Consider the following 139,821-nt stretch of genomic DNA (forward strand, 5'->3'; position numbering starts at 1 on the left):
CAGCTGGGCACCCCTGGGACAGGGACCCACCCTGCACTGTCCTGCTGTTCCCTCGGGAGGCAGTGGGAGCCAGGGAAGTGCTCAGAAGGTTTTCCTGCTCTCCTGCCCAGCTGGGAAAACTGGGAATGCTGTTCTTGGAAGGAAAGGCAGTAATGGACTGAGCTGCAGTGACACCAAGGGAGTAATGCTGCTTTTCCCTGTAACCCTCTGCAGTGGGAGAGCACAGCCTGCATGGAGCCATGGAGCCAGGAGTGGAACCAGGTGTGGAAACAGGTGTGGAGGTATGGAGCCAGGTGTGGAACCAGGAGCAGAACCAGGTGTGGAACTGGTATGGAACCAGGTGTGGAGCCAGGAATGGAACCAGGTGTGGAACCAGAATGGAACCAGGAGTGGAACCAGGTGTGGAAACAGGTGTGGAGGTATGGAACCAGATGTGGAACCAGGAGTGGAACCAGGAGCAGAACCAGGTGTGGAACTGGTATGTGGAGCCAGGAATGGAACCAGGTGTGGACCCAGGAATGGAACCAGGAGTGGACCCAGGAATGGAACCAAGAATGGAACAGGGTGTGGGACCAGGAGTGGAGCCAGGAATGAACACATGGAATCATGGAATCACTCATGGGAAGGCCATGCAGTCCCGCTGTTGTCCCAGCACTGCCAAGGCCCCTCTCTCCCATGTCCCCATCCTTGGGCACAGATCGGGCACAGCCTCACTGGAATTCCACTCACACCCTTCCCAACCTTTCCAAGGAGTAAACAGTACCAGCCCCAGCACTAATCCACGTGGAAGAGTTTTATTTTCACTGCTGACCAATTCCTTTTCCTGCCACTGAATTGCTTTGGACATTCCAGCCTAATCTTATCAGCAGTTCCTGACTCCACATGTCCCATGGAGCAGCTCTCTCCTCCCTTCCCATTCTACTCCAAGCATTCAGCAAATGTTTGTGGTTAGAATATCCATCAGTTGAATTTCTCTTTGCATTTAATTCATTTTTATGGATTCCTGAGTTAGGGAACACGCTTGCAGTGGTGGGAGCTGAGACACCAGTTCAAGGAATGAGAAATATCCGTGTCTTCTACTCTAAAAACTGAGAATTCATTTTTGTTTACTCATGTTTGGGCAGTGGAACATGAGGCTATGGGCTAAGAAAGGCCTTGCAGGATCTGAAATATAATTTTTAATAATATATTTTCCCATGAAACACTAATTTAAGCATTTGCTGAATTAAAACTTCATATCTTTTGTGATGTACCGTATTTAGGAAACAATGATGGATTTGTTTGAGAAATCTTTGCATTTCAATGGATTTTCTGGTCACAGACCTTTGAATGACTTTAGAAATCACACGTCTCCAAGTAAAAATAACCAGGCATTTCCTGGGTCCTGCTCCTACCTCCTCCTGAACTTGACTCAAAGTGTGAATCAGCTGTGTCTTCTCCTGGGTTAGTTTTTCCAGTTCATCTGACTTGTGCTTCATTTCTTTCCTCAGTTTGTCCAGGAATGATTCATTGTTGCTCTTCTCCATGGTCAGCTGGAACTCAAGCTCACTGATGAGCCTTTTAAGGCTCTGGATTTCTTTTTCCTTGTCTCCATCCTTCTCTGCCACTTTCATTTGTGCATCTTGGAGCTTCTTCTCCAGAATTTCCATCTCCATCCTCAAGCTCTTGGTGGCACTGGATATTAAACCTGGGATCTGGGTGAGATCAGACAGGAATGAATCTCAGTTCCTCTAAATATGAGAATGAATAGCAGACAAATGGGGACTTGAGGAAAAAAACAACAAATTCAAACTTGCAGGTCCTCAGAGAGAAAAAAAAGCTCTGAATTTACATAATTCCCTCGGAGGACACCAGAGAGCTGTAAATTAATCACCACTCACTGAGAACACAGAGATTAATTAGTGTGTTCAAGATCAAACAGAGACATTGAGGTAAAAAAGGGAAAACTAAACTTCAAGTTAAATTTACTGCAAGTCAGTGTTTCCTCAGGGTTTAAAAACCATGGTTAAATATTTGCCAAGTGAACAAAACCAAACTTATTTTCAGTTCTAAATCACAGTGTCCTAGATTTTAAATAATAATAAAGCCTCATCACATTCCTTCCATTTTTCCAGATTTCTCAGATTTTCTCACGAATTGTATCAAACCTTTTGGAAACTCAGGTTACAGGTACAATTTCTCAATTTCTGTATAAAACTTGAGGGGGATCTGGAGCACCAGTCCAGCCCAGGCCTTTACTGGCCTTGGAGCTGCTGGGTTCCCTTGGGAAGGAGAAAAAATATGGGTGGGATTGTGGCACCTCATCATAGCCTGAAGCAATCCCAAGCTTTTAAAAAGTGATGATGCCACATTAAATATAATTAGCAACTCTGGGGACATAGATGAAGTTTTGGAGGTGAAAACACAAGATGAGAAAGAACTTCACACCAATTAACTTGAACTGGAATTGTTATTTTCAGCTTGTTTCATTAAAAAAAAATTAAATATGCTAAAACTGTGAAAAAGTACTGTATCATCCAGAGAGAGGATGACACACAGAGCAGGTTTTATTCCTTCACATTCCCATTTTTTACAGTTTTCTGTGATCTTCTGCCACGAGTTTTCTCTCGAGCACTGCACACCTTCTGCTGGAGCTCCTCGTGGTCCCTCTGGTATTTTGTGATCAGTTCCTGCTGGTTTTTCCTCTCCAGCTCCAGCTCCACTCTGGCCTCTTCCCTGACTTTCAGGATTGCTTCTTTGTGCCGAGCCTCCCCTTTGGCCAGGTCCTTTTCCAGCTGGGGGACAAGAGGGGTCAGTGGCATTGTCACACTGGGATGGGATGGGATGGGATGGGATGGGATGGGATGGGATGGGATGGGATGGGATGGGATGGGATGGGATGGGATGGGATGGGATGGGATGGGATGGGATGGACCTCAAATCCCACCCAGTGCCACCCCAGCCATGGCAGGGACACCTCCCACTGTCCCAGGTGCTCCAACCCCAATGTCCAACCTGGCCTTGGGCACTGCCAGGGATCCAGGGGCAGCCACAGCTGCTCTGGGAATTCCAGCCCAGCCAGGAATTCCCAATTCCCAGTCTCCCACTCATCCCTGCCCCCTGGCACTGGGAGCCATTCCCTGTTCCTGTCCCTCCATCCTTGTCCCCAGCCTCTCCAGCTCTCCTGGAGCCCCTCCAGGCCCTGGCAGGTCACAAGGAGCTCATCCCAGACCCTTCTCCAAATGGAATATTGGGTGACATTTCCCAGTCCTTACAGCATCTCCAATAATTGGCATTAGAAATTCAGCTGTAATTTCCCCAGTAGGAAATTCTGGATTCTGGAGGAATCCCCAAAGGCTGCATTTAGGAGAACACTTCTCCTACCCAGGCTGGTCCTGTCCTTTGTGCAGCTGGTTCTGACGGATTTAATTGCAGCAGGCTGAGAGCACAACAGCCACATTAAATGCACAACACAAACCTCATTAGTTCAATGATTAAAAGCACAAAAGCCCACAATGAGCCTAATTACAATTACCTAATTCCACACATTATTATGAGCAGAAGTATAATAAATCTCCCTGATGTCTTTAGGGGGAAAAGAGAAACTGGAAACATTTTCATTCTTTTTTAAAGCAAAATTTGCCAGATTCAGGGTGTGGAAGAGGTGCAAATCCCCCACTAAGTTACAGCTGAAAAATTGCTGTATTTGTAAGATGCTCAAAGTAGACTCTTATAATAATAACAATACCAATAACAATGATTAAAATATTATTAACTATAATTCTATTATAATTCTATTATCTATATAATTATATTACATTAATATATGTTAATAATATTATTGTAATATTATAATAATTAACAATTTGATTATTAATATTTAATAGAATATAATTGTATTAATAATTATTACCATAGCATAATAATATAAATTATTGTATAATAATTACGACATATGGTGTAATATTATTTTTAAATTATTTGACATTGTATACGATTTATTTTAGTTTTTATTATATTATATGGAATTCTTTATTAATAATATTAATATTTCTATGCTCTTAGATGGGAGATGAAGATAAATCCCCAGATTTATTAACTCTACCTATTATTAGAGATCCTGACCCTCTGGTGCTCTGCAGTGGCACAAAGCAAAGGCAACGTTGTCACTTTGTCACTTTGCTGATTTTTTTGGCTGCTGAGCCGAGTTTTGGGGCCTGTCTGTGGCTGCACTGGAGTGGTGGGACACCACAGCTGAAAGTGCTCCCTCTCCCTCCCTCCAGTCTTTATCTTGTTCACATGGCAGGCTGGAAATACTCTGATTATAGAGCCAGCATGAGCCCCTTCCCAAATTATATCCTGTGACAGGGAAGGGAAGGGGTTTCCAAAGAAATGAACTGATCCTAATTGCTACCAGGCCCTCCTGGGACTAAATAAAGCTTTCAGACACTGGAACAAAAAATTCAGTAATTTCAGTCCCCAGTTATGTGAGGCTTAAATCAGACAAGTCACTGTTACAGTTCAGCTCTGCTTTTTCATTTTCCTTCACTGATGTACATATTTATTTAATTTTTAAAATTATTTTAAATATATTAAAATTGTTTTGAATACATAAATATTTTTTTATTTATTATTCTTTTTGATAAATGACTACATTTTTATTTCTTATTCTGTTCAGGGAAAAAAAAAAAGCTGCAGATGAGAACAAGGTTGACATGGTGACAGCTGTTCATGGGAAAAGCTTCCCAAATCCCACTGGAAGAGGCAGGAGAACTCCTTGTAAAGGACATTATGGACAAGCTGTGGCTGCCCCTGGATCCCTGGCAGTGCCAAGGTCAGGCTGGACACTGGGGCTGGAGCAGCTGGCACAGTGGAAGTGTCCCTGCCATGGCAGGGCTGGCACTGGGTGGGATTTGAGGTCCCTCCAACCCAAACCAGGCTGGGATCCTGTGATTCCATGAACTTCAGCAAACATGAACTGTACTTTTGGGAACAGGAGGCTCCCAGACAAACCTTGCCCTGTGAACTGAGGGCTTTGAGGCCCCAGCAGACCCAGAGGCCAAAGGCAAATGGGATTTTTGTGTTCCTGACCGAATTTCCAAGCCAGGCTGGGAGTGATTCCATGGCTCCAGCACTTGTGGCACTGGAGGAGATTGTTCCCAGCTCTCCTGTGCCCTGGGTGAAAATGAAACCCCCAAAGCAGAGCCCCAGGGTCACCTTGTCCCTCCAGGAGTCCTCGCTCTGCACCTTCTGCCTCAGCGCCTCCTGCAGCTGCTCCACCCTGCTCTTCAGCAGCTCCCTAAAAACACAAATTTCGGCTAAACCTGGGCTCTGCCCACACTGCTGCAATCCCCTTGCCTTGCAATGAAGTCCTTGCCCCAGGAATCACCACCTGGAATCTCCACCACACCCTCACTTGCCTCCTGAATTTCATGTTTTAAAGGAAATACAGTACTTGATCTTCCACTTCAAATGACATTTTAATACTTCTTTGATATTTTCAAGACAAATTTCAAAGAACGCAGAGAAACTTAAAATATTCCACCCAGAACTTGTATTTCATGAACTTGGAATATTAGGATCATTAGTTTAAAAATTGTAATGGGTTTGGAATGCAAAGCACTGAGAGCTTTTTGTCCTTCAAGGTACTGTTTGTTACGTGGGGCCTGTAGGGCAAGGCTCCTGGAGAGGTTAAATTCCTCTCAGTGATGTTGTTAACAACTTGTCCACCTCAAAAATGCCTCAGTATTCCCTCAGCCAGGGTCTTGGACAGGATCTGGTGCTTGGGAGGAGTGAGAGCAGCTCCCCACCAGCTCAGTCTGGCTCTGAAGGGTCTCAGCTGTGAACAAAGCTGCCATTGTGCCTGGGATTGCTTTTGAGATGTGCAGAATAAAGCACTGGGCTCCCGAGGGCTGTTTTCCCTGGAATGGGATCGAGCTGGAGTGCCTTTGCTTTGGACTCACCAACCTGAATCCATATTTTTTTTAATTGCCTGCAGTAGAACCTCCAGCTCCAGTTTTACTCCTGACAGCCCCAGGATTGTTTTCAGCATTTAAAGGTGCCAGGAGGTACCAACTTTCTGCATTTCAGGGGTTTGGATGCTCCCTGCACCTTCAGCACAAAGAGCAGCTGCAAAAATGGGGCTTTGGGGCTCAGAGGAAACTCCAGCTGAAGCCCTGCAGTCCAAGCAGAACTTCTCTACTCCTATTTTCAATAGTACTTTTTCTTCTTTTCTCTCCATCCATGTTTTGTCTGCCCCATAATAATTTAAAAACCCAATCCAATGACCTCCAGAATCTCCAGGATTTTCAGGAGCACCTGAGTTCAGCTCAGCTCCCTTTACCTTTCCTGTTTCAGCATCAGCACCTCCTGCTCTGTTTGGCTCAGGAGAGCTTTAAGGGTTTCCAGCTCACTCTCTGATCTCCCAGTTCTTCTTTTCAGATCTTCTTCTCTCCTCTCCTTCTCAGCCACTTCCTCCTGTAAATGTTTGCAGACTTGTTGGCAAACGAGAAGGGATTCCTCCTTTTCCTTCAGCTCTTTTGTAAGTCTACGGATGAAATAAAGAAACAGCAGAATTGTAGTTACTATATTCTTATTCATAGACAGAAATAATGGTGCCTGGAAAATAAAATATTGGTCAAAACTCCATGTGTTCTTTGTGAAGTTAAATCTACTGACTCAACAGAAAAAAATTTAAATGTATTGCATAAAAACTGCATTAAAATAATAAAATGTTTGCTGTAATTGCTCAAAAAGATGAAATATCTTTTCAGCATTTACCTGGACTCAGCAATTCCATTCTCATATTTGATCTTTTTCAGTTCTTTTTGACAGACATCAAGTTCTGTTGACTTCACCCTAAAAAAACATTGGGAAAAAAGGGTATTATCCACAGAAATGAGCCTTTACTCTGCAGCAGCCTGGACATCACTTCTGGGTGTATTTTCCTCCTTGCATTTTCCATTTCAGGTAAAAGGCCACGAACAGAAAGTTCTGTCAGCTCCAGCAAAGGTTGTTAATAATTGGAAGTTACATTTCCAGTGACATCTCAGCCAGACATGGATCACAAATGTTGCAAACAAGAAGTGGGATCTTGCAACATTGATGACAGTTTTGAGTAATAAATTAATAAAATGGAACAAATCCCAATTTTGTAGGTAAAAGGGATGGAAACTTTGCAGGTTTCATTTCATTATGTCACCATTGCACCAATTAATAACCATGGTTAAGGTTCATATTTACATTTAAACAGATATAGAATATGTTGTTTGATTAAACTGTGCCCATATTATGCTGAAATGTTAATTTACACTTGGAAAGCCCTCGGTGTTTATTTAACTGTGTTCATGACATCTTTGTTTCCCACACAATCCTTACATTATCACTGAAGCACTTTGTTGCTAAGCATCCCAAATATTTGCAAGTCAGTCATGTTCAGACCCCCTGAATGAAGGAACTGAAACCAGAAATTGCAGAGCAGAACAGCACAAATCCTTTGCTCAGATTCCAGGGAAAAATGGGAACAGAGAGCCTGGCAGTGCCAGCTCCTGACTCCTGAGCCTCACAAACACAATTTGTGCCTTTTCAGCATCCTCTGGCCCCCTCCCTCTGGATTCTCCTGGAGGTGATGTCCCCAAGCTGCTCCGGTGCCCACTGAGGTTTTCAGCACTGGGCTGTGGAATTTGTGATGTTCTATGGTGTTGGGGTGTCAGGTTCCTGCTGTGAGGGTGTTCTGAGTGGCTGGGTGTGCTCTGGAAATGGGAGAAAATCCTGGAATGGTTTGGGTTGGAAGGGACCCCAAAGCCCATCTTGTTCCACCCACACTTTCCATAGACCAGGTGGTTCCAAGCCCCATCCAACGTGGCCCTGGGCACTGCCAGGGATCCAGGGGCAGCCACAAATTCCCTGGAAAACCTGTGCCAGGCGTGCCCACCCTCCCAGGGAACAATTCCTTCCCAATATCCCCCTAACCCTGCTCTCTGGCAGTGCTATGTCACTATATATGCCTTCCTTCTCACTATATATTCCTTCCTTCCTACATAAAAAATGTGAATATACACATTTTCAGTCCTGAAGTTTCGTGGATTTCCCAAAATGCATCCTACACCTGTGTGTTAGGTGAGGCACTGCATCAGGCTCCTTATCCCTCCTCTGCAGTTCCAGTATTCCTTGCTGGAGGAAGGAAGCCCTGCTCCCACAGCCAGGCTGGCTCAGGCAGGTGCTCAGAAATAATCATATGAAGATAAAATAGTTCTCTGTGGGTCAAAACCTTCTCAGATCATTTTAACAAGCAGCACTTGCTGGAAAAAAAAAAAAAAAAGTGGTTTATGTGTTTTATGTGCAGTGGGAAGCAATGAAGGAATGGGAATCTTACAGCAACAGCTTCTTGTAGTGCTCCATCTCTGCTGTCACCTTCTGCAGCTGCAGGCCAGCTGTCTCCACCTGATTTGTTAAATCTGAAAGCAAAAACACGAGGTTGTGTCTCTGTTAATGTTCCATGAATCCACTTCAGTGCTTTGTTTCCAGGTGGGAGCTGCAGCCCCTCACTCCTGCCTCAGGCAGAGCAGTGCACAGGAGCAGAGGGTCTTTACAGCAAAAATCTGGGGTTTGTTTGTGTGTTTGGGGCTTTTTATCCCACCAGAAAACACCAAACTCAGCTACACTGAAACATGGAATCAGATGGTTTGCTTTAAATCAGATTGTGTGTACATAAAGCTGAGAGCAAACAGATGCAGGAAGGTGGCCCCAAAACTCACCTGGAATTTCCTTCATCTGAAACCCTGGCAATAATTTAATGCTGTTGTAGTTGTCTTATCCCCTACATGTTATCCTTCAGAACACATCACCTCAGCTCCAATCAGCCACTGCCTTTTTCCCAGTACAATCCCTGATTTTTTAGTTAAATTATCTCATCTGGTTTTGTCTGCCTTAGTATCATCCTTTTCTATGGTTTTAAATCCTCAGAACAGCCATAACTTGCAGATGTGAAGCCCTTTAAACTGAAGCAGCAGCACATGGCTTAATCTGATTTTCATCTCCATGAAGACATCACAGGATTATGGAATGCCTTGGGTTAGATGGGATTTTAAATCTCATCCAGTCCCAACTCCCTTCCACGGTTCCAGGCTGCTCCAAGCCCCATCCTGGAACACCTCAGGGATGGGGCAGCCACAGCAACTTGGGCATCTCTAAATATCCTCGTGAATAAGAGCAGCCTTCCCAGAAAGCCTAGGAATGATTTGAAATCAAAGTTTCTACCAAAAGGACTGCAGCAAAAAATACATGGAAAAAAAATCCAATGAAAAATCAATGCAAGAGATCTGGAAGTGAAAAAAAACCAGCCAAGATTATCCACAGAAAGCAACAGCAAACAAAAGGAGGTGACTTTGTCTCTGAAGGGAACAAACTGCCTTCAAAGTTCCCTGATGTATCTTCCAAGAAGCCAAATTTGTCATTCCTGTTCTTAAATTTATCGTTTCATCCCAATTCTCTGAATTTCTGTAACTTTTCCCACATGTCTTTGTCAGTCATTTCCAGCAATGATGATGGATGATCTCAGTGTGGGATTTCCTGCCAGCCACACCTTAGCTTGATAAATCCTACAATTGGAAGGGTCCACTCTTTTCAGTGAAGGGAAAAGGAAAATAGTTCATAACACTACAACAAAAAAAAAAAAAAAATCAGGGAGAGAATTATATAGGGTAAAACACACAGGACCTGTCAGATCCATTCCCAAACCAGCAGCATTTATAAAGAACTTTTTGAAGAGAAAGGGACATTTCTTGGATTGACTGAACACTTGGAAAAATCACAGAAGTGAATTGTAGAAGCAGCTTCTCCCACCTGCCGTGGGTGCCACAACCATCAAAGCCATTTTTGTGGAATTCACCTGTGGGACAACCCTCAGGTGCTGTCACTGCCAGTGACTGGGTGAGCAGAGCCCCAGGCTGTGACACTTGGTGGCACTTTTTGTGTCTCTGGGCCAGCAGGAGTGGCCAAGCAGCCTCTGGACACATCAGGCTGCTCCCTTCACTGGCCATTGTCCTGCACTTTCCCAAAGCTGAAGGATCCAACTTCCATCTCCTGGCAGTGCCTGGCAGAATTCCTGCAGCAAAGGGAGAAGCTCTGGCTTCAGCTGCCCAGCAGATGTGAGGCTCAGCCTGGGAACAGCCAGCCCTGGCAGCAGAACGTGACTGTGAGAACAGATGAAGCCCACATTGGTGGGGATGGACACCAGGCAGAGCAGGACCCTCTGCCCATCCTCACAGGCTGCTCTGGAGAAGATTTTCCCAAACAGCTCCTTCTGACCTTTATTAAATTGTTCTTTTAAAAGATTTTTGCCAAGAATTAATAACTGTGGTGTATTTTCTTCTCACTCAGTGTGGGAGTGTGGACACAAGTTCTGGAATAAAGGAAAAGGAGAGGGATGATGCTTGGTTTGGTTCTGTACTTTGGGTGGTCTCTCTCAAAGCTGTTTCCTCTTTCACTCCATTTGTTCTCAGAAGTTTTCGTGCTCACTGAGCATGGACGGGAGTTTTTAATGAGGGAATAGATGGATTTAATTACACAAATAGTTCCTGCAAGTCTTCTTTAGAGAGAATTCCCACCAAAGTCAATGGGAGCTGGGGAGCAGAAAGTCCCACGCCCATACAGGCAGATTTCAGTGAAAACCATGATAAAAATGAGGCAACTAATAAGGAGAATGGCAATACAAATGGAAACTTGTGCTGCAAACTTGCTGAATAGAGGAAAATGTATTCAAACACTTATGTAAAAATGTTCTCTGGTAATGAAAATAAAGCCTCTTGCAAAACATGCAAAGCCAAGAGAAAACTCACACTCTGTAATACTGATACTGGGCTCAGTGCTGCAAGAACCACCACATCTCAAAGACTCAGCAGGCCAAATCCATCTCAGTTTCATTCATGTTGAATTTTACTTATTTTTGTGACTCAGAATGGCTCTCAGCAGTCAGCAACTTTCCAGTAACCTGCGAGCTGTGCTGTGACAGGGCCTGAGGGGCACAGCCCCAACGTGCACGAGGGCCTGACGAGCCACAGAAACAGAAACAGAACCAACTGGGGACTGTTTCCTCTTCCGTGGGCAAATTGCATCACACACTGGTGTGTGCAAAGCAGCCAGCAGAGCCTGCCCACAGCTGGCTTTCAGGAATTTAACCACCCAGTTTGCATCCAAGGGCACGGTGCCCCAGCTCCTGCCTGGAAACAGCAACAGCTGGTAAAATTTTCAGTGAAAAATAAAAATAAATAGGCAGCACATTGGGTAAGCAACCACTCTGGAAGCCATCAGCTCTGCAGCTAATTCCTAACAGATTCCCAGTGAGGCTGGATCAGAGGCACACGTGGTAGAGCTGTGTAATTTTCTGCTTTTCCTGCAAAACCTACAAAATCCAACCCAATCCAATAGCCAACAATTTGGGGGTAAGCTAAATAAAAGCTCAATGTTGCATACATGTGCACAAAAAAAAAGATAATTTCCCTGTAGTAAGATTTCACTGGGAAGTTCATAAGCACTGCTCATATAGATCATGGAATCTCAGCATCCCAGGATTGGGATTGGGAGGGACCTTAAAGCCCTGAAAGCCACCCCAGCCATGGCAGGGACACCTCCCACTGTGCCAGGCTGCTCCAAGCTCCATCCAGCCTGGCCTTGGCACTGCCAGGGATGCAGGGGCAGCCCCACTTGAGGCCCAAAGCCATCAGCCACCCCCAGGAGGGTTGGGACCCTCCACCTTCCTCTCCCCTCCAGAGCTCTGGGTCCTTCTCAGCCACCAGGGACCAGCCTGAGCACATGGGGAGCTCAGAGCTGGAAGATGAGCAAGGAATTGGAGCAGAGAGCACACAGACCCCAGCCAAGGCAGACTGGAACCCAGCCCCTCTTGCTGGATTTTCTCTCTGGGAAATAGAAAGTTGTAGCAATTATTTAAAACCTTAATAACCATCCCTTGTATGGGCCCTGGGTTTGGCCAATCAGCTGTGTCAAAGGAGGCAGAAATATTTAATTTTTCTCAGAACACGAATTCCAGGCAAATTCAGATGTGCACTTTACACAGATAGTTTCCAGTACATTTATTTAAAGAGCATAGCAGACAATGTGTGAGAAATATGAAATACATGCATGAAAAATTACAGTGTCAGAGCAGGAAAACACTGCCTCACCACGTGTTTCTAAGGAGACCAAAGAAGTGAAGCAACACCCCAAGGCCCTGCACAGAACAGAACTAATTCTTTGTATTTGCAATAGCTCATGTACTGTGTTCTCGAAGATAATTTTTTTTTTTTTTTGTCTACACAACAAAGCCCTTCTTTTGTGACTCACAAAAGTCTGGAAGGAGCACAGGGATGGACTCAGGATTTAGATCCTTTGTGGAGACCCCACCAGTGCCATCAGGAAGTGTCCAAATCACTCAAAGCTGCCAGGAACTGGGAGGATGTGCCAGGAGAGGAGTGGCTGACTTTATCTCCCCCAGCACAGGCTGCTGAGCACTGCCAGCCTGGGCTCTCTGGCCTCTGCTTCACTCCTCCACCTCCATCCAGAAAACCAGCAGAGAAAAGCAGAAAAAGGAACCAGATTCCAAATAGCTGAGTGGCACAAATCGAGGGCAGCCTCAACAGAATAAACCAACAACTGCAACCGTGCAAACGTGACAATCTCCAAGACCTTAAAAATCCTTAAATAGGGAAAAAATGTTATTTTGGCAAAGCCTGCTCCCCTCCCACGCCCCCAGTGACACAGTACAAGCACTCAGAAGGATTGGATTTGCTCATCCATGGCCAGAATTCACACTCCAGCATCAAAGGCCTGGGTCTAAAGCCTGAATTTTCTGCCTGTATTCCTGCCTGTTTGAAGCCAAGCTAATTGGGATATGTCAAAATTCCTACAGACCTGCTTCTCCTACACATTAACATTGCTTTGAAATGCTGTCCTTCCTTATTGGCTGGGAAATCTGAACAGGAAAAAAATGGAGATTCTGACCTTAATTTTCCTTGGGGATAATTTTTTGCCCTCATTGTTTAGGCCAAGCAGACAAAACAAAGTACAATAAAGACACATCCTTTAATAGAGAATTATGGTTTGGGTTGGAAGGGACATTAAATCCCACCCAGTGCCACCCCTGACATGGCAAGGGACACCTCCCACTGTCCCAGGTGCTCCAACCTCAATGCCTAGCCTGGCCTTGGGCACTGCCAGGGATCCAGGGGCAGCCACAGCTGCTCTGGGAATCCCATTCCAGCCAGGAATTCCCAATCTCCCACCCATCCTCTTCCTCTGGCACTGGGAGCCATTCCCTGTGTCCTGTCCCAGCCAGGAATTCCCAAATCCCAATCTCCCACCCATCCCTGCCCCCTGGCACTGGGAGCCATTCCCTGTGTCCTGTCCCAGCCAGGAATTCCCAAATCCCAATCTCCCACCCATCCCTGCCCCCTGGCACTGGGAGCCATTCCCTGTTCCTGTCCCTCCATCCTTGTCCCCATCCCTCTCCAGCTCTCCTGGAGCCCCTCCAGGCCCTGGCAGGGCTCTGAGCTCTCCCTGGAGCTTCTCCTCTCCAGGCTCTATAGGAGACCCTGGCTCCTGCTTTTCCTCAAGAAGCAAAGCGTGGCCCTTCCCTCAGTCCCCTGGCAGGGAGCTGGCATTGTTTGCCATGGATTCCTGTGCCTCCTCTTGCACTCAGGCTGCTGAAAAGCTCTAATGAGCCATTGCCTCTGCTCCAACAGCAGCCCTGCATTCCCCAGCTCCCACCCTCCCCAGCCTTCCCACCGCAGCTGGAATTCAGAAAAAATACAATTCAACAGCACGTGGAGCATGAACAGGGGCTGTGTGAACTGCAGCCTGCCTAAAACTGCAGGAAACTATTCCCCCTTTTCATTTTCAAAGCTCTTCAGAGTGGTTTTTAAAGTGCCATTAAAAACACTCCAGATGAAAATACCCCCTTGCCATGAGTACTGCCAGCATTCCCTCTTATTTCCATGAGTGCCTGCATTCCCTCTCCATGAGCAGTGCCAGCATTCCCTCTCCTTTCCATGAGTAACAGCATTCCCTCTCCATCAGTGCCAGCATTCCCTCTCCATGAGCAGTGCCAGCATTCCCTCTCCTCTCCATGAGTGCCAGCATTCCCTCTCCATGAGTGCCAGCATTCCCTCTCCATGAGCAGTGCCAGCATTCCCTCTCCATGAGCAGTGCCAGCATTCCCTCTCCATCAGTGCCAGCATTCCCTCTCCATCAGTGCCAGCATTCCCTCTCCATGAGCAGTGCCACCATTCCCTCTCCATGAGTGCCACCATTCCCTCTCCATGAGCAGTGCCAGCTTTCCCTCCCCAGCTGCCTGCACTTTTCCATCACCTCTCATCAGCCTCATTAAGGCAGCACACCACCAGGTTCAGATTTGGAGCTGAAGTACCCTATGGAGCAGGAGCAGCCAAAGACTGAAAATTCGGATTTTGGGAGCATCACCCACAATTTCAACCCATCCAGAGCCAGGCCAGAGTTGTCATGAGCTAAAGAAAAACCACAAGGACTTTGGGGAAGAAATTTTTTTTTTTTTTAATTTGTGATTAAGTAAAGGATTTAGCTGGTAATAAAATGAAAGCAGAAATCTTTTAGGAGCCTGTGCTACTGCAGCCCTGCTGCTGCCAGCACTGAGAACACAGACACATTACCACCATTATTGATTTTTGATTTGGGGTGTTTAATTGATTAAACAATTACCCAGCAGACCTTACCCTGTGTTGAGCATTTGTCAAAGCCTGTCACCTCCCTTCAAGTGGGTGATGCTCTGTGAGGTGAAAAGTGGCTTGAAGCCAGCAAATCAACTCATCCCACAAATCCCCTACAAAGGGAATCTCCAGAAAGCTTCCACAAGCACGAGAGCAAAGAACAGCAGCAGAAACAACTGCTCAGCTCCTGCTCTTGCAAATGCCTGCTGTGATGTGAAATAATCATGACTTCACAATTCTGTGAGAAACGTGCAACCAAAATATTGGTTGCAAAAAGGAAAATCCTTTAAAAACACGTAAATCACAAATCCTGGTAGTTTTTATTATTTCTGAAGTGTCAAATTATTTCAAAGAGGGACTTTGGAGAAGTTTGTGGGAGGAAAAAACAGCAGAATAAGGCAAAACCCCAAACTCCCCCCAAAGCAGGGACACTCAGGATGTGGCTGATTTCCACACCCCACTTTGGACAGGACAAATCCACTCCCTGGAACTGATTTCCAGTAAGATGATATTTGTTCCCACTCATTTATTTTTAATACAATGGCAAACTCATTTCATATTTAATGATTGTTTCATGAAAAAAATCCTGTTTGGTATTTCAAAGAGAACCATTTTTATCAGCAGTGCAGTAACTGGGTTTATTACCTCAATCGAGCAATGTGTTCTCTAGAGCCAGACCCCTTGAAATCCTCCTGGATTTGTGTTTCACTGATCCATTCAGGAAGGGTGGAATCCAAATGCCTGAGCCAGCAGCTTTCCTGCCTTGAAACCTCCTTCTGGATACCCACATCAAACGTTTTACTGCTTCTTAATAACTCATTTATTAGCAAGTGACTGCTACATTTCATTAATAAGTTTTAAAATGTCTCACATAAAACATCAAGCAGCTTAGATGGTATTTTTACTCATCATTAAGATTTTGCAGGGTCCTGATATTCTGTATGAATTCCATATATGGAATTAGCTGTGTTTTTATCTATGTTTTCTCCATAAAATCTCAGTTGTTTTATATTTCACTGCAAATTTTCAGCCTGGGATAGTGGAAGGTGTCCCTGCCCATGGCAGGGGTGGAATGGGATGAGCTTTAAGGTCCCTCCCAACCCAAACCATTCCAGGATTCTGTGATAATTAATTGTGATGGGCTGATGCAACGTGCCAATTCAGGGAAGCAAATTCAGGTTTTCAGAAGATCCAAGAAGCCATGCAGGCCCCACAAAGAAAACACTGAACAACCTTTAAAAATATAATAAAATAGAGACGGCAAAAGCCTCTCTTTTAAGATAAGAACAGGCAATTGTACATGGAGTTAAAGGAGGGCAAAGCTGCAAATGGAAGTGTTTGTTTGCCATGCTCATGAACAAAACGTGAATTCATTGTTTGCAGCAACCTCTGGAGTAAGCAGAGGGGAAAAGGGAACTCAGCTAAGGGCACTTTTCCCATCACATAAATCCAGCAGCACAAGTGTTTGATGTCATGATGCTAACCCATGTATTTCAGAGTGTGAGAGATCACCTGATGAGATTTCATGTCCACTGCTCATTATTATTTCTGCACAGACAGAAGGTGTGTTTGCTGGAGCATTTTAACAGGATTATAAAAACAAACCAATCCAAAATGAACACGTAAGACACGATTCTGTTATTCTGTGCCATATAATAATAAATGAGTGCCACATAAATTCTGTTATTACACTAGAATAATGAGTGCCATGGCCATGCTCAGCACCAGGGGTTGCTGACTCAGGATGGGATCTCACACCTGATGTTTCCACAGGTGCTGAAGGAGCAGGGAGGCTGCCCCACCGTGCCCATCACGGTCACCTCCTGCTTTAGGTGTGTCCCCACGCTGAGCACAGGGCAGCTGGGGACTGCTGTGCCAGCCTGGGGACTCCAAACCCTGCCTGGAGCAGCACAGCCTCACACGGGCTCCCAAGGGGCTAAAATACCTCTGAGCCAGAGCTGTGAGAGCAAGAGAAAAGAGATCCAAGAGATACCCACGTAAATAATCCTCTTGCAGTGAGTTTCTGTCTGCACACAGCTCCCAGGGTATCATTTCAACTGCTGTCACTGCTCCCACCCTTTTCAAGAGCATTCTCTGCTTCCTGAGACACAATTAAGGGCAGATCATTAGAGTCTGCTGTTTAATGACTCAGAGAAAAAGGCCTGGCCTGGCCTGCTTTTCAGTCCTGCTCTGAGAGCCAAAAGTCCTTGCTGGTCCTGCACTCAAAATGAGACCAATTCTTTGAATTTTACCCTCAGAGCCTGATGTTCTAATTAAGCTGGACAATTAACAACAGGATTTTATTCCACTGCCTTCATGTTATTCCTCTTTTCCTTCACTTGCCCTCCCAGTCAGCTGCCTGGTCCTCCAGCAGGGTTCCAGACTCCTTGGAATGACATTCCCTCCTTCTGACTGCACGAAACTCACCTTTTATTCAGGCCTGTTGAATCTTTTCACAGTAACAACCACAACTTTGGTGCTTTTAAAAACAACTTTTTTTTCCCCCTGGGATTTTTGCTAGAAAAGATAAAAACTTCTCTTACCCAGAGTTTCCTTCTGCAGCTCACGGCACCGACTCTGGAGCTCGTTCCCCTGCTGAAGGGACGTTTGGAGCTGCTGAGTTTTCAGCTCTACTGTGTCAGCCACCTCAGTGAGGTGCTTGACCTTCTCCTGGAGACACTCGTTCTCCCGCTGGGATTTTGCCAATCTTTGGTTCAGTTTGGGTATTTCTGAGGAGGCAAAACAAACCCATGCAGACTGTTGCTATTTTACGTTAATCATGAACAAGAACATCAGAGCTTTTAAATGGCATCAACAAAAATATTGGGTTAAATTGTTTTGATGTAGAAAGCTGGATTTGAGGATGGGTGTGATATTCCTGGTGTGGCACTAGTCTGAAGTGGGAAATGTTGGATGAGGGATACAGAGCCTGTGTAAGAAAGGCTCCAGTCCTGCTTCCACACAGATCCTCTGCATATTGGGAGTACTACAACAAACAGAACAAGGAATACTCCAGAAAAGAAGCCTTGAAATGTGTGGGTCCCTCTGAGGCTGAAGATGTCTGCAGAGACACGTGCTGCCATTCCCTCCAGCCTGCAGCAGGCAGGGAGCGAGCCCAGGGAGAGAGGAATCCCCAGGACACAGAGGAATCCTCAGGACACAGAGGAATCCTCAGGACACAGAGGAATCCCTGGGACACAGAGGAATCCCCAGGACACAGGGGAATCCCCGGGACATAGAGGAATCCTCAGGACACAGAGGAATCCTCAGGACACAGAGGAATCCTCAGGACACAGAGGAATCCCCGGGACACAGAGGAATCCCCGGGACACAGAGGAATCCTCAGGACACAGAGGAATCCTCAGGACACAGAGGAATCCCCAGGACACAGAGGAATCCCCAGGACAGCTCTCACAGCCCTGACCAAAGTGATCCCCAGAGCTTATTCTGGTCAACAGTGGGATTTTTGGGTTGTCCTGTGCATGACCAGGATTGGACTTGATCCTTGTGGATCCTCCCCAACTCAGGATATTCTGTGATTCAGTGAAACAGCAGCTCATCCACACTGACAAACTCTAGGAAAGGAGTAAGTCTGATTATTATTTCTGCAGGCCTTTAAAGCTGTGAATTGGGCACAGCTGGGAAGCTGTGGCTGTTGCAGTCTGTGATTGCAGCACTGCACAGTGCTGGCAGTGAGACCAATCTCAGCAGAAATGGCATCCAGGGCTCAGTCTGAGTCAGCCTGAGGCTGGGCACGGCCCCTCCTGAGCAAGCCCTGGGCTGTCCTTGCTCCCAGCTCCCCTGGCCCTTGTGGGAGCAGGAAGCAGCCTGGGCCCAAGGGAATTCTGGCCAGCCCAGGGCTGCTCCGTGCCCCCTGCAGGACCCCTCAGATAAGGAGAGCTACACTTGGCAGAGCTTGTTCTCACTCAGGAACAGGAGCAGGGAGAGCTGGGCTGTTGGGTGTGGCTTTGCTCCAGAACTCCTTGCTGGTCCTGCCCTCAAAGTGAGACCAATTCTTTGAATTTTACTCTCAGAGCCTGATGTTCTACTTCAGCTGGACAATTAACAGCAGGGTTGTATTCCACCACCTTCATGATTTGCCTCTTTTCCTTCACTTGCCCTCCCAGTCAGCTGGGAGGGAAGGGGTGCAGCCTGCCCAGTTTGGGAGGCAGCACTGAAGGACACTCCAGCAGCTCCCACAGGGATGCTGGATCATCACCCTGGAGGATCCTTTTTCCTCTTGCCCAGAATAGTTGCAGGATGATTTATTTACCTGTCAGAGCTTCTTTGCTCATGGCTTTTATTTGCCGAAAAATTTCTTCCTTCATGGCAGCAAAGTTCTCCATGTTGGTGGAGATGACCTCTTTAATACTGTCTAATTCACTTCTAATGAAAGGGAACAGTGAGACAGCCTTGTTCAGGGTGGAGCAATGGTGTTCCAAGGTAGTTCTGCAAGAAAGGAAATACACCAGATGTATATTTATAAATTATTCTATAAATAAAACTTGGGAATTAAACTCAGCTTGACTACTACTTTCCCATTATCTGATAATTTATCCTGCATTGGGTTACAATAATTAAGTGTATGAAATGTGCTGTGTATTGAATATGTGGATAATAAGTTTCCCCATCTAAATGTTTAGAGATTTTATACATAAATGAAGAAAACTGGGTTTGTTTCAGCATTTCAAAATCCTGTACAGGAAATTGTACAATCATTCTTAATTGAGAAATCAGAGTAGTCATGTTTAAATGACTGTATGCCCAGGTTTATAGTAAATCTTTATTAACAATAGATATGTAAGAAATAGAAAATTTCCAACGTCAGCATTTCTTTTTGGGTTCTCACCTGAGCACCTGTGACTGCTTGTAGGCAGCTTCCTTCTCCTCCTGGAAATACTGCAAATCAGCTTTCACAGTTTTCATCTCCTCCTGCTTGGTTTTAAGTTCCACTGTCAGGGTTTTTATCCTACAGATGTAAATAAAATAATCAGAATTGTTTGCAGCAACAATCAACCTCCAACTTTGGTTTCAGCTTTCTCAGGGCAGGAGCCAGCTCTGTGCTGGCCTCAGGCACAGCAAACACCTCCAGAACCATCCCCCAAGGTGTTCTTCACCTCTACCATTTACCTTGGGAACTTTTCTTTGCAGCACCAGTTTGTTTTTCAGGCACAGCTACCCCAGTGTAAATAAACACAGTTTAAACATTGCTCTTTCAACAATTCAGCATTTGCTCCCATAATTGTTAGGAAATGAATGGAACTGCACAGGAATAAAAGAGCTGAATCCAATTCCCTTCCTGTGGTACACTGAGGAACAAGCCCACACAGCACATCAACCCAGCTGGTTTCTGTAGATATCCATCCTAGAGCAGCCTTCCAGCCCCAAAAATACCACTCCAGTGACAAGCAACTGTTAAAAACCAGCCCCTGTTTAAGCTTTCAACACCTACTGCTCACACAGAGAAAATGATCTATTAGTCTGGCGTGACTCACGGCCACAAGTAAATAAGTAATGTTTGAATAGACAAGAATTTTACAAAACCAGAGGCTGGCAGAAGCACTACATCAGCCTTAGCTTCCATTTTAAACAGCAGAAGAGAATGAGAATGATTTATGCTGAAAATACGTAAAAATTAAACCAAACTATAGCAGTGCATTAGTTACTGTTATCATACAGATCAGCACCAAAATGAACATTTCAAAAATATTAGTCCTGGTTAAGAAACCTGGATCCACAGACAAAATCTGAACTAACATCTGGGGGTTAAAAAGCAAGTTTTTGGGCCTCAATTGTGATCCCTGAAACAGAAAAAAAAAAAAATTGAAGACATTCCTAGCATTATATTTTTAGGAAATTTTACCCATTGCTACCTGCAAATTTCCAGCAGGTGGAGAGCAGGAGGGAGAGATAAAATCTGTTGGATTGTGGTTGGCAGCAGACCTGTTGTCACTCACAAGAAAATGTCCATTCCCTAAACAGCTACAGGAATTCAAACCTACATTTTCAGCTGAGGAAAAAAGCAGTGATTTATCACGGACCAATAACAAATCCAAACTCTGGGAGCCAGGGAGAGCCAGATGCTCATTTTCCATTCTTCTTCTAGAATGGGGAATATCTGAAGATCTTTTGGATTAAAAAGAAACTGGTAAATAAGGAAAGACACTTTTTCTTCCTCTTTCCGTTCCAGAGCTGACATTAAAGGGATGCTTCCAGCATGTCCTGGTCAGTCACACACCAAAGATGCTGTGGAAAAGGCAAGGCAGTGCAATCCACTGTTACCATCACAAGGAAGCAAAATAAATAGGTTATTTTGGGGCTTTTTAGCAGACAGGGAGAGTCCAGTGGATGGCTAAAAGCTGGAATTTAGGGAAAGGTGGTACACGGTGATCTCAGTGAGAATTCCCAGCCATCCCCCCCGTGTTCCAGGGCACAGGAGAGGAACAGCCCAAGGAAAGCAGCAGGAACACACCCAGCCTCACTGTCCCAAAGCAGAGAGGAGCAGCTGCTGTGCTCGGGGGATTGCAGGTGTTCCCCAGCACAGGAACCATCCCTGCATTGGAACCCTGCACAGAAACCATCCCTGCACAGCACATGAACCATCCCTGCATGGGAACCCTGCACAGAAACCATCCCTGCATTGGAAACCTGCACAGAAACCATCCCTGCCCTGCACAGGAACCATCCCTGCACAGCACAGGAACCATCCCTGCATGGGAACCCTGCACAGAAACCATCCCTGCACAGCACAGAAACCATCCCTGCATGGGAACCCTGCACAGGAACCATCCCTGCATGGGAACCCTGCACAGAAACCATCCCTGCATTGGAACCCTGCACAGGAACCATCCCTGCACAGCACAGGAACCATCCCTGCATTGGAACCCTGCACAGGAACCATCCCTGCCCTGCACAGGAACCATCCCTGCACAGGAACCATCCCTGCCCTGTACATCCCGCTGGGATGGAGCAGCACTGGCACTGCCAGCAAGGACAGCATGCACACGGGAGCCTGGAACACTCTGTCCAGGGAAAAAAACTCCACCCCAGCATTTTCACTGCCATGAAACTTTGGAGCTGCCCAGAGCCAGGAGTTGCTCACTTTCATTTCACAGCTGGGAGCTGCTCATTTTCAGTTCACAAAGCGGTGAAGTCACCACCCCTGGAAGTGTTCAAGGCACGTGTGCATGTGGCACTTGAGCATTTACAGCTATTTTACATTTCCTACACTGAATCTTGCTAATTCAATTAGTAATAATTCGATTAATTATCAAGACTGAAGTGATTCTAACACAGAATAAGCTGAGTGGGATCAGTGCAGTTGGTTCCCCTCCTCCTGCCAGGATCCCAAAGGAAAGGTAACTGAGGACAGGCAAACTCCCAGGTGCCTTTCAAGGATATACCTGAACCTGGAGGGAACAGAAACCTGAAACAGTCTGCAACTGATAAGAGATTCAACCCCTTGGTCTAGCAGAGATAAAAGTAAGAAAAAGGCATGTTTGGCTTCTGGGAGCAGTGATTTGTCAGCCTGGGCAGACCCAGGATGTTGAAGAGTTTATACCACAGCACAAGGCAGTCAGAGAGGCCCAGGACAGCAAGGAGATAAGGAATATCCAGGCAAGTTTCTCAACAAGGCACAATGGTTGATTTATGGCTGGAATGGAAACCTACTGCAAGTACTCCGCTTGATTTCAGCAGCTTTTAAATCAAGTGGAGCCTTAGGGGGGAAAAGTGCAGAGATAAAAATTTTATTAAGTGTTCCAGCTTTACTACAAAAAGTCAGCCTGATGAAAATTTAAAGTTTAGCTCTGGCGAATGATCCTCGACAAGAAGAATGTGCTGTCAGTGCATTTGCTCACACACTGCCACCAGAGCTGCCACCCAGGGTCGTTAAGGGGACAAGGAGCAAACAAGCTTTAAAAATAGATGTTAAACCACAGAAAATATTAAATATTGGGAAGGAGGGGTGGGAGATGTTAAAATTAAAGGAAAAAGATATTGCAAGAAACATGAGTAATTTACAAGATAAATGCATTTTGTTCACTTTCGTGGGAACTTGTGATCTAAAATTAATCTTTCATTAGTAATATTAGCACGCAAAATCCTAACTAAATCCATTAAGTTAATTTTTAAACAGTATTTGAGTGATTCTCCCAAAAAAAGCAGGTTTCCAAAGTATTTCAGTCCAATCTCAAGAGTACCTTCAGCTCTAAATCCCTTGGTGTGAGGCAGTCACACAAGGAACACCCCTCCTGGGAATCCCAAAAGTCAAACTGACTGATAATTAAAATTAGAACCTCATCCTTACAAAAAACTTCTGTTTGAGTCAGATGAGCACAAGGTTAGCCAGGAGCTTTTGTTAGCCTCAATCCATCATTAGAAAACTCAAGCAAACAGCATTTTTATAAAGTATATTTTATTAATTGACTAAAAACATCAATTATTTATAGTCCTACTGTAATCAATTAATGGACTATAACAATAGATTCCAAAATATGTGCATAGAAAAGGATACAAACCCTGTAAATATAAGCTGAAAGAACACACTTAAAGGTCCTAATTGTGCCCTGAAAATCCAAATGTGGCTCTGAGATCTATCATTAATTACTGGAGTTTTATGGTACAAAACTTCCCCTTTAACTGGGGCCTTCCCATCTCTGTAAGGATTTGAAACCTCCTGTTTGTGAAGCAAAATGTCCCTGGCAGTTCCCAAACTGATCCTCATTGCTTTGGGGTTCTGTACCAGCCCTGCAGAGAGGGAATCCTGAGACTGCCAGGGAAAAACACTGGGAATTCTTTATTGTGAGACAGTCAGCCCAAATTTCAGACCTGTGGAACTCCCAGTCCTGTGGAATTTCATTGGGAATATTTATGACAAGATGATAAGATGAGATATTCATCAATTCCCCTGGGGAGTGTGTGCAGGGGAAATGCCTCTGAGTGCCTTCTGGCCTTTGCTTCACCTTCCACATATTGACCACTTCTAAACTGCTCAGGAATTCTGAACCTGCATCCACACGACACTAGGAAAGATGATTTAAATCAAGTATTACAGTGCATATGGGCCATCTGAGAAAAGAAAGACAAATGTTATTTGTATTTTAAGCTGCTTTGTGCTGAAATTCCCTGCCACACACAGGAGAGGATCACCAGAGGAGATGATGAGCTCTGACCTTTCGGTTTTGGATTCGCTCTCAGCCCGGCAGCGCTCAAGGTCGTGGTGGAGAGCCTGCAATTCTGCCTGAAGCCTCTGCTCCCGTTCCAGGCTTCCCTTATAAACTTTCATCTCCTTCTCCATGGCTCTGACTTTGTCCTCCATCACCTTGAACTCGTGCAGTGTCAGGTAGCTGACTCCGCAGTACTTGCACACTGTCTGCTCCCGGGACATCTGCAAGGAGAGAAAATGCTTCAGATTGTCTCAGAGAAACAGGTTCCACTAAAAAAAAAAAAACCAGTCATGCTAAGAAATAATAATAAATCCAAACAATTCAAACCATTTGATGCTCTGGAACATTTAAGATCAGATGATGTTATTGCTTTAACAAATAAAGACAAAAATCTTCATTAGCAAACCCCAGCTAGAGCAGCACTTTTCCTTCCTGGCAACTTCCCAAGATACATCAATTTGATATGTGGGAACTCCCACTGAAATGCTAAAGTAATTCTAAGTTGGTTGGAGGTATTCATGGAAAATGAAATGAACTGTGTTTTGTAAAGCTATTTCATTAATGAATCTGGGATTACCAGATAAATGTTATTTCTGTGGGTTTCCAACAACTCACATCCAAGTGAAGGAGGCAAGATGAGGGACAGTGATTAAAGTGATGCAATCCACAATCTTAACAAAAATAATTCCTGAGTGATGCTGCTGTGGTGTCCATGGCACTGGGGTGCTGTGGAATCTGTAGCCCCTTTGCCAGGAATGAAGGACTCAGGACTGATTACAAAACACAGAGCATGTAACACCCATCCAATGGAAAGGCCACTTGTTAAACTGGGAAACAGACTTTTCCAACTGATCCACTTATTAACCTTGAAGCAGGGAACACACAAGCACCTGCTCAAACAGTTTAACTCCAATTAAGAAACTTTGTTTTTCCAGAAGAAGAAAAAAAAACTATATGTTTAGAGACATTGGGATAAACAGAAAGAAACCCTATCCAGAGGAAAGAGCTTTCAAAAATTATAAATTAAAGACTCATACAACAACCTTTAGGAATTTATAGATTGATATAAACAGTGTTTCAGAGTGCCCTGGACAAGCTTTATTTCCCAATTTCTTAATGTTGCCCCAGTTTAAAACCCCCCCCTGGTTAGAGCTGCTCTGAAGGAGCTGAAAATACAAGTTTATTTTTCCTGGCAGCTGCAGTCTGTGCTTGGAAACCTGAAACTGTTCTTCAGGATAAGTACCCCAAAGTTCCAAAGCACTGGAAAAGGACAAAACGAGCTGTGCAGGGAGCACAGGAGGGGGTTTTATCACAGAGAGGACACGGTGCTCTGTGCAGCACAGCCACTGCTGCTGCTCACACAAACAGCTGAGAACTTTCACTGCTTCTCCCATCAAAAACAAGATAGAATCTCCAGGGGTCTGAACTGAAAAGGGTTTGTGCAAGTACCAAAACGTCTTCATTTTCAAAGTCAGTTTTGTTACTGAATTTCAAAATAAATGAAGTCATAGAACAACAAATACTCCCTGTCTAGGCTCAGCTGGAAGTGCTCTCCTTCCCATCCATTCCTCAGGTGAAATGAAAATCTGGGAGGATTTCTGATCAGGTTGGATTTGTACAGTATTTGCTACAGAGTCAAAAAACCACAGTATAGGAGAGGCTGTGTAAATCAGGACCTTGCTCTGCACATTAATAATTACCCTGCAAGCACTGCAATAAGTGTACAGATTGAACAGCTTCCAAATATCCACCTTAATACATGGAACAGTTCCCTGACACCAGGAATGGATTTGGCACGCGTTGAGTGATGCCAGCCACAGTTCTTTTAAACCCAGCACATCTGTTCAGGACAGATTAAAATTAACAGGACCCAGATCAAAGTGAATAGAGCAAGGAAGGCACTGACCTGATCCCCCATCCTAAATTCAAGGCTCCTCTCTCATGGAATCACAGAAGGGTTTGGGTTGGAAGGACCTTAAAGCCCACCTGGTCCCACCCCAGCCATGGCAGGGACATTTCCCACTGTCCTAGGTGCTCCAAACCCAATGTCCAGCCTGGCCTTGGGCACTGCCAGGACCCAGTGGCAGCCACAGCTGCTCTGGGCACCTGTGCCAGGGCCTGCCCACCCTCACAGAGAACAATTCTTTCCCAATATCCCATCTGACCCAGGAATTCCAATATCCCATCTATCCCTGGCCCCTGGCAGCCTTATAAATAAATCGTTTTCCATTCCATTTATCTAGCTCCACTAGACCTTGTCTCTTAGACACCAAAGTTGACCAACCATTTCACTAAATCTGTAGGAAACAAACTCATCAGTTTTTATGCTTACAAATTACCTCTTCTGGAACAGTGAGATTGCTGAATAACCACTAAGGATGAGTACCAAATACAAATTCATGGTTTCAAATTTCATATTTCACTGTTTCCATTTGATAAAAACACTGTTGCCATTTTAACTTCAAAGCAGGAAAAAATCAGGGGAAAAACAGCTTGAAAGGAATAGAAAAGGAAACTGTCAGAGCTCTGAGTAGAAAGGGGACTTGCATGTACTGAGTGAGCACTGAGGACAAACAGTGAACAGAAAAAATCAATTAGGAATTAAAAAACCAGTTTTGCTGAGGACAAAGTGCTTGATCTGGGAAGATATTTATCCATAAGACTTTGAGCTACAGTTGTGAGTGATGCACAGATGCTGTAAAGCATCTGGGGGAACAGTTTCCACTCTGCAGTTGGTTTTGGAAGGAAATATTATCCCCTGGTTACAAAGATTTCTTTAGCTACCAAGGCAAGGGGAGGACTGAGCCAAGAGGGATAATCACTCAAATTACATCTGTCTGACTCAGTTTCATCTGTAGAGCATAAGCTGTAAGGAAAAAAAGAAAATAAATTGGTGGTCTGGACCATTTTTAGCCTTTTGAATGATGAGACAGGAATTTGTACCACTTGACCAAATAACTCCAGGGTGTGTCAGGTCGTGCACCACCACCCCTCTCCTCTGGAATTTCACATTCCAGCCACAAACACCCCAGCATGGAGAGCTGGATTCCTGTTTGGAAGAGTGAGCTCCTCTCTCATTTGGCAGGGCTTTGACATTACAGCACCCAGCACACGGATCACTCACCACAGAACCCTAAAAAAGCCCTGCAGGAGCATCGAGGGCACCACCCCACAGCACCCACACCCCCAACATCCACAGGGCTGATAAATCCCTGCAGGGATGGGAACCCCACATTGCCCCGGGCAGCTGGGCCAGGCTGGACAGCCCTTTCCATGGAGAAATTCCTCACAACACCCTGTGCTCCTTGGTCCACAGCTCTTGGTGCATCTGTCAGGACTGAGATTGCTTCAGCAAGGACTGCTCAAAACCAAAAAACTCTGTATTTGTCCAAATTAAACTTGTAGCTGAAAACATAAAAGTCAAGAAAAAAAATAAATCCTTGCACTGCAGCTGGGTGGTCTTAAAGTATTTCTGTATGTTGATTTATTCTACCTTATTACCCAATTTTACTTTCTTTTTTGTTTCACTCCTCTCACATTATTTTCATGTCTCTCATCCTGTGTGTCCCTCTTCTGACACATCAGTCAGTCAATCCCTATTGCACAAAAAGAAATGATGACTCAAACCACACCACTGATTTTTGAGGAAGAAAGGGGAGTCTTTTTGATGTATATGCAAAACAAGGAGGTACCAGATCAAAATTTATATTTGCCTTAGTCAAAGGAAGATTTTTAAAAGGTCTCAGTGGAAACTTCACTTCTTTTAAAAGAAAAAAAGTGTATTATGAGCCAAATTTTCAATCAGCATCTACCCCAAAGCAATACAGATGGTAATGCTGAGCCACACTGCTCACATCATTATTTGCTCTCTGCCCGTAAAATCACAGTTGCAAAATAAAAATCCCTGTGCTTGCTTTGAACACATGAACAGTGGAGAAGCAGGCTGGGAGTAAAACCAGGAGGTTGCTTCATTCAAAACATGCCCTGGGATAATCCCTGTGTCACGGCAGGGAGCTCAGGTAGCTGAAGGCACGGCAGCCTGGAGGAAGCAGAAGGATGAATCCCAAGGCATTCTCACACTCCCAGAGCCTGCAAACCCCAGCCCAGGGCCAGCAGCCCTTCCCGAGCTCCCCAGTTCCCTGGGATGTGTCAGGGCACGGTTCCAGCGGAGAACTCAGCTGAGGGCTGCCACACAGCACCTGATGACAGAACACAGCACACAAAGGATGATTTAGCCCATTGTTAACCAGAGCTTTGCTCGAGGAACTCTCTGCAGCCAGATGTGACTGTCAGGAAGCCCCTCCTGGATGCACCCCACGAGTGGGAGTGAGGAGATTCCAGTCCCTCCAGTTCCCAGCAGCACACTTGGATGCTGGCTGCAGAAAGGGTGGAAAGCCTTGGCTGGAGTGAATGCAGCCCTGGTTTTGTGAGGAAACCTTGGCTATAGAGAACACAGCCCTGGGCTGATGAGAAAAGCTTGGCTGTAGTGCCTAGAGAGGGTGTGGAGTGTCCCTCAGTGGAGAACCATCTGGATACAAACCCTGGCAGTGCCCACGGCCAGGCTGGACATGGGGGCTTGGAGCCACCTGGGATAGTGGAAGGTGTCCCTGCCCATGGCACTTTGGGGTCCCTTCCAACCCAAACCATTCCAGGATTTTCTCCCATTTCCAGAGCACACCCAGCCACTCAGAACACCCTCACAGCAGGAACCTGACACCCCAACACCATAAAACATCACAAATTCCACAGCCCAGTGCTGAAAACCTCAGTGGGCACCGGAGTAGCTTGGGGACGTCACCTCCAGGAGAATCCAAAAGGTGGGGGCCAGAGGATGCTGAAAAGGCTCTGCCATTCCACCACACTTATCTGGAGGGCACAAACTGGAAGTTTATCTGCTTTTAAATCCCTGCTGGTGCCAAAGCAGCACGTCCCAAACACAGAGCTGTGCTGTCCTGGAGGGCGGGACAGGCCCGTGGGCTCCCAACCACAGCTGGAACTGTGCGTTCCCAAAGCTTTCCCAGGAAAACCCCAACGCTGGGCTCACGGAGAGCAGGAGAAGGGAAAGCTGACGTGATGTGCTCATACAGGGCCCATACTGTGCCCCATCTATAGCACACGGGGGAGAGGCACCGAGGACCCGTTGGCTGCTTGTGGTGTACCCGATACTCTGGGGACACCACAGGACGTTCTGTCCTCATGGGGAACAGCCTCGGATTTCCTGCCTGGCCTGAGCTCCTCAGCTCCTGGGCTGAGAGAATTCTCAATCTAAGGGTATCTTGGCCCCGTTCGTTTTATGATTTACGGTAACAAAACTTATTATCTTTTTTTTCTGCCAAATGAAGAATGAAATTAAATATAAATGTGTTTGCTGCTGTGAGGATTTGGGCCATTTTGTTGTTGTTCTGTTTCCTGTTTCAGGGAGATCCTCAGTGCAAAGTTGTATCTTCCCTTCTACTTCCCTGCCGCAAAGTCCAAAGGCACAAAAAAAGATTCATCTATCACTGGCAACAAGCAATTTTTATATTTCACAAGGTGAAATATAAAAGCTCTGAGGAAAAGTTAAACCAAAATAAAATATTAACCAAGCAACAAAACCAGAAGTCCCCAAAAATACACATCCATGACATTGGAATCATGGAAATGCTAACTCCATTATGTACCCTGCTGGGCTCTGTGACACCTCCTCAGGCTGTTTGCTTGCAGAAATTCTATGTAAATACATTAAAATAGGCATTAAAAGCCACTGATTTCCATCTTTACTAACAATTAGTTTCCAAGAAGTATGGAACTATAAATACAAAAGAATACTATAAACTTTAATAATGGACATGTAGATGTTTTATTCCGCTGTTGATTTTGGTTTTTTCATTTAGCAACCCTCTTGCAATGAATGAGAAATGCAATGTTGTGAAAGTGGTGTGAGAGCAGAAGAAGGAACAAGAGACAGAAGAAAGCAGGGACACGTGAAAGTTTTTACACAGTTCTCTGAGGCAAAATTGATCAGAACATGAAGAACCAAAGTCCTTTAACAAAATGCTGAGAAATCTCCTTCCCTCTAGACTAAAACTTCCTTTAAAATAAAATCCTGATAAGCAGCTTGTGCAGCACCAAGGGGAAGAACGAGAGCTCTGCAGCCTGCCCTGTGAGGCAGCTCCTGAATCCTGTGTGAGTACCACAACTCAGCCTCCAGCATCCATCCATCCATCTGTCCCTCCATCCATCCATCCGTCCCAGCCCAGTGCCCGGCCAGGGAACACCCCTCACCCTGGGCAAAGGAGATCCCAAAGGAGAGGCTAGAAAATCTGGGCAGAGAATGTTCGTCATTCCTGGGAAGGGAATGAGGACGTGTGCAGGAAGGATGGGAGATACAAGGGCAGGAAATGGTGAGAATGACTTGTAGTGCCTTGTAAGGATGCTGCAGCTCCAACACGAGCTGAGGAGGAGATGAGCAACAGCACAGGATGTGCAAAACCCCGACACTTTCTCACCCCAAATTCCGGGCTGTCGCTGCCTTGGAGCTCACACGTGGCAGGAGGAGGATGGGACAGGAGCAGAAGTCTATCCATATCTGGAAATCCTGTGTCTTCTGCACCAGATTTTTTGTTAAATATGTACCCAGCACTGGTGGGATCTCTAGAGATTGCCTGCCCCATCCTCTACTTTGAGGGACAAGTTGAAGTGACAATCCCACATTGGGAGAATTCCACAACGGCCTGGGAGAGCTGCTCCAGAGTTTTAGTTAACCAAAGCACCTCCAGAAATGTGAGGAAAAGACTCATTTGCACCTGGAAATGAACCATCACCTCCTGTGAGCAGTTACTGTGCCCTCAGGTATTTTCCAGAATGAGCAAACCCAGCTCTATTATCCTTTCTTAGATGATTTTAAAGCTCTTTACTATTTTTGCTCTTTTCTAAATTCCCATCAGTCACGTCATTATTTTTAAAGCCTGCAGCTCAGAACTGAAACCTCAACAGCCCTGGACAGAGGGACAACAAAGACCCAAGTTTCACATGTGATTCCTATTACAATTATTGAGATGTTAAAACTATGAATACATTAACAGATTATTTCTGTGTAGCATCCCTTTGTTCATATTATTCTGTTTATGACCTGATCACAGCCCTCACTGTTAAGTCTGACAAGGAGGTTATTATGGATTTTGTAGTGATGCATTGGATTAATTTTAAATGACTTCTTTTTCCCTAAGAATATGGAGTTTAATGCTGTTCCCAGAGTGCTCACTCCCCTTCCCAACTGGCACCAGCATTTTCCTTACTGTAATCCAAGATCCTGGCTCAATAGTAACCAGCAGCCACTGACACTGCTGCTGACAGAACTCATGTCACTGCGTTTCTGTGCCTGCCCTGGCTGCTGCTCCCTCCTTGTGCCAGCATACGCCTAGCACATGGAGCAGGAACCGATCCCAACATAAAACAGGCTCAAGTGCCACCAAACTGCAGCTTGAAGTCATTAAAGGAAATATTAAGCAGTAACCAGCTCCAGGAGGATTCCCTCATCCAACAGTTTGGTACAACTGTTTCTGTGAGAAGTTTACACTGATTTTTGCTCACCACTATCCCCTGTTGGGGTTAAAAAACAACTGCTAAAAAAACAAACTTAGTGGGATCCTTCCTGCTACCAAAACAGCTGCTCACGAATCTGAAAGTGTTCCACAGTTGCTTCCCTTCTTTTTTTAAGGCTAAGTATTCCTTTCCCCTTTCTTTGTCTATCTTACCCATCCTTGATTTCTCAGAAATCATCTCAGAAATTGCCTGAATAACTTCCTGGACTAAGCCTGGGAGAATTTCTCCAGGCTGAGTACACAAAGCTTTTAAACAACTTGTCAATTATGAGCCGCAGAGTAAGGAATGAGGACAGCTGGGTGTTGTACTGCCAGAGTGAAAACCTGATAGTGTTACAGAAAGTGACTCGCGTTCCACTTGAGTGCAGCCTCCTCCTAAATTGAGCCATATAAACAACAGCGGGGTTACGCCGGCAATCATCTGTCTCGCAAACAAAAGAACACGCAGAGACACGAGGGGAGAGGAAGGGGAATGTTCCGTCCCCGTGTGTGTTGATACTCCTCTGGAACATGTCATGCTCTGCAGTCCTTCCCAACTCCCGGCAGCAAAACATGCCAGAAAGGAGAAATCTGAGCCTCACCTGCAGTGACAGCCCCACACAGGGCGAGGTGTTCCCCAAAACTCACCTGCAGTGACAACTGCAGCACAGGGCGAGGTGTTCCCCAAAACTCACCTGCAGTGACAAACCCAGCACAGGGCGAGGTGCTCCCCAAGACTCATCTGCAGTGAGAGCCCCACACAGGGCGAGGTGCTCCCCAAAACTCACCTGCAGTGACAACTGCAGCACAGGGCGAGGTGTTCCCCAAAACTCACCTGCAGTGACAGCCCCACACAGGGCGAGGTGCTCCCCAAAACTCACCTGCAGTGACAGCCCCACAGAGGACGAGGTGCTCCCCAAAACTCACCTGCAGTGACAAGCCCACACAGGGCGAGGTGTTCCCCAAAACTCACCTGCAGTGACAGCCCCACACAGGGCGAGGTGTTCCCCAAAACTCACCTGCAGTGACAGCCCCACACAGGGCGAGGTGCTCCCCAAAACTCATCTGCAGTGACAGCCCCACATAGACTCAGGTGTCCCTCTGCAGGGTTCCTATAGAATTACTGTAATTACACCGCACAAAGAGTGAGGAAACTCAACACCCAACCTTAACCCAGGACCAAAATGTACAGATAATGCAGCGGTGCTCACAGGCCTGTGCACCATCGCTGCAGGAGCTCCGAGTGTTGGGGTCTGGCATTTCCACAGCTCGTACCTTGCGGATCTCCTCGGGCAGCGCGTGGACGGGGCCGCGCCGCTCCATGGCCTCCCGCAGGCTCGGCGGCGGGCTCCGGGAGCGGCGGGGGCTGGGGGCTCCGGGGGCTCGGGGGTCAGGGCCCGCCGGGGTCCCGGTAAGGGGGACCCGTGAGGGGCGGGGGGGGCCCGGCGGCCGCCGCCATTTTGTGCCCGCGGCGTCCGCCGTAACCGCGGCAACGGCGCGTGCGCGTCAGGGCGGCTGAGGGGAGGCGGCCGCGGGAGCGCGGCCCCGGCGCGCCGCAGGGCCGGGGTTAAATGCGCCCCAAAAACCCCCTGGCACCCCAAAGCCAGCCCTGATGTGCCAAGGCCAGCCCTGACGTGCCATAATCCCCCCAGCTCGCCACAGGGCTGGGGTTAAATGCACCCCAAAAACCCCCCTGGCACCCCAAAGCCAGCGCTGATGTGCCAAAGCCAGCCCTGACGTGCCATAATCCCCCTCCTCACCACAGGGCCGGGGTTAAATGCGCCCCAAAAACCCCCTGGCACCCCAAAGCCAGCGCTGATGTGCCAAAGCCAGCCCTGACGTGCCATAATCCCCCCAGCTCGCCACAGGGCTGGGGTTAAATGCACCCCAAAAACCCCCCTGGCACCCCAAAGCCAGCGCTGATGTGCCAAAGCCAGCCCTGACGTGCCATAATCCCCCTCCTCACCACAGGGCCGGGGTTAAATGCGCCCCAAAAACCCCCTGGCACCCCAAAGCCAGCGCTGATGTGCCAAAGCCAGCCCTGACGTGCCATAATCCCCCCAGCTCGCCACAGGGCTGGGGTTAAATGCACCCCAAAAACCCCCCTGGCACCCCAAAGCCAGCGCTGATGTGCCAAAGCCAGCCCTGACGTGCCATAATCCCCCTGGCTCGCCGCAGGGCTGGGGTTAAATGCACCCCAAAAACCCCCCTGGCACCCCAAAGCCAGCGCTGATGTGCCAAAGCCAGCCCTGACGTGCCATAATCCCCCTGGCTCGCCGCAGGGCTGGGGTTTAATGTGCCCCAAAAACCCCCCTGGCACCCCAAAGCCAGCACTGACGTGCCAAAATTCCCCCCTGCCTCCCGAGAGCCACTCCCGACACCTCAAAGCCGGCCCTGACATCCCAAATTGGGCCTTGACACCCCAAAGACAAATGTTGATATCCCAAATATTCGGCCTTCGGCCCTGCCACTCTGAAGCCAGCCCCAAATTCCTGAATTTTATTTTGACACACCAAAGCCAGACCTTGACACCCCAAATTCAGCCCTGCCACTCTGAAGCCAGCCCCGATAACCCAAAGTCAAATGCTGACACCACAAAGCCAAAGTCTGACATCCCAGATTTGGCTCTGCCACCCCAAATTTGGCCCTGCACTCGCAAAGCCACACCCCAATGTCCTGAATTTGGCCCTGACATCCCAAACTCGTCCTTGACTCCCCAAACTCTATAGTGACACCCCAAAACCATCTCTGCCTCCCCCCAGCCAGCCGTGACAGCCCAGATTTAATCGTGACACCCCAAAGCCCCTCCTGACACATAAAACCTGTATCTCACACCCCTAATTCAGCCCTACCAGCCCCAGTTCGGCTCTGACACCCCAAAGCCACCTCTGACACCCCCAATTAGTCCCTGCCACCCCAAATCCAGGCCTGCCAGCCGGGTCATCTGCCTGTCACACCCGAGGCACGAGCTCAACCTCGGGATGAACCGGGAGCCGCCAGCTCCCGGTGAGACCCACTGGAGCGCACACACAGTCACGAAAATAAATAAATCAGGCAAGGATTGGCAGCGAGATTCGGCAGTTTCAGCGGGATTAATTCCACTTTCTGCCCTTCTTTCCAGCGCTGATGGGTTCCTGTTTCCTCTCCAAAACCCAGTCCCTGTTGTGACTTGCCTTTATCACACAGCAGGGACCATGTGCCCAAAGGAATTCCTACATTCCCTACAGCCTTTTAATATAAAACAATACACCCCCAAACACGTAATTTAGGGACACACACACACACAAAACTGAGGATTCGGCAGTTTTAGCGGGATTAATTCCACTTTCTGCCCTTCTTTCCATGATGGGTTCCCGTTTCCTCTCCAAAACCCTGTTGGGACTTGTTTTATCACACAGCAGGGACCATGTGCCCAAAGGAATTCCTACATCCCCAAAACATTCCCTACAGCCTTTAAATATAAAACAATACACCCCCAAACACGTAATTTAAGGACACACACACACAAAACTGAGGATTCGGCAGTTTCAACAGGATTCATTCCACTTTCTACCCTCCTTTCCATTATGGGTTCCTGTTTCCTCTCCAAAACCCTGTTGGGACTTGCCTTTATCACACATCATTTAGGCACACACACACACACAAAAACAAAACTGAGGACAAACCACGGCAAAAAAAAAAACCCAAAAACACCAAAACGAGGTGACCTTAAATTAATTTACGCACGACCCCTCTCTGAGGCGAAAACATCAGTAAGGCTGAGGGGAGGACGGGGGGGGGGGGGGGGGGGGGGGTTGAATAGTGGATTTTTGGGGACAGAAACAAATTTTTTATTGGAAAATTGTATCAGTAAGGTGGTGGGGGAATGGAAAGATGGGTGAGAAGGTGCTGTCGCAACAGAGGGGATGCAAAGCCGGGGGGGAGACGGAGGGCACCGGGCGCCCGTTCGGGCGCCCGGTGCCCTCCGTCTCCCCCCCGGCTTTGCATGGAGGTGCCACGCGTGTCACAGAGGGTCCCTCGCGTGTGGCCGCCGTGCCCCGTCCCGCGTTGCGTGCCGAGCTCCGAGCCGCGCTAATCCCGCCTTGGCAGCCGCCTCACGCCCCCGCCTCCATTTTAACCTCTTCGTGGGCCAAGATGGGAAGAAGCGTGGGGGGGGGGGGGGGGAGCGCGCGTCGCGTGTGAAGGGCGGCTCGCCCCCCGCGGGGGTCATTAATTAAGATTTGCATTAATAAAAGGCGGCGAGAGCGCGGCTCGGCTGGGAGCGGGGTCTGGGCGAGCCGCGCTGGCAGCTGTCGCCGCCCTGCGTGATGGCGGCGGGCGGGGGGGAGGCGGCGGGCGGCGGCTCTCACGCGATGGCGGGGCTGACGTGCCGAGCCTGGGTGTCGTGAGGCGCGGCCGTGAGCTCAGCGCGGATCACCGCGGGGGGAAGGCGGGCTGCAGCACGCAGGGAGGCAGGCAGGGACGGGGGAGCGGAGGATGCCGCGTCCCGGCCCCACCGGCTGTGCCCGCTGAGGAGGGGGCTCGGCCAGAGGGAGCTGGAGGGGTCCAGTCTTGGGGGAGCTGAGGGGAGCTTGTCCCAGAGGGTTCTGAGGAGATCCAGTTAAAGATGGGAGCTGAGGGGAGCCTGTGCTGTGGAGGCTGAGGGGAGCTTGTCCCAGAGAGTTCTGAGGGGATCCAGTCATAGGTGGGAGGTGAGGGGAGCTTGTCCCAGAGGGTTCTGAGGGGATCCAACCTTGGGGTCCCGTGTTTGGGGGAGCTGAGAGGAGCCTGTCCCAGAGGGTTCTGAGGGGGTCCAGTTAAAGATGGGAGCTGAGGGGAACCTGTGCTGGGGAGGCTGAGGGGAGCCTGTCCCAGAGAGTTCTGAGGGGATCCAGTCATAGGTGGGAGGTGAGGGGAGCCTGTGCTGAGGAGGCTGAGGGGAGCTTGTCCCAGAGGGTTCTGAGGGGATCCAGTTAAAGATGGGAGCTGAGGGGAGCCTGTCCTCAACGGTTCTGAGGAGATCCAGTCTTGGGGGTCCCGTGTTTGGGGGAGCTGAGGGGAGCCTGTGTTGGGGAGGCTGAGGGGAGCTTGTCCCAGAGAGAGCTGAAGGGATCCAGTTATAGGTGGGAGCTGAGGGGAGCTTGTCCCAGAGGGTCCTGAGGGAATCCAGTTATAGGTGAGAGCTGAGGGAATCCTGTCCTGGAGGGTTCTGAGGAGATCCAGTCTTGGGGGTCCAGTGTTTGGGGGAGCTGAGGGGAGCCTGTACTGGGGAGGCTGAGAGGAGCTTGTCCCAGAGGGAGCTGAAGGGATCCAGTTATAGGTGGGAGCCTGTCCCGGAGGAGCAGGTGGGGGGATCCAGTCCTGGGGGAAATGGAGGTGATCCTGTGCTTTTGGGTACCTGAAGGGAGATTGGACAAAGGGGAGCCTGTGGATGAGAAGATCCAGTCCTGGCAGGCTGAGGGGAGGGAAATAAAGGAGATCCTGTGCTTGGGGGTCTGAGGGAAGCTGGCACAGAGGGAGCCTGTCCGAGGGGATCGCGGGAGATCCTGTCCTGGAGGTGTGGAGAACCTGGCAGAGCCATGCTGAGCCAGCCGGGATGCTCCCAGGCCAGGAACCCTGTTGGAAGCAGAGCACAGGAGAAGCACTCAGCTCTGAGGCAGCTGCAGGAAGCCCCCACAAACGCCCCACTCCTCATGAACCCGCTGCCCACTCCACACACCCGCAGTGGCTCCGGGCTGAGGGGGTCGGTCAGCCCCTGCCCGAGGCCCGGAGCTCCGGCCAGGCCGGACCGCGGCCGTGTCTGTGCCCGTGCACGGTGCCGGTGTTCGTGCCAGCCCCAGTGCCCGGCACCGCTCGGGATCAGGTTCCAGGCAGCGCAAGCGGCTCCAAGGACAAACGAACGGGCAAGAACCGAGTGCGTGACACGCAGCAGTCATAAGGCAGCTATTTCCATTGTTTTCCGGCAGGCTTTGTACCTTCTCAAACACACGTGGAAAGCCTCCCGCTGCTTAGAAATCCCAGCCCAGAGGAGCAAAGTCCGTGCCAGTGTGCAGCTGGGGAAAAAGGCAATAAACACCAACACCCTCTTCGCACAAAGCAGGGCCAGCCGAGGGGCTGGGAGGGTGAATAGGTGTGTCCACAGCTACAGGCTTCCCTGGACAATGAGAAATCCAACTTTTATCCCAGCCCTCTGGCTTTAGGCTGCCCTTACTTTTGCTCAGTACAAAGAGCGGCGCGGGGAAGCGGTTTTGCAGCGCTGTCTGCAAACAGCTCCTCTGGGAAGCTCGGGTTGTTTTCCTAGGGAGGAGCAGAGCTCGCTTATCGCTCCGTAGGCACACAGGGGATGTGCGGAGGAGCGGGGGTCCCGTGCCGGGCCCGCAGCACGGAGCAGCCGTGCTGCAGGAGGGGTCAGGGGAAGGACAGCGCTCGGAAGGCAGCGAGGTTACCCCGGTGCTCCCTGCACATCGCGCTGGTTCCCCTTTTGCAGCGGTATTTGCTGGATTTGTTTGGTTTGCTGTGCTTGCCCCCTCTTTGCAAATGTCAGAAGGACGAGAGCGTGGGGGGAGAGGGGCCTCAGTGGGAGGATGTTTGGAGAAGGGATCTGAGCACCAGGGCTACCTGGGAGTCAAGGTCAGGCAGGTCGCTCTGTGCTAAGAGCAGAAACTCTGCAGAGCAGCAGGGAAATGATAAAATCAGGAGAAGCGGGGTGGAGCGGGGTGCTGGTGGTGTGTGCGGGAGGGCAGAGGGAGGGAATGGGCCCAGTCTGCAGAGGCACCCGTGCCAGCCCAGAGCAGAGCACCCAGGAGCGTGCCGGGGCAGCAGTGGGATCCCGAGGGATGTGCTCCTGCCGTGACATTGCCAAATCAAAGTCAAGCTCTTGGCTGCAAGAGCACATGAGGTGACTCAGAGAAAGAAACCATATGATTAAGCAGCAGCTGAGTGCCAGAAGTGAAGAGCTGTCAAGGATAATACCAGGAGTGTGTGTGTGGAGGACAGTGGGTTTATTTGCCACGATAGGAAAGGATTTGAAAGGGAATACAAGACGCTTGTACTGAGTCTGACTTGGCAGCCAGAGGAGCTGGGAAGGGTGCCAGGAAAAGCGTCAGGGATACAGGGCTGGGGTGAGGAGGGAATGCAGAGCACAGAGGCAGCTCTGGCAGTCAGGAACAGGCACGGAGGGGCAGAGGGCACAGACAAGTCAGCAGCAAGGGATCTGGGGAGGGAATCAAGAATCATTAGAGTTGGAAACGATCGGATCATCAACTCCACCCTTCGACTGACCAAATACCTCACTGTCACCAGCCCAGAGCCCTGAGTGCCACATCCGGTCGTTGGTCATTCCTTGGACACCTCCCTGGGCAGCCCCTTGGAATGCTGAAAAGCCCCTTCCATTAAGAAATTCCTCCTGATGTCTAACCTGAACCCCCTCTGGCACAGCTTGAGGCCATTTCCTCTTCTCCTGTCAAAAGGTCCGAGCAAAAGCCCAACCCCCTGGGACATGATGCAGAGGGGTAGAAGGTTTTATTCTCTGTTTTTAAAGCATTCAAGGGCGTATCTATAAGATCTCCTAATGCTCCTGGATGACAATGATGGTGGCACTCCTGATAGCTCCTCAGGCAAAACAGCGCTGTTACCAATGAGGGTGAGGTTCATCCCTGCAGGACTCAGCAGTTTCCCAGGAGCCTGCCAGGGAACTCCCATGGGATTGCAAAAACCCCATCAATCTTCCCTGTTCCCCCCAGCCACCAGCGATCTGCTCTTTCCTAATTTAAACACGGGAGCTGGAGGGAGGAAAAAGTTTCTACTGCTGGCTTTAAAAAAAAAAAAAAAAAAACCTGAAAATCCTGCCAAAACAGAAACTGCACACAAAGCCCTCCCCACTGGAAGGGGACAAGGATGGATGAAACAAGACAGATGTTACAGCCTTGGTGAGCTACTGGAAGAAACTTCAGGCAGTGATGAGGGAACTGTGGAGTCACTCTAAAACAGGAAAAGAGAGAGAAAACACAAGTGAAGGAAGGCAGGATGTTTAGAGGATGGAGCATCCCAAGGAGGATGGTGGGGCTCACTTGAATCCAGGGGGCAAGATCGGTGTGTGTGCATCATCCTGAGATCCAGCATGCAAAAACAATGCCTGGGTCTCCCAGCCTACAGCAAAGGGCATGGGAATACCCCTACAAGTAAGGACTAGTGAGGAGAGCCTTTGCAAGCCCTGAGGCTGTGTTAGGGTATTTACTGGTGCCACGCTTCTGGAGCTTTGCTTGGGCTCCTCTGCACCCCCTTTGAAACCCTTTTAAACAGCAGCATGCAGTGCCTGAGGTCAGGCTGCTCCTTCCTCTGCCTCACCTTAGTGCCCAGCTCCTGCTTTGGGATTGCCCTGCAGGGTCCTGCCACATCCTGACAGGAAAATGCAAATGTTGCATTTCCATGGCATGGCCCCACAATGTAAATTTATCTCCCACGAAGAGATAGCAGCACGTGTGTGTGTTGGTTGCAGGCTGTTGCTACAACAGACTTGTTAAAAAGCAGCCCTACCCTTGTATGTGCGGAACTGGGATGAAAATACGGTGGAATAAGGTTTTTCTTGCTTTGCTTTAGAGCCCCTTTCCTCATCTGCCAGACCCACCGACTTCAAAAGGAGCAAGGGCAAGACTGCAGCTAACATCCAAATAGAGCTACTGTTTACTGAAGTGCAAAAATGGTTATTTCTGCTCTCTAAAGGTAGATCCTGGGGGAGGTGATGGCCAGAGGATGACCCTCTGTACTGCCCTGACCGAGAGCTCAGCCGCCGTGCCCTGAGGCCACCTGTGGTGACCCGTGGCCACCTGAGGTGACCCATGGCTCGATGCCAGCTGAGCTGGCAGCTTGTGGAGCCCGGGGAGGGGCAGGAGCTGCAGCAGCCACCACCTCGCTGTGCTGGCTGGTTTCTGAGGGCTCTGCAACAGAACCCTACACAGGCAGCTGCAGACCCCTCAGCGTCGTTGGCTTGGAGCTCCTCTAGCACTGCTCAAACTTTGCCCCCATTCCTGTCAATCTGTCAGCACGTGATGGTTCCCATAAGATGTTTGCTACTTCAAAGTATCCGAAATGGCTTAAGAAATGAGATTTTAGATAAAATTGCTTTAGAATCTTTAGGTTTCTTTGTGATTTATCCCAAATAAAAGCTATTGAAGACCTTGGCACAGCTGCCAGCAGAAGGCCCAGAGCTGTTGATGTGTTTGGGAGCACGAGTGGGGACTCCCTGCCAAGGGTCCCTGAGCTTTAAGGTCCCTCCCAGCCCAAGCAGCTGTGACTCTTGTCAGAGGCACACAAAGACATGTCCATGGCTCTGGGGAAAGCAAACCCTGTGTGTGACCCGTGAGAGGCAGGGGAGGCTTGTGAAATGGGCCAGTGTTTCCTGGTCACCATGGAGTCACCGAGGGAACAGGCAGATTTTCTTCCTGTTTACACAACATGGCACCAGCAGCTTTGTCCCCATCTCTGGTGGCCTGCAGCCACCATTTGGAAGCCGTGGTGACACGCCATGGCAATGACCCTCTGGCAGGAGGGTTTTTGAAGAGGCCCCCAGCAGGACACTGTGGTGCAGGAGGGCTGGCAGGAGATGCAGCCCCAGCCTGCAGCCAGCAGGGTACCAGGGAGGGCACACCGAAGGTGGCCCAGATATGTCACAGAGAATTGCTCCCCAGGGAATGGCAACAAAGACCTGCATCCAAAGTCAGTCCTGTGAGGCTGAGGGAGCTGGGAAGGGGCTCAGCCTGGAGAAGAGGGGGATCAGGGGGGACCTTGTGGCTCTGCACAGCTCCTGCCAGGAGGGGACAGCCGGGGGGTCGGGCTGTGCTCCAGGGAACAGGGACAGGAGGAGAGGGAACAGCCCCAGGCTGGGCCAGGGCAGGCTCCGGGTGGACATAGGAAGAATTCCTCCATGAAAAGGGTTAAACTTTGGCAGGGGCTGCCCAGGGAGTTTGGAGTGCCCATCCCTGGAGATGTCTGGAGGCTGGAGGTGGCACTCAGTGCTCTGGGCTGGGGACAAGGTGGGGATCAATCACAGGTTGGACTTGATGGTGTGGGAGGGCTTTTCCAGCCTCAGAGATTCTGGGATCTCATCACTGTGTGCCAGACCAAGCCTTGCTGGGAGCTCAGGCTGGACCTGGGCTTCCTGCAGGGACTCAGGCTGCTGCATTCTGTGGGTCCATCCTAAAGTGCAGCAGCTGGTGGCTTAAAGTCAAAGGTGTCACTGAGGATCCCACGCCCCACAGGGCCGGTGCACTACAGAATTCACCATTTCCTTATGCACTGTGAATAAAATAAGAGCGAATTCATTCCCAGTGCTTGCGCCGAGCGCTTTCGTGAGCCTCCATTTCATGGCAGAAAATTTCATCCCCAAAGAGTTTTGCTGTCGTGTGGTGAGGGTGAGAAGCGACAGGGTGGGCAGCTGCACCAGCAGAGCAGCAGGAGCCACGCAGGGGCTGTCACGGGGCATCAGTCAGGGCTGTGCCAGGGGAACCGGCACACAGCCGCCAGGCTGGCACCGCACGCCGCAGCCGCCCCCCACGAGCCACGGCTGCCCAGCTGCAGACAGAGCTGCACTCACAGCCTGAGCTCCCTGACCTTTACCTGCTGGCCTTTCTCCCAGGGCTGAGAGGAAGGGCCGTGGGTTGTTCCGCCGGGCGTGGGGTGAGAGCCACGTCCCCCAGCAGGATTTGGGGTGCCCAGCGCTGGGATCAGCTCACAATGTGCCCCACTGTCCCTGCACTCTCCCTTCTCCCCGTTCCCCTGCAGGAGGGCACCACACCGAGCCCCCTTTTTGGGGAGGGAACCTCCCTTTCCAGATCAAGTCAGACCTGACTCCAAGGCTGCAATTTTGGGAGCTCTGCAGTGTGACCTGGGCTCGGTGCCTGTGGAACAAAAGCTCTCCTTGCTGCTGTTTGCTCTTTGCACAATATCCCTCTGAGTACACTTCCCATATCTGGGCTGATAGGGTGGGAGATACTCGCTGTAGTATCTTGCACTCGCAGAGGGAGGATCAGCACTTCCTGCTGGGGGTACAGCACTCCCTGCCCCGAGATTAAGGGCACATTCAATATTTATCGAGCTGTCACACCTTGAGGCCCTGTCAGCATTAAGCTCCAGGGTACCTGGTGCTCTAAACCCCTGATAAGAGCCAGTCCCACTCCCCCCGTGCCCTGTGAGTCCCTGCTCACCACCAATGTCACCGTGCCCGGAGCTGCCACCACGGTTATTTTAAGGATGGCAATGACTTCCACACAGGTGTCACCTTTCAGAACTCTCAAAAATAGAACTTCAGAAAGTGCTTCACGTAACCCTTACCCTGTAAAGCCTTCCCAGAGGAGGGGAAGGGACCAGCCAGAGCAGCAACAGGACACAGGAGTTTTGGGAATTAACTTGGATCTAAAAAGAAGCGTAATTATAGGTTATTTATACAGAGCATTTTTCCTTCACAGAGTGCACAGAAAGTGGATTGAATCTCAGAATCACAGAACCACTGAGGTTGGAAAAGCCCTCCAAGACCAAATCTGTGACCAATCTCCATATTGTCCACAGCCCAGAGCATGCTGTGCCATGCCAGGCCTTCCTTGGACACCTCCAGGGATGGTGAAATGATCAACTGGCAGAATAATCCTCATTTTGCACTGAAAGAGAGGTTTGCTCACACAGGCCAAGCTGAAAGAGCATCCAGATCTCTGGATTATAGAATCATGGAATGCTTTGGGTTGGCAGAGACATTAAAGTTCATCTCATTGCACCCTGCAGTGGGCAGGGGCACCTTCCACTACCCCAGGGTGCTCCAAACCCCATCCAACCTGGCCTTGGACACTTCCAGGGATTGTTCCATTGATTTCAGCCCACTTGGTCACAGCTTTCCTGCTGTGTAATAAATCTATCAATAACAGCCAATTCTGTCAGGGTGGTAAGGGCAATCAGACAGGACTGATCACTTGTGTTTGCAAACTGTGGAAGTGCCTTTTGCCAGTTCTTTCTGGGGATCAGAGCACAGTCCCATCCCCAATTCCCTGAAAAGCAGCACTTCCCAGCTGTGCATGGCCCCAGTGAATCAGAGGCAAATCCTGTCTCTGCTTTCCAGTCCAGCCTCCCCAGTTCCACGGCACTCCAGAACGTGTCAGGACACCAGCACAGCTGATCTGGCACGTCACTGCTGCACAAGGAAATGAAAATAAATACAGATTTATGAAGGAAGGCCCATTTCTGGCACCAGGCACGGATTTCCTGGCTGACTGCTAATACCAAAGTGCAGATCCTCTCTTTTATATCAGCCAGGGGAAATCCCAGCAGTTCATGCCACAGCATTAAAACACAGGGTTCTAAAAATAGCATTACAGAGCTGGACTGGAAACAGCAGTAAAAGGGAGAAAGGAAACCTCGTCCTTTTGTGTGCTTGGTTTTTTTGAAAGCAAGGATGCTAAATTCAACCCCGAGAGCTCATTTCCAAACAACAGGGCTTGGAAGGTGAGCTGGGAATATCAAAGTAGCTACTGCACAGGGACATTTCTATGTTTAAATCCTACATTTATGTAAGATTTCCAAAACTTGCCTCTCTAAAAATGAAGGCGTTTCCCAACCTCCGTGTTCTCCATCACAGTTCTGTCATTCCTGCTCCACCACGTTCATTTAGCTCGTGATCCTGATAATTAATCCACATGGATAGACTTGAAATTCAGATATTTCACCCTTTGACCTTCAAATTCACATTGTGACACAACCCAGGTCCCTCGTGCTGTTGCATTCCCTCAAACTCACAGAGAGAAGAAGAAACAGGGAAGAATCTTTCCTGCCCGAGGGCCCCTTGGGAGACCACACAGGAAAACACATCTCATTATCCCATCATAACGTGGGAAAAATCGAACATCCCCAGGCCAGGGAAGTGATGTCAGGGGCTGTAGGTTTCTCACAGCTGAATTAAACACACAACACCCACAAAACTCCCAGCTCAGTCGGATGGAGGCTGCTTGGGACCCGCAGTTATCCCAGGAAATCAGCAATCCTTACAGCACTGCTGAGCCAAGGAGATCCCCCGGACGTGACTCCCTCCCAAACGCCTCTCTGGCAGGTCGGGAAAGCAAAGTTTGTGAGAATTTCTCGTGGTTTTCCCCTGGCAACAGAGTTTCCCAGGGCTTAGGCTGTCCGAGAGGAAGAGGTCAGTGGGATATTTGTACAGCTGGCTGATCAGGTTGCCTCGGTATAGATTTTCCAGAGGTCTGGTTACTTATAGACCTGCCAATCCATTCCCAAACCTGACTCCTTAAATTCACCCAGAAAGCACTTCAGTATGGCAATAGCCAGCATTGCTTTGCCATATTTTTTAGCATTCTTGCTAATCCATAAAACTTAGCAACTCGGCATGAAAACCACAGGAAGAAAGAGCTAACGAGGTCCTCCTGTAAGGGTCTGTTTCTACAGCTCCCATTAATGCTAATTGGCCTTACAAGAGACACAGCAAAAGGAAAACAGACCCTGGAAGATGGAAAAAAATCAACTTATTTGTGCAGCCAGGCAATGATCCCCTTTCCACAGCTTCACTCAGTCCAACAGCTCCAGCTTTTCTGGCTTTACCCCCCACAAAAGCCTCGAGACACATTGCAGATGACCAGACTGCCAAAGACACTCAGTCACATTATTTATGCTGTCACAGCACATGACTTAATAGAAAAAGAAGAATAAAATCCAAACCCACAACGGTATCAGGGGAGCACTTGAAATTCAGCATGTATTTGGTTTCTGAGTAAGGTTTAAATTCTGAAAAACCTGGTCTGGGGAAGGTGGCCCTGCTCAGGCAGGGGGGAACAGGAGAGGCTTTGGGTCCCTCCCAACCCAAGGCAGTTTCTGACTTGGATCAGCCCTCCAGGATGAGGAGATCAGAAAAATCCCAGCTGTGGCCAGAGGAGCCTGCAGGGGTTTGGTGCTCTGAGGTGTCCTGGCTGCTGGGGGCAGGGTGTGGTGCCAGGAGCCATCAGGGCACTCCACAGCGATGTGGCACATCCTCCTGAGCCTGTCCCCATCCTCCTGAGCCTGTGCCCATCCTCCTGAGCCTGTCCCCATCCTCCTGAGCCTGTGCCCCATCCTCTGAACCTGTGCCCCATCCTCTGAGCCTGTGCACCATCCTCCTGAGCCTGTGCCCCATCCTCCTGAGCCTGTGCCCATCCTCCCAGCCTGTGCCCCATCCTCCTGAACCTGTGCCCATCCTCCTGAGCCTGTCCCCATCCTCTGAACCTGTGCCCCATCCTCTGAACCTGTGCCCCATCCTCTGAACCTGTGCCCATCCTCCTGAGCCTGTGCCCCATCCTCCTGAGCCTGTGCCCATCCTCCCAGCCTGTGCCCCATCCTCCCAGCCTGTGCCCCATCCTGAGCCTGTGCCCATCCTCCTGAGCCTGTGCCCCATCCTCCTGAGCCTGTGCCCATCCTCCCAGCCTGTGCCCCATCCTCCCAGCCTGTGCCCCATCCTGAGCCTGTGCCCATCCTCCTGAGCCTGTGCCCCATCCTCCTGAGCCTGTCCCCATCCTCTGAGCCTGTGCCCATCCTCCTGAGCCTGTGCCCCATCCTCTGAACCTGTGCCCATCCTCCTGAGCCTGTGCCCATCCTCTGAGCCTGTGCCCATCCTCCTGAGCCTGTGTCCATCCTCTGAACCTGTGCCCCATCCTCCTGAGCCTGTGCCCCATCATCCAGCCTGCCCAGGTTAGCCCTGCTGGGGGCACAATCTGCCGTGCTCCCCACTATCCTGCCCTGCTCACACCCAGGGCACTGCCCTCAGCTGCACCCTGAGCCTCGCAGGGCCACTGCCATCCACGCAGGGCTGCCAGAGCAGCTCCAGCACTGCTGGGTGTGGCTGCAGCCAGAGCAGCCCCCCAAACTAGTTAGGGTTATAGTTCTGTCATGGTTTGACAGAAGTTCCCATAACTATTCAAATAAAGCATTTCCATAACCAGCCAACAACTGCCAGCAGTCTGCAAAGCGACAAAGAAAGGCTTTCTCCAACACATGTCATGAGAAGGAAGGTGAAAATGCAGATGAGGGGTTTTGTCTGGGGCCACATCAAGGCAGCTTTTGTTAGCTGATGTCCTTGTCCTCATGGGCTGCAATCAGATGGAACACATTGGGATGTTGGGGTTGGGCTGTGCAGGGCCAGCAGCTGGACTCGATGATCCTTGTGAGTCCCTTCCAACTCAGGATGTTCTGTGACCCAGTAAAACCCGACACACGCCAAACCTGAGGCATCCAAACCCTTTTACATGAAGCCTACAACAAAATCTCAGTCATAAACGAGGCACATTTCAAATAAATCAGGTTTAGGGTGTTTTTTTTTGTTGTTATTATTGTAACGACACAGCAATCAGCAGCAATTCCCGTGCCCTCCCATCCCACCGGGATGCCAACAGTGGACATGGCACTGAGCTACCACTCATTAAAATCCACTGCCAATTAAAGCTCAGGCAGTGTGGAGGTGCCTGCCCAGCCCAGGGGCTCAGGGATCACCAGCAGTGGCCCGACCTCTCTCCCTCCCTCCTTCCCAAGCCATCCCTTGCATCACTCCATGCCCGAGGCCGCATCTGCATTTTCCCACAGATAGGCCATTAAAGCGAAGAAGGAGCTGATGTTTCCCGAGGAGAGGAGCTCCCCAGCAAAGCGCTGATTCCAGGAATTCTGGAAGGAGGAAGGGCTCTGGCAAGGGGAGGGGAAGAGCAAAGTCTCCTTCCCAGCCCAGCTAGGAGGGTGCCGGGCACACACAACGCACACATCTGTGCTCCTGGGCCCTCTCCAGCTGCGTTTTGGAGAATGCTAGGCAGGAAATTGATGCCACAGGGCAAATATTCATTCTTCCCGACTTCCCTCCCAAAGCAGGCCCAGATTTGCCCTGGCTAGACTGGCTTCCTGCAGCCTCCCCGGAGCACCCCCGGCAGAAATGACGAAAATGTGTGTGAGGTGGAAAAACAAACAAACAAGGGCCCGCCAGATGTTTGCAACACCGACCCAGGAGCACGGAGCTCCCAGGAGCAGCTGATGCTCACGTTGCTCTTCCAAACCAGCCCCGGAGAAGCTGCCAAGTCCAACCTTCGACCCAGTACCCCCATTTCCACTAAACCCTATCTCCAAGGGCCACTTCTGGAACCCTTGCCGGGACAATGGGTGCTCCAGGCGGGAGTGGGGTGGTTGGTGCCGCATCCCTGAGAGCCAGGGAGATGAGTCCTGCCTTTTCCCTGCTCGCAGCCTGGCCTGGGAGATGACGAGGCTTTGGAAGCAGCACGGTGCCCCACATCTCCTCGGTGTTTCACCACATTCCCTGCCCTGCCGGGGACACCCGGAGGAGCTCAGGCGGAGCTCAGCTCCCCGGGGCTGTGCGGTGACCGCCTGTGCCGAGGCTGGGTCGGGCCGGGCTGTCCCTGCGGCCAGCCCCGGGCAGAGGTCGGGAGAGAACAAACCCTGGCAACGCTGCTACATCCCGTGCTGCTCTCGGCGCAGTTATCGCAGCCTTATCAGTGACGATGAGCCCCTGGAGCCGCTCGGCCGTGCGGCGGCCCCTCGGGAGAGCCGCGGCAGCCGGGAGCGCTCGCCGCGGAGCCCCGGGGATGCTCCCGGAGCTCTCGGGCTCCTTCCTCCCCGAGGGGCTCCGGAGGCTCAGCAGCCGGGCCCTGCCGGGGTTCGGCAAGCCCTGCCTGGCTGCAGCAGCTCCCGCTGCCTTCAGCCGGGGATTGCAGCGCCAGCTCGCCAGGAAGGTCCCAGATGTGTTCCTCACCCCCAGGGAGGCAAACCGGAGCGCTCGGGAGCATTCTGGGCTTCTGTGCCCGGCTAAAGCTGCTGCTGCTGGCTCCTCGTTCCCCCAGCCTGCCCGGACAGAGACATGAGAGTCACCCCGTGGTGCCCCAAAGCCTGAGCAGGGACAGCCGCCACTGCCATGTCCCAAATCCTCACCAGCCTGGCAGGACACCGACTGAGCCACAGCTTCTCTGGGAATTCCATCCCAGCCCCGCCCTGACCTCCCAGGGAACAATTCCCAATTCCCAATCTCCCACCCAGCCCTGCCCCCTGACACTAGGAGCCATTCCCTGTTCCTGTCCCTCCATCCTTGTCCCCAGCCCCTCTGCAGCTCTCCTGGAGCCCCTCCAGGCCCTGGCAGGGCTCTGAGCTCTCCCTGGAGTTTTCCCTTCTCCAGGTGAACATTCCCAGGGCTCTGAGCTCTGCCTGGAGTTTTCCCTTCTCCAGGGGAACATTCCCAGGGCTCTGAGCTCTCCCTGGAGTTTTCCCTTCTCCAGGTGAACATTTCCAGGGCTCTGAGCTCTCCCTGGAGTTTTCCCTTCTCCAGAGGAACATTCCCAGGGCTCTGAGCTCTCCCTGGAGTTTTCCCTTCTCCAGGTGAGCCCCCCCAGCTCTGCCAGCCTGGCTCCAGCCCCCAGAGCATCTCTGAGCCTCCTCTGACTGACCCCTGCAGCCCCACAGCAGCCCCAGGCCAGGACACACGGGGTGCCCTGAATGCAAACCAATATTCCTCCTTTCCCTGCTTTGCTGCTTGCAATAATTATTGCTCTTTGTGCACTACAATGGCCTCCAGAGCGTGGTACAAATGTGGGCACTAGGAACACTTGTGTGGTTTTATCAGACAGTTCTGAAATGTGCTTCCCATGCCTAATGCTGTGGAAAATGGGCAGGAATGAGACAGAAAGCACCTGGAACATCGCTGTCAGCAGGAGATTTCTGAGCTCAGCAGATCCCAGCTGAGATTATCTGGAAGAGGCATCAGCTGGTGCCTTGGCCTCGGCGCTGCATCCGAGTGAAAGGCAGAGCCCTTTGGTCTGACTGTGCAAACACCGAGTTCATGGGAAACAAACAGCAATTTCATTCCATAGTGGTATTTACTGCAGCACTTCCCTGTCCTGTCCTTCCCCTGACCCAGCTGAGGGTGTTTGGGATGGCTCCCCATGAGCACCCGGCCCGGGGGCAGCAGCACCAACAGGCCAGGCTGGAGGTGGGAATGGCCAGGAGCTGCCCCAGCTTTGGGGATGGACTGACAGAGAGGATCACTCCAGGCTGGGCCAGGAGCTGGGCCAGGAGCTGGGCCAGGAGCTGGGCCAGGAGCTGGGCCAGGAGCTGGGCAGCAGATCTTCCCTCTGTCTGCATGGACACCACGGTCCCAGAACCACAGAACGGTTTGGGTTGGGAGGGACCTTAAATCCCATCCCTTCCACTGGGGACACCTTCCCCTATCCCAGGCTGCTCCAAGCTCCATCCAGCCCGGCCCTGGACACTTCCAGGGATCCAGGGGCAGGCACAGCTTCTCTGGATCACCCCCACCAAGCTGAACCCGTGTCCTGGCAGGGCCCGTGGCGTGGATCCTGTCCCCTGCAGCTGCGGGGCGAGGCTGGCCCTGCTGGGCTGCAGAGGTACAGGGAGTGCACAGACAAACAAACCCCAGCGTGGATCAGCACATGGGAATGTGCTCCTCGTGCACGGGGAGAAGGCAGGAGCTGATTTATCACGGGCTAATTACGCATGAGACAACTTGTACCCGGCTGGTTGGACGAGAGGGAGCCTGAAGAAAATTGAGGCAACAACAACCCTTAGGTCAACCTGACATTTGTTGTTGGGTCTGTGGGAAATTATTCTCATAAAAACAGACTTTGTAGCCATAAGAGAAAAATAAATATTAATGCAGAGGATGTGCTGCAATGGTTGGATGGGGATGACACGGTGGGGATGGAGAAACCCCAGGGGCAGCCAGAGATGCTCCCCGTGTCCATGCCCCAGTTCTCCCTCCTGTGACATTTCCACATTAAAAACTACAAATAAGGCCGGGCAGGGGTTTGGTGCTGGGATCACGAGGCTCTGGTGTGATGTGCTCTGTGCCACCCGTGACTCAGCCCCTCATGAGGGACCAAATTCCCCTCCAGCAGAAGGAACCCAGGCCCAGTCTGTGCCCACCCTGCTGTGACACCAAGGGCACCCTGGCCTCGTCTCACTCTGCTTCTCCCAGCAGAACTGAAAGCAAAGGGATTTCCTTCCCAGGCAAAACTCTGGTGAGCTATGGGAGATCCACAGAAATTCTATGGAAGTCCTGGGAGAGCCACCCAGCCCTGGCATCCTGCTCCCAAAAACCTCTCACTGCATCCGTTTACGGTCCCGCTCATCTCCAGCCCTCTCCTACAGCCCCTGCCCAAGGCTGGAGCTCACAAACCCAGGCTGCAGCCCAGGAGCTGGGGTGTCATGCTGGGCCACCACAATCCTGCATTTCGGGGGGTTTTGCCCTCACAGGGACGTTGCTGGGCTTGGAGGTGCTGCAGGAGCCGGGCAGGTCCAGCCCTGCAGTTTCCTGCAGGACCTGGTGTGACCTCAGAGCTGACCCTGTGTCCAAACATTGGTTTGGGCACCTCCCCAGGCTCCTTCCCACTCACAGGACACCTCCCAGGGAACCTTCCCACCACCAGCACCCCCTGCCTGCACCTTCCCTGGAGCCACTTCCCCAGGCAGGCTCTGCCCGGCTGCCCTCAGCGCTGGAAGGAGGGGCAGGAGCATTTCCCACTCCAGGGTCATTCTCTGAGCAAATCCCAGAGCTGCAGAGCCCCAGAGTCACCAGAACAAACCGCAGGCAGGGGCCCGTGGGTGCCCCTGGCCAGGGGGGCAGCGTTTGTGCCCTGTGGGAAGTGGGGAGGCTCTGGCTGTTCCCAGCACCTTCGGGCTGCTGCCACTCGAGAGTCTCCTCTAGGAACAGCTCCTGCCCTTCTGCCCAGCTCCCAAATCAGCTCCTGCTCAGGCTGTTCCTTCCTGCCGGCCTCTGGGGCACCTTTATCCCTCTGTCCAGAACAGGCTGTCCCCTGACAAAGCCCAGGCACGGCAGTGACCACGGCAGGGTGACCTCACCCTTCGCTGTCACCCATCCCTGCCCTGGCTGCTGCCTCCCGACTGCCCTGGCCTGGCAGTGCCCAAGCACGGGGTCCCCGGGCAGTCACCGGAGCCCTCTGGGCGCCTGGGGTGTCCCCACAGCCCCCCGGGGTACCCCCACAGCCCCCCGGGCTGCCACGGGAACAGGAGCACCACTCGTGGCCAGCCAGCCCAGCAGGTCCCTCTCGGCCAGGCCACCCCTGTGGCACCCCACGGGGCCACCAGGTCCCCGACGGGCCTTTGCCAACCCCGGCCTTGCCCAAAGGTGTGTCACCCCGGCAGGGCAGTGGCACAGCGAGATCCTCATCACAAACCCTCCTGTCACCACGGAGAGCAGGGCAAGAGCGCCAGGAGGATCGCTCCCGGCAGGGCTGGCCGGTGCCAGGGCTGGCTGTGGGCACAGGGACGGGGCAGGAGGGACACAAGGCTGGAGCTGGGCACGATGGCACCGTCCCCACGCGGGTGTCACGGTCCTTGTGTCACTGAACGGGCACAAACAGAGCCAGGGCAGGAACAGCCCCTCAGAGCTGGGGTTCCCCTTCTGTGCCAGTGTCCCGAGCGGGATTTGGGAACAGGCGATTTCTCAGGGGTCCCTGGGGCACGCGGGAGGCAATTAACAACTCACGTCATTAGGGGCAATTAACAACTCACCTAATTAGGGGCATGGTCTGCCCCACACTGCTCCAGCACCCCTGCCCAGGGAGCTGGGAACGATCCCACAAATCCCCCATGGATGATGGGGGTCACCAGCACTCAGCTGGCTTGGGCGGGGATGGGGACAAGGGACACAGGGATGGGGACACAAGGATGGGGACATGGACATGGGGACAAGGGACATGGACACAGGGACATGGACATGAGGATGGGGACATGGACACAGGGACACGGGGATTAGGGACACAGGGATGGGGACATGGACATGGGGACACAGGACAAGCTGCAGCCCTGCCGTGCCCAGTCCCAGGACCATCCGAGCCACGGGGCCAGGCTTGGGTGGCCCAGGAGGGGACACGGGTGGCCCAGGAGGGGACACGGGCCATGTCACCGAGGTGCAGCCGCCCGAGGGTGGCTCAGACACTCAGCAGTCGGCAAGGAAACACCACAAATATTTTCAGCGCGGTGTCAGCCGCGCCTCCCTCCCCATCCCACAGCTCCAGGGAAGGTGGGAAGGGGGAGGTTTGGGCAGAGCCCTCCCAGGGAGTGTCCCCAGGCACGGGGCTGCGGAGAAGGACCCAGAAAAGCAAAAACCCCATTACGACATCCAAGGGAAAAACAGAGCTGCCTTCCTGCCTGTGGGAAGCGAGGCAGAGGGAGCAGCGGTGCCACCTCCACTGCTCTGGTCGTGCCAGTCCCAGCCTGGGCAGAGCCTCCAGCAACAACTCAGTGCAGCCCCCCAGGAACAGCAACCCTCGCTCCAAGGTTTGGCTCTGAAGTCAACCCAAAATCTCCATCCCAGAGCCACCACAGCGCCCGTGCTGACCCCCCCGAGCTGCGCAGACCCCCCAGTGCAGACCCTGGACACCCCCAGCCCCTTGGTGGCTTCAGCTCTGCTGAGGAGCCCCAGACCCCTGAGCTGGGTACCTTCCTCAGCCATCCCGTGGGGTGTGAGCTGGACCTGGAAACTCCCTCAGCCATCCCCTGGGATGGGAGCTGGACCTGGTACCTTTATCAGCCATCCCGTGGGGTGGGAGCTCGGCCGGTCGGAGCAGCTCCACGCTGCCCATCCCAGCTGGGAGCTCCCACCCCAGGCTGACCGGGATCAGCTGTGCTGCCCCCGTGCTCACCTGCAGCTGGGCTGATCTCAGCCAGCAGCAGGGATCCAGGGCAGGAACCAGCAGGGAGTTCTCTCCCAGGACAAAACAGGTTTGCCCAGAAGCTGACCGCAGCAGGATGTCACAAGGCACAGCTGAGTTCGGGGACAGCCCCAGGACAGAGCCTGAGGGTCCCTCCCCACCCCAGGGAGCCACCTGAGCCCCACAGGAGCTCCCGAGGGCTCCCAGGCACAGCTGTGCTGCTGCAGGAGCCTCCAGAGGGACACACAATTCCTGCTGAAGGTCCCAACGAGGACAGGGCACCTCAGGTACATCCCAACCAGTTACAGAGTCAGTGGTTTGGGAGGGGAGCGACCTCAGAGCCCACCCTGCACAGGCAGGGACACCAACAAGTGACAGACTGTGTCCCTGCTCCTGCTGGGAAGCAATCCCAGCTTTTAAACCCTCCCCACAGACCATGCTAATTTCTTCCTGCTTTTCCTTGATTTTAGAAAATGATCTATTTGTGTTGAGTACGAACAGGGGGTAGTTTTGTGATCTCGCCCTGTCTCTCTGAAATGTGATAATAAAAAGTGGTTGGGGGCATGTCTTATTCAATATCCTTGGGATGAAATGTGGTTCTGAGTCCCTAGGAGTGGCCATGCTGAAATGTTGAGGGATCAGGGCGTGACAGGCACAGAACGCCACTGAAATGACACCCACAGACACATTCTGAAACATGAATATTTACTAACATAAATAAACAGTGTTTTATAACAAAAGGCACAGATTTCCAACTATAAACAATGGAAAAAATATGTACAATTTCCACACGGGGAACCGACCAGCAAGTGCACAGTTGGTCACTTCAGCGACCTTCCTTCCAAGTCATCCCACCAGTTAGGAAATGTCCAGATTTTACCCCTGCAGCGGGGAGTCTGCGGCAGGGAGCAGCACGGGCTGTCAGATGGACACGGTGCTGCTGACCTCTTCGTACTGGATGATGAAGTAGGGGTAGCTCTGGTCATCGTTGAAGATGACGAAGATCTGGGGCTCGAAGTAATTGTCCACGCAGGAGTCGTAGAGGTCGCTGGTGACGCTGCCGGGCTCCACGGGCGGCGGCCTCCTCATGGTGTGGTTGCCCACCGTGTACCTGCCCGTCAGCACCTTGGCCAGGAACATGAAGTGCACGCCCTTGGGGGAACGCTTGGAGAAGTTGTGGGAGTAGCTGGCCTTCCTGGCGAAGTAGCTGCCCTGGCCGAACATGGTGGCGTGCTTGCCGCACACCCGCGGGTCGAAGTTGTGCTTGCAGATCCCATCCACCACGTCCTGCGACGTGCCGTGGAACAGGTGCCGCTCGTTCAGGATCCTGTCCAGCCCACACATCTTCTTGGACATGTATTCCTTTTTCCTGCGGGGGAAAATGGGGAGGGAAGGTGAGCGTTGGCTGCAGGTCAGCCAGGGAAAAGCTGTTTTCATCACGGTGTCGCCCTCTGGAAGAGCTCAGCTGTGAGAGGAGATACAAATCTCTCTTTATAAAACTCCTCCTCTAGGAATATCCATTATTAACGAACTGCAACTCTCTTACCTTTTATACTTCTCCCAAAGGAACTGGTTCTGCACTCGCAGGATTTTCAAAATCTTGTATTTGGTCTCTGGCACAGTCTTGTGGAACAGGTTGTAAATGGTTCTATAGCTCTTGTCTTCCTTCAGAACAGGCACTTGGATGAAGTCCTGAGCTGGATCCATTCCAATCCAGGTCTCGGGGTAGAAGCTGGGACAGGTGACAGCAGCTGGGGACAAGTCGTGTGCGGCGGCGGGCTCGGAGCACGGGGAGGGCACGGCAGAGCTGCCACCCAGGGTCCTGGGGATGGACAAAGCTTGTGCTCAGACACCCCCAGCAGCCTCCAGCACCCCCAGCTCATCCCCTGCAGGCTGGAAAGCCTCTGATTGCCACAGAGGTGTCCAAGGCCACGCTGGACAGGGCTTGGAGCACCCTGGGGTAGGGGGAAGTGTCTGCCTGTGGCAGGGGGTGGCACTGGGTGGGATTTAAGGCCCCTTCCCCAAACAGGAAGATTCTTACTGGCATTGGCACAGCCAGAGCTCTGGGAATGCTGCCTGGAGAGCAGGCAGGGTGAGGGAGGGAGCTGTGCCCATGGATGCCAGGCAAAAACCCACAAAGGGGGAGCAGCAGGACCCTGCTCCTACCCTCTGTGGATTCTCACACTCTGGAAGCTGCTAACTCAGAGAAGTGGCCTTTGTGCTTTACGTCCCCCTGCTCCCACTGAGTGAGCAGCCCTTACTCGGCTGAGTAAATCCTCACTCCCTGGATTCTCCCTCCCGTGCCACGGGGAACATGGGGACCGTGGCACTGCAGGGCCCTGGCTCACACCAGCACAGCTCCTGCAGCTGCAGGAACACGTGGGGCGAGCTCCAAAGTCCACCAAGGAGGATTTTCCCAAAGCATTTCCCCAGGAAAAGCTGCCAACCCTTCAGTGCCGCGGGGCAGGCAGCAGGAGAGAGGCACTGGCTGCTGCCAGGCCCAGGCTGGAGCTGCTCTCCCAGCCCCACAGATGGCCAGAAACCAAAGCAAACCCAAGGAAAAGCATTGGGAGGGGGAAGTTTAGTGGAAAAAGGTCTATTTTTAAATCAACACGTGGAAAGCTGTGACAGCCCTCCCACTTTTCAGGGCAGAAACACTCTCTGAGCGTTCGCTGGCTGTTCCCTCCTGCTCGAGGCCAAGGCCAGGATTCCCTTCATTTGCATGGATTTGACTTCACTCCAAGCTCTTCTCACTGGTTATTAACAGCTGAGCAGAAACCCAGAAATTTGTTCTACAAATTACTATTAAAATAGCAGTCAAATACCAAAGTGGGCATTTGCTTTTAATTTGGTTTTTCTCTTTGATGGGCAAATGGGTAAAAAAAATATTCCTGTAGGGCCTCATCACTCACACTGGACTGGAAGAGCAAACACAGATTGCCAGTAAGGATTAATGAGGAAGAATCAAATCCAATAAAAATCCTGCAATCCTTTGGTGTAGTTTGTTCAGTTCTTCTGACTGGTGTAAAATATTTATGTTATTTATTCTACAGGGGAAGCCATTAAAAAAGTCAACATTTTTCATTCCTATTCAAGGATTCTTTTCCAATTCTAGAAGAGATTTAAGCAGGTGGGAGGTGAGGGAAAGAACAAATCTCAGGTAGCATCATGTGGGAAGTGGAGGCAACACTGACTCCTGAAGGATAGATCCCATAAATATTTAAAATACTCTTGTTCAAGAATCCGTGGTTTTAAGTGAGCTTTACAAGGTCTTTGGATGAATAAAATGAGGATGAAGTTTGGTGCAGAACCGAATCTCAGAGTTTAGTCTGTAGGTGCTCCCACTGACCCAGCACGGGATGGTTTGGGCTGCCAGGACCTCCAACCCCATCCAGTGCCAAGGCAGGGACACCTCCCACGGCCCAGGCTGCTGGAAAATGGACGGGAATTTGGCAAACCTGACATTCCAGCATCCACAAAATCCATTACAGATCTAAACAAGGAGCTCCTCAGACAAACATTCCTTTGGAAAGTGGCAGGAGCTGCCAGCACAACCCAGATTTTGGGTTCTCCTTCCCATTTCCCACCCAACAGTGCCTGCTCCCTGTCACAGGAACACAACTCCCCCATCAGAACCCACGTGGAGGGCAGTGGGCATGGCCCATTTTTGGGGACACATGGCCCATTTTTGGGGATACCTACTGCAGGAAGGGCATGAGCAGCAGGCAGGAGCGCAGCAGGGGCCTCCTCTTGATCTCCCTGCGGAAGCAGGAGTTCTGCTGGAAGCCGTCCTTGATGTTGAGGATGTACTGGTTGTGCCAGGTGATGAAGCGCACCTCGCGCAGCCCCCGGCAGCTCGCCTCCTCGATCAGCCTCACCACGGGCTGCACGGGGAAAGGGGGGAAAGGGGGGGAAATGGGGGGGAAAACAGGGGGGAAATAAGGGGGAAATGGGGGGAAAACAGGGGGGAAATAAGGGGGAAATGGGGGGAAAACAGGGGGAAAATTGGAGGAGAAACGGGGAAAAACGGGGGAGAAAACAAGAGGGAAATGGGAAGAAAACACAGGGGGAAAATGGGGAAAATTGGTGGGAAATAGAGGGGGAAACAGGGAGGAAAACAGAGGGACAGAGGGAAATCGGAGAAGCAATGGGGGAAAATGGGAGGAAAATGGGGGGAAAACAGAGGGTGAAATAGGGGGGGAAACCAGGGAAATGGGTGAGAAATGGGTGAGAAACAGGGTGAAAAACAGGGTGAGAAAACGGGAAGAAACAGGAGGGAAATGGGGAAAAACAGGAGGAGAAAATGGAGAGAAATGGGGGGAAAAGACGGGGGAAAAATGGGAAGAAAAGTGGGAAAAAACAGGTAAAAACCAGGGGAAAATAGGAGAGAAAGAGTGGGGAAAACGGGGGGAAAACAAGGAGAAATGGGGGAGAAAGGAGGGGAAAATCACGGGAAAACGGGGAAGGGGAATGCACATGTGAGAAATCACAGGCTCCAAAATTCACATCCTGTCCTACACTGCACAAACCCAGTTCTCCTCGCAGCTCCAACACCCTCACCATGTTCTTTGTGGTATTTCTGCCCAACTCTCTCCAGGCCTTGCACTCAGGAGTTGCAGGGACTGCCTGCACTGATGAGGTTTCACCCCAACCATCAGCTGGGGCAGTGCACGTCCTGCCTCAGCAGAGCTCTGGGAACAGGCAGATCAATTCAAAGCTGCCAAGGTTCGTGGAGATGCCGTTCTGAAGCTGTGCCACTGTCATGAAAGCAAACCAGGCTCCAGAAGGGCTTCCTTGGTCCTGCCAGAGCTGGTGTGCTCCCCAGGGGGACAGTGTGGCCTGACCTCACGTCTCTGGTGCTTTCAGGGCAATTCAAGTGGCAGGATCCCAGGAGCACAAGGCAGGCCAGCAGAGCTGTCCCCTCACTGCTGTCTCAGTGCAGCACGGGCTCTAAGGCCAAGTGGCCTCCCTGATGGCTGCAGGGGATTCGGTGGGTGCTGCATGGGGGGCTGTACCTCAGAGTACTCTCTCCAGCCAAAGTGGTCCCTGCAGAAGTACTTCCACACGGTGTAGCAGCTGGAGCTGGAGCCGGGGCAGGAGGCTGTGGACAGGCGCCGCATTTGGTCGAACTCTGCACTTTCGTACAGCTTCATAAGGTTCAGATCCACCCAGCACTCCTGGCCCCTGGGGAAAGGGAGGAACACACAATTCTCACCTTTTGTTTGCCATTAAACACATCGTGTTCAGCACAGAGGGGCAAAACCTCAAAGCCAGCAGCTGTCTGAGGTGTAGAATACTGGAATTTGGGTTGGGAGGGAGTCCAAAATCTCATCCAGTGCCACCCCTGGGACACATCCCACTGTCCAGCCTGGCCTTGGGCACTGCCAGGGATCCAGGGGCAGCCCCAGCTGCTCTGGGCACCTGTGCCAGGCCTGCCCACCCTCACAGGAACAATTCCCAATTCCCAATCCCATCCATCCCTGCCCTCTGGCAGTGGGAGCCTCTCCCCTTGTCCTGGCACTAAGTGCCCTTGTTAAAGGTCCCACAGAGACTCGAGAGGTGAGAACAGATTTCTGAAGAATTTCTCCTCACCAGCTCACCAAATAAAGGTTTCTATTTATGAAATTAAGCAGTTCAGTGGAACTGTTTGCACAGAGAGAGTGAGCACGTTGAACTCTTAGAGGAACAGGGCACACAACCCAAATTTGGTGCTGCAGAACAGCACAATTCATAATAAAACTCCACAAGCTCTCAACAGCAGAACGTGACCCCACTAATAAGTTTCATTTTCACTGTTCCAGCGTGTAAGAAATAACAGAAGGTGTAAACTTTGCAGGACACTGGACTGAGCAGGTTCCTTGATTAACACCGATAGATTTTTTTGAGCTGGGTGCAGCCAAAATAAGGAAATTTAGGCTCTTCCCTCCATCCTTCTGCAGAAGTGCAGCACGAATCCCTCGAGCTCTTTGCCTTCAGCAGGACAAACACCCTCCAGGCATCACATCTGAGCAGAGGATTCAGTCTGGCAGTGCTCTGGAAGTGCTCGGTGGTTTGCAGGGGACGCGTCGCAGTCACCGCAAACAGGTTGAGACAAAGCAGCGAGCAGCAGGGCCCAGCAGGAAATGAAAGCTGCTCCCAGCAGAGCAGCTGCGAGGCTCAGCCCCGAAACTGCTGAGCTGCTCCTCTGACTCGAGCAGCTCCTCCCTGCAGCAGCACAACCTGCTGCCCCCGGCACCCCGGAGAGCCCCAGAGGCACCAGGGGGTTTCTGCAGGGGCTGGGGAGCCACTGCAGAGGCAAGGCGGGCACTGGCACTTCTGGTGGCACCAGGACCTCATCTCCTGCCTCCCCTTGATGGAAGCTGCTCATCTCCCACAGATGAGCCCAGCTTGGGGTGGGGGGCTGAGTGTTTAAACTCCTGTGTGAAAGCAAACGTCACTTAAAGGATATCAACTTCAAAAAGATGATGGAAATCACAGATTTGGTTACATTGGAAAAGCTCCCCCAGAGCATCGAGTCCAACATTCCCCCAGCACTGCCAAGGCCACCGCTGACCCACGTCCCCAAGTGCCACCTCCCCAGGGCTGCCAAACCCCTCCAGGGATGGGGACTCCAGCAGGCAGCCTGGGCCAGGGCTGGGCACCCAACCACGAGTTGAATTTGGCACCACAGGTGCTGGAATGGCAACAGCAGAGCTCAGACAGCAGAGCCAGATGTGCTCCCATGGAAAGGCACAGCAGGAAAGGGCCAGGAACAATCCCCAGGGATGCTCACCAGCAGCTCCTCCAGCTCAGCACTGGCAGTGAAGCAATATGCAGAATAAATCTCTATTTCAGGAGCACCCAGGAAGCAGCACTGGGCTGCCAGGCTGTGCCAGGCACACAGGAACCTCTGCAGCAGGGCAGGAGCACAAACAACCCAGCTGAGCCTGATCTTATCGGTGCCTCCTCAATTCAGAGCCAGGGCAGCACGTGAGTTTCTGATTTTTCTGCATTTTCCCTCTCATCAGGTCACGCTGTGCTCTCTGTGGTGACCCTGGGCCTCGTGGGAGGTGACACCTCAGACTGGGAAATGCTGCACACATTTCCCTCTCAGCTTAAAGGGCCCTTCCTCAGACAGGAACCCAAAAGGAGTGACTTTGCTGCTTTTCCTGTGTTTATTTTTTAAAGGTTTCAAAGTCTGCTTTCCCCTGCCTTTATCGTTGGTGATTGGGGTGCTTGCAAAAGCAATCTTCTGGAATTTTCACAGCCAGGGGGGCCAGCTTGTGAACCTGAAACAACTGCTGACAAACTGGCCCACGTATGTGTGTGTGTGTGTACATATACAGCTTAGATGAATGCCTGGCAGGGAGAATAAAAACAGTAATAAAACTGTCCCATGTATGTGTGTGTGTGTGCATATACAGCTTGGATGAATGCCTGGCAGGGAAAATAAACAGCAAAAATACCAATAAAAGTAACCCCCCAGCTGTGGAGCAGGAAGTCCTTGAGGCAGGGCTGCTGGAGGAGAGGAGACTGAACCAGAAGTTGTTTGTTCTTCCCAAGAAGCCAGTGGTGAACACGAGGTCCTGGGGTGTGGGCATGAGTTAAGTTCTCAAGCTCCACAGCAATGGGGGTGTTGAACATCCCCCTCTGCAGGGATGGCACAGGCACCCTGTTCCTACTCCAGCTGCAGCTCCCGTTTGCAGGGCAGCACAAACAGAGTCCCTGGGCTTGCTGGGCTCTGGGGGCTCTCAGGGGATGTGGAAGTGTTTGGGAGGGGTTGCTTTGTTTTTTTGGTAAATCACTAAAAGATGCTCCTGCCAGGGCTGGGACTCGATGACCTTTAAGGGTCCTGTCCAACCTAAACTATTTATGTTTTAGAGGAGCACAAGCACAGCTCTGAGTGGCTGCAGAGCTGCTACAGGCAGGGACCTAAAGCTCACCCAGTGCCACAGGCAGGGGCATCTTCCACTGTGCCAGGCTGCTCCAGCCTGGCCCTGGGCACTGCCAGGGATCCAGGGGCAGCCCCAGCTGCTCTGGGCACCTGTGCCAGGGCCTGCCCACCCTCCCAGCCAGGAATTCCTTTCCAACATCCCACCTATCTCTGCCTTCTGGCAGTGGAAATTCATTCCCCTTGTCCCATCATTCCAGGCTTTTCCTAAAAATGAATGTTCCCTGTCTGGCACACCTTCCAAAACCAACTTCCCCCCCAAAAAAAAAACCACTCCTGTGTACATGTGCCTACAAGAATCAGATTCCCAATTACTACCAACTCAGGAAGGAACTTCCTGATGGAAGCATTGTCCCAGCCCCCTGGTGTCCCCTGGCACAGCAATCCTGTCCCAGCCCCTGGTGTCCCCTGGCACAGCAATCCTGTCCCAGCCCCTGGTGTCCCCTGGCCTGGCTGGGAGCAGCTCCTGGGAGCAGCCCCTGATCCCTGCCCCAGGAGGAGCTGCTCTGTGCCCGGAGCAGGCTGACCCCAGCCCCAGCCAGGTGACAGCCGGTCCCCAGGGTGAGATCTGTTTGTTGACAGGAAACAGGAGCAGGGATGGCAGCGGTGGCTCCTCACAGCTCAGGGCCCCCCCTGCTTTGTGCAGCTAGGAGCCAATTAGTTCCATTTCATATGGAAATGGTGCTGCAAAGTGCAGCAAGAAGGAGCCCACACAGCACAAGGCAAACACTTCCAAAATCACTTCCCAGCAGTTTCACGGAGGCTCTGCCTTGCATTCCTGCTGGAAAGGAATGAAAAGCAGCTCCCAGCCTCAGAGGGTATGGCCAAGAACCTCCCCCAAACCCAGGCACAGGGACTCTCAGCTGCTTTCCCATCCTGTTATCACTAACAGATGCCTTATCTCACACACTGCTGTGTGTGGATCACATAGAAAACTTCTGAAATTTAACTGTTTGGTGGGCCAGGGACCTGCAGAGCTCCCCGGACAGCTGCTGCCCCAGAGGCTGTGGCTCTGCCCCACCCCTGGCAGTGCCCAAGGCCAGGCTGGCCAGGGCTGGGAGCAGCCTGGGACAGTGGGAGGTGTCCCTGCCAGGGCAGGGGTGGCACTGGCTGGGCTTTGAGTCCTTTTCCAAGCCAAAGCACTCTGTGATTCCGTGATTCCATCCTGGAATGCCTGCAGCGTGCTCTGCATGATTTTAACACGCCAAGCACATTCTGTCAGCAGCAGAGAAGCAGCCATCCCACACACAGAGGAATGAAGGAAAACCAGTTTCCTGTACATTTTGTTGTGTCCATGCCCCTCCTTCCCAGCCCCTTCTCGTGCCCCCTGATAACTGCAGTGGAACACTCTGTGTTCCCAGAGCCACGGGATCACTGTGCCTGGAAAAGCCCTCTGAGAACACCGAGTCCAGCCTCGTCCCACAGCAGCCAGTGCCACGTTCAGTCATGCCCTGGGCACCTCCAGGGATGGGCACTCCCAGCCTCCCTGGCCAGACCCTTCCTGTGCCCGAGCACCCTTTCCCTGGGGAAATTCCTGCTGACAGCCCAGCTGAAGCTCCCCAGGACAGCTGAGTGTCCTCTTGTGCTGTCATCTCCTGCCTTCACCCAAGGAGTGAGCACAGGGACAAGAGCTCCCAGCAGGACACGTCCCACTGCAGAGCCAGCTGCTTTTCCCTCACTGCAGCCATTCCATAAAACTTACCAAAATTATGAGAAAAAAGAAAGAAAAGGGCAAGAAATCAAAGCAACAGCAAGAATCTGCCGTGTCAGGTGACCTGGGAGCTCTTTTTGCCAAGAGGAAGAGTGGAACTTTCAGCCAAAGCAGGGGGAACTGATGGGTCAGGAACTGCAGAGTTGTTTTAAACAAATCCTCCTGTAATCTCTAATGCTGCTGCTTGTTTTGAAAAGCAATGTGTGCATGACAGGACAGGTGTGTGTGTGTGTGTGTGTGTGGGGAAACCTGCTCAGCTCCTCAGCCAAGTATTCCCCCTTAGCAAAGAGCATCTTAAAATATCCCAACGTGGGCATCTCCTGCTGGAAAGCAGCACTTGGCACGGCTCTCTCTGCTGAAAGCTGGAACTCCTCCAGGGCCTCTGCTCACATCTATGAAGGAAACGGAGTGCTTCTAAGTACTTTAACCTGTTGAAGTTGATGTTCCCCCGTTTGTTTAGATATCTTGGTATGTGGCTCTACGTACTTGGCAGACTCGAGAACACACACACAAAAAAACAAGTAATTTATGATACTAGTTTGAGGCCAAACTGCAAGAGGTAGCTGAAGGAGTTGCATTACAGAGTAACTAAACAAGGTTTACCACTCCTCTGAGATCACATTCCCTTAGGTGAGAGGCAACAACTTAATGTGTATTTTACATTACTCATCTCAATAACTTATCTCCATCATTACTCATCCCAATAATTAAGAGGAAGGAAGGTTTATATAAATAGCTCCGTGAAGGACACCCTAATTTAGAGCTCATTCCCTAATTGAGCTGGTGGCCAGCACTTTCTGGAAGGGCCCAGCTCCCCGGGGCAGCGGCGGTGCCAGGATTATTCCATGCCACCCACCACGCCCGCAGAGCTGTGGGCCAGGGCAGGAGGAAGAGCAGCCTGGCAGAGTGCTGAGCAGGCGTTTCCTGGGCTGCAGGGAGCAGACAGGCCTGCAAAGCTCGTCTGACCACGGGAGATTAATGGCTTTAACCAATAATGCTGGGACCATGGGATGCTGGCGGGGCACGTTCACAGCCCACGGCTGCCGGGGACACAGCACGGGGACAGTGACCACCTGGGACCTGGGGCTCCCCACACCTGGGCAGGCTCTCCTCAGACAAGCTGAGGCTGCCAAAGAAGAAGCTGCTGATGGTGCACACACTAAAACACTGACCTCCCACCTCAAAACCTGGCTTAAAACCTTGGCAAGCCAAAGTTCCAAGGAGGATCAGACTCAAAAGTTTGAAATCAGAAGCTCTGGTCTTAAATAGGGCTTTACTTCAAAGGTCTCACTGACCCTTAACCAGCAGTGAAGCTCTTCCAAGGTTGGAAGGGATCTCAAAGATCAGCAGATTCCAGCCCTGCCGTGGCAGGGACATCTTGCACTGTCCCAGGCTGCTCCAGCCCCATCCAGCCTGGCCCTGGGCACTGCCAGGGATCCAGGGGCAGCCCCGGCTGCTCTGGGCACCTGTGCCAGGCCTGCCCACCCTCCAGGGAGGAATTTCTCCCCAACATGCAGGGTAAACCTGCAGTCTGGCAGATCCCACTCAGCCCAGCAAGGCCAGGTCTGTGTCCCCAGGCTGAGGGCAGTGTCCCCCCAGCCCACGCTGCTCCTGTCCCTGGCACACAGCTGCCACCCTGTCCCTGCTGGGTCAGACAGGCAGAAGTGCCACCAGGCAAGGGAGATGTCACTGCCCAGCAGCTTCCCAGCCTGGGGGTGGCTCAGCCATGACCAAGCAATGTCCTTTGCCATTAATCATCCTTCAGGACACAGAGCTCGTGTGCACTGGTGGATTCGGTGACACAACTTCTAAAAGAAAACCATTTGCTCATTTACATAGAATTCAAAGTTAAATCATTTAATGGGCTTGTCCCTGGCTGTGCCGTTTGGTTTTCAGAAATCATTTCTAACACTTGGGATATAGAAGTTCCTCTGTTGTAAAATACAGCAAATTTTATCTGCTATGCACTTAGAAGATTTTTCAATTTTTATTAGACAGGCGTATTTCTTCAAGACAATTCTATAAAATACAGTTGTTCCCTACTACATATCCTACTCCATTTTCAGTGTGGGGCATCCATATTCTCATATTGCCATCACTAAAAAGGCCCTGGCACAGCTGTGGCTGCCCCTGGATCCCTGGCAGTGCCCAAAGTCAGGTTGGACACTGGGACTTGGAGCACCTGGGGCAGTGGGAGGTGTCCCTGCCATAGCAGGGGTGGCACTGGATGGGCTTTGAGGTCCCTTCCACCCCAAATCAGTTTAAATCTATGACAAAGGTTGGATTCAGTGTCTAATCCAACATCAAATTAAGTGAAAGTAAAGACTAAATCTACTTTAAGCACTAGATTTGGTCTCTGGTGCCAAATGAGAAATCTCAGCTTAATAAATGAAAAGAAAATCTTGAGAAAGCAGGGACAGACCTCCTTCAGGAGCTGAAAGGAAGAAGAGGCAGTGAGCAGAACCCCCAAGGATTCAGGCAAAGGCAGGGTGAAGTTTTCACTCCAGAAATGTCCCTTTGAACTGGAATTCTGCCAGCCTGGCAAACTTCTCCTGTCTTATCTGCCCTGTCACAACGTGCACCACACACTTCCTCCAAAAAAACAAACAAAAAACAAACACTCCACACCAGTCTGCACCCTGCACCAACTGCACCCTGCGAACATCACTCTTCCCCACTGCTCCTCACGCTGGAACCTGCAGGGGAGAAGCTGAACAAGTTTTAGCTCTCAGGGTGCAGGAACCCACACAGGTCACACAACCACATCCACCTAACAGCTGTTGTCTAATTTTAGAAAATGAGTCAATAAACACAGCTCTGTCCAGAGAAAACAGTAACTTCAATATCTGCTTTAGCAGGGGGGATGATCAGCATTTCTGATCAGGCTCAGGCTGCTCCCAGGGAATAGCTGAAGCATCCCCATAGCTGAAACATCCCCATTTGCTGCCACGGACACTTCCCAGGGCTCTGCAGAGCTCCCTCTGCTTCGGCTGCTGGGGCTGGAATGATGCAGCCTGTGCTCCCAGTGACACAGAACAACTGCTCTGTCATCCCTGTCCCCAGTGCTGCCAAGGCTTTCATGCTGCCACTTTGTCCAACACAGAGGAAAGACTAATTAGGAACGCCGAGAACAAGCACAGCATTCCACAACAGCCTCTGAATTCCTACCGAGCTGAAGTTTTCTTATTTCACACACTCCAAGTCCTCCAGCTTCAAAGAACACATTCCAGATGCTAAAGAACAATTCTACAGGTGTACAAAACTTTTTTTGTCGAGTTAAACTTGTTGGATATGAATCAGGAAACATCATCCCAGGGTTGATAACATACTTGGATACGAGTATCAGGGGAAAAAAAAAAAGGCACATCCTGTTCTATTTCTGCACCCTTCCCAGCAAGGGAGTAAATTCAGCTACCTACCGATACTTGACTTTGATCTTGTCATTGTCAGGGTTGCAGTAGAGCCTCTCCAGGTGCTCCTGGGAATCGTTGGTCACACTTTGCCACCTCTGGGTTGCTGTCCTCCTCACCTGCCAGTGGTAGGGTAGCACTGTGTGATGCTTGGGACAGTCACTGCCATAAACACAAGTGCCCTGGAGAAAATCCACACAGATTTCAATCCCGTCCTCCTGGTGGGTGTGATACTGCAGCTGGTTCAAGAGCTCAAACACCAGGTCAAGGGAAGCTTCTTCACTTTTATTCTGGAATATCCCAGCACTGAATTTATTGCCTGGGGTCAAGTTGTATTGCACCGGACAGCTGTTCTCCTGCAGTAAGCCAGATGTGCGGCTTTCCAGAACCTTGTCAGGGAACAAAGGACAAGCTGCACCATCACCAGCACTTGGGTGCAAAGGATGATCCTGGAATGATTCATTGCCATTATCAGCAGCAGTCCCAGGAGTTTCTGGGGAGAAACCTTGCTCTCCTGGCCGCACGTCCTGCTCAGGGTGCCCGGGGGAAGGCCGAGCTCCCGGCAGCTGACCCTGCACATCTGGAGCTGTTGGCATCAGCACAGTCACATTATTTTCCGTCTGGGGGCAAGAGGTACCGAGGTCCAGAGCCTTTTTCACTGCAGGTTCACATAAATCCCCGTGGCCACCACGCTGGCCCCGGGGCACAAAGACCCTGTCCAAGGCCCCGGCTCCCAGCAGGCTGGTGAAGATGGGCCGCAGGGCCCGCAGAGTTTGTGTGTCCAGTCTCTTCTGCCCTTGCTGCTTCTTCTTGAAGCAAGGCTTCACCGGGGGGATCTTTTCAGCCAGCCTCACCTGGGGAGGAAAGTCCTGGGAAGGAGAGCACTTCATGGCTGGGCAGGGGGCCTGGGGCACCACGCACGCCGGCTGCGGCTCGCTGTCCATCGGACACAGACTTTGCTCTCTCCAAATCACTTTCAAATGTCCCACAGCCCCCCAGGAATCAACCTAGGGCAGAAGGGAAAACAAGACAGTTAATCTCTCTAATTGCTCACGGTTGACACGAACAAGATCACCCCTGAGAGAGGATTGGGAGCCAGCAACAGCAAACTCCTCCTCTCGCTGTGACTGCGGGCAGCCCTTCGGCACGTAAAGCATGAAAACAGCTAAACCGGGGCTAATTAATCCCAACCCCACACTGCTCCTCTCCCCGCACACGCAGGCTCTGAGCCACTCCGGCACGCAGTCCCCGAGGGTGGGCAGGAAAGGGGGATGCTCGGCCGCCTCCTCCCTGTCAGGATGCTCAGCACACGCGGCTCGGGCTCGTTCTATCCCACAGGAGAGAACATGGCACGATTCCTGTGCCTCCCTCGCACACGGACCTGAGGAGCATGAGACACGTCCCCCCCCCCGCACCGTTTCCTGAGCAAACCTACACGTTCCCATTCCGATGGCATGCGTCCTCCCCCGTGTCACCTCCCACGGGGAGCCGCGGGACCCACGGCAAACCCGCCCCGTGCCACCCCGCCGGGGCTCTCCGGGAGCCCAGAGCTGCCAGCCGGCCCTGCCCTGTGCCCAGCCTCGCCCCGTGGCACCCGGCGGTGACACACCGCGCTCCTCTCGCCACGCCGGGCACCAGGAATTAAAACTGGGCAGGGAAGCAAACACAAGGGTGATGGTTACTCAGGAGGCGAGAAAGGCATTACTCGCAAGCTGCAGAATTGTATTATTTTAAAGCACAAATAAGCAGTGTGTCTCGTACGTCACGAAAAGCAAGTGCCTTTTAATCAGGAATGCTGTAATATTTGATTATATTTAATTAAACCCTCTTCAATCTCGCATGCAGGCTCAATGCTCAGAGTGGAGCACATTAAGGATTACTTCCTGGATAAATGCATTCCGAGCAGAGTTACTCCCCACTTCAAAACAAAATCCCCAAAAAAAACAGAGAAAATTTGGCAATAATTTCTTACTACCGATGATTTGCTCTGGAAAATTTCTCATTGAGCCTCCCGTATATTGGAACATTCATTTATAAGGTTTTTCCATTTCCCTGGGAAACAGCACATCAGAATTGCCAGGAAAAAAAAAAAAAAAAAAAAAGTTGTGCCTCTCCAGTTTTCCCATTTTTAGATTAAATTTAAAGCCACTGGTACATCTGTTTGGCAGTTATCCCCAAAGTCGTCGGTGCATCTGTGATTCTTCCACAGACATCAGGCAATTCCTCCGAACCACCAAAGGCACCTCCAGGTAACTCCAAAGGTTTAAAAATCCTCGCCTCCGAAGAGGAGATGTTGCCGTCGTTGCAGCCCAGGTCTCAGTGCCCCGGCCAGGAGCGAGAGGATCCGCCAGGGCTCCAGGACCCCAGCGGCGCCAAGGTGCTGAGCAAATGACTTCTGATCTCCTCCAGCCGTACCTCCGCTGCTATTTCAACATTCGTATCCCTCACTGGAGCAGCACTGAAGTTTGGCTGCTATTTTTACAGAAGTGCCTCCGTGAGCGGAGCCGGATCCCCCAGCGGCTCTAAAAATAAAGCAGCAGGAAGGAGGAGGCTCGGCTCGGCTCGGCTCGGCTCGGCTCGGCTCGGCTCGGCCGCAGCGGCGCTCCCGCCGCGGTGCTCCCGCAGCCGCCGCTGTCTCGCCGGGGCTCGCTCCCCGGCATCGCACGCGAGCCGCTCTCCTCTGCACAGACAGCGCTGCCGGCCTCGGGCACGCTTCAGCAGCAGCAACGGGAGCGGCAGCCCAGACACAGACCCTGAGCACGGCGGAGCTGCCGGGCAGGCAGCCCAGCGCAGCGGGGACCTACCGGCGCGGGCTCCCTCGGCGCTGCTCCCGCGTTCTGACCCGAATCCACGGTAACTCCACAGCGAAACCACTTTTCTGGTGGGGGCGGATGCAACAAACGCGGCGGGCGGGACACCGTGACCGCGGCCGGTGCGGGGTCAGCGCCGCCGTGTCCGCACCGAGGGCCGCGTCCGGCCGCGCATCCCCCCGCCCGGCCCGGCTCCTCCCGCTCGCTCCGCCGCCCGTTTAAATAGCGCTGCCGAGGAGCCGCCGGGGCAGCGCCGGCCGGGGCGGAGCGAGGGCGGCTCCGGCCGCTTCCCCGCCCCGGGGCCGGTCCTCGCCCCGGGGCCGGTCCCCCCGCGGCGCCGGCCGGGCTGCAGCACGCCCCGTGCCCCCCCGCCCCACGCCGGTGTCAGCGGCCAGAACCGAAAGCGCCGCCCGAGGCCGTTCCCAAGAGCGAGAGGCCCCTTCGCGTTTCTTTTATCACGCGCCGAGCGTTTCGGTTCGGGCGGGCTGCGAGGGAGCCGTGTCCCCGGGCACGGGCCGGGAACACGCCGGGAACGAGCCGTGCCAGCCCCAGTCACGCAGCACGGAGAACGCACCGTGATCACGGAAGGCAGGCGCGGCGCCCTGAGCCTCCCCGCGCCGCCGAGCTCGCGGTGCGAGCGGCTCCAGCCGCGCTAATTAATGAGTAAGAGACAAGCAGGGAGCCCGTCCCGGAACAAAGTCACCGTGACTCACTCGGCGCGGCCACAGGCAGCCCCTGGCACGGCGCTGCCCCGGTCGCGGCTGTGCTCCTGCCGGTGACACACTCCGGAAAAGCGAGCGTGGAGCGGAACAGGTTCCCAGAGAGGCCGTGCCTGCCCCAGCCCGGAAAGTGCTCGAGGCCAGGCTGGACCGGGCTTGGAGCTACCTGGTGTCCCTGGCCACGGCAGGGTGGTGGAATGAGATGAGTTGTAAGGTCCCTTCCCAAGCCGTGCTGTGATAAGGCGCTAGAGGCAGCTCTTGTGTGTTTACAGAGTATTTTATAGGTGGGATTGGTTAGGAGCAGTTAGCCTCCTTTGTCCCGGCCGTGCCCGTGCTGTCGCTGTACGTGTGCGGGAGCACGGCCGGTTCGGCTGTCCGTGCCGGCCTGGCATGCTTCCCTGCTGAATCACTGCCTGCCCCGGAGAAAGCCAGCGGGGCACGGCCGCACCTCGCACCGACACCAGCCACAGCCGCTGCTTCCGCAGCACTAACGGCCAGGTAAGAGAAATGATAAAGGAGGCAGTAACTGCAGGATGTAACACTGGTGCTGATGGAACACCTATTGTATCATCTGCCCAGAGAGGCTGTGACTGCCCATCCCTGGAAACGCCCAAGGCCAGGTTGGATGGTGCTTGGAGCAACCTGACCTTTGGAAGGTGTCCCTGCCCACTGGATCAAGATGAGCTTGAAGGTCCTTCCATGCCAAAGCACTCTGGGCTTCCACAACTCGTGTTCTTGTTTTCTTTTTAAAGCCCGCCTTTCATTCCTTGCGCTCAGTGACTTTATGAAATTACGCATACAGAAAACAAAGGCAGCTGGAAGGAAACTCGTTTTAAGGTGGCACAAACGGTACAGCACAGTTGGAAAATATTGCACAGCTGCATTTATAGTGCAGGTAGGACATGCCATTTTCCCAACAAATTACGGAAATGGAGCTCCATGGAATCAGAACTTTTGGGGTTTCCCACCTTCCACTATCCCAGGCTGCTCCAAGCCCTATCCAACCTGGCTTTGGACTTCCAGGGATGGGGCAGCCACAGCTTCTCTGTGCCACGGCCTCCCCACCCTCACAGGGGAGAACTTTATCCAATCTAAACCTACTCCTTGCCAGTTTGAAACCATTCCCCCTTGTCCTGTCCCTCCATGTCCTTGTAAACAGTCCCTCTCCAATGCAGCTGGAGAGAGAATGACTCCAGAGAGGCTGCGTCAAGGTGGCATCTGTATCTGCAGGAGCTGAAAACAAATTATCATCTATAAATTAATTGAGCTCTTGAGTGTCTGAAGCATCAGACAGAGCCTCCCAGTCTGTCTGGACTGGAGCATTCCCGAGCAGGGTGACTGGGATGTGTCACATCCTCGTTCAGGGAGAAGGAGCTGCTCACACACACTTGTATTTATGTGCCACCACCAGAAGAGAAATTACCACTTTGGAATAGCTCCCTTCACGCATGAGCTATAAATAAGAGGCACATATGGCTGATCTGCACACTGGGGTGGGCACAGCTCCTGCTGCACTGGGGCTGGGAGGATGGAACCAGGCAAAGACAGAGGCTGGAATAACCATCTTTCCCCAAATATATAATTAAAAGAAACAGAGCTCACCAGACCCTCAGACACCCATTTCTGAGGCCACTCCACACAAATATAGAAAGAAACTCTGACCACCGTGAAAGCATGATCTCATCTTTAAATACATGTTTAAATCTTAAGCAAGAGAAAGAAAGCTTTAATTATTTCTTTCAGATGGTAAACGGCCCCAGCTGAATACAGCAATTTACAACTCTGACTTGCAAATACAGGATAATCAGCATGCACACTCGGATTCGCTGATGAAAAGAGGGGAAACATCTGACTTAAATGTTTGTGATAAAACAACAAAGCTCTCAGGCTCCAACACATTTTTTTCTAATGACAAAACTCCTTTTCCACCTCAACTCTTGCACAATGAACATTCTTCACTTCCTAAAACACATCCCAGTACAGGAAAGTTCATTGTCCTTTCTAGTGTTTCACACAAGGCAACAAACAGCAGCGTGCAGACAACTAACAAAGGGATCATAGAATGGTTTGGGTGACAAACACCTTAAATCTCACCTCATTCTCACCCCTCCTTGGGCAGGGACCTCCCACTGTCCCCGGCTGCTCCAAGTCCCAAAGTCCAGCCTGGCCTTGGGCACTGCCAGGGATCCAGGGGCAGCCCCAGCTGCTCTGGGAATTCCATCCCAGCCCGTCCTGCCCCCTGGCACTGGGAGCCATTCCCTGTGTCCCGTGTCCAGGCCTTGTGCCCTGCCCCTCTCCAGCTCTCCTGGAGCCCCTTCAGGCTCTGAGCTCTCCCTGGAGTTTTCCCTTCTCCAGGGGAACATTCCCAGCTCTCCCAGCCTGGCTCCAGAGGGGCTCCAGCCCCTGGGGTATCTCCTCGGCCTCCTCTGGACTCTCTCCAGCAGCTCCACATCCTCCTGATGTTGTTCCCCAGGTCTGGGGGCAGCTCTGCAGGTGGGGTCCCACCTGAGTGGGGCAGAATTTCCCCTCCTCTGCTGCCCACACTGGGGCTCAGCCCAGGGCACGGGGCAGGGGAGGTTCTGGGCCAGGTCGGGTCATGTGGAGATCCCAAATCTTCTCCAGAGGGCAGCTCCCAGTGTGCTTTTCCATCCGGATGCTTGATGGCAAATGCTAATAATCCCCTGCAAACACCACCCCGAGCTCTACCCTTTGCCAGGCAGCCAGGGCGGGTGAGCACCCAGGGAAAGCAAAGGCAGACGATGCAGACATGTATTAAAAGTTACCCGGAGGGACAAGGGCACCTGTGCTGTGCTGGCTGTGCCTCTGTGGCATCTGGGGAAACGATGCCAGCCAGGTTTCCCTGACGGGAAGGAAGGGCAGGAGGGCAGCAGAGGTTCATTGACAGCCGTGCTCAGGAAGCCTTGGCTGGGCTGACACCTACTGGGCTCCACCTGCTGCCGTCGGTCCTCAAGGCAGGGACGGCAGAAATGTCAGTCTAAACACGTCAAGATGAAATTCTCTATTCATTAAATTCATTTCTTAATGAATTTCTATTCATTCATTTCATTCTGTTCATTCATTCTATTCATCTCCAGACCTTATCTGTTTATACATGATAATCTAGAGCAGGTCAATGGAAGAAGGTGGTGCTAGTCTTTAAAATAAAAATATTCTTGTTGGTTACATGTTCACTGTGTGTTGGGGATGTTTTAGTAAACCTCATATTTTTCTTTTTTGCACTGCTCAAAAGAAAAGTCCCAGAACTAGAGTGGTTCCAATTAATCAATGAAACCTTTTGAATTCAGACCCAACTTTTACATTTGCAGCTGGCAGTAACAAAATAATTTCCTTGGTCTCAAATTCTCCCTCTTTTAACATCTCATGCTAGTAATTAAAAGTTTTGAAAGCACAGCATGCTGTTTCTCCTACTGAATATCAAGTCTAGTGAAAACAGCACTTACCAGGGAAAAATATAATGTATTATACATGAGTATAACCACACCTCTGGTTATTTCACTGTCAAATAATCTTATCTCAGGAAGTGATTTAGGACAGATGAATTTGGACAGGGAACACATGCTTCCAAGGTGGGCCCTTTGCCTGGCAATGTGTCAGGAGTTAATCATTTTGCAGAGGTACTTCAGTGCTGCAGACAGAGGAATGGACCCTGACCCTTGGCCAGCTCTGTGCTTTCAGGACGTCAGCACAGCAGCACCCTGCAGCCAGAGCTGGGTCACTCCTGAGCTCCCGACTGTCTCACGGAACACGAAACCATTTGGCACAGAACTTTTTTTCTCTTTCTGTTCTATCACTCACCCTCAGCTCAGCAATTTCTCCAGAACTCAGCCTTCTAGGTGGAGTCTCCTTCTGCAGCTGGACCAGTCTGAGGGGGAAATTAATGATGCTTCCAAACTAAAACAATAATATTTTTAAAAATCCCTACAGTTTATTTTTGAAATGCATATAGTGAGCATTTGCAGGGAATCAGGGATAGGCTGAGACCAGGTAACATGGGACACCAAAAAGTGCCAGACTGGAGGGACACTCTGGGACATTGAACTGATTTGCTGAAGCACCCATCCGATTTGGAAGTTGATGTAAATACACAAATTAATGCATGAAATTAGTGAAAATCTGCCCACAGTGGGGACAGGCTCATCTAGTTTAGATGGGATTTTGTTGAACTGCTGCACCCTCTCGTGGAAGTCTCTTAAATCCGTGTAAACTCTGGAAATTTATTCAAGGCCAAAGCAACACTTGGCAATCCTTAACAAACACAAACTGATTCATAAAACACCACTGAACTTTTGTGACTTTTAAAGGATAACGATGATTCTGGAACACTTCCCAGGTGGATCCTGCCACCAGGTGAGCAGTAACATGTGGATGGCACTGTTTTAGTCCTTCTCCTTTAGGCCAACTCCTTTTTGAACTAAACAAAATGGGAATGTTCCTTTACAATGCAGTGTTGACCAACTGAAAGCAAAATAGTTCCTAAAATCACCAGCTAGCTCTACCTAGCACACAGACAGGTCACTGTCTACAGTCCAATAATGTAATTAACACTCCTGTTACTAACAGGTAATTTACTATCTACATGCAAATAAAGTCAATTCTTCAACCAAAAATTCAATCAAATTAACAAAAGCATGTCTGGAAGGTAACAGCACTGGCCTGTTTTACATCTGAAAACCAGCTAAGAGCTGCTCCTGGAGATGCTGAAGGTGTGAATGAAGATCTCTGTAGATAACCCTGGAAAAGGTCAATCCTTACAAGAGAAAAGGGAGAGGCCTTGTAAATTTGAATTCCTCCCAGGCTCTGCCCAACTCAAACAGCAAGGAGGGAAACAGGAGTGTAAACAGCTTAAACTGAGAATAACATAACCAAATGGACAAAATTAATGCTAAATTCAACAATACATTTTTCTTGTAAGATGCAGAAACCGAAGAACCAAATCTGAGGCTCAGGGAGCAGCTGGGTGGGCCCAGGCTGCAGAACACCTAAATAAAACCAGTCCTAGGATGATGCAGGAACAGCCAAATGCCTGCTCTGCTCAGCAGCTGTTCTTGGAAACAGCCTGAAGCGCTGTGAGTAGGAGATGCTCTGCTCTGCAAAGGAGAATCTGGATTTGGACATTTCTTTCCACAAGAATTCTGTGTGGGAGCACACTAGAAATGCTTTATTCCTGGGATTCATCCATCTGGATCCAGCATTCCTGAAGGGTACAGGATACTGCCTTGCTGCATTCATTCTGTTCATGGCTTCTGTCTTTCCCATTTCCTAAGGTATTTAAAATTAGGAAAAAATTATTGGTAGAATGTTTTCTAACCAGGCTCAGGTTGAGCCATGATTGGTCAGCTGGATAACACAAATTTTCTGTGGATGCACGAATCCCCAGCTGTTCCAGGAGATGAAGCAGTCAGTAACACCCCCTTCTATTCCCTCAGCCAAACAAGCCTCACGTGGCACTTCAGTTTTAGCTCATCCTTCTTACTTTGGGTATGAGCACTGTAGGAGCAGTCAGCACAGGGATGGTCAACTCTTCTCACAGCACACACGGGCTAAAATAAAATGTTCTGTGGCCCGGGCCCAGCTGCTTGCCAGGCTGCAGGCTGCAGGAGTGGGGAAGCCCAGAGGAGACACAGGTGGGAAGTGGCAGCAGCAGCCTGAGCCCTCCATCCCACACTGCTGAGGGACGGGCACAGCCGGGGGTGGGTGCCAGGATGACACATGCCAGGCTCAGAAATGCCATCTGCCTGCTCCCTCCCACTGAACTGCACTGGGATCATCCCACTGCACCTCAGCTCACACAGCCCCACTGTGGGCCCATGGAGAGCCACTGCTCAAGGACACAGCTGCTGTCCCACGTGGAAACGACTGCTTGATTGCCCTTATGCTGTGCTTATTTCCAAACAGTGCCTCTGACACTGCTTTTCAAAAGTGGCCAGTTCAAACTGTTCCCAGAATAAATGCTGAGCAAGGCTGAATCTATTCCTAGACATGATTTCATTCATGTGGTCCACAAGCACAAGAACCTTAAAAATGCTAAAGAAGGAAACTGGAGCAGATGAGACCATTTCAAGACATCAAAAATGGGTCGCATATGCTACAAGCTGAGCTGCCTTCACCGACAGCAAATGCCACAGAAATCCAGCAATTCCCAGCTTTTAGAAATGATTGGCACCTCTTTTGGGGGCTACATTCCAGTGGAAAGTGTCCCTGCCCATGGCAGGGCTTGGAACAATATGAGCTTTAAGGTCCCCTCCAACACGAATCATTCTGGGATTCTAAACCACATGGAGGGACTGATTTGTCTGGAAAGTAACCCAGCCAGATTATGGCTCCACTTTTAAACCTCAGACACCACAGAATGTTTCAGGGAAAGCACAGCACACAGGAGAACTGGAAAGCCTCTCACTCACCCAGTTCTCACACACAGGGAGAAGCTGCTCAGCTCATGAGTGTCACGCTCATCCAAAGGAGGTTTTCCTTTGTATTTAAACAATTCCCATCAACTGATCCCAAACTCAGCACATTAATCCCTTCTTGCATCATAAATTGCAGTAATCTGACACAAAGGTGCTTTGAGTCTATACACACATAAGTGGCAGCAATAAAATAAACAAAGCAAATCCTGCCAGGAAATGTCACTGCCCTCATTTAAAATTTTCAACTTAGTCCACTTTGTAAGTCTGGAGAAAAAGTGAGAGCAGTGAAGACAATCCATGGATTTTCAGAATACTTATCATTGCTGCTGTGCTTCAGAAGAAATTTGGTAAGAAACTAATTGCTAAGTTGCAAAGACAACAGCATTCATTTTCCTATTAGCAAGAGAGCTTTTGCTTTTGGGTCACAGAGCCATTGTTCCTCTGACCTTGATGCCTCACGCTTCCAACAGTTTCTGAATGAGGATTTAGCCAAGATGCAAATTTAGGCACTTAAACAAAACTTGGAATTGTTTTATTTATTGTCAGATAAATAAAGTGGTGGCCCTGTTTATTTTTGGGGAAGCATCTGTGACACTCAGGGTATGAAGCTCTCACTGTACACAGAGTTCTGCCTGAAGCCACAGTTCGCCAGTGGCAGGGGCTTTAAAAAAGCAAAGTGCTCATTTGTTTTTTCAAGAAAATCTTTCATCATTCCATTGCCTAAATCAATGTCCTATTTCATCCTAATGGGGAGACAGATGGTCACTGGGCAGATTTCATTCCAAAATGACAGCATTCTTCCCATGTAAGCCAAACCAAGAACAAAAAGACTCAATACATCCCACCACAACACAAAACGGATTTACCCAGATGAGAGGAAGGAAGAAGTCTGGGCAAGGGCAGAGATAATGACTAATCTAAATCTTGAAACCATCCTAAAGTTAATTTTCCACACAGTTTCCAACTACTTTATACAACTCTAAGCATGCTCTTTAATAAAAAAATTCACATGATTGGCAGCATTGATTAATTACTGATGTTTTCTACTAGAACCACAGAGTGGTTTGGGTTGGGAGGGACCTTAAAGCTCATCCAGTTCCACCCCACAGCCATGGGCAGGGACACTGTGGGTTTAAGCTGTTTTACAAAGAAACCAACCCTGACCTCCACTCTTGCTGCAGAACACACTTTTGGGGATGCCACCTAAGAGGCAAACTGCCTTTCCCACCTGTGGAACCAGGGACTGCTGAAAGCACTTCAGGGGAGGCTCATCCCTGGCAGTATCCAAGGCCAGGCAGGGCTGGATGGAGCTTTGAAGCCCCTTCCAGCCCGAGGCATTCCATGATTCCGTGCTGAGGGGAGGGCTGGCTCCCAGCTGGGGAGCTGCACACCGGCCCTCTGTGCTCAGGTGTGGCCACAGTGGTACTCACAGGTATTCCTGCTGCTCCTCGGAGCTCCTGTGCTTCATCTGACAGGCTGGTGCCTCCTCAAAGCCAGCCTGGGCATCCCTGCAGGAGACAGATTTCCAAGCCTGAAGGAAGGGCTGGCTGGCAGAGGTGTAACTCCCATAGTTGCCTGCAGATAATAGGACATCAACAGACCCCCTTAGCACACTGCATCAACACACTGAATCTGAAAGGCTGCTCTGTTTGGTCCTGGGAATTTATTATGAGCTCTAACAGCAGAGTCCTACTGCACTCAAAAGTGTTGTATAAAGCTCTGTCAAAATGAATTCATTTTGATCATATTTAACCTTGCTTAAATTTAATCTCATTTCCACATAGTATTTCCTCATGGCATGCACGTGAAGTGTTTTCTTGGAAGCAGAGAACACTAATAACTGGAAGGAAATAAACGGGGAAATGACTTGAATTAAATTTTAGAGAAATACATGCTTTGCTAAATGAAGTTGACACCAAAACGTTAAAGATATGAAGAGAATTGGCAGTCCAGGGGACAAGGAGTGCTGCAGCCAGCCCAGGCCATCAGGGGACAAGACCTGTACCCCACTGATGCTGGACATTGATGTTCATCCCCAAAATCTTTGCGGGGCATCTGTCACCACAAACTGCAGAGGGAACGCTAAAAACAGTGAAAAGCAGGGCACTCTGCACTGCCCCCCAGGCTGGGCTGGGGCTGCGAGAGCAGCAGTGGTTGTAAAAGCCTACAAGATGACAGAAACACTCTGAGAGCTGCAGGGTGGCATTTTTCACAGCGGGGAAAACACAGGGGAAAACACGAGAGAAAACACGGCCCATTTCCATTCCTTCCCAGCCGAAGTGAGACACCCCGGAGGGATCCCGGCCCACCGGGGACTCACCTGCCTCAGCCATGCAAACAGCGGGGATACATCGGGACAGGATGGGGATGGGAGTGGGATGGGGATGGGATGGGAGCAGGATGGGGATGGGGATGGGAGCAGGATGGGGATGGGATGGGAGCAGGATGGGGATGGGATGGGAGCAGGATGGGGATGGGGATGGGAGCAGGATGGGGATGGGATGGGAGCAGGATGGGGATGGGGGTTGGATCGGGACTGGGATAGGATCGGAATGGGATGGAGATGGGGATGGGATCATGAATGGAATAGGATCGGGATTGGATGGAGATGGGATTGGAATGGGATGGAGATGGGATCGGGACTGGGATTGGGATGGGGGTGGGATCGGGACTGGTTTGGGATGGAGATGGGATTGGGACTGGGAATGGGATCGGGATGGGATCAGCACTGGGATGGGGATGGGAATGGGATCGAGATGGGATGGGGATGGGATCGGGATGGGATGGAGATGGCGATGGGATCAGCACTGGGATCAGGACAGGGATGGGGATAGGGACGGGATCGAGATCAGATCGGGACTGGGATCGGAATGGAGATGGGATCGCGATGGGGGTGGGATCAAGACTGGGATGGGGATGGGATCGGGATGGGGATGGGTTTGAGATCGGATAGGGACTGGGAACGGAATGGAGATGGGATCGGGCCGGGCTGAGGGAGGATCGGGGCGGGCTGAGGGAGGATCGGGCCGGCTGAGGGAGGATCGGACCGTGAGGGAGGATCGGGCCGTGAGGGAGGATCGGACCGGGCTGAGGGATCGGGCTGGGCTGAGGGAGGACCGGCCGCTGAGGGAGGATCGGGGCGCTGAGGGATCGGGCCGGGCTGAGGGAGGATCTGGGCTGAGGGAGGATCGGGGCGCTGAGGGAGGATCGGGCCGGGCTGAGGGAGGATCGGGCCGGGCTGAGGGAGGATCTGGGCTGAGGGAGGATCGGACCGGGCTGAGGGAGGATCGGGGCGCTGAGGGAGGATCGGGGCTGGTCTCGGACCGGCCGCCGAGGGAGGACCGGCTGAGGGAGGACCGGCCGCTGAGGGAGGACCGGCCGCCGAGGGAGGATCGGGGCTGGTCTCGGACCGGCTGAGGGAGGACCGGCCGCCGAGGGAGGATCGGGGCGCTGAGGGAGGACCGGCTGAGGGAGGACCGGCCGCCGAGGGCGGGGCCGGCCGCGCTCCGGAAGCGCTCCCGCCGCCGGGCCCGCCCGCCTGACCCGGAGCCGCTCGGCCGCGCTGACGCTGCCTTGTCCCGCCATGGCTCCCAAGGGCGGCCCGGGCCGGCAGCAGTCCGAGGAGGATCTGCTGCTGCAGGACTTCAGCCGCAACCTCTCGGCCAAGTCCTCCGCGCTCTTCTTCGGCAACGCCTTCATCGTCTCCGCCATCCCCATCTGTGAGCGCGGGCGGCAGCCGGGAGGGCAGCGGCGCGTTCTGAGGGGATCAGCATCGCTGGGGGAGAGAAATACCCTGCGAGAGGGGATCAGCATCCCTGGGGAGAGAAATACCCCGGGAGAGGGGATCAGCATCCCTGGGGGAGAGAAATACCCTGGGAGAGGAGATCAGCATCCCTGGGGGAGAGAAATACCCTGGGAGAGGAGATCAGCATCCCTGGGGGAGAGAAATACCCTGCGAGAGGGGGATCAGCATCCCTGGGGGAGAGAAATACCCTGCGAGAGGGGATCAGCATCCCTGGGGAGCGAAATACCCTGGGAGAGGGGATCAGCATCCCTGGGGAGCGAAATACCCTGGGAGAGGGGGATCAGCATCCCTGGGGGAGAGAAATACCCTGGGAGAGGGGATCAGCATCCCTGGGGAGCGAAATACCCCGGGAGAGGGGATCAGCATCCCTGGGGGAGAGAAATACCCCGGGAGAGGGGATCAGCATCCCTGAGGGAGAGAAATACCCTGGGAGAGGAGATCAGCATCCCTGGGGGAGAGAAATACCCTGGGAGAGGGGGATCAGCATCACTGGGGAGAGAAATACCCTGGGAGAGGGGGATCAGCATCCCTGGGGGAGAGAAATACCCCGGGAGAGGGGATCAGCATCCCTGGGGAGCGAAATACCCTGGGAGAGGGGATCAGCATCCCTGGGGGAGAGAAATACCCTGGGAGAGGGGGATCAGCATCCCTGGGGGGATCAGGACGTTGGGAAGGGGGATCAGGAGTTGGGAAGGGGGACCAGGGCTCCCCACCGCCCGCCGTGGGCTCTGTCCCGCTGCGGATCCCGGGGCTGCTGCTCCGAGCCCCGGCGGATCCCGGCTCCGGGCAGTGTCGGGTCCCGGTTCTGAGCCTTTGGGATCCCGGTTCCAGCCCCGCCGGGTCCCGGTTCCAGCCCCGCCGGGTCCCGGTGCCGGGCAGCATCCCTGACGTGTCACCACATCAGCGCTGCCCGCAGGCTCTGCCGTGCTCACACCGCCCCTTGCAGCCACGGCAAAGCTCCTTTCCCCTTCCACGGTACTTTTAATGTTAAAGTAAACACCCCCGAGTGGTTTTAGATGAGTTGGCTTTGTTCGGGCAGAGACTGTGGAATTACAGAGCTCAGATCCTGTATGGGGCTCCAGTATGGGGCGTTTTTCTTGGAGAGAAACTGCTTCCAACACCATTCTTCCTTTTTTTTTTTTTTTTTTTAAGGGCTTTACTGGAGAATATGGCATATGGATCTTGTTCAGTCTGCAGTCCTGTACAGCGTCATGACCCTCATCAGTACCTATCTCGTGGCTTTTGCATATAAAAACGTCAAGTTTGTCCTCAAACACAAGTAAGTTCGGTGCCTCTTTAAATTTATCATTTAAAAATGTAACAAAACTGCCATTTACAACTGTAGTTTTTTATTAATAAGAAACGTTACTCAAAAAATATTTTGCACAGAAGTATCTACTGATTAGTTTTTCGTATTCTTTTGTAATTATAGTCAAATCTTGTCAGCTAAGAGTATGGGGAAATAGTAAATCTACCATCATGCTCCTTGGGTATCACCACAAATTATGTTTAAATTATAAATTATATTACTTATTGGATGTGAATTATATTACTTTTAGTAATTGCTGTTATTATTTCTTGCCCCTTCACCTTGACAGAACTGTCGGGTATCTTGGCTAAGTTGTATTCTTCACTGTACAGAAAACTTCTGTAGTCCCAGGGCTGGGCTGGTGGGTTTTTTCATTTCTGAAGTGTGACATGAGTGGTGGTCCTTACAGAGTAGCCCAGAAAAGAGAAGATGCTGTTTCCAAGGAGGTGACTCGCAAGCTGTCCGAGGCGGACAACAGGAAGATGTCCCGCAAGGAGAAGGATGAAAGGTGATCTCTCTGTCCTCTTCCTTCTCTCCCTTGTTGTAGGGGTGCCTTCAGTGTCCGTGAGGCTCTGGGTGGGGCAGTAGGGACTGTGCTGGACACTGTTTTTCTGTGTTCTGGTGAGCAGCAGCTGCAGGGTAGCTCGTGGTTCAGCTTCAAGCCCTTTTGAGCTGAATTGTCCAGGGCAGGTCTCAGATGCACTGAGTGTGAGAGGGAATCCCCAGTGGGACTGCAGGATGGGAGCACTGGAGCCAAACTCTCTGTCTTCTGGAGAAACTACTGCACACTTCATCGTGTGGATGTGCCTGGATATCCCTCCCCATCCCTGGCAGTGCCCAAGGCCAGGCTGGACAGGGCTTGGACAGCCTGGGACAGTGGGAGGTGTCCCTGCCATGGCAGGGGTGGAGTGGGATGAGCTTTAAGGCCCGTCCCCACCCAAACCATTCCAGGATTCCGTGATAGCCATTGATTTAAATACATCTGAAATTCTACCTCCTAGGATTTATATTGATTTTAATATATTTGAAATTTGCTTCTAGGATTCTGTGGAAGAAAAATGAAGTTGCAGACTACGAAGCAACAACTTTCTCCATCTTCTACAACAACACTCTCTTTCTGGTCCTGGTTATCATCGCTTCCTTTTTCGTGCTGAAGAACTTCAACCCCACTGTGTATCCTTTATCCCCACCCCAAAACCCCCACAGCCCCACTCCTGTTAGCTGTCACCACTCGCTGTAGCTGTCCTGTGGGCTGTGGCATTCCTCTCTTGGCACCTGCAGCCCACTGGAGTACAGCAGCTTAGAATGTTGAAACAAAAACAAGAGTTTACCAAAAAAAAAGTCTCCCAGTTAAAGTCCCTTAAAACATGAGATGTTTTAAGGATATTGCTTGGACAGTATACAGGAATCCTCCTGGCTTTGCCATTTCCATTGTGCTTTTGGAGTGAGGACACAGCTCAGCTTCCTGCAAACGCTGTGTCAGTGTTGGTTGCCTGGAGCTCTTCCCTGACAGGATGCTTCAGCTCCAGTAACTCACAAATAAAATGTTTTGTTCCTGTAGGATATTAGTATTGCAAACAGGCTAGTTAATTCAAGATCTCTATTTATAAAACTTGTAAGAGACCAGGCTGAACTTTATGGGTGTCTTAATTGTGAAGGTGAGTTCTGAAGCTGTGTTTCAGGCTGCAGTATTCCAGTTTTAAAACTCCAGAGGAAGACCATTTGAATTCCTTCCTTTTCATAAAACTCCTACCAAATGTTGTGTACCAAAGAAGGATCTCAACAATTCCTTAACCTATTCCCTGCAGAAACTACATCCTTTCTATCAGTGCTTCCTCAGGACTGATTGCTCTGCTGTCCACAGGATCCAAGTAGACACAAAATCCTCAGCAGTTTCTGTGAGGATTCTGCCATGGAAATGCCTAAGGGTGGAATAGGAATTTTTTTTTTTCCTTTTTAGCATGAGGAAAATGTGGGGAGGGTTTGAATCCAAAATGGTTAAATTGTGTTCACTTTTGGTATCTTTACATGATATTTGATATTGCAGTTACTCAGTTTTGTTTTTTTTAACTTAGCAAGGAGAGGGAGTAGGGTGTGAGCTGTGAGCAGACATCACCTTTCTGCAGCTCCACCCTGGGGACAATCCATTTATCACTGTAACTTGAAAAGTTGTAATTAAAACGAGCTTTTTTTGCAATTTGATTCCTTGTATTTTCATTCTTCATTTTTTTAAAAAACCCGGGATTTTCATATCTAGGTTTGTCAACTCTTTTCTGCTTCCAGAAGAGATGAGACTTCTACAAGCTAACATATTCCTTAGAAGCACTCCTCATTTTTGAGTAATGTGGAGTCAGGACAAAACCTAAATCTCCTAGGCAAATGCTTTTGAAGTGGTTTGAATGTACTTTTTTTTTCATTAATCTTCAAAGTTGTAAGTAAAAAACCCTGCCAATCTCTGCACAGCTTAAGAAAAATGCTTTAGCTGGCTTTTAGTAATGGGTTTATCAGACAATCCTGTGTCTTCTTTTCTGGCTATCACTGGAGGAGCTCTTCACTTAAATGCCAAACTGTACTGATATTAATGGAATTCAGTTACAGAACCTGCCATTACAAACTTGGGATCCTAAAGAGAGAAGAAAGTTTTTAATCAGAATTAATGTAACAATTACTCTGCTAATCTTGGCTTCAATAAGATTAAATGGAAAATAGAGTAAAATGGAGAATGTGACGAGCAGGAGACAGTAATGGTTCTATTTCTGACAAATTCAAGTACTTTTGGTCATTTAATACTCTTTAGTTAACTGTTTTTTCTCAGAATTCACAGATTCTTTTCTTTATCCCTTCTGCCTGACTATTCAGCACTGGAAGGACACATTCCATAAAGCTGCTGCCTGCCTTGGACAGTTTCCCTTTCCTTGGCCTCACTTCTTGTAAGGGATATAATTGACAGGTTTTAGCTGAGTATTTAGCTCACATAAAGCAGATTTTTAACAGCCCAACACAAAGGCAGGCTGGCTCCTCGGGGAGCAGCAGGGTTTGATGTTGCTGTTTTTGCTCTGTTGCTCTCAGAGCCCCCAGTGCTGAACTCAAGCCCTGGAACAGACAATGTTACCCTCGCTTTCCTGGCAGGGCTTTTTCAGGTGTATTCCCCAGAAAATCTGCTGTCTGCCCTTTCTTCTGCCATTACTGTCGGCTCACTGAGTCTTTTATTACCAGCTTTTCATCTTCTCTTAGGGCTTTTTTGCTATTGACAGTTGCTGAGGCCTGGAGCTTAGTGTGTCAGAATTTTCCTGGAGAGGGAACATTGAGCACTGACAGCCTGAAACAAAAGCAGGTGGGTGGGTGGGTGGGGTGGGATGTGTTCTGCAAAAAAACTAATCTTGATTCTTCACAGAAAAGTTTGGGGCTTTTTTTGGTTGGCATTTGGATTTTGACTTTTTCAGTTGGTTTTGGTTTTTTTTCTAGAGGTGGTGTTTGATTTTTCCCTTGCAATCCCCACTACAAGTTGCAATGATAAATAAAAAATTCAATGTAAAACACTGAAATGATCTTTCTCTAATCTAGTGCCGAGGGTTAACCTGAATCAGAGCTGCCGCTCTGCTCCACATTGCCCTCAGAGCCTGTAAGGGACAATGCCATCTCCTCAATTAAAGTTGGGAATTGTTTTAATACATTATTGGATCCCCAAGTACTTGAGAAGGGGAAGAGAGAACATTAAATTGTACCCCCAGGGGGAGGAAAAGGAATTACTCTGTTACTGGGAGGATAATTATATTAAATTAATAAAGCTGTTAACTGTGAAATGGCTGAAGCTCTGTAAAAATGAATAGTAGTTAGTGGTAATGCAGCACTGGGGATGTTCCCGTGGCAGGGCAAGGTGGGTCTGGCCAGTGCCACCCTGGGGAGGCTGGGGACAGCTGCACTGGGCTCAGTTCAGGCCAAATCACAGAACATGGCTTAGAAAGGAGCTTAAATCCCACCCAGTGCCACCCCAGCCACGCCAGGGCCACCTCCCACTGTCCCAGCTGCTCCAGCCCCAGTGTCCAACCTGACCCTGGGCACTGCCAGGGATCCAGGGGCAGCCACAGCTGCTCTGGGCACCTGTGCCAGGGCTGCCCACCCTGCCAGGGAACAATTCCTAATTCCCAAAATCCCACCCATCCCTGCCCCCTCCCGCCTCAGGCCAGGCCAGACCTTACCTGGGATTGCTGTGCTCCTTGGGGACTGACTGCCAGCAGCACCCTGGGGCCAGCCCAGCCCCTGCTGTCCCTCCTGGGCACAGCTGGAGTGTCCCTGGGCACAGCTGGAGCGTCCCTGGGCACAGCTGGAGCATCCCTGGGCACAGCTGGAACATCCCTGGGCACAGCTGGAGCATCCCTGGGCACAGCACCCCATCCCCAGCAGGGAGCCCTGCTGGCCCAGAGCAGCTCCGGGGTCAGTAACAGGCCTGCAGCTCTCGGGGTGGATGCACAAAATGCTTTTATTGCGTCCAAGCAGAATTGCAGTCAGACTGCATTTCTCACGTACAGCAGAAGTCATTGACACACAGCCACGGCTTCACACACAGCAGGAGAGCACTCGGGGGGGGGGGAGCTGCTCACCTGGCCCAGGTGAGTGCTGCAGGGGGGGGACAGGGGTCCTAAAATACTGTACAGGGCTGAGTCCCAGCAGGGACGGGAGAAATCCAGACTGGGATCAGAGGAGCATGGTACACAGCAAATCCTTGGGGAGATACAACGTGGGCTTCAGCTGGGCAAATCAGGATGTAAATCCTTCCTGTCAACTCCTGTAAATGCTCACAGAAATCTCTTTCAAATGTGTCTTATGCATTTACTTCCTCCCGCTTCCAAAGCAAGTGGAAGCGGGTGTAGCCTTTTGGAGTACGTACCTGATTGTTCCTGCAGTTCTCAGCAGCTATATATTGTGTATATTTATAGTATCTAGATCCTTAAAAGCTCCTGAATATTGAAATTTGCAGTAGCTCTGTCTACAAGCAGGCAGAAGTAGAGGCAGGTTTCTATAGATGCAAAACCCAATATTTAATCATGGCTTTCTTGGCTTAAGGTCTATGGAGAAGTAGAACTTTGCAGAGCTGTTCTGTTCAGTAACCTGACATGCGTGTTTGGGTTTCCTAGCACTGCTCCAGGAGCACTCCACAGCTGGAACAGCTGTAAAATTAGGAGCTGAACTAATTGCTAGCTAGTTCTCTGTCTTACAGCCTTTATTCAACTACAGAGAAATCCTAGAGCTTATATTCAGCGTAAAAAAGCAAAGTTTGAGCTAGTCCCTTCCATCTGTTAACCTGAAGAAACTTTATAGTTGAGATTTCCCAAACATGGTTTTATTAAAACCTGAAGTTGTATCTGGCTTTTCTTCATTGAAAAAATAGATCTGTACATCCTTCTTTAATTACCAAGTACCTGAAGGTTATAAACGGTTTCTTTGTTTTTTGTTTTTTTGTTTGTTTTTTTTTGCTTTACAAGTATTTGTCACAGCACAAGCATGAGGTGCAAAGAGTAAAGTAAAAATTAATGAACTCGGTCAAGAAGGTAAGAAAATACAAGGTTATTCTTGGTTAGAAGAGAGATCAACTGTGCTTTTAAATTCACTGCAGAGTAGTAGCAAGAGCACACATCTCCAAGGATCCAGTGACAGTAGACACTGAGCAGCAAGTGCTGAATGATTCTCATGAGAGTAATTCAGGGCTGTACTGGAGTACAGAGCACTTCTAAACCATGCAGTCCAGGAAATTCATGCATTGCATTAGGATCTGTAGTCTTTCTTGCTGTAGGGCTTGTTGCCCAGGATATTATCTATTTCATTTACAATATGGGATGTCATCTTTGGAAGGACCTGGGGTGGAAGAAAGCGATGTTTAATCAAGATACTTCCAAACTGAAACCTAGATTTTATCCAAGTACATTTCCTCTGGGGTTTTTGTGTGACAGATATTAAACATTCATCCAATAACTTCCTCCCTTAAAGGAAAAACCACGGGAGGACCTTTACTCAGTGGGAGAATCGCAGCAAAGCCTCTCAGCTTTGTGTGTGGAATATTGCTTGGCTGCACTGGGACACGAGCTGGTGGCAAGGACAGCAGAGGCAGAGGAAGCTCTGACTGGGGAAAACCAGCAGGGAATTATTGAGGTGGGTGCAGGTGACATGTGACAGCACACAATCTGTCACAACATTCAGCATTGCAGAAATTGCATTTCAAGTGGATCTGAAATTGCATTTTCACTTGAAAGCTGCTGCTGCCACCCTGGTGTCACTGGGCAATGACCCCAGAAGGTGCTAACCATGGTGACACCAGGGATGGGCCCGATTCGGGTGCATGGATGGAGCTGGGAGACAAAACCCCACGTGTGAGCCCTGCTCTAAGAGAAGGAGGGTGCTGGGCTCTGGGGGTGCCTCCCTGCAGGAGCTGCCACCCCTGTGCTCACCTGGATGGCGCCGAGGTTCTCGATCAGCTGCTCGGGGCTGGAGGATCCCAGGAGGACAGAGCTCACCCCCTCGTTCCTCAGGCACCACGCTGGCAACAAAGGCACAAGGGGGTCAGGGGCACAGGGGGGCTGGCAGGGCCCCGCTCCCATCCCTGATGTCTGCCACAGCCTCTGTCCCTGCTTGAAAAGAATCTCATTCTTTGTCTCCAGCCAAATATCAAACCCCACAGATCTTCCAGGATCCCACCTGAGCCTGCTCCCTGCCCCAGCACTTCTCCTGGCTCTGGGGTTTGGATTTTCCCTGTCACGAGGATTCACTGCTGGGATGCTGAACCAGGGATCACCTTTCTGACAAATGTGCTTTTTCCAGCTTCAGCTCTCAGCAGCATTAAGATAATCACTAGGAAAAAAAACCCCAAAACTCATTTTGAACAGCATTCTCGTGTCTGCCAGCCCAGCACCACAAAGATGATGCCTTCATAGGGGGAGGGATGTCCAGGGAAACAGGGAGGTGGGACCCCTGGGGATGCTCAAGACACTCTGACCCTGTCAGTCACAGCTGCTGGAAACAATCCTGGTTTAATTAATTGGTGCCCAGAGAAGTTGTGCCTGCCCCTGGATCCCTGGGAGTGTTCCAGGCCAGGCTGGACCAGTTTGGAGCAACCTGGGCTAGTGGAAGGTGTCCCTGCCCATGGCAGGGGCTGGAACAAAACGGGCTTTAAGTTCCCTTCTAGCCCAAACCACTCCAGGATCAATCATTTTTTACTCATTTTAAACAAGGAACATATCTCTAGCTGCAAGCCCGGCCCAAACCGTGGTGGAAAGGGAACCCATTTTCTGTGCCAGCCTTTCTGTGCCAGCCCTGAGCCCCGAGGAGGGGGAGCAGCCCTGGGGGTGGCAGCTGTGCGGGCACCCACCGACAGCCAGCTGTGGCAGCGTGCAGCCCAGGCGCTCGGCGATGGGGGACAGGTCCTTCAGCTTGCCCTGCTGCTTCCTGCCCTCCTCGCTGATGATCTTCTCCTTCAGCCACTGGTAGCACTGCAGAGCAAGCACAGCACGTCAGGCTGCCAGCTTTCAGCCTCCAAAACGCGGAGTTTAAGGCGATTTGTAATTATAATCTATAAATACGTATAAATAGCAGCACTCGAAAAGCCACGTCCGGCCCAGAAGGTCGTGGGGGCTGAGTAACACAAAGCCTGGCTACCCAAAGCAATTGGGGCACGCCAGGATGTCTCCTGTTGTCCTCAGCTCTCTGGCTTTATTCTCACTCCAGAACCTGGAGTCTCTCTTTTCCTTTTGCACCCCTTAAGCCCCAATCAGAATAAAATCAGGATAACTGTGAGGAAACCAAGCTGTGGTGACACCAATTGCTAAAACCTGTTAGAAAGGGCAGCCCCCAGCAGCCCAGGGGTCCTCAGTGGGCTTGCCTGTGGCCTGGGGGGTCTCTGGAGGGATACTGGGATCACTGGAGGGATACTGGGGGGCTGAGCACCCCCTTGGCCTAGGCTGGTACCCAGGGAAACGATGCCCAAATCTGTTGGACCTATGTGGTTCACGGGGCTGCAAGTGGCAGCAGCTGCATCCATTCAGGGTTGGACTCCATGACCTTGGAGGTCCTTTCCAGCCTGAATTCCAGGATGAACATCAGTGAGGAGCCCCTGGCTCGTGCCTCCTCCCGGGCGATGCAGGGTGCAGGGTGGGGACACATCCAGCAGCCCCCTCAGCTCCTGCGTGGGGAGCGGGAGCTCACGCTAACCCAGATTCTCCCGACTTTGGAGCGTGGTTGCCAGAGAAACCGAGCTGCTCCATCCGAGCACAACCCGGCCTCCTCACCAGGGAGCCCTTTCCTTTCCCCTCTGCTGTTTCCCTCCCTCACAAGAGCAGCACAACCCGAAGGAGCGCCAGGAGTACCTTGAGTGAAGCCCTTGAGCTTTCAGGGACGCCGTTGCCGTATTTCCCTGAGATGATCCCGCAGGCCAGGGGAGACCACGTCATTGCCCCCACCCCTGCAGAGGGAGCAGGGAAAGGGCCTTCAGGGGACTGGCACACACCAGGGCCGCAGCAAAAATGCACCTTTCAGTCAGAAAATGAACCCAAAGCAAACTGACCGCTGCTTGGTCCTGTCGCCACGGGCAGCAACGCTCTGCTGGCCCTCCAGCAAGAAGCTGCTGATGCCCTGAGGGATTTGTTTAACTTAATGGACCACACGAATCTCAGAGAGTAAAGGCACAGCCAAGCCAATTAATACTTAATATGTTCATTGCTGTACTTCAGTTATTAACACATAATATTAAGCAGTCTTCAGAGGCACAGAAAGCTGGTTGTTCTTTTAGGTCACTAGTAGAGACTTGGTTTTGTCACTGGTCCCACCTGGAGCCCCAGGTGATTCTACTCTCCATTTCTCTCTGGGAATGCCCCAGCCAGAAGATGATCTCCATGATCCTCAGCATCACCTCCACGCTCCTCACCATGAACTTCATGGCCCTCAGCATCACCTCCACACTCCTCAGCATGAACTCCATGGCCCTCACCATCACTTCCATGCTCCTCACCATCACCCCCACGTTCCTCACCATGACCCCCATGGCCCTCACCATCACCTCCAGGGCCCAGCAGGCTCCGACTCACCGATTTTGTGATACAATTCTGGCAGCTGCACCTCCACCTTCTCCCTCTGGAAGAGGTGGTACTCGGCCTGCTCGCACACGGGTGGGATCATGTTGAACTGCCTGGCCACAGAGTAGGCTTCCTGCCGAGGGAAACCCAGGAGAAAACACCTCAGTCCATGGAAATAGCCTGCAGGACACGCCAGGCCACGCCCCGAGGGGACAGCAGGTGGCCAAGGCAAGCCCCACAAGTGGGACCAGCAGGATGCTGCAATCCTGGCACCTCCTGGAGTCACAGCCTGGCTTGGGACACGAAGCCCATCTCATCCCACCCCTTCCCTGGGCCTGCTGATACCAAACTGAAGGACTGGACCTCAGGCAAACCAAAATGACACAAACACGAGTCACCCAAACCCCCACGCCCCAGCCCATCTTCTCCTCATCAGCACGGGGCTCCTTCTGGGACAGGATTTTACATTATTCAAGGTGGAAAGCCTGGATGGAGCAGAACCCAGCGTGCCCAGGGTTGCCCTGCAGGCAGCCCTCACCATTGCCCTCACTTGGCCTCCACACTCCTCACCATGACCACCATGGCCCCACCATGACCTCCATGGCCCCACCATCCCCTCCAGGCCCTCACCATGATCTCCATGGCCCCACCATCCCCTCCATGGCCCCACCATCCCCTCCAGGCCCTCACCATGATCTCCATGGCCCCACCATCATCTAGAGGCCCAAACCATGACCTCCATGGCCCCCACCATCATCTCCATGGCCCCCACCATCATCTCCATGGCCCCCACCATCATCTCCATGGCCCCACCATGGCCCCATCATGATCTCCATGGCCCCACCATGCCCTCACCATGATCTCCATGGCCCCATCATGATCTCCATGGCCCCACCATGATCTCCATGGCCCCACCATGATCTCCATGGCCCCACCATGCCCTCACCATGATCTCCATGGCCCCATCATGATCTCCATGGCCCCACCATGATCTCCATGGCCCCACCATGCCCTCCATGCCCTCACCATGATCTCCATGGCCCCACCATGCCCTCCATGCCCCCACCATCCCCTCCATGCCCTCACCATGATCTCCATGGCCCCACCATCATCTCCATGGCCCCACCATGCCCTCACCATGATCTCCATGGCCCCACCATGATCTCCATGGCCCCACCATGATCTCCATGGCCCCACCATGATCTCCATGGCCCCACCATCCCCTCCATGGCCCCACCATGCCCTCCATGCCCTCACCATGATCTCCATGGCGCTCCAGCGGGACGTGCCCCAGTACATGGCCATGCCCTGGTTGATCACGTGTGTCATCGCCCGCACGATTTCTTGGTGAAGACAAAAAGGAGGAGAGTGAGAAGTGCCCAGAGGCCACGTTCCCACCAAAGGCACGTCCGAAGTGCTGAGCCCTGACCTGCTCCTGCTGCGCTCCCCTGCCCAGCTGTGCTGGAGAAGCGTTTCCAGTGCAAACATCAAGACACTGACCCTGCAGGTGGCTCCAACCTGCTTTTCCCACCTGGCTCTTGCCGAGCGCCGCCTTAGGAGAACATTTCCTCCACAGTGGAACACAAGAGGGCAGCACGGCGGAAAAACAAACTTCAAAAGAAATTACAAATATTTTTAAACTTGCTTCCTGAAAGCACGTATCTGGGTCTGCCTCTTTTTTACCAGAACACGAGGGACAAAGCTGCAAGAAATGAACCCAAGGGCCCTGGCACCCCCAGGTGTCACCTCTGCAGAGCCCAGCACAGCAGTGCCACCGTCCCCAGGGCTGTGCCACCGTCCCCGGGCTGTGCCACCGTCCCCAGGGCTGTGCCATGGTCCCCAGGGCTGTGCCACCGTCCCCAGGGCTGTGCCACCGTCCCCAGGGCTGTGCCACCGTCCCCACAGTTCTCTGGGTATGGAAGCTTTCAAGGCCACACACACCAGGAGAGGATTTTGGATTTCACCCCTCAGACCTCCTTGGGAGTGAAAAAACCCTCATGAGCTGCACGGGGTCAGGGCTGCCCTGAGCCCCCCAAAAACCCAAAACCCCAAACCCCTGAGCCCCAGGGGTCAGGGCTGCCCCGAGCCCCCCAAAAACCCAAAACCCCAAACCCCCGAGCCCCAGGGGTCAGGCTGCAGGCCCTGCTCCCTTGCCCACACTCGCTGCCTGGCTGCAGCTGCATTCTGGTGCTGCTTGGGGCAGGAGGAGCAGGAGCCTGGCACAGAGGAGGCTCCAGTGCCACCCTGGCACTGCTGCAATCCTCTGCAGGCTCTGCCAGGCTCCATTATAACCCACAGGGCAGCTCTGGCACACAGAGCTGCCTCCAAGCCAAACACAAACCCGCTGCGCCCGAGGGAATGGAAAGGAAATAAAAACCCCAGGCAGGGGATGGAAAGGAAACTTCCAGTTCTTCCTGAAAAAATAGCAGCTCATTTCAGTGAAGTGTAAATACAGAATCAAAGACTGCTTGGGGTTGTAAAGGACCTTAAATATCTTCTTTTTCCAAGCCCTTGCTGTGGGCAGGGACACCTTCCACCTGACCAGGGCTCCCAAATTCAATTAATGAGCAATTTCAGGCTGCCCCATCTGAACATTTAATTAAAAATTGGTTTTCATTCCCTACCACCATCAGTCTAAGCCTGTAAGCGATCCTTCCCTTCCTCCCTCTTCAGCTGCTTCTCCCTGGCTTTACTTTTCTATTTTTGCCCCGCCACCGTTTCGGAGTTTGGCAAAACATTTCGTCACACGCCTCTTACACATCTCAACCTGGGGTTGTTTTCATTTCTCCAGCCTCTACTCTTTCAAAAAAAACCCAAATTCAACTCAGAAAATTTATGTAAATATACATATATATATATCCTTGCTGGGAGAGCCAGGGGACGGTGATGGGATTTGGGAAGGGCACAGGCCTGGATCTCTTGTCCTGCCAGCTGGATGCCCAAATGGCAGCACTTAGGAACAGGAGCTGTTGGGTTTTTGTAACATTAATCAATGCTTCAGATCCCAAACAACAGCCCCTGGCACTATAACAATAACAACTCTGAAGCAGGTTAAAGTTCCCTGGTAGGAACGTGGCCACCTTCCCTCCCTGCGTGCCAGGCTGTGCCAGGCTGTGCCAGGCTGTGGGCACTGGGGACACACCACAGCAGCCCGAGAAGAAAATCTTTTAGATAATTTGCAATAAACTGCCTTGAGACCCAACAACAGGGACTGCTGAGCATTTTTTTGGAAGGAGGGTTGGAGGAGAGACTTTTCCAGCACACGGAGCCACCCCTGACCCAGGGTGAGATCCCCCAGGGAAGCAAACAGGACATCAGGTTTGGACTGGGTTGTGCCCCTGCTCACAAGGTGCTGGCTGCTCCAGCAGCACCCACAGGTGGGGAGCACCCTCGGGTCCCCTTCTCCTTCAGGAGGGGCTGCCCCAGCCCTGGAAGTGTCTCAGGACAGTGGGAGGGAAGGGGATGAGTTTCAGGAGCCTTGCAAGGCTCCCTGGGGAGAAGTGAGGCGTGTGTGGTGCTGAGCAGGATGCAGTGGCTCGGGGAGCAGCGCCGACAGATGGCCCAGCAGATGCTCTGGGATGGAAGTGGCTAGGTAGGTGAGCCATAAAAAAGGCAGGAAGAAGATGGGGAGTATCTCCAGCACCCTGTTCATACAAGAAATGTCCCTTTTTTCACCCTGCTGGAGCCTCAGCCCGTGCCCGGCTGCCAGGGCCAGCCCTGGGAACGTGGGACCAGCTGTGCCCTGGCCACAGGAGCTGCTCAGTGACAGGAGACCAGCACAGAGGTCACACCTCCCTGCCAGACACAGCTCAGGGGCTTCCTTCACCCAGCAGCTCCTGGGGAAGCTCCTCAAACCCCAGGCCAGCCCCTGCCCCGCGCTGCTGGCACCCACGGGTGGCACAGCCCCGTGTCCAGCAGTGGGTGTCAGCAGAGCTGGCACGGGGCTGCAGCTCTGTGGGAGTCCCATGGACCATCCAGCACATCTGCCACGGCCACCTGCCCTGAACCAGCACAAATCCACCTCGCCTGAAGGACCTGGGGAAAGGAAACACTCCAGACATTAAAGCCATTCCTGGGACAGAAAGGAAACTTCCAGTTCCTTCTAAAACCTACAAATTCATGTGTCCTGGCAGGGCAGACATAGAAACCTTACACAGGTTGGGAGGGGCCTTAAAGGACATTAATTCCAACCCCCTGCCTGGACAGGGACACTTTCCATGGCTCCCAAAAGGAGAGATTTCACATTTACGCTGCCCCACCTGAACACCATTCCAAACTGTTTTAATTGTTTTTGCTTCCCTGCCCTCCTCAGTGTGAGCCCTTAGGCCAGGACCAGGCAGGAAAGGTTAACCCCTTCCAGCCCAGCTCCCACCAACCTTCCATGGGGGTGTTGTTGTCCGGCCGGTTGGCAAAGACCACGTCCACATATTCCAGCTGCAGCCTCTGCAGAGAAGCCTTCAGGCCTGGCCAGGGGAAAGAGAGACAAGGACAGGCAGGGTCAGAGGGAGGCAGGGAGCAGAGCCAGGATGGGATCAAACACAGCTCGCTGCATGAAATAATTCTATTTTTATATATATACACACACACGGCCACGCAGGATGGGAAAGGGATGCTGAACAATGATGTCCCACCTCCCTGCAGCCATCTGAGGAAGAAAGCACCAGCGTGGCCACACAGATTCCCTTGCCCAGTGCTCTAGTCTGGAGCTCCAGGATTTGTGCTGCCCAGCCCTGGTCACGGAGCGTGGCCCTGGCAGCCTGGCAGAGGCAGCTCCAGGGGCTGTCTCAGTGCCCTGCAGTTCATTCCAGCTGAATTTTGTCACAGAGCCTTTCTTGCTCCAGGGGGACGTTGCAGGGACGCAGGGTGGTGGCACTGGGGGTGACTGGGAACAGGGAAAGCACCAGGGAGGGCTTCACCTTGCCAGGCTGAGCTGTGCCCCCCTGCACTGCCCAGAGCAAACCCAAGCCCCTTTCAGTCCATAAATCCCAGGTTTTGGGAGCCTGCCTGTGAGGAGCTGATGGGAGATGGCATCAAACCCCTGCAGATGTATTTATATATCTATGGATGAGTGTGTGAGAGAGGGTGAGCAGAGGATGGGCATTTTATCCAGCTCAAAATTCAGCCAACATTTTCAGCCTGCTCTATTTTGACTCATTCTTCATGAACATTCATAAAAACATTTTGTTCTTGGGAAGATTTGTGGAAAATAACCGTTAAAAATCCTCTTCTCTCTCTCACGCACACAGATATATATAAAAATTTATATATAAAAATATAAAATATCTCTCATTGACCTTAATGTTGTTTGCTGGGTGTTCTGTGAAATGATTCCAACTCCTGCCAGTGCTTTTCTGGCATTGCACAAAGTATCTCCACAAGAAATGGAAAATGGAGGGGTCAGGGGTGCCTGTGACACATCTGCCACCTCCCTGAGCCCCTGCAGCACCACAGAAGCTTTTTTAGATGAAAATTCAACCAAAAGTTGCCACAAGAAAAACTTCCTCCAGCATTGCCTCCCTGGGAAAGCCCCAGGATCCTGATGGGCCTGGGTGCTGCAAACGCTCCAGGATAAAACTCTGCAGGGTCAAACTTGCCCAGAGCAGGACAAGGATGGAAGGAGCCAGAGCTGCAGCCAGGGAGGGGCTGTGCCACCCCAGCATCCCCCAGAGCTGGGCACTGCCCTGCACTGCCCTGGGGGCTGGCACTGCCCTGCACTGCCCTGCACTGCCCTGCTGGGGCTGGCAGCCCTCCAGAGGCTATTTCTGCAGGCTGACATCATGCCCTCATCCTCATCCTCATCCCTCCCAGCTCCCAGGGCAGCCCCTGGGCACGCCTGGCCCCGTGGGGAAGGGCTGGGGGGTGCAGAGAGCCCAGGGGATGCAGGGGGGTGCAGAGAGCTCCCCAAACCCAGCAGAGCCCAGGGGATGCAGGGGGGTGCAGAGAGCTCCCCAAACCCAGCAGAGCCCAGGGGATGCAGGGGGGTGCAGAGAGCTCCCCAAACCCAGCAGAGCCCAGGGGATGCAGGGGGGTGCAGAGAGCCCCCCAAACCCAGCAGAGCCCAGGGGATGCAGGGGGTGCAGAGAGCTCCCCAAACCCAGCAGAGCCCAGGGGATGCAGGGGGGTGCAGAGAGCCCCCCAAACCCAGCAGAGGCCAGGGGATGCAGGGGCTGTCAGCACAGCCCACGCGCTGGCACTGTTTGAGGGGAGCCAAAACAATCCTTGGGTGCATTTTGGGCACTTCACAGAGGAGTTTGGGCACTGCCCTGCACGGGGATCAAACAGCCCCAGCCCAGGGGGAGCACTGGGACCCAGCTGGGCAGAGCCCACCCGGGCAGCCCTGGCACAGGCACACCCAGCCCAGGTACCTTCAATGATGTGTTTCCTGGACAGGCCCCTCTCGGTCTCAGCCCTGCAAGGCAAGAACAGGAAGAGCTGGGACAGTGCAGCAGCCCGGGAGCTCTGAGCTGTGCTCTGACTGAAACACCCCCAAAATGACAGAACCCCAGACTGGCCGGGTTGGGAAGGACCTCAAATCCCATCCATCCCACCCTGCCACGGCAGGGACACCTCCCACTGTCCCAGCTGCTCCAACCCCAGTGTCCAACCTGGCCTTGGGCACTGCCAGGGATGCAGGGGCAGCCAGAGCTGCTCTGGAATTGCATCCCAGACAGGAATTCCCAATTCCCAATCTCCCACCCATCCTTGCCCCCTGCAGCTGCTCTGGGAATCCCATTCCAGCCAGGAATTCCCAATCTCTCACCCATCCCTGCCCCCTGGCACTGGGAGCCATTCCCTGGGTCCTGTCCCAGTCAGGAATTCCCAATTCCCAATCTCCCAATCAATAGCAGTGGGAGCCATTCCCTGTTCCTGTCCCAGTCAAGAATTCCCAATTCCCAATCTCCCACCCATCCTCTCCCTCTGGCACTGGGAGTCATTCCCTGTTCCTGTCCCTCCATCCTTGTCCCCAGCCCCTCTCCAGCTCTCCTGGAGCCCCACCAGGCTCTGAGCTCTCCCTGAATCTTTCTCCTCTCCAGATGAGAAACTCCAAACCCTTAAAACACTTGGCAAAATAAACAGAAATGCGAGGACAGCAGCAAACCACCCCCAGGTGCCAGGAAGCTCCCCTGGCTGTAGGGCTGGGGCAGCAAACCCCAGGACCAGTGACTGTCCCACTTACTTGCCACCCCAGTACAGCTTTGTGGTTATCACCAAACTGGACCTCCTGCAAAAAGAACAGGAAAATTAATATCATTTTAAAAAGAATAATATTTTAAATAATAACAACAATAATGACAAAGCAGATGCTGCCCATCAGCAATGTGTAAAAGCTGGGAGCAGGATTTCTGCTGGGAATGCTCCAACTGACAAGAGCAGCTGTGCAATGTTGAGCAGACAGACTCCAGTGTTGGTCTGGGGGGAATTCCCTGCAAGTGGAACTCTGGCAACCAGGGAAACCCCAGCAACTGCCCCAGGGAGTGGCAGCTCTGTGCTCAGGGCATTGTCCCTCTCCAGCTGGGGAGAGCAGCACAGGGCTCTGAGCTTTGGCTCCTTCAGAAGATGGAAGGTGGAATCTGCTGCAGCTGTCGTGGTAAAATATGCTCATAAACAGGAATGGAGCCAGGGGGAGTTTGGACTGGACATTGGGATAGAAACCCAGGGTAATCCAAGTGACCAAAATCCCCAGACATTTTAAATTGCTGAGGAGGAGCACCCAGCCCTTTATCCTTTATCCTGCCCCGTGCCTCTCACTGCCAGGCAGCACTCCCAGAGTTATTAAAGTCGAGTGTGAGACATCTGAATTCATTTGTAAACTCTACATGATGTTAAATCAAAGATTTATCACCCTCCAGCTGCATCTCTGCATAACCAGACACGTATAACACAATTTCCCCAGCTTTTATTTGGCTTCATTTCATTTCCTCCACATCACCCTGAGTATTTCTTACCAAGCACTCAATCAGGCCCCAATCCCCTGGGCTGGGTTGGAGAGAGCCCTGCCAGAGCCCCCCTCCAGCTGAGCCTGCCCAGGACACCCGGGAGGCTCTGGGGGTGAAGCAGATCCCTTCAAACCCCACACGAGAGGCTGAGTGCATCCTCTGAGGATGGCACAGCCCTGGCACCTCCTCCCTGGCACAGCCCTGCATCCCCCATCCACGGCAGGGCGAGGTGCCAATGGGCACTGCGAGGGTGTGCCTGGGACAGGGGGCACAGAGGGTGGGCACAGCCCCCCGGGGAACACCCGAATGCCAGCCCAGCACCTGCCCTTGGCACTGGGAAGGGGTGGCCGCTCCCGTGGCACCCACCAGGTGCTGGGACAGCACCACCCAGCACCACCCAGCACCACCCAGCACCACCCAGCACGGGAAATGTCCAAACCAGAGGGAAGGCCAGGGATGCCATACTGTACCTCCAGCCCTTCTTCTTCAGGATGTTCCCCAGGATCACCTCGGCCCTGCACATGAAGAACCCAGCGTGAGGGGGGCAGGGGATGCCCAGTGCCCCCAGCCAGCCCAGCTGCAGCTGCCCCTGCCCTCCCCTGGGGACAGGGACCCCAGACCCATCAGCACAGAGCCTCTTGCCCCCCCAGTGCCCCCTCCCAGCTCCCCTGGTGCCCGACCCTGGGCTGTCCCTCAGCAGGACACGGACACGGGCACTGTCCCAGCCCAGCTGGGAGCCCTGGCGGTCACCCCAGTCCCGTTTAGCATGGGTGATGTCCCCCCAGATCACATGGGTGATGTCCCCCCATATCCCATGGGTGATGTGTCCCCCCACCCCATGGGTGATCTCCTCCCCCCACCCCACAGGTGATGTCCCAACCCCACAGTGGCTCAGAGCAGCCAGCCTGGCACCCCCTGGGATGGGATCTGTGACTGGAGCTGTCCCAGCCCCAGCCACGTCCCCTTCCCTTTGCTCTGGGTGTTTCTGTCCCCGTGCCAGCCCCTCGGGCACACCTGCCCAGGTGTGGCTCTGTGCCAGCCCCTCTCACACACCCTGCCCAGGTGTGACTCTGTGCCAGCCCCTCTCGGGCACACCTGCCCAGGTGTGACTCTGTGCCAGCCCCTCGGGCACACCTGCCCAGGTGTGGCTCTGTGCCAGCCCCCGGGCACACCTGCCCAGGTGTGGCTCTGTGCCAGCCCCTGGGCACACCTGCCCAGGTGTGGCTCTGTGCCAGCCCCTCTCACACACCCTGCCCAGGTGTGGCTCTGTGCCAGCCCCCGGGCACACCTGCCCAGGTGTGGCTCTGTGCCAGCCCCTCTCACACACCCTGCCCAGGTGTGGCTCTGTGCCAGCCCCCAGGCACACCTGCCCAGGTGTGATTCTGTGCCAGCCCCCCGGGCACACCTGCCCAGGTGTGGCTCTGTGCCAGCCCCTCTCACACACCCTGCCCAGGTGTGGCTCTGTGCCAGCCCCCTGGGCACACCTGCCCAGGTGTGGCCGTGCCAGCCCCTCTCGGGCACACCTGCCCAGGTGTGGCTCTGTGCCAGCCCCTCTCACACACCCTGCCCAGGTGTGGCTGTGCCAGCCCCCGGGCACCCCTGCCCGCTGGGCACTCACTTGCCGGCCGCGTACACCTCAGCGGTGTCGAACAGGTTGACGCCGCTCTCGTAGGCGATGGTCATCAGCTGCTCGGCCACCTGGGGAGGAGGGGGACAGCCAGGTGACAACCCAGCCCCGAGGCACAGGGACACCTCCTAATTCCTGCTGCAGGAGCCCAGGGGACGGAGGGGACAGCACAGGACAGGGCATGCCCTGAGGGGTGGATGGGGTTCATGAGAGTCCATCTCAGGTTCATTAGGAGGTTGTGGCAGAGCTCTGTGCAGTGACTCACTGCTGTCTCTCCGTGCAGGAAGGTTCCAGCAGCCACAGTTTGATCTAAAAATTAAATTTAACCCTCCCCAGAGTGGGGTTTGCTCCATGCACTCACCTCGTCTGAGATCTGACCTCCAAAAGTGACCCAGGTCCCTGGAAAAAGCAAAATAATCTGTTACTACGAGAAGGTTTCAACATCAAAACTGAGACTTCCCCAGGATTCCCTTTGGGATTAGATGGGTTTTAGATGGGGTGAAGTGCTCGGGGGGTGGTGCACCCCAAGAGAGCTCCTGCAGCCAGGCAGGACAGGGCACCTGGCCAGGGTGGGACTGGCACAGGCTCAGGACAGCACCCAGGGGTTGCTGTGGTGCCCAAATATAGAGCTGGATTCAAATCGTGGGATGGTTTGGGTTGGAGACACCTTAAATCCCATCCAGCCCCACCCCAGCCATGGCAGGGACACCTCCCACTGTCCCAGGTGCTCCAACCCTGTCCAGCCTGGCTTTGGGCACTGCCAGGCCCTGAAATCCGAAGCCTTTTCCAAATCAGAAATCGTTTTCCAAAGCTTCAATTTGACAAATTGGAAAAAAAACCCCCGTGATGCTGCCACAACACATCATCTGGGGAATGAAAGTCTCCTTAAATATGTACTTCAGCATTTAGCATCCTGAAAGCCAAAATTAGAATTGAAAAAAAAAAAAAGAAGACATTAAAAAGAGAAATATTTCTTCTGACAGGCAAGATTTCCAACCCAAAGTGACTTTTCCCCAGGAACTTTCCCATGAAGCCAATGTCCAGGGCCAGCCCAGCCCCAGGGCTCTGCTGTCTCTAGGCTGGCTCCTAAAGCTGCTGCACTTTAGGCTCAGTTGCTGACTCTGGTCTATTCTTAGGAAAACTTGGGGCATTATCTCTTCATGATCATTGCTTTTAAAGAAATACATCATAAAATATCCCGTGGTGCAAGCAGCGTGGGGATTTTCCCAGCTCAGAAACCAGTTTGGGTTAGAAGGGACCTTTAAAGCTCTGCTGCTCCAAGCCCGAGGGATTCCCACAGGAATGGGATTGCTGCACCCACATTTGGCCTGTGTGTATTTATTTTGGGAGCACACATTTCCCGAGGCAGCAGCCTGGGGCAGTGGGAGGGGTCCCTGCCATGGCAGGGTGGCACTGGGGGGGTCCTGCCAACCCATCCCAACCCTCCCGTGCAGCAGGGATGGAACAGGACTGTGATGCTGCCAAGGGGCAGAAAATGCAGCTTCCCTGTGCTTGGGAAGATGGAAAAGCTGCTCCCAGACCCTCATCAAAGGGGGATGGGCTCCCTGGGGTCCCGGGGGTCCCTGGGGTGCTGGGACAGGAGCCCCGAGCAGGGCTGGAGGCAGCTTGGAGCAGCCCAGCTCAGAACACCAACACTCCTCATCTCCGGCAGCAGCAGCTCGCTCTCCTTCCCTCAAAAAAAAATAAAGCAAAAAAGGCCAATCTGAATTTTTTTTTTATACGTCAGGTTTCTCTCAGTGCAAATAAAGCTATTTAAAGATGCACAAAGTGTTGAGTTCAAACTGCAACTCCTGACTTCCCGCAGAACAAGCCGAGCTGGAAAAGCCAAGTTTGCCACAGATCAGAGATGAAATGGAAACTAAATAAACGAGCAAAGAGCACACATTTTCTAGCTAATTTTGTATTTGCTTTAGCTCTCTAAGGACAACAATAATGGGACAGGAGTACCCCCGCTGCACCTTGCTGGCTACAGACCTCAGGAGAGGTATTTTCTCTGATTATTGGAGTTTAAATGCTCTGGTCCTGCACAACAAAGATAAAACTGAAACCTGCCTTCATTTTATCTTTAAGCTTCTTCACGCAGATAAAAAAAAATAACCAAATGAAGCCTGATTTCCATGTTAAAGCTTCAGAGGTGTTATTTTTACAGGAATACATTAAAATGTGTTTGTACCAAAAAATGGGTTGAGACTGTTTATCTCCAAAAGATTTTTTTTTTTTCCCCCCTTTGCATAAGCAGCACGCAGGTGCCCAGGTGAGAGGGAAGGGGATTATTCATCCTCCCCACAGCGTGCACATCCTCTCAGAATCCCCCTCCTGGCACAAAGCAGCCCGAGAGCTCAGTGTGCCTCAAAGCAGAGACCTTAAAGCTCCTGGAGTGCAGGGAATAAATAAATACATACATAAATAAATAAATACATACATAAATAACCAAATAAATAACCAAATAAATAAATAACCAAATAAATAACCAAATAAATAACCAAATAAATAAATAACCAAATAAATAAATAAATAAATATCCCCCACCCTGAGCTGCCAAGCCCAGCTGGGCACGTGGCTGGGGATGCCAGGGGGTGCCAGGGGGGTGCCAGGGGGGTGCCAGGGGGGTGCCAGGGGGTCTCTTTCCCCATGATCAGCACAAAAAGTGGGCAGGGGGGTGAGCTCTGGCTCAGCAGGGTGAGCCCCCAAGCGCTGCTGTGGCTGGGGAAAAGGGGGGCTCAGGAGCAGGGACCCCACCAAAGCAGAGGCACGGCCTGGCACAGGCTGCCCCCCTCCCTGTGCCAATTAAAAACGGCAAAAGAAAAAAAAGCACAAGGCACATTTGGCATTTCAAACAACAGCCAAGGATGATTCACAACCTCAGCCAACATGCTCATTTGGGAAGAAAGATATACTGGAGAAAGATATGGATTAAAAAAATAATATATATATATTTTTTTTTTTTTTTTAATTGCTCCTTTCCCCCTTGCAAGTCTCTCACCTCCCGCAGCTCCGTTTGGAAAGGCATCCCCTGCCCAAGGCAGACGGATTCCCACTGCTGCCCTTGCCCATCCCCTTCCTCCCTCCTCCCTGGAAAGGTTTCCCAGTGGATATTCCCAGCTCCAGGGCATTCCTGCACCAGCCCCAGCTCTGGTGGTGCCAGGGCAAGCCCCACCCGGGCACTGCCAGGGCCAGCACACCTGGGGCTGAGCCCCCAGCCAAAGCTCACCCAGGGCAGAGCAAGGGGAGCAGCACCTGCCCCCTCTGGCCTCACATATTATTATTATTATTATTATTATTATTATTATCACATAATATTACATTATATATTATTATTGCTGTGTTATTATTATATAATATTATGTTATATAATAATATTATTATGTTATTATTACACAATATAACGTTATATATTATTGTTATGTCGTTATTATTACACAATATTACGTTCTATATCAATATTGTTATGTCGTTATTATTACACAATATTACGTTCTATATCAATATTGTTATGTCATTGTCACACAATATTACATTCTATATCATGATTGTTATGTCATTATCACACAATATTACGTTCTATATCATTATTGTTACTTTACTATTATTACACAATATTATGTTCTATATCATTATTGTTGTGTTACTATTATTACACAATATTACGTTCTATATCATTATTGTTATGTCGTTATTATTGCACAATATTACGTTCCATATCAATATTGTTGTGTTGTTATTACACAATATTACATTCCATATCAATATTGTTGTGTTGTTATTACACAATATTACGTTCTATATCATTATTATGTCATTATTACACGATATTACGTTCTATATCAATATTGTTATGTCATTATTACACGATATTACGTTCTATATCAATATTGTTATGTCATTATTACACAATATTACGTTCCATATCAATACTGTTGTGTTGTTATTACACGATATTACGTTCTATATCATTATTATGTCATTATTATACAATATTACGTTCTATATCAATACTGTTGTGTTGTTATTACACGATATTACGTTCTATATCATTATTATGTCATTATTACACAATATTACGTTCTATATCAATATTGTTGTGTTGTTATTACACAATATTACGTTCTATATCAATATTGTTGTGTTGTTATTACACGATATTACGTTCTATATCATTATTATGTCATTATTACACGATATTACGTTCTATATCATTATTGTTGTGTTGTTATTACTGCTCTCCTGCAGCTCCCTGGCAGCACTGCAGCTCCTGCTCCAGCCCTGCCACTTCTGCCTGTGCCCCTCTCCCCTCCTCCTCCCGCAGCATGAAGCACACTCCCAGCTCGCTGAGATTTTGCAAGGCTTTTGAGGAAGAGTGCTGAGTCCCCGGGAACTTCAGCGAGCCCTAAATTAGATTTTCATGCTGCAGAGAGCGCAGGGAAACGCATTTATCTTTTGGGGAGCTGCAAGAGAGAAGCGCTGAGGAAAGGCAGAGCTGGGAGCAGACTCCTGGTGGATGTGCAGAGGACATGTGGGACAAGGGGGATGCTTTTGAACTGAAATTGAGGAGATTTAGAGCAGATATTGGGGAGAAATCCTTCCCTGGCAGGGTGGGCAGCCCTGGCACAGGTGCCCAGAGCTGCCCCTGGATCCCTGGCAGTGCCCAGGGCCAGGCTGGACACTGGGTTTGGAGCAGCTGGCACAGCGGGAGGTGTCCCTGCCATGGATGACCTTTAAAGTCCTTCCAAGCCAAACCAATCATCCAAAAGAAAAGGTGCTGTGCAGCAGGAGAAACACCTGCCCATCCCAGGGAATTTGGGGTTCTGGATTCTGGATTTCAGCTCTCCCTGCCACCGGGCTGGGCTCAGGGCTCGCTGTGCTGGAGCAGGAGCAGGTGCCCAGCAGCCTCCCCAGCTGCTCTCACAAAGGCTCAGGATATTTAGATGCTGCTGCAGTTCCACTTGAAATCAAAGAGAAGCTCTGCAGAACTGTTTGCTTTCTTTCTTTTCCTGCTGCTACTTCCTTCCCGTGGCTTTTTCTCCTCCACCACACCAGCAGCACTTGGGGAAGCTGTGAGGCTGATAAATAAAACTGATAAATAAAACCTCTGCACTGACGAGTCCTTCCCAAGGCTGGGGCTATTTTAACCACAAGAGCTCTTGGCAGAACAGGCCTTGCTTCTCCCACTTGTGCTGCAGGGTGACTTTCACAATTCCCTCCAGTTTAAACCCAAATTGCTGCCCTGGCAGCAGCCAGCCCTGGCAGGGGTGATCAGGCAGAGCCCCCCAGACCCTCCCCTGGCACTGCCCACCTGGGCAGGTGATCCCTGGACTTTTCCCAAACACCCTCTGCTCTCACAGCTCATGCTCTACCAAGCTCCTGCTTCCCAACAAACAGCCCCAAGGCTTTATTTTCCTGTCTGAGCAGCCTGAGCAGAATAATCACAGAACCATGGGATGGTTTGGGCTGGAAGGACCTTACAGCTCATCCCATTCCATCCCTCTGCTGGGCAGGGACACCTTCCCAGCAGACCAGGTTGTTCTGACCTAATAATAGAATTGTTAAATCATATTATTGTTACAACTGGACTTCTCAAAGAAAATTCCAGTAACTACCCACCCAAATTGCACCCAGGATGGAAATTTCCTGGTGACTAAAGCCAAGCATCCCATAGGTTGTGAGCCTACAGACAGCAGCACTTCCCTGAGTGTTCCACAGGTTTTAGCTTGCTGCAGACTCCTTGGATCTGTGGGCACATCAATTGATTTAAGTACTCTGAGTAAGTGGAGAATGAACGTTGCCATCTTAGATTTGTAATTAGCTTAGATGCATAATTAAGCTGCTGTTGTGCTTATAGCAAATCCTATTGAGTCACTTGATAAATGTTAAATTAGTCAACTGATTAAGCCCTGCAATTGTTGTGCTGATGGAGCATTGGTGAATCCTGCAGGCCTGCAGCACGGCTCAGTCTGAGGCTGGGCCTGGGGCTGCTGTGACCCCCAGGACCCCGGGGGAGGGTCTCCATCCCCCCTGCACCCACCCTTCAGTGTGCCAGCATCCCCTCCAACCCTGCAGGCTGACTTAACCTGATTTTACTGCACGTGCCCTGCCTTTGTAGCAACAAACCAAAATGTGCCATGACACTCCAGGGTGTTATGAATGCATTCTCAGCCTGGCTTTGCTGCTGCTTTCCCAGCCATTCTGCAAGGAACCTGAGGTGGTGCCTCCACCTGCCTGGGGCAGCACCTGTGAGCCCCAGGAACGGGGCAGTGCTGGGGCAGAGCCTCCATCCTGGGGCTCCTGAATCTCCTGGGGTTCCTGCTCCTCCTTGGGTTCCTGCTCTTCCTGGGGCTCCTGCCCCTCCTGGAGCTCCTGCCCCTCCTGGGGTTCCTGATCCTCCTGGGGCTCCTGCCCATCCTGGGGTTCCTGATCCTCCTGGGGCTCCTGCCCATCCTGGGGCTCCTGCCCATCCTGGGGCTCCTGCCCATCCTGGGGTTCCTGCCCATCCTGGGGCTCCTGATCCTCCTGGGGTTCCTGCCCATCCTGGGGCTCCTGATCCTCCTGGGGTTCCTGATCCTCCTGGGGCTCCTGCCCATCCTGGGGCTCCTGCCCATCCTGGGGCTCCTGATCCTCCTCCTGCCCTTCCTGGGGCTCCTACCCAGCCCACTCCTGGTGCCCAGCACTGCAGGAGGAGCTCAGGGCAGAGCACAGCCTCCTCCTCCTCTTCCTCCTCCCTGCAGGGCTCCCATCCAGCACACAGCACAACCTCCGTGTCTCAGGGGCTGCGTTTCAGAGCACTTCTCTGAGCAGAGGCAGCAGGAGCTCTCCAGGAGCCAAGCAGAGCCCTTCCCAAGGGGGGGATAAAGCTCTGGGAGGGAATTTTGGGCTTCTGGAGCCAGCAGGGATAACAAGGCACACAGGGGATGGCATGGGATGGATGGCATGGGATGGATGGCATGGGATGGATGGCATGGGATGGATGGCATGGGATGGATGGCATGGGATGGATGGCATGGGATGGAGCTCTGCCCCAGCCCAGGCTGGCCCTGGCCCTCGGGGCTCCTGGGGACAATCCATGGATCCCTGCAGGCTGCTCCTCCCAGGGACTGGGCACGTCAGGGGTTTTCCAGCACAAACCCTCCCACAGCTCCCCCGAGGGCTGGGCAGAGCCCACGGGCACCCACCCAGCCCCTGGCACCCCACGGGCACCCACCCAGCCCCTGGCACCCCACAGGTACTCACCCAGCCCCAAGCACGACACTCTCAGCCCCGACTTGCCAAGGTTTCTGGAAGGAAAAGAAGAGAATCAGCAAATGCAACTCAGCCCTTGAAGGACACACAGCTTAACCCAGCAGCTGCAGGGGACCAGGCACAGCTTTTGCCCAGATGCTGCTTTCTTCCAAAAGGGGCAGATCTCCCACAGGGACCCGGGCACTCGAGCTGGGGAAGGGTGAAGGTGCTGCCATCCTCCTCCTCATCTTCCTCCTCCTCCTCCCTGAGTGCTCAGGGCTGGGAATAAACCCAAATACATTCAGCTGTACCTCACACCCACCATCAGCTGGGCTGCCACAACCATTCCCACAGCACCCCAGGGTGGTTTGGGTGGGAAGGGCCCCACAGCTCATCCCCTTCCACCCCTGCCATGGGGCAGGAGCAGGAATAAATCACTGCCCACCCCTCTGCTGCAGGCACCTTTAACAGTCCCTGAGCTTCCTGCTGCTCCTGCTGAGTTGTTTGCAGCCAAATTGAAAATAAACCAGGAGGAGAAGCCCAGCTGGCCCCGGGCAGGGTCAGGGGAGGGTGGGACAGCACACTCAGGCTGTGAGCTGTGCTTTTGTGCTTTCAGCCCGGCCCATTTTCCACTCTGGATTTCCTGGCAGGGTCAGGTTTTCATCCCTACAGCACAATTTCCCTGAGGAGCGTCCCGGGGGGCAGGAGGAGCAGCCCAGCACCGGGCAGAGCTTGGGGCAGGACTGCCCATCCTCCCACCCCACCCCTCCAGGACCCCTCAGTGCACCCAAATTTAGTGCTGCTGATGGCAATGTCAGATGCTGGGAGGCACGGGAGCCTGAGCTGCAGCTCTGTTGGAAAAGCTGCAGCTGCATCTGCAGCCCCACGAGCCCCCAGGCTCCCAGCACAGCTAGGGCAGGCACTGACCTCTTTTTTAGTGTGTGTGTTCTATTTTTTCTTCTTTATTCCTTTTCTAATTTTTCTTCCTTTTTTTTCTCTTTTTCTTTTTTTCCCCATCTTTTGAGTGCAAGCACAGCTGGAGCCTGCCCACCAAACCCATCCATGCCCAGAGCAGCACAAATCCTCCCCAGCAGGACTGGAACCCTTGGGAGGGTCAAAGGCAAAGCCCCAGAGCTGCAGCACCGAGGGCAGGAATTCCAGACTCCCATGTGGGACAGGGATTTCTGCATTCCTTCTGGGCACAGCCCACCCACCCCAAAATACTCCTTGGAGTCAAGTGCTTCCAATTATTTTATAGGATTTTAATCCTATTTCTCACCAACCTGATCTTTGCTGTTCAGTCTGTGGGCACAGCTCACCCGTGAACTCCTCTCTCCACATAAATATAAATACACATCTGCACATACACCCTTTATATATATTTGCACATTATATACTCTATATACCCCCTTTGCACATACACCCTCTAGCTCTATGCATATACATATCCTTTATGTGCAACCTTTGATGTAAATGCCCACCTATACCCTTGAAATCTATATGTTCATGGACACACCCTTTATATATCTACACACAGTAGATATATCTATATATCTATATATCTGCATATATCTATCCCCAGTATTTGTGTGCAAATCCAGATTTTCTCCATACATCCCTTTGTACAGCCCTATATCAATGTATTTGCATGGACACACAGTGTGAGGGCACCTCTGGGGTGTTTCCCAGAGGATTTATAGGATTGATATATATTTATATATAGGATTTATAGGATTTACATATATATATAGGATTTATAGGATTGATATATATTTATATAGGATTTATAGGATCCACCACGCCCTGGCTGTGGGATCTGTTGCAGGGTCTCAGCCCAGACCTCAGGATTGTCCTGTCCTTCCCCACATCTCCCCTGTGCCACAAGGCCAGGGCTGGTCCCTCCCCACTCCAGGCAGCTTTTGGGGTAAAACATGCCAGGTTTGCTCCAGGGAGCCTCACACAGCTCTGTGAAGAGCCTGCTCAGCCAACAAACCCAGGCAGAAATGCTGTGTTTGGGTTTCCAGAGCTCTGCCATTCGCTCGGCGCACACCTGACCCGGATCTTTGGGAAGTTGATGCTGGAAATGCCAAATCCCTGCGGGGTGAGATTCCTCCTGCACAGGGAGCTGGGAGGGGATTGCTGAGCCTGGAGAGCACCTCCAGCTGTGCAGAGAGGCCCCACCAGCACAGGGAACTGGTCATACTGGGGGGAACTGGTCATACCGATGGGAACTGGCCACACCAATGGGAAATGGTCATACTGGTGGGAACTGGCCACGCCGATGGGAACTGGCCACACTGGTGGGAACTGGCCACACCGGTGGGAACTGGCCACACCGGTGGGAACTGGCCACGCCGATGGGAACTGGCCACGCCGATGGGAACTGGCCACACCGATGGGAACTGGCCACACCGGGGCTCCTGGCCCCAGCACAGACCTGGTGCTGTGTCAGAGCTCGCCGAGCCCAGCCCTGCTCCCTCCTGCAGAGCAGGAATTTGTCTGCAATGCCTCATTCAAGTCCTGCTTCTCCTCTGCCTCCCAAAAACAGAAGAAAGTCACAAAAACCCACCGAGCAAATACTCAGATATATTTACCTTCACACCCATTCTGCAGCACCCGGGTGGATGCAGATGGAGCAGACAGACACACAGACAGACCCACACGTGCCTGAGGCTGCACAAGTGCCAAGTACAATCGATGGCTGTCTCCAAGTAAGGGGGCAGCAAAAGCTCTTTGTGCTTCCCTGCACTAATCCCGGGGACAATGAGGCAGCTCCGTCCTGCAGCTGAGCTGGCAGCAGCCCCGCAGCTCCCGAGGCTGTGCTGGCAATGGTGATGGCAACCAACCCCAGCTCATCCAGAGCATCTGCATCCCCTGGGAAACTGCTGGGAGCCCGTGCCAGCGAGCTCAGGGGTTCACGGGGGGCTCTGGGCTCCAGGAGAGCTGGAGAAGGGCCTGGGACGGGGGGATGGCATCCCAGTGCCAGCAAGCAGGGTTAGACGGGATGTGGGGATGGAATTCCTCTCTGGGAGGAGAGAGCAGAGCCCCTGGTCTCTGAGGATCACTCTGCCTGGCCAAAGCAGCTGGCTGAGAGGCAGCTCTGGCCCATCCTCTCCTGGTTTCCACGAGCACAGCCACCGTGTTCTCCTGCCCAGAGCCCCTGTGCCCTGCAGGCTCTGCCCCACAGATCGCTGCCAGCCCCACAGAACACGGGGCATCTGCAGCCACCCCGTCCCCCAGACGGCTCCCACTGTTGGGAAGGATGGATAAATATGATTATTCATAAATAACACAGCCAGGATGAGAACAGTCCTCCCTGCTGGCTGGACAATGCCCCTGCCTACGGATGGGTCCAGGGGTCGAGTGGACTGTTCCATCTCACCCCCTAAAATGTACAGTTCACCCCACACCTGTAACCCTCCCCTAAAACATCAGGTGTCTGTGACCCCATTGGCCTGAGCCTTGTTCCAGCCCACCTTGAAGCCCCTGATAAGGGTCTCTGAGGGGCCAGACGCCCTCTTGGATCTTCCCCCTCATAGGACCTCCACCCTCTCCTGGAGCATCCTCTTGTCTCTCCCCTCTCCCATCTCCTCAAGCCTCACCACGTGCTGCTCTGGCAGCTCCAGGCAGGACCTTTCTCCATCCCTAATAAACCTGATACCCCAAGAGCAGCCTCAGAGATCTCTGGTCTCCATTCACCCAAACCGTCCTGGAGCCCAGCGCTGCCTGCATCCCACCTCCCAGCCTGGAGCTGCCTCCTTCTCCTTGCCTTTTCCCCAAACTTGAGCACAGGCAAGGCCCAAAGGCGTTCAGCCCCTCAGCTCGGAGCTCTCCGAAAGCCAAGCAGCATCACCCTGCCATGCTGGCCACTGCAGAGCCTCACGGGGGAGAGGGGCAGGAAGGGGAGGTTTTGGGGCAGGAAGGGGAGGTTTTGGGGCAGGAAGGGGAGGTTTTGGGGCAGAGCACAGCACAGCCCCTCTCAGTCCTGCCCAAACCCCCCCGAGGTCACCCAGGTCACCAAAACCTCCAAGGCAGGACAGCCCCAGCCACCTCAGCCCACAGAACACTGGTTTATTCTGGGGAGAGAAGGGACACCCCAGTCCTTCTGCTGCCTGCAGCTCTAGGATGTATTTTAAGCTCATTTCAAATCTTTCCAGTCTCCTTCCCCAGGGAGCAGCCCTGGCACAGGTGAGCAGAGTGTCCGTGCTGTCCTGGTGCCAGGCTCTGGCCAGGGGACAGCCAAGGACAAGGGCACCTCGCCCCACTCTGCAGGTGGGTTTAGCTGGGCCCCGCTGTGCTGGCAGCACCCAAGGGTGCCATTTCCCTGCCCACAGGAGCCTGGGCTGGCAGCACGTCCCCGCAGCAGCAGCCTGGCGAGCAGAGCGAGCTCTGAGTCACAGCAAACACAGCCTGGAGCCTGGCACAGCGCTGAAAACACCCCGGGGCACCCAGGGCTGGCATCTCCCTTGACAAGGCTCTTCCTCGCTCCCTGCCAGGCTGGGCAGGAGCCCCGCCGGGAGCTGGGGCAGCATCCCCCGAGCTGCTGCCAAGCCCAGCCAGAGCCAGCTGCCAGGCAGGGAAAAGGCTGGCGAGGAGCTGCCAGCCCAGCAGGGCCAGCAGGGCAGGGTGGCACCTTCCTGCAGGGCAGGACCCCAGCATGGCACAGCCAGGATGGCACAGCCAGGATGGCACAGCCACCAGGCTGGCACCTCCCAGCTGGGACAATCCAGCTGCTCCTGCCTCCCCCTGCCCCACTCCCGCAGGGTTGGAACCCCAGGGGCTCTGTGGAGTGGAAAAGTCTCTCCTCCAAGCCTCCTTCCATAGAAAAACTCCGCAGCCTCTTGTTGTTGGGTCTCAAGGCAGTTCATTGCAAGTTATCTAAAAGATTTTCTCCTGGGGCTGCTGTGGTTTGCTCAGAGCTCAGGCAGAGGCACACACACACCCTGACATCCTCTCTGACTCCTTCTCCTCTTCTTCCTCTTCTTGTCTCCCCCACCCAGGGCTGCTGCTCTCTTTTATATGGTACATTACGTGTGACATGTTCACAGTTTTTCCCCAATGCCTATTACCTATATTAAATGGTGCTTTTCTATCTTTCATATGGTACATTACGTGTTACATGTTCACAGTTTTTCCCCAATGCCTATTACCTATATTAAATGGTGCTTTTCTATCTTTCATATGGTACATTACAGTGGATGCTGCCCAGAATCCTGCCCTAAAGCAGCAGTGCTCAGCCTGAACCTCCCTCAGCCCAGGGCAGCAGTGAGGATCCAGCACGACGTGGAAAATTCCCATTGTGCCTCTTCCCTCACCCCACGCCTCCTTCATGGTTTTTGTGGGAATCTGGAGCTGAATTATTCCCTGGGAAGGGCAAGTGCTGACTGTGCAGGCAGGGCTGAAGGAGAACTGAAGAATTGTAATTTATATATGTACATAGAGATGTGGGATGAGCCCGGAGCACAGGGCTCCCAGGGGAGCAGGCACAGCCTGGGGAGCCAGGAAAGAGCTGGGGCTCATCAGGGGGGGATGAGACAGCTCTGGCAGACAAATCAAGGCTTTAGGAGAAAAACCCAAGGTGGTGACATCTGAGTGACCACCCGCTGCTGAGGCCACAGGGACAGCAGAGCCCTGCAGGGGGACAGGGGCACGGCCATGGGGGCAGAGCCAAGAGGATCTCCAGCCAAAGAACAGAGAGAAAGCAGGGGTTAAACATCCCTGCAAAGCACCCCGTGCCCAAGAAAACAATTGTAATTGTGGGGCTGTAATTAATGCTGGAGCAGGGCGATGGGGAGAGCCCGGCAGTGGCACAGAGTGTCCTGGGCTGAGGGACCCAGGAGCAGCCCCAAGGGCTGTCCCTGTCCCTGCAGGGCCACCTCCATCCTCCCAAAAACAGCCCAGCCCCAGGCAAACCCCTCAGCCAGCAGTGGGAAAGGGCAATTCCCCTCCTCAGGAAACCTTCCCCATCCTCCAATTCCCCTGCTCAGGAAACCTTCCCCATCCTCCAATTCCCCTCTTCTGGAAACCTTCACCCTCCTCCAATTCCCCTGCTCAGGAAACCTTCACCCTCCTCCAATTCCCCTCCTCAGGAAACCTTCCCCATCCTCCAATTCCCCTGCTCGGGAAACCTTCCCCATCCTCCAATTCCCCTGCTCAGGAAACCTTCACCCTCCTCCAATTCCCCTGCTCAGGAAACCTTCACCCTCCTCCAATTCCCCTGCTCAGGAAACCTTCACCCTCCTCCAATTCCCCTGCTCAGGAAACCTTCACCATCCACATCCAATTCCCCTGCTCAGGAAACCTTCACCCTCCTCCAATTCCCCTGCTCAGGAAACCTTCACCATCCACATCCAATTCCCCTGCTCAGGAAACCTTCACCCTCCTCCAATTCCTCTCCTCGGGAAACCTTCACCCTCCTCCAATTCCCCTGCTCGGGAAACCTTCACCCTCCTCCAATTCCCCTGCTCGGGAAACCTTCCCCATCCTCCAATTCCCCTGCTCAGGAAACCTTCACCCTCCTCCAATTCCCCTCTTCTGGAAACCTTCCCCATCCTCCAATTCCCCTGCTCGGGAAACCTTCACCCTCCTCCAATTCCCCTCCTCAGGAAACCTTCCCCATCCTCCAATTCCCCTGCTCGGGAAACCTTCCCCATCCTCCAATTCCCATCCTCAGGAAACCTTCACCCTCCTCCAATTCCCCTGCTCAGGAAACCTTCCCCATCCTCCAATTCCCCTCCTCAGGAGACCCCCACCATCCATGTCCCACACCCCCTGTACCTCAGCCCAGCTCCTGCAGGGCACACAGGGCTGGGAGAGCAGCACAAACCCCACACAGGGACAGGACCTACACCCTCTCCACTTCCCTGGCAGGGATTTATGGCCTGAGACACTTGTGCTGCTTAATTGCCTCGTTAACCTACAACTGGTTCCTGTGTCCTTCAGGACAGAGCAATTACAGACAATTCCCTTCTTCCAGCTGGGATTTGCTGCCCTGCCCTGCTTGCAGCAGGCACAGTTTGGCTTTGGCCTCTTCAATTAACACCCCCATCCATCCATCCATCATCCATCCATCATCCATCCATGATCCATCCATCCATCCATCCATCCATCCATCCATCCATCATCCATCCATCATCCATCCATCATCCATCCATCCATCCATACATCCATCCATCCATCCATCCATGATCCATCCATCCATGATCCATCCATCCATCCATCCATCCATCCATCCATCATCCATCCATCCATCATCCTTCAATCCATCCATCCATCCATCCATCCATGATCCATCAATCCATGATCCATCCATCCATGATCCATCCATCCATCCATCATCCATCTGTCTATCATCTATCCATTTTCTTTCTTTCTTTCTTTCTTTCTTTCTTTCTTTCTTTCTTTCTTTCTTTCTTTCTTTCTTTCTTTCTTTCTTTCTTTCTTTTTCTTTCTTTCTTTCTTTCTCTCTCTCTCTCTCTCTCTTTCTTCCTTTTCTTTTTCTCCCATCCATGCATTTATTCACCCATCCATCTATTGATTTATCTATCCATCCATCCATTTATTGATCTATCCATCCATCTGTCCATCCATTTATTGATCTATCCATCCATCCACCCTTCCGTCTGTCCATCCATCTATTGATTTATCTATCCATCCATCCATTTATTGATCTATCCATCCATCCACCCTTCCGTCTGTCCATCCATCTCTCCATTTCCCATCCATGCAGTTATTCACCCATCCATTCATCTATCAGAAATGAGACAGAAAAGGAGAGGTTTTCCCCCCTATGCAAAACCAGAAGTTTTAAATAAAATCTCTGCAATAACACATACAATGACTAAAACATTTTTGAGTCCACACCCACAGAAGAATCACCAGGCTTGGGAGAGCTCCACAGAATTCAGATAAATCTGCTTTTGGTTTCTTCCAAGCCTGGTTTCATTGCCCCGTGTCTGTGCTTGTGCCCACAGCATCCAAACTCTACCAAAATAAAACCTGAGGGGATGGTCCCAGTGCAGCAATCCGGGGGCAGGTGACCCCCAGGGGACCCCTCACACACCCCCTCGCAGGTGGGGGGATGCAGCCAAACTGGGGAAACCATGGCACAGCTTTCCTGATATAAACTGCAGGGAGTTTGTCTTATTGCCACAAAAATATGAAAAAAAAAAAAAAAAAAAAAAAGAAGTATAAAAGTCACTGCTCCTGACGCTGGTGGTGGGAAAACAACGTTGCTTAGAAACATCCCCATCAGGGCTCCAGAACCGCTCCTTTCTGTGCAGAAAATGAATAAAATATGTAATTTATTCCCTGAAAAGAGAGGCTGTTTCAAGAGACACCAAAATCCTGATGGAAGCAGAGACCCTCCCCATCTCCCTCTCCCGCTGCAGCTCATCTGACGTCCCTCACCTGTCACCTGTGGAGTGGGGACAGTGCCACCTGGCTTGGCCTTGACCCCAGCTCCATCCCTGGCTCCTGCAGGGAGAAATGGCAGAATCCCAGAATGGTTTGGGTGGGAGGGACATTAAATCCCAGCCAGTGCCACCCCTGCCATGGCAGGGACACCTCCCACTGTGCCAGGCTGCTCCAGCCCCAGCGTCCAACCTGGCCTTGGGCTCTTCCAGTTCTCTGTGCCAGGGCTCCACCACCCTCTGAGCAAAGAATTTCTCCCAACATCTGATGTAAATCTCTTTTCTTTCCCAGCTGTTCCCGTGTCCCACCACCATCTGCCTGTGCCTAGAAGCTGCTCTGCTGTGTTTCACCAGCGCCCTGCACGTCCTGGAAGATGCTCAGCTGGCCCTGACACCTCGGCCACATCCGTTTGGCATGATCCGTGGGGTTCAGGCTGGCAGGGAGCCGGGGCTGGGTGTTAATTGGTTAATTGTGGCCTTTAATTAACCGGGCTGGTTCCCTGCTCTCAGTGCTGGGTTTTCTGTGGCTGCCCGGGCTCCCAAAGCCCTGCGGCTCTCGGGCCATCGGGAGCTGTCCCCGGGCAGGGGGGCAGGGTGGCAGGGTGGCAGGGAGGGTGGCAGGGTGACAGGGAGGCAGGGTGGCAGGGTGGCAGGGAGGAAGGGTGGCAGGATGGCAGGCAGGGTGGCAGGGAGGCAGGGAGGCAGGGAGGGTGGCAGGGAGGGTGGCAGGGTGGCAGGGAGGCAGGGAGGCAGGGTGACAGGGTGGCAGGGAGGCAGGCAGGGTGGCAGGGTGGCAGGGAGGCAGGGTGGCAGGGTGGCAGGGAGGCAGGGTGACAGGGTGGCAGGGTGGCAGGGTGGCAGGGAGGCAGGCAGGGTGGCAGGGTGGCAGGGAGGCAGGGTGGCAGGGAGGCAGGCAGGGTGGCAGGGTGGCAGGGAGGCAGGGTGACAGGGTGGCAGGGTGGCAGGGTGACAGGATGGCAGGGTGGCAGGGAGGCAAACGCTGCTTTCTGCGGCTCATGTCGGGAACAAAACGGTGCCCAAAAGGTGCCCAGCAGCTGCCCTGGACTGCTGCCCGTGCAGTGGTGATTGCAGCAGTGCAGGGTGGCTCTGGGCAGGGACAAACCAGGGTGTTCCTGCAGCTCTGGGTGCCTCGGGCACTGCACACCCCACTGCTGCACTGGTGCGGGGATGAATCCCTGGGCAGGGACAAACCAGGGCGTTCCTGCAGCTGAGCGAGGGCCTGGAGTGACAGGGTGGGAGGGAATGGCCTCCCACGGGCAGAGAGCAGGGATGGAATATTGGGAAAAATTCCCAGTTGGATGGGCTTGGAGAAGCCGGGAGGGTGGGAGGTGCCCCTGGCCGGGCATCCCTGCCCACCCACCCTCCGTGGCTGCTGGGGTGGCTCTGGGGAGCAGCTGCAGCCTCTCCCAGCCAGCACAGCTGAAGCTGTTTTTCCTTTTCCTCTGTCGCTTTTTATGGCAAAGTTGGTGCCAAAAGGGAAATATAGGCACAGCCACAGAATTTTTATTACTTCATCCTCAAAATGTCTCCAGAGCAGGACACGTTCTGCCACGTTCTGCCACGCTCTGCCATGCTCTGCCAAACCTGAATAAATGTGTGCCCAAACCTGGATAAATGTGTGTCCAAATCCGAATAAATGTGTGTCCAAACCTGAATAAATGTGTGTCCAAATCCGAATAAATGTGTGTCCAAACCTGAATAAATGTGTGTCCAAACCTGGATAAATGTGTGTCCAAACCTGAATAAGTGTGTGTCCAAACCTGGATAAATGTGTGTCCAAATCCGAATAAATGTGTGTCCAAACCCAAATAAGTGGGAAGGTGAAAGCAGCACAAATCATCAGATTTTGTTTCCTCAGCTGCTTTCTTTTCCTTCCCCTTTGAGTTACTCCTGTAGCCATTATAAACTACAGTCCTGGGGGAAAAAGCATTGTGAAATCAGCATAAATCCATTCTGTTCACTGGATTAATCTTCATTTGCAGCGGGAAAATGAAGATCAGACAATGAGCCATAAAGTCAGCCTGATGCAGAGAACACCGAAACAATGTGGAACTCGATACCAAAATAATTGTGCCATTTGCATGCGAGAGTTTAAAACTGCTCATAATTGCAGCGAGACTTAAATAAACCACAATTTCCTAAATATGTGAGGTCGTTCTTGCGGTTAATGCTTGGAAACAGAAACGCAGGGGGAAGAAGATGCTGAGAAATCCCTGCTCCCACTTACAGCCGCCGGTACCCGCGATTCCCAAGGGAATTCTGCAGCCCGAGGTGACCGTGCCGGTCCCAGCCCACCGGGCCGGGCTGCTCCGAGCCCCGCCGGTGCCGGGCAGCCCGGGACCCTTTCCGGGCCGTGCCAGGGCAGGGACAGCCCGGTGCCACAGCGGGAATCTGCATTTAGCCGAAGCCTCCCTGCTGCCAGCGCGCTGCTCCGAGCAGCGGAGGATGCCGGAGGCGATGCGCTCGATGTGCTGCACCCCCAGAGCCCCGGGGCTCCGTGGGATCCCCATCCCAGGCTGGGATTCCCACCCCCCGGTCTGGATCCCATCCCCGGGGCTCCGTGGGATCCCCATCCCAGGCTGGGATCCCCTCCCGGAGCTCCGCTGGGATCCCCTCCTGTGCTGGGATTCCCCCCCCCCACCCCCAGTCTGGATCCCCCTCCCCGGGGCTCTGCTGGGATCCCCTCCTGGGCTGGGATCCCATCCCGGGGCTCTGCTGGGATCCCCATCCCGGGCTGGGATCCCCATCCCGGGGCTCTGCTGGGATCCCCATCCCGGGGCTCTGCTGGGATCCCTTTCCGGGGCTCTGCTGGGATGCCCATCCCAAGCTGGGATCCCCTCTCAGGCTGGGATCCCCATCCCGGGCTGGGATCCCCATCCCGGGGCTCTGCTGGGATCCCCTCCTGGGCTGGGATCCCCATCCCGGGGCTCTGCTGGGATCCCACTCCCAGGCTGGGATCCCCTCCCGGGGCTCTGCTGGGATCCCCTCCCGGGGCTCTGCTGGGATGCCCATCCCAAGCTGGGATCCCCTCTCAGGCTGGGATCCCCCCCGGGCTGGATCCCCTCCCCTGCCAGCGCCCGGCAGCTGCTCCAGGACCCCTCCAGGAAGGGCTGAGGGATGCTGCACGCAGTCACGGAACCATCACAGCTTTGGAAGGGACTTTAAACCCTGCCAGTGCCACCCCTGCCACCCATCCCGACCTCCCACTGCCTCAGGCTGCTCCAGCCCGGCCTGGGGCACTGCCAGGGATCCGGGGGCAGCCACAGCTGCTCTGGGCACCTGTGCCAGGCCTGCCCACCCTCACAGAGAACAATTCCTTCTTAAAACCTACTCTAAATTCTCCTCTTTCCCAGGGGATGAGGAAGAAACAAACTTTCCTTCTCCAGGTTTATCTGCCCAGATCACCTTTACGTAATTCCAATGTCAGCAGCTTTTCTTCCACACACTCCTCCCTGTGCCCTCACCATCCCCACGCGCTCAGCTCCCCCCAAATTTGCAAACAATGCTGGGGAGGGACACAACCCTTTTCTGCCCCCCCTTCTTCCCTTGTTTTCCAGCTCTTATCTTACAAACGTTAGTGACACTTCTCTAATGGGGGAAGATTCTCTCCCCCTCGGGTGGGAAGGATGGGTTTCACTGGGGGATGGTGCCCGGCCTCTCCTCACCCTGCCCAGGCTCCCCGGAGGATGAACTCCACCAATTTGCCTTTGCAGATAACATTTTTTGTTTAGGCTCGGGCCGCAGTTAATGGTCAAAGCTGCCTCCATCAATTATGGATGAGCACAAATAGATAGCTGCGCTCTCCAAATTGGGCCCCTCGTGCCCATGCGCGGGCAGGGCTCGGCAAAAAGGGTTATTTGGGAATTGCTGACGGCCCCAAATCGGCCCCGCAGCGGCCGAGCCCGGCACGGCCCGGCTTCCAGCACAGCCCAGCACATCCCAGCTTCCAGCACATCCCAGTTCCCAGCACAGCCCAGCACATCCCAGCACATCCCAGCACATCCCAGCTCCCAGCACAGCCCAGCACATCCCAGCACATCCCAGCACATCCCAGTTCCCAGCACAGCCCAGCACATCCCAGCTCCCAGCACAGCCCAGCACATCCCAGCACAGCCCAGCACATCCCAGCACATCCCAGCACAGCCCAGCACATCCCAGCACAGCCCAGCACATCCCAGCACATCCCAGCACATCCCAGTTCCCAGCACAGCCCAGCACATCCCAGCACATCCCAGCACATCCCAGCACATCCCAGCTCCCAGCACAGCCCAGCACATCCCAGCACATCCCAGCACAGCCCAGCACATCCCAGCACAGCCCAGCACATCCCAGCATATCCCAGTTCCCAGCACAGCCCAGCACAGCCCAGCACATCCCAGCACATCCCAGCTTCCAGCATATCCCAGCACATCCCAGCTCCCAGCACATCCCAGCACATCCCAGCTCCCAGCACAGCCCAGCACATCCCAGCACATCCCAGCACAGCCCAGCACATCCCAGCACAGCCCAGCACATCCCAGCATATCCCAGTTCCCAGCACAGCCCAGCACAGCCCAGCACATCCCAGCACAGCCCAGCACATCCCAGCATATCCCAGCACATCCCAGCACATCCCAGCATATCCCAGCACATCCCAGCTCCCAGCACAGCTCAGCTTCCACCACATCCCAGCACATCCCAGCTCCCAGCACATCCCAGCACATCCCAGCTCCGGGCACATCCCAGCTCCGGGCACATCCTGGCACAGAGCAGGCTCCTGGGCAGGCAGGGTGCTCTGGGCGAGGCTTTGCAGTGCTGCAGCTGTGAAGGACAGGGGCGCTGCCAAAGAGTCTGGGAGTTCTAGAGGGGCCTGGGCTGCACGGGACCTTAAAGAGCCATTGCCGAGGCATCAGCAGCCTCGCTGCAAACACTTCCTGAGATGTGCTTCACAGTCTGAGAACAGGCAGGCTGCTGCCAGTCTCACTTTGGGAAGTTGTGCCCTGCGGCAGCAGCGCCGCGCCTCAAACAGCCCCCGGCCCGAGCAGCAGGGGATGCATTTTACTGAAAAGGGTTTTAGAGAAGATACAGCAGATGAGGAGGGAGGAGAGCCCGGCCTGTGGCCTGTGCACGGTCCGGAGCAGGGGGAGAGCCGGGCGCCGTCCCTCCTCCCCGCCGGGCATCACCTCGGGAGGCAAAGCCGCATCCTTTGTTCCAGCGGCGGTGCGGCACATTGCGATCCTCCAAGGCGAGCGCTGCAACTACAGCATTTTCACAGGAAGGCTTGAAGTGATCCCAGCTATTCCCCCAGCATCCGGGCGGGCTCCCCACCGGGAGCGAAGCGGGGCGGTGAAAATGCTCCAAGCGCGCAGCCCCCGCCCGTCCGCCCGGCGCAGGAGAGGCGGCGGGGCTGTGCCCGCGGGGCAGCGGGGCCGGGCGGGTCCGGCCGGCCGCTGCCAGGCCGGGGGGAGATGCCAAAGGCAAAGCTGGCTTCGCTCAGGTGAGCGCCGCGGGGGCGCGGCTGAGCCCGCGGGTCCGCAGCTGCTCCCGGCGAGCGCTTTTATCCCCTAAACTTTCGCCTTTCCGATTGCCGAGCTGGAGCGGGGCCAGCGGCTTGTCACTCGGTGAAAAGCCCCCGAGCCGGCTCCTCTCCCGCCCCCAGCCCTGGCACAGGCGTAGTCGCTGTCTCTCCTTTTACATAATGCCAGCGGATCGGGAGCGCCTGGCACCGGGGGAGGCAGCCGGGCTCGGGAGCATCCCGGAGCGGAGCGGGAGCTGCGGGGCGGCCGAGCCGTGCCAGGGGCAGCCGTGCCCGGGGCAACCGTGCCAGGGGCAGCCGTGCCATACCCTGGGGCAGCCGTGCCCGTGGCAACCGTGCCAAGGGACAATCGTGCCCGTGGCAACCGTGCCAGGGGCAGCCGAGCCGTGCCCGGGGCAGCCGTGCCCGGGGCAACCGTGCCAGGGGCAGCCGTGCCATACCCTGGGGCAGCCGTGCCCGTGGCAACCGTGCCAAGGGACAATCGTGCCCGTGGCAACCGTGCCAGGGGCAGCCGTGCCCGGGGCAGCCGAGCCGTGCCCGGGGCAGCCGTGCCCGGGGCAGCCGTGCCATACCCTGGGGCAGCCGTGCCCGGGGGCAACCGTGCCCGGGGCAGCCGAGCCGTGCCCGGGGCAGCCGTGCCCGGGGCAGCCGTGCCCGGGGGCAGCCCCATCGCGGGGCAGCGGCTCTCGGTATTTTTGGCGTGCATCGAGGCTGGGTTGGCACTTGGAGCAGCTCGCGCTGCAGAGCTCAGCATCAAGGACATAATTCAGGCAGAAAATGAATTGGGAAGGACTTCAGCTTCAGAAGCTGAGGAGTTCACAGAATTATTGCTGCAGCCGCTGGGAAAAGCCTTTGGCTCTGGATTGCCCAAGGAGAAGGCGGAATTCCAGCTCCGCTGGCTGGCTCCCCACCCAAAGGTTACCGAGACTCGGCGGCGGCGCAGCCGAGCCCGAGGGTTACTCAGCTCTTCCTCCCAATTCCCCTGCGCTGCTGCTCGTGGGGAGAAATCAGCTCTGCACACCGAGAGATCCGCGAGCAGAAACAGAGATTAGTCATAAAGATAAAACCTCAGCCCCGTCGCCAACGAGCTGCTATTCCTGGTGCCGCTCCCGGGGCTGGGGCAGGAGTGCCGGGGCTGGGAGAACTCTGCTGGGACAGCCCACCCTCCCTCCCCAAACCTTACCCAGCAGTGAGGCAGAAAGGACGCCCAAAGGCCCAACTCCGGAGGCTGCGGGAGCAAGGAATTGCGATTCTCCGGGGTGTCGGTACCCTGGGAGAGAGCTGGGAGCCCGGGGACATCGGGATAAACTGCTGGCAATTAGCACACGGTGCCCTTACAGCCAGCGAGCCTGGCGTGGGAGCAGGTCCTGTCCCTGAGGGACACCATCAAAGACTGTCTCCCACAGATGGGGAAACTGAGGCATGATGGCCTGCATGGGGCTGCCAGAGGGGTCAGGGGTCACAGGAGCCCCTGGCTGCCTTTGCTCCACTGGGGAGGTGGATAAAGGACAAGTTACACTGATTTTGTGTGTCCTGTCTCTGGACAAGGCCCCAAACACTGCCCTCCCCACAGCCTGGGAGCTGGGATCCCCCTGGCACTGCCCCTGCCAGGACCCCCTGGCACTGCCCCTGCCAGGACCCTCTGACACTGCCCCTGCCAGGACCCCCTGGACACTGCCCCTGCCAGGACCCCCTGGACACTGCCCCTGCCAAGATCACCCTCACACTGCCCCTGCCAGGACCCCTTGGACATTGTCCCTGCCAGGACCCCCTGGCACTGCCCCTGCCAGGACCCCCTGGACACTGCCCCTGCCAGGAGCCCCTGGCACTGCCCCTGCCAGGACCTCCTGGACATTGTCCCTGCCAGGACCTCCTGGACATTGTCCCTGCCATGCCACCCCAGCCCCTGTCTAGCTGGGAGCTGGCTCCAGCAGACATTTATTAGCCAGCACAAGCTCACCGAGCACTTCTGCTGCCAACACCACAAGGGGAGGGTGCAACGTCCCTGCCGGACGCTGGTCATGGCTGAAGGACAGGGACAAGCAGCTGGAGAGGCCGGGCTTCCAAAGGCTCCCTGCCGTTGATGAACCACCCAAGGAAAGCACAGAAATGCCACCTGAGCACCCATCCACGCTGCCTGCAATGCCCGCAGCTCCTGGGCAGCGAGCACCGGCATTGCCCAGCTGCAGGATGGATCAGCCTGCCCTGCCGCACCACGCCTGGATCCGGGAGCGGCTGCTGGACCCTGCGGCTGTCCCAGGACCCCAAAGGCAGCATTTACACCAAAGTGCATCCTGCCGCTCCCCAGGGCAGCTCTGGGGGCACAGCAGCCCTGGTGCTATCCCATGGCTGGGAGCCAGCAGGAGAAATCTGCCCGGAGCCCCTCAGGCTGCCCACGGAGCCCCCTGTGCCAGCTGCCTCCGCCGGCAGCAGCTCCACCCCGGGCACGGGGTGCAGAGATCCCAGGCTGCCCCCTTCTCCCAGTCCCAACGTCCCCCTGGGGTGGCTGAAAGGGACACTCTGAACAGGCAAAAGCCAGCCCGAGGCACACAGATCCCTCTTGCAGCCCCAGAGGCACACAAATTCCCTCCCAGCCCCAGAGGCACACAAATCCCCTCACTCCCAGCCCCAAAGGCACAAAGATCCTCTCACAGCCCCAAAGGCACACAAATCCCCTCACTCCCAGCCCCAGAGGCACGCAAATCCCCTCACTCCCAGCCCCAAAGGCACACAAATCCCCTCACAGCCCCAAAGGCACACAAATCCCCTCACTCCCAGCCCCAGAGGCACACAAATCCCCTCACAGCCCCAGAGGCACACAAATCCTCTCACTCCCAGCCCCAGAGGCACACAAATCCCCTCACAGCCCCAGAGGCACACAAATCCCCTCACTCCCAGCCCCAAAGGCACACAAATCCCCTCACTCCCAGCCCCAGAGGCACGCAAATCCTCTCACTCCCAGCCCCAAAGGCACGCAAATCCTCTCACTCCCAGCCCCAAAGGCACACAGATCCTCTCACAGCCCCAAAGGCACACAAATCCCCTCACTCCCAGCCCCAGAGGCACACAAATCCCCTCACAGCCCCAGAGGCACACAAATCCCCTCACAGCCCCAAAGGCACACAGATCCCCCCACTCGCAGCCAAAGGCAGGACAGGGAAGCTGATCAGCTGCCCACACTGAGCACTTCAGCCCGAACTCCCAGCCATTCCTCCTTTTTGCTGCCTAGGCTAGGAGGAATAAAACCGTGTGAGAGGCAGGAGGCATTCCATGGGAATGCCTGAGGTTTTGTTTCCTGCGTTTGTCTAAAATTGGCTTTGATCTCACCTTGCCCGAGAGCTCCAGGTGAGGATCCGCGGGCCGCCCCCGCGCTGGGCTGATGCCCACGGCACACGCCTCTGCTCCAGCACACTGCAAAGCAACTTTCCCTGCCCGGCCCCGAGCACGCCCGGCTGATCGATTCCTCTGCTCATTAGCACCGATATTAGTTACACTGAGCACTTAATCGGAACCATCTTAGCACCGCTGTCACAAATTCACGACGCTGCACAGAACCTGCCCAAGCAGATTTGGGTACAGAATCACAAATGCGTGCGCCTGCAAAAACACAAAAACCCCAAAGCTTTCCAGTTACGCCCGAGTTCCAAAATCTATTAATAACCGGAGGAGAGAGCTCCTCTGCAAAACCAGGTGCATCCAGGCAGCAAAGTGAAGAGCTATTACACTGCAAGGGAACAAAGACCGAGACCGTGCCCATACCTATATTTCATGCCCGTTTGCTTTGCGGTGGATTCTTTTAATGAAATGTGGTGCTGCGGGGTAAACGTCCCCAAACTGCGAGCGATAATAGCCACTGTCCGAAATTTCGCCCGGGCTGCATTCACTACGTTCGGGGTCGTGGTGTTCTGCTTGCTGATGAGCCTGTCTTCACCATTTCTCTTCAAGTTGTGGTCCGTGCAGGCGATGGACACTTGCATCGCGCCCGCGGCGCCCCGGCCGGCTGCGGGGCGGACCCCCGGCCCGCCGGGGGCTGCGGCTGCCGGGCACGGCCGGCGAAGCCCCGGCCTGGGGCTGCCCGAGCACCGGGGGCTCCGCCGGGGGAACGCGGGCTCGCTGCGGGCTCTCGGCGGCGCCGCTGCCGCTCAGCCAGAAGCATCCATCGCTCAGGCGCCGCCGGAGCGCCGCTCCCTCATGCTGCTCGCTCCGCAGCCGCCGCGGCTCGCCGCCGGCTCCCGGCCGCCGCTTTTAAATCGCGGCGAGCATCCTGCGAGCGCCGCTGAGCGCGGAGTGCTGGGCAGGCACGGCCGAGCCCCGGCCCCTAAGCGGCGGCATCCATCGGTGGCCTTCGCCCAGGCGCAGCAGCGCTGCCTCCCACCCGTGGCAGCCCGCCGAGCGCTGGCGGCGGCTCCGCAGCGGCGCCGGGATCCCCCGCCAGAGCCTGCGGGGAGGATGGCGAGGATGGCGAGGATGCGAACCGCGGGCCTCCTTTGTGCTCGGAGGGAAGGCAGGAGCTCAGGCAGATCCGCCCCGAAAAATCGCTGCCGGCATCGCTAAGCGAGGTCTAGGGCGGGCAGCAATCCGGTGTTAAAATGGGTTAATTACGGGGGAAAGGAGAAAAAAAAAAAAAAATAGGGGGAGGGGGAGGAAAATCGCTGCGCTCCGGTGTGTGAGGGAGTTAACACGTTCATGCCGTGCTCCTGGCGACCCGAGCCGCCGCCGGCAGCAGGGCCAGGGTTAATCCTGCTCCCCCAGCATCGCCGGCGGAATAAGCCGCAGCGAAAGGCTTGGAAGGAAAACCATCCCCATCCCTCAGCAGACCAAATCTTCCCCATCCCCCCTTCCATCCCCATCCCATCCCATCCCATCCCATCCCATCCCATCCCATCCCATCCCATCCCATCCCATCCCATCCCATCCCATCCCATCCCATCCCATCCCATCCCATCCCCATCCCATCCCATCCCATCCCATCCCATCCCATCCCCATCCCCATCCCATCCCCATCCCCATCCCCATCCCATCCCATCCCATCCCCATCCCCATCCCATCCCATCCCATCCCCATCCCCATCCCATCCCCATCCCCATCCCCATCCCCATCCCCAGGTTTGGAGGCCCCCAGGCCCCCCGTTTGTCCCTGTCCCTGTCCCTGTCCCTGTCACTGTCACCAGCAGGCAGCGGTGGGACAGGCACTGGGTGTCCCACCGTGCAGCCCCACAGCACAGGGTGCCCGTGGGTGGCAGGGCAGGGTCACCCGTGGTCCCTTTCCCACCCAGCACAGGGCAGGGGAAATGCTCCAGAGGGGCTCCCCAGACCCCACTCCTGCCTCTGCCCCAGCCTGCCCGGGGGGCTGGGGGGCACCTCCGGAGCTCCTGGTGCCCACCCGGTCACTGCCAGCCCCAGGCCCCCCCTCGGGGTGGGAGCAGCTCCCAGGCCGGACCCCCTGAGGCACCCAGAGCTGGGGAGCGAGCTGGGGGCACTGGGGGTGATCACAGCCCGGGCTGAGCTCGGGCTGGCAGAGCCCTGAGCCTCCTGCAGCGGGGGCACACCGTGGGCTGTGTGCCCCCACCCTGGCAGGGGACAGCTCCTTACCAGGTACCCAGCACATCCCGCGGGGATGGAGAGCGTTAAATCCCGGCAAAGACAGTTACTGTGTGCTATTTTCCCCAAGAGGATTAACAGTCAATGGTGCAGCAGACCCACCAACTCCCAGCTGAGTGGCCTCCCTGGAGTCACCCTCAGGCAGGGATTTTGGGGGAGCAGGACCCGGGAGAGTTTCCAGAGCCCTCATCAGCGAGTCAGTACTGCAGAGCACCAGCAAAGCCAGCACGGTGGGGCAGGGGGGCACGAGCCATGGGGTCACTGCCCCGAGGTGCCCCTCGCAGCCAGGACATCCTCAGGGTCTCGCTGGGGCTGGGACTGCAGCTGGAGCACAGCTGGCAGCACCCACGCGGGTTTGGAGCCCAGCTGTGTTCAGAGCAGGAGTGCCAAGGCTGGAAACCTCCTCGCTGGGCTCAGGGTGTGCCAGGGTGTGCTCTGCGTGTGCCCTGAACATCCCGGAGGGCTCCCGGGGCAGCCAGACCTGCAGGATGCTGTCCCCTGGCCTGGGGATGAGCCCGGGTCGCTGCCCCCGCTGCCCGGAGGCACCAGGGGAGGGGACAGGAAGGGACAGTCACGTTCTGCACTGCACATCCCACAGAGCATCTTACCTCAAGCTGCTTAGCTTTGGAGGGGTTACAGAAGATGTGTTTAAATATGGGATTTATTTCATTTCCTGAGCAAGATAATCACCTCTAGAGCAAAACGTTGGAGGAACATAATTCTGCACGATGAAAAGCCCGAGCTTGTGGAAGAGGAGGGATGTGACAGCCCTGGCAGAGGACTCAGCCACGAGCCAAGCCCCAGCTGCTGGAAGCGGTGAGGAAACGAGCTGCAGAACCAAAGCTGGGCGCTTCTCGAGCCCACAGCCACCACACTTGTGCTGCTTGCACACCAAAAACCCCATTTGCATTGGTAATTGCATTTGAGGAAAACATATCCAAACTCCCATGAAATGGTTTTTAGTTAAAAGGTGTCATTCCGGCAGGTTTTGAGGCAGGCTCAGGGTTCCTCTGATGACAGATGGGTTCTGTCACCTGTGGGAGCTCCGAGGGCTCCAAACCTGGGATGGACCAAACCTGGGAGTGTGACAGGTCCAAGGGCTCCAAACCTGGGAGTGTGACAGCCCTGAGGGCTCCATCCATCCAGGATGGACCAAACCTGGGAGTGTGACAGGTCCAAGGACTCCAGACCTGGGAGTGTGACAGCCCCGAGGCACGCTGCCCTGCCAGCACGGGCTTGGGGTACAGCTGGGGCTGCCCCTGCATCCCTGCAATGTCCCAGGCCAGGCTGGACATTGGGGTTGGAGCCCCTGGCACAGTGGGAGTCCTCCCTGCCATGGCAGGGCTGGCACTGGGTGGGCTCAATGTCCCTCCAAGCTAAAGCAGGCTGGGATTCTGTGCTGCTCTACATCCAAACTCCCATCCCACCCCAGGCCCCGGGGTCCAAGGCCAGCCCAGCCTGGCTGTGGGGCACCCCCAGCCCCAAGGGAGCCCGAGCAGCTCGAACCCAGCAGTGCCCAGTGAAGGATCTGGGATGCAGCAGGCAGGAAGCGGCACTGGGAGCCAGCCTGGGGCTCTCTGTGCATGACACCAGGGTGGAACTCACCCAATTTTTGGCCACTTGTCCCTGCAGAGACAGCACCCCCCCACCGTGCTGCTGCCCATTAGTGCTGGATCCCTGCTCTGAAGCAGGTAATTGAATTTTCCCATGCTATCTGTTCCATTTCTCCGCTGTGCCTCACATGAAGGGCTCCAGCAGTCACCATTTATGAATGTACTGTGCTACACTGAGCACTTCATGGCTTTCAGGTCCCTTCCAGCTCAGGCCACCCTGTGGTATCAGAGCACTCAGAGCTGCACGAGGCTCCCCAGCACTGTACAAGGAGGTTTTGTGTTTTATTCCCCCTGGGACCCCCTGACGTGGTACCCGGGCATCCGTGCCAGGCGCAGAGCAGAGGAGCATCCCCAGGAGCAGCAGCAGCACCCCTGGGCACTCAGAGCTGCTGTGCCAGCCCGTGGCCAAGAAATGACTTTCCCTTCTGCCACGCTTGTGTCCTACACCGTGCATGCACAAAATGCAGATTTTCCCCACGTGCTTCGCAGCCCCTGATGGATAAATTCTGTATTCCAAACAGAGTTCAGCCCAAGCTGTGTCCTTCCAGCTTGGCTCTGCTCGTTGAATAGTGGATTTTAGGCAATTATGGACATTGCTGTTTTATCCACACACGTCAAACCTCACCCGAGCATTGCTTGTAACAGCTTAGAGCTGTAAATTAATTGTGTGGAGAAGGCTGCTGAGGAGTGGGGTTTGGATCTGGGTGACAAACACAGCTCCAAGGGGAGCAACGACAGAGCAGGAATTCCTGATCCTGCGGGATTAACTGGCACAGGGGTGGCACAAAGACCAGCCACAGCACGCTGTGCTGCTTGGGAACCTCTGCTCCAACGAATTCCCCTTCACAACACTTCCCCCTGTGCTGGAAACCCTCCGTTTTCACCTCCTCCTACAGCCCAAGGAGGACTCGGCCCCTCTGAGCAACTCAGAGAAGCCAAGCATCTCCATCACTCATTGTCTTATGTAAGTCACCCCTGCATAAGAAGCACTATTAAAAACACCACCTTCCCAAACAGCGTTTTGCAGAGAATTTTAAGTCTTTTCCTGAGAGTCTCTCCCTCAGCTGCAGCAGCGTTTCCAGTTGTGAACGTGAGAGGCACGGGGTGAATCCCACCAGCTGCTCGCAGCAGAGGGGGCACGGAGCTCATCCCTGCTCCTCCAGCACCCTGGAATCCATCCCTGAGGACAATTAGCACACCCCCAGGACAATGGGTTGCTGAAACCCCGCAGTTTACCAGGGAACCATCTCCAGCCCCATTAAATTTTAATGGATCCTTTCCCCACTGCCAGGCTCCTCCTGGGGGGGAGGGATTGGCAAAACTGCTGTGTCAGCACTTCTCTGCCTCCCTTACCAGCCCACGCTGCTGGTTAGAAATCAGCATTTCTGGTTCGAAATCAGCATTTCTGGTTCGAAATCAGCATTTCTGGTTCGAAATCAGCATTTCTGGTTCGAAACCAGCATTTCTGGTTCAAAACCAGCATTTTGGGAGCTCTGGAACCTGCTGTGCACCTGGGCAGGGGCAGGCACAGCACTCTGTGCCAGGCAGGAGCCAGGGCCTGTGGTGACTCTTCAGCTCCCCAATTTTCCTTTGCTCTGCTCACTTTCAGAATTCTCTGCAAAGGCTTTTAATTTTATTTTTTTTTAAAAACTTTTTTTGGCCCACAAGGCAAGAGCACGGTGTACCTGCGAGCAGCACATGGGCATGGAATGGTTTGGATTGGAAGGGACCTTAAAGGCACCCAGTGGCACCCTGCCTGGCAGGGACACTTTGCCCTGTCCCAGCTGCTCCCAGCCCTGCCCAGCCTGGCCCTGGGCACTGCCAGGGATCCAGGGGCAGTGTCACTGTAGAAAATCAAGTGCAAGGCACTCTCGAGGCTTCAGGTGACCTCCAGCCACTGCCAAGCCAAGATTTCTGCATTTCCCAGGCCAGTGCTGGCCGGGCAAGTAGCCCCCGATCTCTGGGCACATCCCAAACATCCAGCAACCACTTTTGCACTGGATCGGCGCCCATTTAATTAACAAAAAGATTTGCAAGAGGATCGTTACTTACTGCCAAATGCATAACCGCTCATTAGGCCCTCAGGGGAAATGAATAATTGCTCCTGCAATCTACAGATTGTGTCTTTTTCTGCAGTGAAAAACGCTGCAGCAGCCAGAGCACAGCAGCAGCTCAGCAGCCCCAGCCTGTCCCCGTGGCTCTCTAAGGGTCCCCTGGGCTCTCCAAAGTCCCTCTGGGCTCTCCAAGGGTCCCCTGAACTCTCCAAGGGTCCCCTGAACTCTCCAAGGGTCCCCTGGGCTCTCCAAGGTCCCCCTGGGCTCTCCAAGGTCCCCCTGGGCTCTACAAGGTCCCCCATGGCTCTCCAAGGTCCCCTGGGCTCTCCAAGGGTCCCCTGGGCTCTCCAAGGGTCCCCTGGGCTCTCCAAGGTCCCCCTGGGCTCTCCAAGGTCCCCCTGGGCTCTCCAAGGTCCCCTGGGCTCTCCAGGTCCCCCTGGGCTCTCCAAGGGTCCCCCTGGGCTCTCCAAGGTTCCCCTGGGCTCTCCAAGGGTCCCCTGGGCTCTCCAAGTGTCCCTGTGGCTCTCCAAGGGTCCCCGCGGCTCTCCAAGGTTCCCCTGGGCTCTCCAAGGGTCCCCTGGGCTCTCCAAGGGTCCCCCTGGGCTCTCCAAGGTTCCCCTGGGCTCTCCAGGTCCCCCTGGGTGCTCGAAGGGTCCCCTGGGCTCTCCAAGTGTCCCTGTGGCTCTCCAAGGGTCCCCGCGGCTCTCCAAGGTTCCCCTGGGCTCTCCAAGGGTCCCCTGGGCTCTCCAAGGGTCCCCTGGACTCTCCAGGTCCCCTGGGATCCACAAAGGCCTCTGGAAAAAGCAGCAGCCGTGCCCTGGGACTGATGGAAAGGCTGTGCTGGCTTCTGGAGCCTTTCTGGCTCCAGGGTGAAGCCAGCAGCTCCGAGAATCCACCAAAAGCAAGGAGGAGAAGGCTTGGCAGGCACAGGAGCTTCAGCCATGGCAAAGCTGCCTCTCGCCCAGGGGAGAGGCACAAACAGAGCAGTGCTCCACCCAGCGCGGGGAAAACCACGGAGCAGCACAAACACATCTCAGCCCAGTGCTCTGGTGGGCTCAGGCTGCACAAAAACCAAATTCTGGTCCAAAGCTGGGGCACAGAGCAGCCCACGGGGCTCCACCTGAGCCGTGCCCACCCGCCGTGCCAGGCACAGGCTGGTGGCACGGGACCTGCCCCCTCCCCGGGCACTGAGCCTTGCCAGGGCCTGGATTTGTCATCTAAAGGAGGATGGAATGAAGCTGCCAGCCTTGAAATGAAGCTGCCAGCCCCGGGAGGAGGTTCTGCTCCCAGATTGGCTCAGCACTTTGTGTCGGCGCAGATTCCCTTCCTCAGCACGTCCCAAAGTCAGCCCAAAGACTCGGACAAAACCTCTTTTAACCCGGCCCACGTGGGCTGTGCCTCATCCCAGCCTGCAGCCTTCAAACCCGCCTATAAATACCCCAAAATATCCCAAACTGCGGGGGCAGGAGCAGGAGGAGGCTCAGCGGGAGCTCCTGCCCAGCACCTGCCAGCCCAGCCTGGCTCCACGGGGCACGAGGGGGAAAAGCAGCAGAAGTCAGGGAAAAGCAAAAAACTCAGGGAAAAGCAGCAGAAGTCAGGAAAAATCATCAAAGGTCAGGGAAAAGCAGCAGAAATCAGGGAAAGCAGGAGAAGTCAGGGAAAGCAGCAGAAGTCAGGGAAAAGCAGCAGAAATTAGGGAAAGCAGCAGAAATCAGGGAAAAGCAGCAAAAGTCAGGGAAAAGCAGCAGAAATCAGGGAAAAGCAGAAGTGCAAATTCCTGCTGGGCAGCAGCTGGAGCAGCCCAGGGTCAGCTGGGAGCTGGGAACGGGGAGGGCAAAATCAGCTTTGGGTTCCCCAATAAACCCAAATCTGCTTTGGGTTCCCCAATAAACCCAAATCTGCTTTGGGTTCTCCAATAAACCCAAATCTGCTTTTTGCTCCCCAATAAACCCAAATCCGCTTTGGGTTCCCCAATAAACCCAAATCTCCTTTGGGTTCCCCAATAAACCCAAATCTGCTTTTTGCTCCCCACAGAGCCCAGCACCCACGGGTGGGCACTTCCCACACTGAGCTGAGCACGGCGCTGGGAGGGTTCCAGGGAATCATCCTGGAATGGTTTGGGTTGGAAGGGACCTTGAAGCTCCTCCACGGGCAGGAAGAGGACCCTAAAAAGTGACAAACCCCAAGGAATGGAGGCCACAGGGAAGGGCCAGGTGTGGGGAAGTGTCCCCTCACCCCTGCCCCCGGCAGCTGCTGCGTGCTTTGAACAGCCCCAAAACCCCTCAGGAGCCTGACAGGGACTGTTTGAAAAAGGACCCAGCTGGATGCAGCCCCGTGGATCCATCTGCACAGGAAGCAGGGGAGACGTGAAGGCTGGAGGACAGATCCCAATAAATATAATGCAGCAGCACTCGGAGCAGATGAGGACAGGATTACAGTACAGGATTACAGGACCCCATCAAGGGCCCTCCTGTATTTTGCCATCGAAAGATTAGATATTTTAAAGCTTCAATGCACAAAATGGGCCTCACTGAGGAAGCCTGGAAGAGCAGCTAGGGCAAAGGGATCATGCCCAAATTCCCCTCCTCAGGGTTAAATCCCCCCTTGGTGCTCAGCCCCTCGGGTGGCCTTGGCTGATACCTGGTGACATCTCCAAGCTGCCGGAGCTCCCAGCACATCCCGTGTCAGGCAGTTCCCCAGCTCCATCTCAGAGGCTGCCAAAGGTTTCCTGTGCTCAAACCCCTTGTACAAAATGTCCTTTGCTCCCCCCTGCCCCGGCTCCTGTGCTGTGGGAGACGGTGAGTGACTGCCTACAGGCTGTTCCTGATTTAAACACGTCTGTAATCCCTGCCCATCATCTCTGCCCTAAGCCAAAAGCTGTTTAATCCCCAGTGCAGGAACAATCCCATCCCTCGGACCCCTCTGCTTGCCAGAGCCAGGTGCTGAATCCATCTGCAACGAGCTCACAGACCCCACTGGCATCGGGAGGGAGCAGGACCTTGGGAGGTTTTCCAGCCCAGCAGAGCGCATGGGAAGGAGCTGTGCAGGGAACAAACGCCTTGCTGGATAAAAAAACACCAAATGAGCTTTGTCAATGGTGTTTCATCTGAGAGAAATCCTGTTGTCACCAGGAACGAGCCAAGCTGAGGCACTGCTGCACTTTGGGGTCTTCTGTGACAGGGGAGCCGTGCTGCACTGGCTGAAGCAATGAAGGAAAAGAGATGATCAGCCTGTAAATGAAGCAGCTTACGAGTGTTTAGTAAGGGTTTCTTCACAATGCATTACTTCCCACATGAATCAATCTAAAAAGGAGCTGCTACCGTGCTGGCTTCAGACTGGACCCATGGAGAGCTGGAGGAACATCCAGGAGGCAGAAGAAGAAGAAAACAAAATGTCCAAGCTCACAATCAGATAGAAGATCCCTGTACTTCTGGAAAACACCCTGTGGAAGCAGCAGGTGGGAGCTGCTGGAGCATCCCTGCCCTCAGCAGAGCCCATGGCCAGCCCCTGTCCCACAGGATAAATCCCTGGAGGTGTGGGAAGTGCATCCCTGGAGATGTGGGAAGTGCAGAAAGTTACAGCTGCTTCTGTCAGCTGTGAAAAATGTGCACACTTAAAACGCAGCAGGGGCTCGAATCCATCAGCTCCACAGGAATTAAGCACAAGCTTCATTTCCCTGTGGCTGATGGCTCTGCTGAATGAGGGACACTCCACTCACTGAGCCAAGACAGAGGGGCCTGAAGGTGTGCAGGGCTCCTGCAGCCAGCCCCAGCTGCCCCACACCAGCCCCACGGTCTCTCATTAATTCCATTTTTCTGTGGATTTAAAACTGCCTGTCCATGCCCACCCAGCCCTACAGAAATTTTCTCCCCAGGCTCTTTGCAGGTTTTGGTGCAGCAGAACACAGCCAGAGGGCACAGGGCACTTCACAGGGGTGCCAGCCCTTCCTGCAGCTCTGCTCTCAGTGAGGAGCAAGCTTTGCATCATGCCTGCCTGGACCGACACCGTGCAAAGTGCAGAATCGGGGAGAAACCAGATAAATGGGGATTTTCCTGTCCTGAAAAGGACACCAACCCTTTCAAACACAACTGTGCTGTGTCCCACAGCTGTGGGGTCAGGATCAGCAGAAGGAGCAAAGGAATTTCTCATGAAAGGGTGTGGAGTTTCCAGGCCAGAACCCCAGGTAGAGAGAGGATTTCCTGGGACAGCAGTGCCCCTGCCAGCCCTGGGATCTCTCCTGCCACAGCTCCACAGCCCAGGGATGCCCAGGCAGGGCTATTGGAAATGCAGGTGAACCCAACGGGAAGAAATGCTGGTGTCTGACTCAATTCAGAAGGCTGAATGATTTCTTTATTATGCTATTTAACTATGCTAAAATGCATTAATATACTATATAAAAGGAGGATTCTAAAACTACACACTACTTTCTCTGACTCTAACACAACTGGTGCCCCTCTCTGAGCCCAGCCCCAGGTGGGTTGGATTGACCACCAGGCTCAAACAATCCTCACCAGAATCCAGCCCAGCAATCACCCCAGGTAAGCAATTCTCCACACACATTCCACATGGGAAAACAAGGAGCAGAAATAGAAATTGTTTTCTCTTCCATTTCTCTCTGTGCACCTCTATGAAGAATCCTGAGAGGGAGAGAAATGTGCTTGCCACACGTGGCCTTGGGACACTGCCCCATTTCATGCCCAGCCCTGAGGGCTCAGCTCCCTGCCTCTAACCCCAGCGTGCCCAGGGGTGCCCACCTGGCCCAGTGCCCTTTGCCATTTCTGGCAGGCTCCAAAACTGCTCTTCCACAGCCCCACTCGTCCCTGGACATGGTCGCCAAATTTCCCCATCCAGAAGCAAAATCTGGGACACAGCTGAGCTGGATCCATAAAAATACCAGCCCCAGTGTTTTATTTCAGTTTTAAGCTCAGACTAGCCATGGACAAAGACCAACTTCCTGGGAAAGCAAATGTTGCAAAGAAAATTTGCTTTTCTTAGAAGCAGAGAGAACTAATAAACTCTCCATGCAGGACATCATCCTTTTAGAGGGAACCTCTTTGGAACAAAGCACAATGACAATTGCTGGAGCACACCGGTGTCTCTTCACCCACCATCCCCAGCCAGCACCCGCTGTGCCCAGGCTGTTCCAGCTCCTGGAGGGATGACACCCTTCCCCCTGGACACCCTTTGCAGCCCAAAAACCACAGATTTCCCAGCCTGAGCCCAGCCAGGGCTTTGGGCTCTCAGTCCATCCCTCAGGGCTGAGGGAGTGCTGGTGGGAACGGAGCACTGACCCCATTTCCCAGGTCTTATATTTAGAGAATGAGAAATATTTGCTTGGGATCCGACCCAAGGCCAAGAAACACACACCAAATATTCTCCCAGGGTGTATTTCAGGCCCTGGGCTGCCCAGAGGAGCTCTGCAGGCACCTCCTCTGCAGCTGCTGGAGCCTCTCGTTCTGTCAGAGCACCGAGAGCTCTCAGAGCTGGGGTCACCTGCTCTGGGAGCCTCTGCAGACCTGCAGCCCCCCGGGATGAAATGATGATGTTAACAGTGCTCCCAGCACTGCTGAGCAGCAAACAAAGAGCTCTGGTTTGGCTTGGAAAGGACCTTGAAGAGCATCTCATTCCAAACTCCCCTGCCATGGCAGGGACAGCCTCCACAGCCCCAGGCTGCTCCAAGCCCTGTCCAACCTGCCCTTGAACAATCCAGGGGTGGTTTTTATGCTCTTCATCCCTGCAACACCCAGCAGGGCCACGGGGACCTTCCCTGCTCACAGCAGACAGTCCTGCCAAGGTCTGGTTCATGCCACTGAGGCAGATGTCCCAGACTCTCTTATTTTAAAAGCTCACCCCGTTTCAGCCCCAAATACATTAGGAAAATAAGTTAAATAATCAAGTGATGGATGTATCATGAACTCAGCTAATCCTTAAATCTTTCAAAGCAGATAAAGAAAGACTGATCCCAGCCCCAGAATCTCTTTGAAAAGCTCCTAATTCAATGTCACAGAGGGGAGTTTGGCAGGAACAGTGGGATTACCCTGTTATTGTTCTGGTGTGACTGTCACATCAGGGCCTGGGTGGCCCTGGGTGTCCTCGGGAGGGTCCTGCCCGAGGATGGGGGTCCTGTTCTCACAGGGCTGATCCCGTGGGGGTGCAGGGGGATCTCAGCCCAGCTCTTTGCAGCCCGAGGACACTCAGGAGAGTGTCCCAGGGCTGTCCTGCTGTGTCCCAGGGCTGTCCCTCCTTGTCCCCCGAGGCTGTCCCTGCCAGGGCCCCGTGTTTCCTCCCCGCAGTGTAACTCCAGGGCTGGACCTGTGATCTCTGCTGCAGCTGCCTTTGCTTTTACCTCCTGCCAGCCCCAGCTCATCCATAATGCAGGGTGAACCAGCACTGAGAAACATCTCTGCGAGCTCCTCGCAGCTTTCTGAACACAAGGGTGCTGCTTGCATGGATCAGTACCTTGAGAAACCTTGGCCCTCCCAGAAGTTATTCCCCAGCCCTTTGATTTTGTGGTGCTGTTGGAGCCCCTGGGTGCCAACCACAGGTCAGAGGGGCTGGTGGGCACCAGACCCAGAATCTGCCCCCTTCCAGGTGCTCCTGAACATTCCTGCATCAACTCCCACTTGCTCCTTCTCTCAGTTTTGCTTCCTTTTCCTTCCACTTATCCCGTTCCTAATTTTAATTGTCGTGACATTCCCGTTCATTTCTCACCCCAGCACATCTGCAGGAGCTCGGTTTGTGCTGGGCACTGCAGGCACCCCCATCCTGCCTGGGACTGGGGAGGGTCTCGGCTGATTCTCAGCTGGAATCCCGGCTGCTGTGAGGGGAGGGGAAACCTGCAGGGAAAGGGAAGGAGAAGCTCTCCCAGAGAAGGGAAGGAGAAGGAGAAGCCCCCAGGGAAAGGGAAAGAGAAAGGAGTAGGAGAAGCCACAGGGAAGGGAAAGGGAAGGGAAAGCACCCCCAGAGAATGGAAGGAGAAGCCCCCCAGGGAAAGGGAAGGAGAAGCCCCCCAGGGAAAGGGAAGGAGAAGGAGAAGCCCCCCAGGGAAGGGGAAGGAGAAGCCCCCCGGGGAAGGGGAAGCCCCCCGGGGAAGGAGAAGCCCCCCGGGGAAGGGAAGGAGAAGCCCCCCGGGCAAGTAGAAGCCCCCCCAGGGAAGGGGAAGGAGAAGCCCCCCAGGGAAAGGGAAGGAGAAGGAGAAGCCCCCCAGGGAAAGGGAAGGAGAAGGAGAAGCCCCCCGGGGAAAGGGAAGGAGAAGGAGAAGCCCCCCGGGGAAGGAGAAGCCCCCCGGGGAAAGGGAAGGAGAAGCCCCCCGGGGAAAGGGAAGGAGAAGCCCCCCGGGGAAGGAGAAGCCCCCCAGGGAAAGGGAAGGAGAAGCCCCCCGGGGAAGGAGAAGCCCCCCGGGGAAGGGAAGGAAGCCTCCCTCCCCTCCCCGGCGGTCCCCGGGCTGCCCCGGCTGCGGCTCCTCGGGCCGGGGCAGCAGCAGCCGGGCAGTTCCTGCTGAGGTTCCGATTTCACTGAGGGTCTGACCCCGCACAGGAGATTAGAGACTCGCACGTCTAATTTCCACTAATACCAAGATCCCCTTATATTTTTTTAAAGGAGCAGATCAGATTCTGGAGGCTGAGACATTTAAGACCGATGGGATGAGAGAGGCAGCGAGCGCAGGTTCCCCCTCCCGGGGGCTCCTTCCCAGGCGGAGCCCTCGGGCAGGGAGAGGGGACGGGGACCCTCCTGCCACCCACACGGTCCCTGCTGGACAGCAGCAGCTTTCCTACTCTGTTCGAAACACAAACAAAGCCACGGTCCCTTGGGCAACTTAAAACAAGGCTCAAGAACCACGCGCAGCTTGTGCTGGAGAAGTTCTGGGAATCAACAGACAAGTTTGCAGGATAGTCATCTCTGTAAAGCATTAATAACCGGAGAAATGGGACTTGCAAAGCCAGAGAGCTTTCCATTGCCATCACTACCGCCGCGGTCATTATCGCTGCTGCTGCTGCTATTGCCGTTATCGCTGTCGCGATAGTCGCGGCCCGGCGGAGGGCAGCGGGCGGGCAGGACGTACCTGTGGGGCATGCCGGTGGTGTAGGCGATGGTGTACTCGTGGGACAGCTCGCAGAGCCGCAGGTACCAGCTCATCTCCAGCTCCCGCAGCAGCGCCAGGCGCCGCGCCCGCTGCTGGGGCGGCCCGGGCCGCGGCCGGCCCTCCCGGCTGCCCTCGGCCGAGCTCCGCAGGGCCCTGTCCCGGCTGCCCAGGGACAGCACCGACTGCTTCCTCAGCTTCAGCGACTCCTCGGCGCCCTTGGGGCCCACGGTGCCCGTGCGAGCCGCCAGCATCTCGGGAGCGCCCAGCCTCCGAGCAGCCGGGGCGGCCGCGGCTCCTTCTCGCTCCGCAGCCTCACGGCAGCCTCGGAGCTGTAATTGGAGACGTGGCTGCGGGGCTCAAGCGGAGAGAAGAGCTGCGACCTTCTCACGGAGCCATCCGCAGCACCGGACGCTCCCCGCCAGCATCGCAGCGGGCACGGCCCCACGCCGCTGCTGGCCTCGGACCAGCGAGGCTTTGGCTGGAGCCTTCTGGAAAGTCCCCGCACATCGGGCTGAAGTCACACGTGTCACCTTGAGGGCGAGCCTCGCCCACGTGGGCTGGCCCGGGCAAATTGCGGCGCGGTTGGTCCCGGAGCATCCCGTGCCCATCGCTCCCTCCTCCTCCTCCTCCTCCCGCTGCGGCTCCCCGGCTCGCCCCGTCCAGCAGGAGCTTCCATTCGCCAGGGGATCTGCGGGAATTTGGGGATTTGGTGCCCCGTAGGATGAGAACGAAGTTCCGACGGCTCCCGAGCAGACGGCGTTTGTTCAATGTATGAAAGGGAGGGCGCGGGAGCCGCACTAATTCCCCTCTCGGGTCGGAAATGGAAAAGCTGGCACGGAGATTACGGCTCCAGGCACAGCGGCCACCTCGGGGCACGGCCGTGAGCGAGAGCGCCGGACAAAACCCCGCTGCGACAGCGGGGCCGCAAAGGCGCTGCCCCAAAAGCGCTGGAGTCACCCCAAAAGCGCTGGAGTCACCCCAAAAGCGCTGGAGTCACCCCAAAGCGGGGACACCCCACAGCGGGGACACCCCAAAACGGGGTCACACCAAAGAGGAGATACACAAAAGCTGGGACACCCCAAAGCGGGGACACACCAAAGCGGGGCCGCCCCAAACCGGAGTCACCCCAAACAGGGGACACCCCAAAACGGGGACACCCCAAACAGGGGATACACCAAAGCTGGGACACCCCAAAGCGGGGACACACCAAAGCGGGGTCACCCCAAAGCCGGGACACCCCAAAGCCGGGACACACCAAAACGGGGTCACCCCAAAGAGGGGTCATCCCAAAGCGGGGACACCCCAAAACGGGGTCACCCCACAGCAGGGCCACCCCACAGCGGGGTCACCCCACAGCGGGGTCACCCCAGAGTGGGGACACCCCAAAGCGGGGACACCCCAAAGCAGGGACACCCCACAGTGGGGCCAC

General features: G+C 53.3%; 5 protein-coding genes across 9 annotated transcripts; 1 reads left to right on the forward strand and 4 right to left on the reverse strand.

Moving 5' to 3' along the window:
- Positions 1-778: 778 nt before the first annotated feature.
- On the reverse strand, positions 779-32,807 carry LEKR1 (leucine, glutamate and lysine rich 1). 2 transcript variants are annotated; one of them, XM_021540838.2, is made up of 11 exons: positions 32,719-32,807; positions 23,888-24,102; positions 19,564-19,683; positions 18,988-19,163; positions 17,258-17,443; positions 8,354-8,435; positions 6,760-6,837; positions 6,323-6,526; positions 5,197-5,278; positions 2,622-2,774; positions 779-1,694 (listed from the first exon to the last, which is right to left on the reverse strand). In XM_021540838.2, the coding sequence occupies exons 1-11, from the start codon at positions 32,764-32,766 to the stop codon at positions 1,179-1,181; spliced, it is 1,860 nt and encodes a 619-aa protein (XP_021396513.1). In that variant the 5' UTR covers positions 32,767-32,807; the 3' UTR covers positions 779-1,178. The 2 variants fall into 2 exon arrangements, with proteins under 2 accessions (XP_021396513.1, XP_021396514.1); XM_021540839.2 differs by lacking the exons at positions 2,622-2,774; positions 5,197-5,278 and having other exon boundaries at positions 1,585-1,694.
- A 20,998-nt stretch (positions 32,808-53,805) lies between these two features.
- TIPARP (TCDD inducible poly(ADP-ribose) polymerase) lies at positions 53,806-69,174 on the reverse strand. 3 transcript variants are annotated; one of them, XM_021540834.3, is made up of 6 exons: positions 68,973-69,174; positions 66,178-67,175; positions 58,133-58,301; positions 56,820-57,001; positions 54,664-54,939; positions 53,806-54,486 (listed from the first exon to the last, which is right to left on the reverse strand). In XM_021540834.3, the coding sequence occupies exons 2-6, from the start codon at positions 67,110-67,112 to the stop codon at positions 54,039-54,041; spliced, it is 2,010 nt and encodes a 669-aa protein (XP_021396509.2). In that variant the 5' UTR covers positions 67,113-67,175; positions 68,973-69,174; the 3' UTR covers positions 53,806-54,038. The 3 variants fall into 3 exon arrangements, with proteins under 3 accessions (XP_021396509.2, XP_021396510.2, XP_021396511.2); XM_021540835.3 differs by lacking the exon at positions 68,973-69,174 and adding an exon at positions 68,144-68,653; XM_021540836.3 differs by lacking the exon at positions 68,973-69,174 and adding an exon at positions 67,360-67,444.
- An 8,283-nt stretch (positions 69,175-77,457) lies between these two features.
- LOC144246783 (uncharacterized) lies at positions 77,458-79,710 on the reverse strand. Its single transcript, XM_077785543.1, has 2 exons — positions 78,446-79,710; positions 77,458-77,700 (listed from the first exon to the last, which is right to left on the reverse strand). The coding sequence occupies exon 1, from the start codon at positions 79,708-79,710 to the stop codon at positions 78,451-78,453; it is 1,260 nt and encodes a 419-aa protein (XP_077641669.1). The 3' UTR covers positions 77,458-77,700; positions 78,446-78,450.
- SSR3 (signal sequence receptor subunit 3) lies at positions 79,663-83,441 on the forward strand. The gene is made up of 5 exons (XM_021540833.2): positions 79,663-79,844; positions 81,083-81,209; positions 81,649-81,747; positions 82,281-82,412; positions 83,048-83,441. The coding sequence occupies exons 1-5, from the start codon at positions 79,709-79,711 to the stop codon at positions 83,112-83,114; spliced, it is 561 nt and encodes a 186-aa protein (XP_021396508.1). The 5' UTR covers positions 79,663-79,708; the 3' UTR covers positions 83,115-83,441.
- Positions 83,442-85,701: 2,260 nt separating this feature from the next.
- Positions 85,702-125,093, reverse strand: KCNAB1 (potassium voltage-gated channel subfamily A regulatory beta subunit 1). 2 transcript variants are annotated; one of them, XM_021540832.3, is made up of 14 exons: positions 124,802-125,093; positions 107,108-107,151; positions 100,224-100,261; positions 99,854-99,933; positions 98,706-98,750; positions 97,476-97,520; positions 96,664-96,707; positions 94,675-94,761; positions 91,556-91,641; positions 90,311-90,431; positions 89,594-89,688; positions 88,600-88,720; positions 87,683-87,771; positions 85,702-87,092 (listed from the first exon to the last, which is right to left on the reverse strand). In XM_021540832.3, the coding sequence occupies exons 1-14, from the start codon at positions 125,017-125,019 to the stop codon at positions 87,003-87,005; spliced, it is 1,203 nt and encodes a 400-aa protein (XP_021396507.1). In that variant the 5' UTR covers positions 125,020-125,093; the 3' UTR covers positions 85,702-87,002. The 2 variants fall into 2 exon arrangements, with proteins under 2 accessions (XP_021396507.1, XP_031361463.1); XM_031505603.2 differs by lacking the exon at positions 124,802-125,093 and adding an exon at positions 124,370-124,530.
- Positions 125,094-139,821: the final 14,728 nt, after the last annotated feature.

This window comes from Lonchura striata, chromosome 10, assembly GCF_046129695.1.
Source record: "Lonchura striata isolate bLonStr1 chromosome 10, bLonStr1.mat, whole genome shotgun sequence".
Taxonomy (NCBI): Eukaryota; Metazoa; Chordata; class Aves; order Passeriformes; family Estrildidae; genus Lonchura; species Lonchura striata.

Bases quoted from the DNA above. Each gene is read 5' to 3' on its own strand.
- LEKR1 (XM_021540838.2), bottom strand. From the start codon at position 32,766: ATGGAGCGGCGCGGCCCCGTCCACGCGCTGCCCGAGGAGATCCGCAAG. The intron at 24,103-32,718 runs GTACGAGCTGTG...CTCTCCTTGCAG, and splicing joins TGCCCGAGGAGATCCGCAAG to ATGTCCCGGGAGCAGACAGT. The intron at 6,527-6,759 runs GTAAATGCTGAA...TTTCATCCGTAG, and splicing joins AATGGAATTGCTGAGTCCAG to ACTTACAAAAGAGCTGAAGG.
- TIPARP (XM_021540834.3), bottom strand. From the start codon at position 67,112: ATGGACAGCGAGCCGCAGCCGGCGTGCGTGGTGCCCCAGGCCCCCTGC. The intron at 58,302-66,177 runs GTAGGTAGCTGA...CCCTTTCCCCAG, and splicing joins AAGATCAAAGTCAAGTATCG to GGGCCAGGAGTGCTGGGTGG. The intron at 54,487-54,663 runs GTAAGAGAGTTG...TTTCCCCCGCAG, and splicing joins CTTTGGGAGAAGTATAAAAG to GAAAAAGGAATACATGTCCA.
- SSR3 (XM_021540833.2), top strand. From the start codon at position 79,709: ATGGCTCCCAAGGGCGGCCCGGGCCGGCAGCAGTCCGAGGAGGATCTG. The intron at 81,748-82,280 runs GTGATCTCTCTG...ATTTGCTTCTAG, and splicing joins CGCAAGGAGAAGGATGAAAG to GATTCTGTGGAAGAAAAATG. The intron at 82,413-83,047 runs GTATCCTTTATC...TATTCCCTGCAG, and splicing joins AAGAACTTCAACCCCACTGT to AAACTACATCCTTTCTATCA.
- LOC144246783 (XM_077785543.1), bottom strand. From the start codon at position 79,710: ATGGCGGGACAAGGCAGCGTCAGCGCGGCCGAGCGGCTCCGGGTCAGG.
- KCNAB1 (XM_021540832.3), bottom strand. From the start codon at position 125,019: ATGCAAGTGTCCATCGCCTGCACGGACCACAACTTGAAGAGAAATGGT. The intron at 99,934-100,223 runs GTGAGTGCATGG...CCTCCTCCCCAG, and splicing joins GAGGTCAGATCTCAGACGAG to GTGGCCGAGCAGCTGATGAC. The intron at 87,093-87,682 runs GTGAGCACAGGG...CTTCCACCCCAG, and splicing joins AGAACCTCGGCGCCATCCAG to GTCCTTCCAAAGATGACATC.